The sequence below is a fragment of the Myotis yumanensis genome, unplaced genomic scaffold, assembly GCF_028538775.1.
Source record: "Myotis yumanensis isolate MYYU_CA2020_CCGP unplaced genomic scaffold, mMyoYum1.0.hap1 SCAF_16, whole genome shotgun sequence".
In the NCBI taxonomy this organism is placed as follows: Eukaryota; Metazoa; Chordata; class Mammalia; order Chiroptera; family Vespertilionidae; genus Myotis; species Myotis yumanensis.
This window is the reverse complement of record NW_027223767.1, coordinates 52,922,605-53,023,922: the sequence shown is the minus strand read 5'-3', so window position 1 is coordinate 53,023,922 and position 101,318 is coordinate 52,922,605. Positions and strand designations below refer to the sequence as shown.

The window sequence follows — 101,318 nt, the reverse complement described above, 5'->3', positions numbered from 1 at the left end:
CTCAGCTCATCACTCAGTGCTCGGGGCCAAAGGGGCCCTGCACACAGGGCGTCTACAAAGGCAGGGCCAGGCCAGCTGCTGCCACAGCCCGGCTGCCTCCCACCTCCTGCTCCAGAGGGACTCGCGCCGTCCAGGGGACCCGGCCCGCCCGTGCCCGCCTGGCCTCAGGAGGGGCCCAGGAAGGCCTGCGCTGGTCCAGCTTCCATCCCCAAAGGTAAGACTGTTTCCTGTCCTTTTTTTTTTCCAATCCTCACCTGAGGGTATTTTCCACTGATTTTCAGAGAGAGTAGACAAGAGAGGGAAAGACACAGAGAAACATTAACGTGAGATTGATTGGTTGCCTCCTGCAGGAGCCCTGGTCCCTTGACCGGAATCGAACCCGGGACCCGGGACCCTTTGGTCTGCAGGCCTACGCTCTATTCACTGAGCCACACCGGCCAGGGCCCTGCTTCCTGCCTGTGAGTGGGTCTAGTGACACCCCAGGGCGCAGGCCGGAGGGAAGGGGCAGGGGTCTGCCCGGCGCCGGCGGGCGCTCTGTGGGTGCGGAGGACGAACAAATGCTTGGCTTTCTCTGGTCTCCCTGCCCAACAGGGGGGCGACCTGTAAACACCCGCCCCTCCTCCACTGGGTTCCCGACGAGGACCCTCCTCGGTGCCACGTGCGGGCGCTGGGAAGGTGAGGCGGTGGCAGGTACCATGGGGGGCGGAGGTCCCCCGAGCTGAGACCCAGCCGGCCGCTCCTCCATCCTCGCCCCCACCCCGCGCAGGCGCAACGGGAGATCGGTGGGTTCGGCCGGAGCGCGCAGCCAGGGCGCACGGGGCGACCCAGGAGCTCGGCGGATGGCAGCGCCCCCTGTGGTACCAGCGCCTCCGCGGGCCGCCCAGAATCTGTGCCGCCCGGAGCCGGGCAGGGCGAACCCTCCGCGGCGCCGAGTAAGGGCTCCCGGTCCCTCCCGCACGTCGCCTGGGGCGCCGGCCTCGGGCCACACCTGTCCGTTCCTCCCGGAGGCCTCGCGCGGCGCTGACGGCCCCAGACGCGGAGCCCCGTGTCCGCCGCCGCTTTAATCCGGGGGCCCCGCTGGATAAAAGTCTGGGCGGCCCCGCGCCAGCTCCAGAGGGCGGTCGCCGGGGCGGGCGCGCCAGCGGGCGGGGTGCAGGCGAGCGACCCGAGGAGCCAGGGCGCGGGGCCGGTGAGCCGGGGTCTCCGGGTCGCTCGGGGTGGGGTCGTGGGCCGGGGTCCGGGGTGCCCTCGGGCTACACCCCGGGCCTGGGCAGCGGGGTGAGCGGACCCCAGGGGCTCAGGTGAGGGCGCTCATCCTGCGCCCTCGGCCCGTCGAGCGCGGACCGCTGAGCGGAGTCCCCCCTCCTTTTCCGCCCCCCCGCCCCGGGCTCTGAGAAGCCCCACTCCTTCCCCGCCGCCCCCCTCGCCGAACTCACACCCGCCGCCCCGGGGTGGAGGCAGCGGCGCCGGGCTGGCCCCGGCAATGGAGCCGCCGGGGCCGCGGGGCGCGCTGCCCCCCACGGAGTCGAGCCGGGAGCGCCTCCGGCGGCCGCGGCGGGGTAGTCCAGGCCCCTCCGTCAGGCTTGCGGTTTGGGAAGAAAAGGCGATGCCTCCGCCAAGAAGAGAGCGAGCGCGGTCCCCTCCCCCTCCACCGAGCCCGGGCGGTGGCGGCGGCACATCTAACGCGCGGGCACCCGGGCCGCCGCGGCCCCCGCAAACTACGCCCAGGCTCGGCCCCCGCCGCTCATTGGCGCGGGCGGGAGCCAGCGCAGTAGACCCTGCGCTGCCCTCGGCCGGCTGCGCGCGGAGCCCGAGCTGCCCAGGCCACGGCGTCCGGCCCCAGAGCCTCGACGCCGACCGCCGCGCCTCCCCGGCCGGGCCCAGCGCGAGGAGCCGGGCGAGGCAGCCGGCGCGGCCGGCGCCCCGCAGCCCCGACGCCCCCGGCCCGGCGCCCCCCCCCCCCCCGCCGCCGCTCACGCCGTGCGCTCCCCGCAGGTGGCCATGGGCCGAGGGGCGCGCGCGCTCCTGCTGCTGCTGGGCCTGCTGCAGGGGGCCGGGGGCGGCGAGGGCAGGAAGGCCTGGCGGCGCCGCGGCCAGCAGCCGCCCCCGCAGCGAGCCGAGGCGGTGCCCGCGGCCGGACCGCCCGTGGAGAGCTTCCCGCTGGACTTCACGGCCGTGGAGGGCAACATGGACAGCTTCATGGCGCAGGTGAAGAGCTTGGCGCAGTCCCTGTACCCCTGCTCCGCGCAGCAGCTCAGCGAGGACCTGCGGCTGCACCTCCTGCTCAACACGTCGGTGACCTGCAACGACGGCAGCCCCGCCGGGTAAGCCGCCTCCGCCCGGCTGTCCTGTCCGGCGCCCCTGCCGGCGGCCCCGCGGGGCTCCAGGCCGCCCGGTCCCAGCGGCTGCACCGCCACCGCCGCCGCCGGTCCCGCTCCGATGTCAGGCGTCCCTGCGCGGGACCCTCCCCACCGGCCGTGGCAGCTCCCGTCCCCCGGGGAGAGGGCGCCCATGGGGCTTGGGAGGTGCTGACCTCGGTCGGCCGGGCTCCGCGAGGGGGTGGGGACAGGCTTGGAGCCCTGGGCCTGGGCCAGCCTGGGCACTGACCCCTCGGCCATCGGTGCCCAGACCCTCTGCTGTGTCCTTCGGCCCCGGGGCGGGGAGATGGCAGCCCTCGAGCGGCCTCGGCTCCAACAGGAGGAGGCGACGCGGGGCGGGGAGAGCCCGGCTGCACCCCCACCCCCACCCCCACCCCAGCTCAGCTCAGTCGGCTCCCCGCTGCTGCCCGGGCTGCGGGCGGGGGGCGGAGGGAGCTGCTGGACCAGGGAGGGGAGCAGGTGGTGCAAAAGGACCTCGGGAGCGACGGCCCCGAAAGAGAAAAGGAAGGATGCGAGGCTGAGGATCGTGAGGAGTTGGGGAGCCCCCTCGCTCCGCCAGCCGGCGCCCGAGGAACGGGACGCGGGGTCAGGCCTCAGTAGGGACGCTCGACCGCGCCTCGCCCCTGCATCCCGCCGGCCATCTCAGCCCCCCGCCCGAGCACTCTCCTCCGCGAGCGCCCTTTGCGCACCCCGAGTGCCACGGCGCGCCCCCGGAGGGTCCCGAGTCCGGACGACAGCACCCCCCCGAACCACCCCCCATGCGCCCGGCCGCCGGCACCGAGTTCCAGCCGGTCCCGCACGGGGTGGGCTGTGGGGATTTTCCACGGACCACACAGCCCCTCGCGGCCCTTCCCCGTCCCGCGGGCGCCCCCTCCCGGGCCTGGCGCCGCCGGTGCGCGGTGCAGGGGTCCGGCAGCGGGCGCCCCCTTGCGGCCGGCGCGCCCGGCGACAGGTGGAGGACCAGGGCCCTGCGCGCTGACACCCCCCTGCACCCCTGCACCCCCGCAGCTACTACCTGAAGGAGTCCAAGGGCAGTCGGCGCTGGCTGCTCTTCCTGGAAGGTGCGTCCCGGGAGCCGGGCGGGCGGCGGGGCGGCGGGGCGGCGGGTCCCCGGGTCCCCGGCCGCGGCCTGAGCGCTCCGTGCGGTGCCCACAGGCGGCTGGTACTGCTTCAACCGCGAGAACTGCGACTCCCGGTACAACACGCTGCGGCGCCTCATGAGCTCCAAGGACTGGCCGCGCACGCGCACAGGTCAGGGCGCCCACCTGCCCGCCCGGGCCCCGGGGGCAGGGCCGGCTCCTGGGCTCACGGTGGAGGTCCTGGCTCCACTCCCGAGCACCACCCCCCGCCCCCTCCCCCCCGCCGTCCATGCCCCCGCCCCTTCCCTGACTCCCCAGGAAGGGTCCACGCCCTCCCGCCCTGGGTCCTAGGTCATCCCTGGGTCCAAGCAGCCCGTGGAGGTGGGGGCGGTCGGGGGCCACATCCGGGGCTCACACTCCGGCTGGGCATCCTGGCCGGGAGGACTGGTCTGTCCCCCCTTCCCCGCCACCCACCTTGTGGGGACCAAGTAGGAACCCCGCACGCCCTGCCCGGCCCGCTGACTCTGTCCCCCCTGCCACAGGCACGGGGATCCTGTCCTCCCAGCCCGAGGAGAACCCCCACTGGTGGAACGCCAACATGGTGTAAGGGCGGAGGGGGCCTGTGCTCAGGGTCCCTCCTGGGGGTCCTGCTTGGGGGGGTCCTTCCGGGGGCGGGGGGGGGGCGGCTGGCTTGCAGGGCCGGGAGGGGCCGGGAGGGGCCGGGAGGGGCTGGCGGCGCAGGCCTCACTGTCCTCTCCTGCAGCTTCATCCCCTACTGCTCCAGTGACGTCTGGAGCGGGGCTTCACCCAAGTCCGACAAGAGTGAGTCCCCTGCCCTCCCCCGTCCCCGCCCCGCCGCCAGGCAGGCAGGGAGGGAGGAGCAAGCTCCCAGGATGCAGGCCTTCCCCTTGTAACCCCTCTAACCCCACCCCCCATGCCCCAGGTGCCTGCTTGTGCAGGGCTGGCCCGCCCGTGGGGATCCTCACTCCTGGCTGGCCCATGGGGAGGGGCCCCCAGCACTGCCCTACACACCTGACCCCCCCTCCCTCCAGTGAACCTATCCCCCGTCCCAACCCCCCAGCAGCCCTCTTCCTCCCCACCTGGGTAGGAGGCCTCGCTCTCTGTCCAGGCCCCAGGTGAAACCACCCCCTTCTCCCGCAGATGAATATGCCTTCATGGGCGCCCTCATCATCCAGGAGGTGGTGCGGGAGCTCCTGGGCAAAGGGCTGAGTGGGGCCAAGGTGCTGCTGCTGGCAGGGAGCAGGTGGGCCTGGCCGGGGTCTGGGGGGAGGGGGGCAGGTGGGCCGGCAGGGGCCTGTGGGGGGGGCTTGGCAGGGGCCTGGGGGGAGGCAGGTGGGCCTGGCTGGGGCCTGGGGGGACGGGGAAAGGGGGCAGGTGGGCCTGGCCGGGGCCTGGGGGGACGGGGAAAGGGGGCAGGTGGGCCTGGCCGGGGCCTGGAGGGACAGGAAAGGGGGCAGGTGGGGTTCCAGCCTTGCAGCCCTGGGTAAGCATCCACTGCAGCTGGGAACTGTCTAGAGCCGTGGTGGGCAAACTGCGGCTCGCGAGCCACATGCGGTTCTTCGGCCCCTTGAGTGTGGCTCTTCCTAAGCCTCAGGAGGACCCTAATTAAGTTAATAACAATGTACCTACCTATATAGTTTAAGTTTAAAAAATGTGTACTGTTGCTATTTGGCTCGGTTGACTAGTGAGTTTGCCGACCACTGGTCTAGAGCATCGGTTCTCAACCTGTGGGTCGAGACCCCTTTGGGGGGCGAATGACCCTTTCACAGGGGTCGCCTAAGACCATCGGAAAACACATATATCATTACATATTGTTCTTGTGATTAATCACGATGCTTTAATTATGTTCAATTTGTAACAATGAAAATACATCCTGCATATCAGATATTTACATTATGATTCATAACAGTAGCAACATGACAGTGATGAAGTAACAATGAAAATAATTTTATGGTTGGGGGTCACCACCACATGAGGAGCTCTATTAAAGGGTCGCGGCATGAGGAAGGTTGAGAGCCACTGATCTAGAGGAAGCTCTGGACCCCGTGGTGTGGACGAGGGGAGCCCTGGACCGCAGTGACCGAGGGGTGGTCAGCATTAGCTGCAGGCCCGTGCACCTTCTCCGGGGCCTGGATCCACGTGGCAGGGAGCACATTGCTGGGCACTGTCCCAGGAGGCGTGCAGGGGACCTGGGGGCATCGGCGTGATGGGTGAAGGACAGGCCACACAGAACCTCTTCATTTACTTATTTATGTTTTTATTGACGTCAGAGAGGAAGGGAGAGGGAGTGAGAGATAGAAACATCCATGATGAGAGAGAATCGTGGACTGGCTGCCTCCTGCACGCCCCCCACTGGGGATCGAGCCCACAACCCAGGCCTGTGCCCCGACCGGGAATGGAACGGTGATCCCCTGGTTTAACCATTGAGCCACACCGGCCGGACCCTCTTTACTTTCAGATAAGGAAACCAACCGAGGTGGAGAGAGAGGGGGCGGGGGTGGGAAGGAGGACAGGGAGGAAGTGGGCGGCCTGCCCTTAGCGCTGGGTCAGCGCCTGGAGCCTGCCAGTCCCTCCCCCGCCTCCAGAACCCGAAGGGCACGGGAAAGGGCCTGGGAGCCTCAGGGACAGGCGGGGGGGGGGGGGGGGGGGGGGCAGGGACTGTGGTGGCAGTTGTGCAGGTACATCGGGCTCCCTGCCCTCCCGGGGCCGGGCTCGGGGCCAGGCGGGCTCTGGGGCTGAGCGCCCCCGTCGCCCGGCCTCACGTCCCCCTCCCTGCAGCGCGGGCGGCACGGGGGTGCTGCTCAACGTGGACCGCGTGGCGGAGCAGCTGCAGGAGCTGGGCCACCCCGCCGTTCAGGTGCGGGGCCTGGTGGACTCGGGCTGGTTCCTGGACAACAAGCAGTACCACCGCACGGACTGCGTGGACACGGCCACCTGTGCGCCCACCGACGCCATCCGCCTGGGCATCAGGTGCCGGGAGGGCGGCCGGGCCGGCGGGGTCCCGGGCAGAGGGCGGGAGGAGTGGTGTCCTCTGTGGCTGAGGGAGCCCCGGTGGGGCCCGGGGCAGCCTAACCGGCGGCTGTGGCCCAGGTACTGGAACGGGGTGGTCCCTGAGCGCTGCCGGCGCCAGTTCAAGGAGGGCGAGGAATGGAACTGCTTCTTCGGCTACAAGGTCTACCCGACCCTGCGCTGTGAGTGCTCAGCTTGGGGCTCTCGGGGCACCCAGGGGTGGGGGACCTCCTGCACCTCCTGACTGCAGCCTGGAGTCCGGTCCCAGAGGCCAGGCCCAGACCGGAGCGGGCGACCCACCCGTGCGGTTCGCCTGGGACTCTCCTGGTCTGAGCACTGAGCCCACTCTGGTGGGGAGACCGGGACGGGGTGCAGGTGGGGGCGGGGATCGGTCGGCTCCCAGGGCCTGGGCTGCCCCTCCCCCGCCCCACATGTGGGGAGTCGGAGTGAGAGCCCTGCAAAGGGACCTCGTCACCAAGTCTCAGTAGAAGGGTGTCCGGGAGCCAGGCCAAGCTGGTGGCTGGGGGCGCGTAACAGGGCACTTCTTGGAAGAAGGGTGGGTGCTATGGGGCAGCCGGGCTGAGTGGGGCTGGCGACCAGCACCTGAGGGGCCAGGCCAGCTGGCCCGGACCTGGGGGGCCGGAGCCTGGGGTGGGGGGCCGAGTCCCAGCGAGAGGCCCAGCTGAGCCGTGCCCCCCAGGCCCCGTGTTCGTGGTGCAGTGGCTGTTCGACGAGGCCCAGCTGACCGTGGACAACGTGCACCTCACGGGGCAGCCGGTCCAGGAGGGCCAGTGGCTGTACATCCAGAACGTGGGCCGGGAGCTGCGGCAGACGCTCAAGGACGTGGCGTGAGTGCCGGGCCCTCCGTAGGCAGCGGCCACTCGCCTGACACGCAGGGGCCTCCGGGGGCCGAGGTGCCCGCCGTGGGCGAGGAGCAGCCCGCGGGTGCACGCAGACCCGGGGACACCACCGGGCGTCGAACCGTGACGCCTGGCTCATGGGTTGATGCTCAACCACTGAGCCACACCGGCCGGGCAAGTCCCCTCAGTTTTACTGTGAATAGAAACTTCTTGAAAAATGAAACCTGTTGTTTGGAAAGTAGCAGCCCTGGCCAGGTGCTCAGCGGGTCAGAGCGTCGTCCTGACACACAGGTTGCGGGTTCGATGCCCGTTGGGGCGCACACACAGGCATCAACCGAGAGCACCAATAAGTGGGACGATAGATCCGTCTCTTTCTCTCCTCCCGCCCCTCTCAGGGTCAGCCGATCAATACACAAATAAGAACAGCATGTATTTGGGCAAAGGGAAGACCCAGATTTTCTTTAAAAAGGCACAACATTTGCCTCCAGGCCTCTGCGTCCAGGGCCCTTCCTGGCGGATCTGGAGGCAGGAAGGGACGAGGGTTTGCAGGGAACACACGGGCGGGTGGGACGGCCTGGGCCGAGGAGCAGCTGGCCAGCGGGCACAGCAAAGCCAGGAGGTGGAGGCGGGCAGGGGACAGGCTCCCGGGCAGTGACCGACCCGTGGGCATCGGGTGGGGAAGGGGCAGAGGTGGGGCGGCTGCTCACTGGCCGTCTGTCCCGCCCGCACAGGGCCAGCTTCGCGCCCGCCTGCCTGTCCCACGAGATCATCCTGCGAAGGTCAGCGCCCCTCGCCCTCGCCCCTCGCCCCTCGCCCTGGACGGCTCAGACCCCTGCCTCTCTCCCTGAACCCACAACCCCCTCCCGCCCCCCTGCCCGCACACCTGCCACCCAAGCCACTCAGACAACCGGCCGTGAGGCAGGAACCCAGTGTAGCGGGCTGTCTCCTGCTTCGGCCGCCCCCCCACCCCTGCCCCCGCGAGTGACCCCGCCCGGGTTCTCTCCACAGCCACTGGACGGAGGTGCAGGTGAAGGGGACCTCACTCCCGCGGGCGCTGCACTGCTGGGACAGGGGCCTCCACGAGGGCCACAAGGGCAGCAAAGCCCCGCTGAAGGGCTGCCCGGTCCACCTGGTGGACAGCTGCTCCTGGCCCCACTGCAACCCCTCGTGCCCCACCATCCGTGACCAGTTCACGGGGCAGGAGATGAACGTGGCCCAGTTCCTCATGCACATGGGCTTCGACGTGCAGGCCCTGGCGCAGCAGCAGGGCCTGGAGCCCAGCAAGCTGCTGGGGATGCTGAGCAGCGGGAGTTAGGGCGCCCCCGGGCCCCCAGCCCCCCTGCCCCTCCCAGGACAGACGGGGCCCCGTCCCCCTGCACTGGGTTCGGACGCCCACCCCTAGCAGCCTTCACCGACCCTCTGCACCCCGGACGCTGCCGCCCCCGCCCCCGCCCGCGGGGAGCCCGCGCACTGGACCCTCAGCCCCCGGCCCTCAGCCCAGCCTCTCCTGCCCTTTTGTATTATTTTATAAAGTGACTTTTTTATTACTTTAATTTTTTAAAAAGGAAAATAAGCAAGAAATATATGATGAATGATATTGTTTTGTAACATATATTTTTTAAATAATGAGATTAAAAAAGACAACAAAAGAGCTTTTCTCTGCGGACGTGTTTATTTGAACGGCAGTCGGCCCACTTTGCACCCCTCCCTGCCCTCCCCCAACTGACCTCCCCCCAACCCCTCCGCCAGGAACAGGGAGGGGGCTGGGGGGGCGAGGCCCACACCCGACCTCACCTCCCATTCTAGACCCTCTCTGAGGAGGCCCTGCTTCCGCTCACCCCACGGCCGAGGCTCAGGGCAGAGGCCTCCACAGGGCACACAGCTGCCATTCCTGTTTCTTGGGCTGCCGAGGTGACGTGCAGGTGGTGCGCATGGCACGGCTTCACACAGGATGGTCTTGCGGGCACGGCTCAGCATTTGCACACTCAGGAAGGTGTCACCACCCGCAGTCTCCAAACATTATCACCCAGCCCAGCGGGTGAGGGCTCCATCCCCAGTGGGGGGCCTGCAGGAGGCAGCCAATCAATGATTCTCTCTCATTACTGATGTTTCTATCTCCCTCTCCCTTACTCTCTGAAATGAATTTTGTAAAAAATGAAATAAAAACAAATTATCTATCTATATATATATATAAACCCTAATATGCAAATAGACTGAACGGCAGAACAACCCAACAACCGAACAACCGGTCGCTATGATGTGCACCGACCACCAGGGGGTGTACATGGAACATGGCAGGCATCGGCAGCAGAGTGCGGAACGTGGTGGGCATTGTCAGCAGGTGCGAGCAGTGGCTGCCAGCCCCGATCGCCCCTGAGGGCTTCTCCACCTCCCCCTGCTCCTGAGGGGCGATCAGGGCAGCAGCTGCTGCTCACACCCGCTGATGGCACTGGCCCCAATGTCAGCGGGTGCAAGCGGGGCCGGTGCCATCAGCGCGTGGGAGCGGTGGGAGTAGGGCTGCTGGCAGACAGGGGACTGGGGCTGTGATGGGAGGAGCCCAGTGGGGGCGCAGAGGATGGGCCGAGACCCGCCCCTGTGCCCACCGCACCTCATGGCCCACAGTTCCTTTTAAGGTGCATGAATTCGTGCACTGGGCCCCTAGTTTAAAAAATAAAATAAAAAGTGCGCAGGCACTCAGCCAACCCCTGTGGCCCTGCTTCCCCCGCCGACTGGCGGAGCACGACCTTCGCTGCCCTGGGACCTGGAGATGGAACTTTAACTCAGTGTCAACATTGACTCCAAATTTCAACTGTGTTTACAGCGACCTGAAAGGATCTGAAGGCCCAGGCAGGATGCGCCCCTGGCTTCCTGTCCCCTTCCCTTTGCTCCCAGAACAGCTTCGACCGCCGGGCCCCACTCAGCTGCCCTGACCCCGCAGACTCTGGCCAGCCGCCCACTGGCCACGGAGCCTCCACCAGCTCCTGTCTCTCCTTCAGCCTGGACACCTGTGCCTAGCGCCTCCCTGGGCCCCTCATTCTCACAATGAAGATGTCACCTCTTCTGCCCTAGTCAGTTTGGCTCAGTGGGTAGAGCGTTGGCCTGCAGACTAAAGGGTCCTGGGTTCGATTCCCGGCACATGCTCACGGTTGTGGGCTCGAGCTGTAGTAGGGGGCATGCAGGAGGCAGCTGGTCAATGACTCATTGATGTTTCTATTTCTCTCTCCCTCTCCCTTCTTCTCTGAAAGAAATAAAAATCCTATGTAATATCCTATATAATACAAGGCTAATATGCAAATCGACTGAACCAAACAGTAGAACACTGGTCAATATGATGCTCACTGACCAGCAGGGGGCAGACACTCAACACAGGAGCTGCCCCCTGGTGGTCAGTGCACTCCCACAGGGGGAGCACAGCTCAGCCACAAGCCAGGCTGATGGCTGGTGAGCGCAGTGGTGGTGGTGGGAGCCTCTCCTGCCTCCATGGCAACGCTAAGGGGAGTGGGCCTAAGCCGTCAGTCGGACATCCCCTGAGGGCTCCTGGACTGTGAGAGGGTGCAGGTCAGGCTCAGGGCACCCCCCCCCCCCCAGTGCATGAATTTCGTGCACCGGGCCTCTAGTCTATATATATTTTAAAAAGCACGTTAATTCAGACAGCCAGTGTGACTCCCCTTTTAAAGGGGGGTGGTTCACAGAGTGGCTGCCCACAGGAGCTAGGACCCCCCCCCCCAGGGTGGACGTAAATCAGGGACACTCACCAACCAAGTGGCCAGGCTGCTGGTGCTAGAACATTCCGACGTCACAGCTCCCGCAGTGGACACCCCCCACCCCCCGTGGGTTTCCGGCCAAGAAGAGCCCTTGTCCAGAACCTAACGGTGAGGAAACAGGCCGATCACACACTCGGAGAGACAGTCTGCAAAGCCACAGACTCAGACTCTCCAAAAAGCGGTGTGAGGAAATCGCAACAAAGAGAGAGACTGTTCTAGAATACGGGAACGGAGGCACAGCGGCCAAGTGCATCCTCCCCATCAGGTCCTGGTGCGGAAACTAGGGAGCTGCCACGTGCTTCCGGGAGGCGGGGAAACGGAACAAGGACCCGCTCACGTGTCCCTGCGTGAGCCTCCTGCTCGGTCCTTTCCCAGCAGGCGTCCGTCCGTGGAGGGACCTCGGGCGGATTGTCGTATCCACAGAATTAACATTATTATTAGTTGTTGTTTGTTAATCCTCCCCTGAGGATATTTTTCCATTGATTTTTAGAGAGAGTGGAAGGGCCGGAGAGAGACACATCGATTGGCTGCCTCCCGCACGCACCCTGACCAGGGCCGGGGATTGAGCCTGCAACCGAGGTACGAGCCCTCGACCGGAATCACAGGCTGACGCTCTATCCACGGAGCCAAACCGGCTAGGGAAACGTTATTATCGATGATTAACTATCAATGAGTGCGAGGGAGAGAGAACAAATGGCAAAATAAGACTGATTCTTTTTATATATACATATATTTTTTTATTGATTCTAGAGAGGAAGGGGGAGGGAGAGATAAAACATCAATGATGAGAGAGAAGGATTGCTTGGCTGCCTTCCGCACGCCCCTACTGGGGATCAAGCTCGCAACCTCGGGCATGTGCCTTTGACCGGAATCGAACCTGGAGCCTTTAATCCACAGGCTGGCGCTCTATCCACTGAGCCACACCGGCCAGGGCAGGACTGATTCTTGATTCGAGGGGGAGGTATGTTCATGGTGCTATTTCGCAACTCTTCCGTGAGTGTGAAGCTTTTCTAAATGAAGTCGGGGAAATAGATATATTTATGTAATTACACACACACACACACACACACACACGCACACACACACGCACACACACACGCGCGCACGAGATGTTCATAGTGGTCCATCCAGCGACAGGATCGCAGGCAATGTTTCTGTCTCGTTTCCTGCATTGATGGGTGTTCCAACTCCCATCAACATAGAACATGAAATGTTCTATGAAAGAAATGTTTTCATTTTCACAAGCCTTTCGTACATATTAATATTTTAGCCTGAAAATAGGGGAGTTGAGTTTCTTCTAGGTGTTCGCATGTCTAGTAGGGACAGGTCAAGAGCTCCATAATGCACCCCCCCCCCCCAAATAACAACTCCACCAGGGCAGGCTGGGGGCTGTGAGGAGAAAGGGGGCACGGCCCCCAGGAGCCCCCTCCCTTCCCCAGGGTCCCCCCATCCCTGCCCGGAACAGAGCTGACCCAGGGCCCCAGGGACCATGACAGCAGGTCCTGCAACCATCAGGGTCTGGACCAAGCCACCCCCGCCCCGGCCCCTCCCCCTCCTGGCCTGCCCTAGAGGCTGCTGAGCTGAAGGGACAGTGACCAGGGTCACTCTCTGCTCCCCTCCCTCCCCCTCCCTCCCCCTCCCCTGCAGGAAGAGGAGCGACAGACAGAGGCAGGTGCTGTGAAGGAGGCGGAGCCAGCAGCCAAGGGGTTAATGGTCCTGGCAGGGGCTTGGCCTGGGACACAGGGGTCAGATGTCCCCCTGGAATGGGGACGGCTGCTATTCCCAGGCTCTGACACTCCGCCTATTTATAGCGCCGCCCGGCCCCCCCACACCAGGCGGAGCCGCTGCTCCCTGCAATGTCACTGCCACTGCAGCCACCAGCACCGGCACCTCCGCACTGAAGGAGACAGAGCGGCCACCGCCCGGCAGGAACCCCTGGCCGCCAGGAGGCGGCCCGTCCGGTCCGATGGGCAGCACCATGGAGCCCCCCGGGGGCGGGTACCTGCACCTGGGCGCCGTGACGTCCCCCGTGGGCACGGCCCGCGTGCTGCAGCTGGCCTTCGGCTGCGCCACCTTCAGCCTGGTGGCCCACCGCGGCGGCTTCGCGGGGGTGCAGGGCACCTTCTGCATGGCCGCCTGGGGCTTCTGCTTCGCCCTCTCGGGCCTGGTGGTGGCCTGCGAGGTCACCCGGCTGCACAGCTGCCTGCGCCTCTCCTGGGGCAACTTCACGGCCGCCTTCGCCATGCTGGCCGCGCTGCTGTCGGCCACGGCCGCCGTCCTCTACCCGCTGTACTTCGCCCGTCTGCAGTGCCCGCCCGAGCCCGAGGGCTGCGCCACCCGGGACTTCCGTCTGGCCGCCAGCGTCTTCGCGGGGCTCCTGTTCCTGGCCTACGCGGCCGAGGTGGCCCTGACCCGGGCCCGGCCCGGCCAGGTGGCCAGCTACATGGCCACGGTGTCCGGGCTCCTGAAGATCGTCCAGGCCTTCGTGGCCTGCATCATCTTCGGGGCGCTGGTCCAGGACAGCGGCTACCGGCGCTACGCGGCCACCCAGTGGTGTGTGGCCGTCTACAGCCTGTGCTTCCTGGCCACGGTGGCCGTGGTGGCGCTGAGCGTCCTGGGCCACACAGGCGGCCCGGGCGGCCCCTTCGAGCGCACCGTGGCCGTGTACACCTTCCTGGCCGTGCTCCTCTACCTCAGCGCCGCCGTCATCTGGCCCGTCTTCTGCTTCGACCCCAAGTACGGCGAGCCCAGGCGGCCCCCCGACTGCCCCCGGGGCCGCTGCGCCTGGGACAGCCAGCTGGTGGTGGCCGCCTTCACCTACGTCAACCTGCTGCTCTACGTGGCCGACCTGGCCTACTCCCAGAGGATCCGCTTCGTGCCCGCCCCGTAGCCGGGCCCGCCACCTCTGCCCTGGATGCTGGGCACCACGAGGGAGCGGCCAGGGGAGGCCCCGCACAGCCGCTCAGAGGACTCCTGGCAGCGAAGGCAGCTTGGGGGGGAGGGGGGGGAGCGGGGAGCGGGGGCCTGAGCAGGATCCCAGAGAACCTCCGCCAGGCACTCCCAGCCCCTCCCTGTTTCTCCTTGTCTCCCTCTCTGTCTCTATCTCTGTCTCTCCCTGACTCTGTCTCTATCTCTGTCTCTCCCTGTCTCTGTCTCCCTCCCTCTCTGTCTCTCCAGGGCCTGGCCTCCGGCTCGGGGATGGTCCCTGTCGCTCAGGAGGAGCTCGGGAGGCAGGCCTGCAGGACCCACTCTGCACGTGGGTTCCCTGGGGGAGGGTTTGGGCAGCCCGGTGTCCATTGCGGTCGGGAGCCCACATTCAGGCGGAACCTAAGTGAAGCTGAGCAGAGACAGTTCCCAGGGCAGTGGGGAGGGGCTGGAAAGGAGCCGGGCGTGTGGACAGAGCTGGGCCGGGGCAGGGGCCTGGGGCCGGCCTCCTGCCTTCAGGGGGCAGCTCCGAGCAGGGAGCCAGGCCCGCGGGGGCCGTGCAGCTCAAAGGGAAGGAGCCGGAACCATGACCCCAGCTCACCCACCGGCCTCCACTGGCCGCAGAGAGGGGAACGGAGCCAGGACGGTGCAGTGGCCGGAGCCAGCTGAGGAGAGGCTGGTTCCCACCAGGCCGGCCCCGCCACCGGCCCCACCAGGACCTGCTGTGGCCCAGGGGAGGCTGGCCCAGGGGAGGCTGGCCCAGGGCAGCCACGGGACACGGAGCCGGGCCCGGCGCCTCCCTGATGCTCACGGCCCACAACCTCCATCTGCTCAAGTGTCCGTTCGCCTGGCCGCTGACCACCAGGGCCCACTGGGGCCGTCGTCCAGCCAGCTTCCTCCATTGAGAGCCCGGCTGGGGCCGGCCCCAGCACAGGGCCCCTCAGCCCCGCCTCTGGCCCAGGGTCCTGAGCAGGAAGTAAAGGCCAGCGCTGACCTGCACCCGGCTCTGGCCAGCAGTCTCTGCACCTCCTGCACCCCCTCACCCCATCCTCAGCGGAGAAGAGCCTGCCTCTGCCTGGCAGGGGAGGAGGCGGCTGGGGGGCCCAGGGTATTGGGGTGAGAGCAGACTCGGTCCTCTCCCTCGGTGAGAGCCAGCGTGAGGGGGAGATGGGATGACACCAAGCTCAGTGCTGACCCCCCGCGGCACTCAGCACTGCCCATCAGAGGGGTGCTGCCCACTGTGGGGACAGAGGGGACAGAGGGGTGCTGCCCACTGTGGGTGGCGGGACCCAAGCAGGTTTCAGGCGCGGGCACCCAGCGGAGTGGGAGACAATGGGTCCCGCCCGTGGGGAGGGCACTCAAGGGGCCCTTTACCCAGGGGGCAGTGGGGCAGGCTCAACAGCAGATCCCCGAAGAGGGCAGCAGCCGTGTCCTGGGGTGTCCTGAGGGCCCCGTGGCTGAGGGAGGGTTGGGGTTGGGGGGCATTTCCAGGTGACAAGGAGCCTACAGGCCACACCCCTCCCAGCTCACAGGGAGGCCTGGACCACAGTCGTCCTTCCTTCTCCAGCCAAACTTTCGGAACGCGTTCTCTGCCACCGACTTCCCAGTCCCCACACCGTCCAGGGGGCACCGTCCAGAGGCCGAGGCCCCAGTGCCCCCCCCCCCCACACCAATTGTCGCAGGTCCGATGGGGGGACAGAGGGGGTGCTCCTGCCGACACTGCCCCGGACCAGAGGACACCCTCGGCTCCAGGGAGTTACTTGCCATTATTAATTGGAAAACAGCACTTTGTGTCCGGCCGGTGTGGCTCAGTGGTCGAGCGTCCACCTATGAAGCAAGAAGTCCCTGGTTGGATTCAGGCCAGGGCAGATGCCCGGTTGCAGGTTCGACCCCCAGGAGGGGGCGTGCAGGAGGCAGCCAATGGATGATGTTTCTCTCTCATCGATGTTTCTATCTCTCCCTCTTCCTCTCTCTCTAAAAAGCAATAAAAACATTTTTTTTAAAGAAAGAAAAACTACTTTTTAAAGAAGACGGTTCCATTCTCTGGTGATGGACAGTCGGTCAGGAGGGCTGGGTCTGTGTCCGGGCCGCTTCCCCGAGCAGCCCCTTCCTGGGAGGGGAGGACTAGTGGCCCCGACAGGCCTGGCGCCCGATCGCCCGCCGCACAGGGCTCTGGTCGCCGCGTCACAGAAAAGGCCCGGCCTGCCTCTGGGCTCCAGCGCCGGAGTGATTCTGAGAATAGGGTCCGGGACAGCTTGTCATTTAATTTGCAGAACTGACCAAACAGGGCGGCTCACCCCTTCTCCTGTGGGCAGCCAGCTGTCCACAAGGATCCCTTCCTCCTTTGCCTGAACCTGCTGCTGCCGGGGACCCCGGACTTTCCCAAACCCAACGCCGACTCAGACTCAGCTCAGATGAGCCCTGAGCGCGTCCTGGTGGGGCTGGGGGCGCTGTGGCCATGTGCTCCCTAAGACCCAGGGCCAAGGACTTCCAGGGACCCTGCAGACAAGACGTCAGGAGAGACTGGGGTGCTCCAGGAAGCTGGGGGGCGCTGGGGGTCACCTTCCTCTGTTTGCCACCTGCCGACGCTGCCTGTCGGGTAGGTGGACATGGCAACAGGCCTATGACCCGAGGGTCATGCAGCTTTCAGGGGGGCCTGGCCCAGAGAGACTGGCGGGGAGAAGCTCCCGGTGGAAGGAGCAGGGTCTGGGGGGGCAGGACCTAGACTTCCCGGGGCGCCCGAGCCTCCGTGAGAAGGCCTGGGCTTCCCTTCCGTTTCCCAGCCTCCTGGTACAATTGAAAAAGCCCAAACAAGCTGGAAACAGAAGCACACACAGAACTTGAAAGTGGCAGAAACAGTGTCACACTAGCGATACGTGTTAAATGCTTCCCTTGGGCAAACTGTTTCACACACACACCTCGCAGAGCAGGGCTCCTCCACACGCCGCGGTCCTGCTAGTAGCAGGTCTGGGAGCACGGCCAGCGGCCCCCCGCGGTGGGGACCCCACTCCCGCCGCCCTTACCCCCGCTCAGTCCCCACGTATGGTCCTGCGGGCCCGGATCTCGGGGGGCGAGCGCCCAGGGGGCTGGGGTTCCACGGGACGCACGGGGCTGGGCGGTTCCAGGAGACCCGTTGCTGGGGGGAGCGGGTGCGGGGTGGGGTTTCCAGGGTGCAGGGTTCTCGTCGCACGGATCCGGGGTGCAGGGTCCCAACAGGCGCGGATCCGGAGGGGCGGGGGTTCCCGGATCACCTGGGGGCGGGGGGCGGCGGGGCGACCGAGCCGGGCCGGCGGGGGCGGGGGGCCCCAGCGAGTGGATGATGCAACCCCCCCCTCACCGCCACCCGCGCCCTCTGATTGGTCGGCGTCCGAATGGCCGCGCTGCGGATTGGCTGGGGCGCCGGAGGCGGGGCCGCGGGGCGGGGATGCCGCGTGGCTGGCGCCGCTCGGTGGGTGGGGGGCGCCCTGCGCTGGAGAACCCGGTACCTGGGCGCCCCGCGGGGTCGGCTCCTGCGGCGGAGAGCGCTGCCGGGCGGGGGCGGCGCGTCTGGGTCCCGGCCCGGGGCGGGGGGAGCCGGGGCGGGAGGCGCTCGCCCCTGGGGGCCTTCGGGCGCCCGCCGCCCCGCGACCCCTTTGCAGGCCCGCGCGCTCCTTCCTGCTCCACGCGCGCGGGACCTCGGGGAGCTAAGCCGGGGACCCCGCTGAGCGGGGAATCGGGGTCCGGGACCCCGCTGTAGGTGGGAGTCGGGGCAGTTCCCGGGGCTCCGGGGCTGTCGGGCAGCCCAGGGGGAAGTTAGACGGGTTTGGGGGGAGGGGGGTGGCGCCCGCAGGCGGTGGAGTGGCCGGGCCTGGCACTGCCCCCCTGACTTCTCGCGCCGGATCCTGCCCCGTCTCCCCCGCAGTTGTTCCCACCGCGCAAGGGGCAGCTCCGAGGGCCGTGGGCGCGTCAGACGCCATGAGCGTGGGCTTCATCGGGGCGGGCCAGCTGGCCTTTGCCCTGGCCAAGGGCTTCACGGCGGCAGGTAGGTCCTGCGGCCAGGAGGGCGCCCCCTTCTGCAGGTGGGGGGAGGAGGGGGGTCTCCATAATATGCCTGTGGGACATGGCAGCCCCAAGATGTTTGGGGGGCGGGGTTGCTCTCACCCTGGGTGGTGGGGGTTCTGCTGACCCTCCTGGGAGCGGCCTTGAGGGAGGAACTGTTCCTGCAGGAGTCCTGGCCGCCCACAAGATCATGGCCAGCTCTCCAGACATGGACCTGGCCACGGTCTCCGCCCTCAGGGTAAGTGCTGGGCGACAGGGCCAGTCAGCGGATCTGACATGGGCGGGGTGGGGGTGGGGGGTGGGGGGGGGGCAGCCTGACCCTGGAGGGCCAGGAGCAGTGGCCCCAGGGGGGCACCGTGAGAGGAGGGGCCCTGGGCCCGAGTATCTCACAGACCCTGCTCTGCTCTGGGACCTGGGTGATGTGCAGCAGGTGGAGAGGGGGTGATGGTCGGGAAAGGTGTGCTGGGGGGCCAGACAGATGGGGCCACAGTGTGGGGCCGGGCCAGACACTTCTGGGGCTGATATAGTTTGGGTTCACGGTAGCTGATTAGACATCCAGACCCAAGGGTGGGCAAGTGCCCAGCTTGGGGCCACCACTCACCCCACGGAGCAGAGGGCAGGGGGCTGGGCTGCAGCCCAGGGTGGGGTGGGCCGAGGCTGGGACAGAGAGGAAGGAGGAGAGAGAGAGAGAGAGAGAGAGAGGGAGGGAGGGGGAGAGAAACATCAGTGATGAGAAAGAAACATTGACCGGCTGCCTCCTGCACACCCCACACTGGGGATCGAGCCTGGAACCCGGGCATATGCCCTGACCAGAATCAAACCCTGACCTCCTGGTTCATAGGTCAATGCTCAACCACTGAGCCATGCCGGCCGGGCGCTTCCTCTACTTTTGGGTGGGAGGGGCGGTTGGGGTGTCACAGCCCCTTTCCCTGAGCCCCGGGTCCGGCCATGCCCACACCCCAGCAGCCTCTGTGCGGGTCCACATGGTGGCTCTCGGCTGAGAGAGATGCTGGGGGTCCGGCCAGCTACGGGGACAGGCTGAGCCGCCCCTGCATTCCCCACAGAAAATGGGGGTGAACCTGACGCCCCACAACAAGGAGACGGTGCAGCACAGCGACGTGCTCTTCCTGGCAGTAAAGCCGCACATCATCCCCTTCATCCTGGACGAGGTCGGCGCCCACATCGAGAGCCGGCACATCGTGGTGTCCTGCGCGGCCGGTGTCACCATCAGCAGCATCGAGAAGGTGGGGCTGAGAGCGGGTGGGAGTGTGTGCAGAGAGGCTAGGCCTCCCGCCCTCTGTGTGCCTGGGTTCTCCATCTGTGAAATGGGCGTGTGGGCCCCGCCCCCAGTGAGAACCCAGGAAATGCTCCGGTGTGTGAGCCTGTTCTCACCCTCACCCAGCACCCCCTGCTGGGCCCGGGGCTGGGAGGGACACCCCGCTGGTTTCTCCTACAGAAGCTCAGGGCGTTCCAGCCGGCCCCCAAAGTCATCCGCTGCATGACCAACACGCCGGTGGTGGTGCGGGAGGGGGCCACGGTGTACGCCACGGGCACCCACGCCCAAGTGGAGGACGGCCGGCTCCTGGAGCAGCTGCTGTGCAGCGTGGGTTTCTGCGCGGAGGTGGAGGAGGACCTGATCGACGCCGTCACGGGGCTCAGTGGCAGCGGGCCCGCCTACGTGAGGACCGGGTGCAGGCGGGCGGTGGCTGGGGCCTGGCAGGGGACAGCTGGGGGTGTGGGAGGACCCCCAGGTGCCTTCGTCAGTCCTTCCCCCCGCCTCCCTGCTCCCTGCTCCGGTCCTTCCCCTCCTCCCTGCTCTGGCCGCTTCGGGCAGAGCTGCTGGACAACCACAGACTGGAGCAGAATTCGCCTGGGACCCCGGCTTAGGCGCCCTCTCCCCGCAGGCGTTCACAGCCCTCGATGCCCTGGCTGACGGGGGTGTGAAGATGGGGCTTCCCAGGCGCCTGGCAGTCCGCCTCGGGGCCCAGGCTCTGCTGGTCAGTATCGTCCTCTGGTGGGGCCACTCCTTGCTGGGCGTGAGGCTCGTGCCCTGGAACGGAGGGGCAGGTCGTCAGCGCGAGCCTCGGTGGCGGGGCTGGGGGCCGTGTCGTGCGGATGTGGGTGGGCGCCCCTCAGCGGACATCCTCTCTCGTCTCCCCCACGCAGGGTGCTGCCAAGATGCTGCTGGACTCGGAGCAGCACCCAGGGCAGCTCAAGGACAACGTCTGCTCCCCCGGAGGCGCCACCATCCACGCCCTGCACGTGCTGGAGAGCGGGGGCTTCCGCTCCCTGCTCATCAACGCCGTGGAGGCCTCCTGCATCCGCACCCGGTGGGCCCCGCCGCCCGCCCCCCACTCCCAGCCCACCCCGCACCCACAGCCTGCCGATCTGGGAAGCTCTTGGCCATGGGCTGCTGGCTCAGCCGCTAACATTCGAGTCTGCTCAGCCCCTCACTCAGCAGATGTGTATCGAGCTCTGGCCTGGTGGTGGGCAGGGCACGGGGAGCCCCGAGGTTCCCTGGGTGCGGTTTACCGTGCCCTCCCCGTTGTCCTGCCGGGGAGCCTCTGTGGGCTGGTGATAACCCTCCTCCGGGCCTGGCTGGGGAGATTAGCAGGTTAGACCAGCGGGACCTGGCGCCGGCACCCGCTTGACCGCTGACAGGAAGCCAGAGCGGCTTGGAGTCTGGAGTTAGGCTCGGCGTCACTGTCCCTGGGCTGTGGGCCTTGCTCCCTCCTCCCTCGTGGACACCTGGGCTCGGAGGAGGCGGGTCCCTGTACTCAACCCCCCTCTCTGCCCCTCCAGGGAGCTGCAGTCCATGGCCGACCAGGAGAAGGTCTCGCCCGCTGCCATTAAGAAGACCGTCCTGGACAGGGTGAAGCTGGACTCTCCTCCCGGGGCCGCGCCGGCCGCTTCGGGCCACTCCAAGCTGCTCCCCCGCAGCGTGGCCCCGGCGGGCAAGAAGGACTGAGGGTCCCGCCTGTGCACCGGGCTGCCCTCTGCCTTCCCTCTCCTGGGCTTGGAGCTCCTGCGCTGGGCGTCTCTAGGCCCAGGCCACACAGGGTGTCGTGTCCGCATGGTGGCCTGCCCATGGCTCTGGTCAGCTTGGGCCAAGCAGGGTCATAGCCAGGGGGGATACATCACCTCCCAGTGGGAGCCTCCATGAGCGCTTCCTGGCCCAGAAGCGGGGTGGACTCTCTGAGCACAACCTCCTCCTTCCTCTGCTCCCAGCTCAGAAGGGGTTCAGCTCCCAGGGTCAGCTGTCCTGGGCTTGGCCCCTTCCTAAGCACAGAGGTCAAGGTTCCCCGCCCTGAAGGCCCAGCCAAGGAGAGAGCCCCCTCCCAAGCCTGCCACTTCCCCAACCTCCTCTCGCAGGGACACCTCCCTCGGTGTCGGGGGGACCAGCATCCTGACCTCAGAGGAGGGTCCTCGGTTCTTGGCCGGCTGCCAGCTGCCCCTTGCTCCCACTTGACACTTGAGAAAAGGGCTCCTTGGGAAGGTGGCCGTCCAGGTCCCCGGAGCACTCAGGCCACTGTCTCCCCCTCCTGGCCTTTTAGGTTTAATAAACTGGTTTCCAGCCCTAACTTCTAACTTTGTCACCATGTGTGGAGGGTTGTCCCAGCTGCCCAGGGCGTCATGGCAACCGGGTGTGATGTCAGGCTGAGCCCAGTAGCCCATGGCCAAGAGCCCTTGCTCCCCAGGTAGCCAGGCTGTGGGTGGGGGGAGGGGAGGCTCCCAGGGGGCAGAGGAAGGGTCAGCACCTCAGGCCGCCGTCACTAGAAGTGTGATGGAAGTTGGTACCATTGGCTGGGCGTGGTGGTGGGGGGGGTGGCGGGCGGAGCGGGCCCCAGCTTCTGCATCCTCCATGCCTCCTGACTTAACGGGGCACGTGTCTCCCCAATTTACCCAGGCAAGGGCAGGTGGCCCTTAGGGAGCTAGCTGCTTTAGGGTTTCTCCAGAAAAGTAGAAAAAATATATGTTAGAACATATACAGAGGTGGTTATAAGGAAGTGGCTAGCAAGTCCACCCTGCAGGGTGGCTGGCAGGCTGGATACCAGACAGCTGACGGTCCAGTTCACAGGCCCTCAGGCAGGGAGAGCCCATGTTGCTGGTGAGACTGAAGGCAGAATTCTCCAGGGCCGGCCAGTCTCTTTGGGCTTCTATTGCTTGGAGGAGGCCCACCCACCTTACAGAGGGTGATCTGTCCAAGTCTATGAGTTCATGTTAACCTCGTGCAAAAACACCCTCTCAGAAACAGGCAGTATATTGGACCAAATATTCGGGCATCCCGGGTCCCAGTCAAGTTGACACATGAAATTAACTCCCAGGGGAGGCTCCCACGCTGCTGAGGGTCAGAACCCTTATGGGATCAGGAGGGCTCACCCTTTGATCACAATAACAAACAGTTACAGAGCATAGAGACAAGAGGAGGCCTGTGGCCGCTCCGGCTGACACACACACACACACACACACACACACACACACACGTCCACACACACACACACCCCGCTGAGCGCTCTGTTGGTGGTGCGGGGCGGCGCTGTCCCCGGGGGTGATTAGGGGCGCTGCCAATCGCAGAGCCGCATGCCTGTCCTCTCCAGTTCTCTCCTGCCCCTGGGCCCACTTAGAACCAAGGCCCAGCGCACGTGGGTGGGCGGACGAGGCACTTAGGGGACAAGGGGAGAGGAGAAACCAGAAAAACGGAAGAAAATGCACAACAGAAAACGCAAGGAGCATGACTGCGCCCGCTCCCAGGCTGCCAGGGTGGCCTCGAGCGGCCTGTGCGGGCTGGCGCGCGCGTGGGAGTGTGTCCCCGCGCGGCCCGCCGCGGGCGTGCGCCCCCAGCACAGACCCCCCGCCTCCACCCCCGGCCCCGAGCAGGTGAAGCGGCCCTTGGACACGTGGCCTTTGAAATTGTCAGCGCACCGGCCACTAGGCCCCGCCTCCAGGGCCGGGAAAGGGGCGTGGCCGCAGGAGAGCGCGCTCCCGACTAGAACCGCGAGACCCCGCTCGGGCAGGGCGCGCGTTGCCAGGGAGACGGCGCCCGAGTGCGCAGGCGCAGTGCGACCACGCCCCGCCCCCGCCGCCGCCGCCGTCGCGCCTTCCCCTTTAAGCCCCGGCCGGTCGCGACGCCGCTTCATGAATGGAGCCCACGTGACCAAACATCATGTGACGTCTGTGGAGCGGCGGCGGCGGCGGCGGCGGCGGTGGCGGATCCCCAGCCTGGTCCGGCCCGGCCTTCCCAGCGCGCTTGGCCCGGCCCGCGCAGGCGGCGAGCCCCCATCCCGGGCGCGGAGCCCCCGCGCGGTCCCTCCCCGCGCAGCCTCGGAGCGCTCGCCGCCCCCCGCCCCGGCCTCGGCCCGCCCGGCCCGCAGTGTGGTGGGTGAGTGCGGCTGCGGGCCCGGCCGGACGGGGGGCGGGGGCAGTGGGCGCCCGGGGGCTCCGGGCCGGGGTGCAGCCGGCGGGGCCGCGGCTCCTCCCGGCGGACCCGAGCGGCGCGGGCCGGGCGCCCCTGGCTCCGGGTCTGCCCTGCTCCCCGATGGCGACCGTGCCTCGATTTCCCTACCGGGCAGGGCGCTGCTGGCCCGTGCGCGCGGGGCGCGGAGGGTGGGCCGCGGGGCCGGGGAGGGCGGCGGGCGGGGCGGGCGCGCGGCTTGCTCCTCGGAGGCTGGGGTGCCCTGGAGGGAGGGGCGGCCAGGGTGGCGGGAGGAAAGGGTGGGGTCGAGTGGGGCGCCCAGGGCTCCGCGGAGCAGCCGGGCGGCCTCGGTCGGAGCTGCTGATTCATCAGGTGTCTGCACCGCGCCTTCCCGGGCGCCGCGGGCCTTGGCGGGCCGGGGCGGGGGGTGCGGCACGGGGGGCGCTGGGACGCCCCTGGTCGAGCCGGCTCGGCTCCGTCGCCCGCGAGCCGGAGCCCGAGGGAGACTTGCTGAGTCATCAGCATGAGGTCACTCGGCTCCTCCCGGTGCCCGGGGGACCCGAGCCGGGGCCCGGGGCCTCCAAGGCCAGGGAACACGAGGTGGCGGGGATGCGGGGCCGTGCGGATGGTGCTAGGCCCAGGGGTTGGGGCGCCGTTTAAGTTTGGCCTGAGGTTCAAGTTGAAGGCCGGGCGGTGAGCAGGAAGCGGAGGGGCCGCGGCGGGAGGACGCGCAGCCCCGGCCGGTGCATCCCTCGCGGGCGTGCTTGCCCTGGCAGCCGGCCGCGACCCGCGTCTGGGACAGTTCCCCAAACTGGGAAATAGTTCCCTCCAGTGAGCGAAGGGGAGGAGCCTAGAGGGGCCGAGCTGGGGACGGGCGGGCTTTCCCTGAGTGGTCTGGTCGGCCGGGCCGTGCGCCCAGGGGCGGGGAAGAGAGGGCCACACTGACCAGAGCGGGAGAAAGAGGCCGGGGAGGCCTTGCGGGAGGGGCCACGGGGTGGCGGGGGCAGGAAAGGGTGGGGTCCGGTGGGGAGCCCAGGGCTCCGTGAAAGAGCCGGGCAGAGTACACCCAGTCCTGAGGCCTGGTGACGGGGGACAGGACAGTTGGCAAGCAGGTGCAGCTCTACCAGGAAATTGCCAATGAGAGGAAGCAGCAGGCCTGAGCCATTGGGGACCAAGGTGCTTGGTGAGCAGGTCCTGCCCCCCATTTGCAGCCGGGCCTGGGGGTGTGGGTGGAGGCTGCAGGTGGTGGGCTGGGGTGGAAGAATGCGGTTCCCCATCACCCCAGACCTGTCCCCCTGGAGGTTGGGGCTCAGCGCTGTGCAGGTGAGCAGAGACTGTGGCCCTGATGGGCGTTCGGCCAGATGATGGGGACAAGTGGGGAGTGACCGCTTGAGGGTGGTGTGTCCTGGACGCCTCTCCCGGGTGTGGGGGCAGTTCCTGGCCTCTAGGGGTGCGGGAGTGTTTTGTCTAGATCAGCCCGGGGGACCCCTCTTGCCCAGGGGCTCATGTCTGCAGAGATTGGCTCCCCGCCAGCACACACTCACAGGGTGGGGCAAGAGCAGGTTTACAGTTTTGAGTATATGGAACATGGAGTTTATTCTCGTACTATTTATTAATTGTCTTGTTTTCCAGACAAACAATTGTAAATCGACTTTTGCCCCACCCTGTACACACACACACACACACACACACACACAGTCCTGGGTTTAGAGATGTCAGATGTTTTCAAACACTTCAGCTGATGGTTTGGCTGTCATTTTATGCCCTAGGAAAGTACAGATTCCTGGAGGGGTCTTTCTTTTCTTTTGTTAATGTTTTTATTGATTTTTGTTTTTAGAGAAAGAGAAAGGGAGAGGGATAGAGAGAAACATCATCCATTGGCTGTCTCCTGCATGCCCCCTACTGGGGATCGAGCCCACAACCCGGGCATGTGCCCTGATCAGGAATCAAAAAGGTTGCCGAAACTGGTTTGGCTCAGTGGATAGAGCGTCGGCCTGCGGACTGAAGGGTCCCAGGTTCGATTCTGGTCAAGGGCGTGTACCTGGGTTGCGGGCACATCCCCAGTGGGAGATGTGCAGGAGGCGGCTGATCGATGTTTCTCTCTCATCAATGTTTCTAACTCTCTATCTCTCTCCCTTCCTCTCTGTAAAAAAAAAAATCAATAAAGTATATTTTTAAAATTAAAAAAAAAAAAAAAAAAAAAAAAAAAAAAAAGGTGACCTCTTGGTTCGTAGGTCGTTTAACCACTGAGCCACACCGGCTGGGCTGGAGGGGTTCTCCGTTACATATGCTTCAGTGGAAATTTTTAGACTTTTCTCAGAGTGGCTTTTGGTGGCTGAGGGCTTCTGGAGGAGGTGGTCTGAGGGAGGAGGGAGTGAGGCTGGACTGGCTTGGGGTACAGAGCGCTCAGGACCAGGCCTGCTGGGGAGGCTTGGCCACAGGTTTGCAGGCCTGGGGAAGGAGCCGGAGCCGGCTGTCCTGCCTCCCGCCTCGTGTCCACGGCCTGGAGTTTGGGCCCAGGGGAAAGGCGTCGAGCTCCCTGCACCTCTACCCTTCCTGACGGAATCTGGGCTGTGGGAGGTCCCGGGTGCTGTGGTAGCTGAGGGCCATCTAGGCTTCTCCACAAAGCGGACTCTGCCCCGGGGAGTGAAGGAGGAGGGTGGCTGAGCCCCAGCTTGAATGAGCCAGAGGGATGGAGCAGCCTCCTCTTGGCCCAGCCTTTGGGGTCCCCTCTGCCCGGCTTCCAGAGGTGCCCCGAGCCATCACTCCTGTCCATCTCAAGGCTGTCCTGTCAGTGTGTGTCCTCAGGTGGGTGGAGGCCAGGCCCTGAGGCCTGCAGCCCTGGCTCTGCGGGGCCTGCCCCTCCCCCCGAGCTCCGCACACCTTTGGTTAGGAGGCCGCTGGCTGCACTTGTGCTGAGTCCAGGCTTCTGCGGAGGTGAAATCTGTCGAGGAGGCACTTTGTGTGTGATCTCTCCAGGAAGTCACCGCTGCGCTCAGCATTGGGGGTGGAGGGGCACTGGGGTGGGACAGGCCGGTGCCAAGGCTTTTCCTTTGGGGCAGGACCCGGGGCAGCGTCCCTGCCCTCCAACTCCTGCTGCCGGGAGGGCCTGGCCCTGAGGACCTTCGCGCCTCGGGCCTCCTGGTGCCAGGCTGGGTGGGTGGGGCCTGCCATGGAGCCCACTTGTGCCTCCACTTCCCCAGCCCGCACTTCAGCTTCCAGTGAGGGTAAGACGTGCACCCCCTGCCCCCCAGGCCACCTGCCTGAAGAGCTTGTGGCTCCTTCCAGGAGGGAGACTGTGGTCGGTCTCAGCCATGCAGCCAGCTACCTCCCTGCATCTATCCCGGAAAGTGGAGCCCAAAGTGTATGGGGGGGGGGGGGGATGGGGGGGGAGCCAATCTGGTGGCGGCCGGCTGAGCCAGGAGGCGCAGGACGAGGCGTGCAGGATTGTTCTTGGCAGGGCTTTGGGAAGCAGAAAGGGAGGTGGGGTGTGGGAAAGGTGGGTGCTGACTCTGGACAGGGGGCCTCAGAGCGGTCATTGGCCCAAGGGGCTGAGTGGCTCCTGAACGGCTCGCTGCGGGCACTCTTGTGAAACACCCTGGGCAGGGGGGCAGGGGCATGAGATGCTGCAACCCAAAGCCGCAGGATGGTTACTCCATCAGCGACGGGGCGCCCCGCCTGCCACCTGCAGGGTGGGGAGCTCCCCCAAAGCTTCGGACAGCCCACTTACCACACTTCAGAGTGAGGAGTCTGAGAGACTCGGGACCCCGCTCGTACTCCCCTCTGCCGAGTCTCTGTTGGGGATGACCCCCTGAGCCTTCGTGAGAGCAGGGCTGTGACCCAGGCCGACTTAGGTCAGTGGCTATAGGAGGCTGGGCCCTGGGCACACACGTGCAGGGCTGCTGGCTCCGGCCCGACGGCCCTCACCTGCTGTCGGCCAGGCTGGCCTTTCTGGCCCCAGCGGCTCTCTGCTCTGGCTGCTGGCCCCCTGGGGCAGTGTTGGCTGGCGGCCTGGGGAGTGCCAGGCGGTGAGGGAGCAAGGGAAGCGCTGAGTCAGCATGACTCGCCAGGAACAGCCGCTCTGGGGTGCACACAGGGTTATTTTTAAAGCTCAGGGCTTCCTTCTAGGCTGGCCCCTCGACCCTCTGACCTCTCCCCCGGCCCCTTTCCTTGCCTCTGCCTCCCTCACTGCCCTTCAATCCCCCTTTCCCCTTGGACCCTCCTGGGCTCCCCTGCGTTTCCTAGGGGCAGATAGACGGGGAGCAGCCCCGCTCAGGAGAGGCAGGGCCAAAGGTCGGTCCTCCGGGCCCGGTGTCGGGGACTGGGCGGGTGGGGGCAAGGATGGGGGTGTCCAGGGTCCTGACCTCTGCCCCCTGTCTCGCAGAGTGCCTGCTTGCTGTGCCCCCGGGTTATGACGACCCCCAATAAAGGAAGCAAGGCCTTGAAGGTAAGCACAGGCAGGGTGGGCGCCTCCCGGCTGGGGTGGCACCGGGGCGGGGGCTGCCGGGCCCTGACCTGTGCCCCGTGCCCCCAGGTGAAGCGGGAGCCTGGCGAGAATGGCACCAGCCTGACGGACGAGGAGCTGGTGACCATGTCGGTGCGGGAGCTGAACCAGCACCTGCGGGGCCTGTCCAAGGAGGAGATCGTGCAGCTGAAGCAGCGCCGGCGCACGCTCAAGAACCGCGGCTACGCCGCCAGCTGCCGCGTGAAGCGGGTGACGCAGAAGGAGGAGCTGGAGAAGCAGAAGGCGGAGCTGCAGCAGGAGGTGGAGAAGCTGGCCTCGGAGAACGCCAGCATGAAGCTGGAGCTCGACGCGCTGCGCTCCAAGTACGAGGCCCTGCAGACCTTCGCCAGGACCGTGGCCCGCGGCCCCGTGGCGCCCGCTCGGGGCCCCCTGGCCGCCAGCCTGGGGCCCCTGGTCCCTGGCAAAGTGGCCGCCACCAGCGTCATCACAATAGTAAAGTCCAAGACGGACGCCCGGTCGTAGGGACGCACGCTGGCCCAGGCGGGTCTGGGAGGGGCCGTTAGGCACGCGGCGCATCCGGCAGCCCTGTCCCCTTCCTCCTCCTCCTCTCCCTGTCCTACCTCCTCCCTCCCCTGCAAAGCACAACCTGCACCCCAGGGGCGCCGGGCTGAGCCCCTTGATCTCGTCGTCGTCGTCATCGTGTGTTTTGTACGTTGGGATTGGTCAGTTCAGCGGTGACTGGGGTCGCCCCTGCCCCCTTTGTACCAAGGCCACGTGGCTTGGAACCCAGAGGTGGCCCTTGGGGAACAGAGAGAAAGAGCGAGCGAGCGAGCTGTGGGACTCGGCGTGTCCCTGAGCAGGGAGGGCTCCGGGGCAGGGGCTGCTCTGTCCTGAGTGGCCCCCAGCCCTGAAGGCTGCCGGGCTGCCAGGGGGCTGGGCAGTTCACTCACAGATGGACTCTGCTCCTCGGAGCAGGGTGTCCTGAGGGCCCTGGACAGGCGGGCCACCAGCCTGGGTGCCGGGCATGGGGCGCCGTGTGGCTATGGGCCTGGGGCCTGGGCACGCTCGCCTGGCGCCTTGCACTGAACAAGACCAAATCACTGGTTGTGAGCGTCCGTGAGGGTGTGTCCGGTGTCCTGCGATGGTCCGTGTCACTGTTTACATGACCTATTTGTGTGGTTACTAACCCTTTATTTAAAAGAGAGAAGTCCCTTTTACGAAGTTATTAAATTATATGTTTAAAAGCTAAAGGAAAAAAAAAGAGCTGCAGAGTATTTATAAAACTGTCTTTTTACAAAAAAATAAGAAAAAAACAAAGCAAGAACATTTGACCCTATAAATGGAAAAGGGAAGAAAGTATAATAGAAACTTTGCTAGTTTAAAAAAAGAAAAAAAAAAGCCCTTTCTTGTAAACTTACAGACAAGTCTTTGTGGCTGTTGAAGTTTAGTTTTTATATACACAGAGTTATCAGATGTTATTTATAAAACTTAGTTTAAAAAAGAAAAAAAAAAAAAGCCAAGCCGCGAGCGACCACAGGCGCGTCCGACGTCCTCCTTGCTGACTTGCAGTTGTACCGAAAGTGACTTACTCCCCCTCCGCTTCCGGCCGGCGTCCGTGCCTGGTGAGGTCTTGTGCAGCGTCTGTGCTGGTGCTTCTGGTGACCTTTGACCTGTGGGTGTCACTTGTGTCTGTTTTCCTGTGTTTGTTTTTGGATTCGGTTGTCTTTTGCTTCTGCTGGCTTGCTGGGCGGGGGCCGGGGTGCCGGGCGGGACCCGCTCCAGCAGTTTGGGAGGGTCTGTGCCCACCAGCCCGGCCTCCCCAGCCCCCCCGCCCGCCCCAGGCTTCCAGGGGGGCCCACCCTGCTGCCCTTGGCCTCGCATGTGTGTGTCAGGTTTGGGCTGGTCCAGCCGCCGGGCAGGTGTAACGGAGTTGTCCCGGGGCCCCCCACGCTGCTTCCATGCCCCCACCTCTGGCCCTGGGTGGGGTTTTGCAGACCAAGGCATCACTGTCGGTGCCCACGGGGCCACGGCCACGCTGCCTGCCCCCCGCCATCTTCCTTCTGGTGTCCAGTCAGCCTGCTCGGCTCCGGCCGCTGACCCCAGCTTTGTTCCTCTAGGCTGCCCACGGGCCTCGGCTGGGGCAGCCCAGGGCCCCCCTTTTCCCAGAACTGTGTGTGCTGCGGGGCGGTGCTTCCTAGTCAGAGCCGGGTGGTTTGGGGGTCCACCTGGGTGGCTCCTGCCTGCCTGTTGGCCTGGGGGTCTCCATAGTGTCAGACAAGGGCTAGCCTCCAGGGCCAGGGCTGTCCCTCCTCTCCCCTGAACACGCTGGCAGCTCGGCCTCAGGCCTTCTTCCGCCTCCTTTGGGGTCTGTGTCTTCCAGGGATCCGATGCTCGGCTGTGGAGGTCCCTCTCTTGGGCTGAGCCCCCTCCCCCTCCCGGCCGCTCGGGCAGGCAGCGGTCTCCCAGATTTGGCTTGGAGAGCTCCTGTGGGCCCGTGATGGGGGCTGCCTGTGGTGTCTGCCCCCAAGAGGCTCGTGCCGTCTCTGGGCCTTGGCCTGTTCCTGGGGTTGCTGTTGGCTGCTTGGGGGCCCTGAATCCCTGAGAAGCCCAGACGTGCAACCGTGCGGCCTGGCAGGGCTTCACCTGGTGGGCAGGGGGCTCTCATCCCGCGTGCCTGTGGGATGGGAGCAGGGTGTGCTGGCGGCTTCTGCCCTCCCGATGGGCTGCTCCGAGTCCCGGCTGCTCGGAGGCGGTCTGGCTGTGCCGGGTCAGCCTGCCGTGGAGGTTTTGACTGTTGACTCCAGATCGCTTAGTGGCCTCTCCAGGCTGCCTCTGACTGGTAGGATCCAGGCGACAGGTGGTGGCGGTGGCGGTGGTGGTGGCGGCAGCGTGTTGGAATCGCATGGTAACAGTCAGTCCCTAGAGAGAGGTCCTGCCCGTCCTGGGGTGGGAGGGACAGCACCCATGTCCATGGGCAGCTCCCGCTGCTGTCCTGCCCGGAGCCGGGGTCCGTCTCTGTGCACATCTGCGGGGCTGTGGACTGGAGGGCGGAGGTGCGTGAGGAAGGTGAGGGGAGGAGGGGTTGGGAGTGGGTGGTGCTGAGCAGAAATTGCAGGTCATTGGTTTGCTTTACAGAAGCTTCTGGAGTTGGTGAGGCCAGGTCCCCGGCAGGGTTTTGGGTTTGAAGCAGCTGCCCCTTGGGTCTGGGGGAGCATCCAGTTCTTGACAGGCCAGCCCTGCGGGGCCCCTCCACTCTCCCCTTCACCTCGGTTTCTTCGCAGTAGGTTCCGTGTCCACCTGTGACCGGTGTGTCTGATCCTTGTTGGTTGGTTTTTCCCGCTGTGAGTGTGTTGTGTTCCCTCTTTCTCCACTTTTCTGACACAGTGAATCGAGGGCTTTGGCCAGAGCCAAGAATCCCAAACGTGTCCACTAAGTAAACCATGCTGTGCTCCCCGCTCCCACCCTGCCCTCCCCCGACTCCTCCCTCCCCCCAACATGGACGCTCAGATTTCAGAGCAGAACCTGTGGGCACGGTCAGCTCCCGCCCGGAGCACGGCCCCAGGGAGACCTCCCCGGGCCTGGCTGCTGCTCCCGGAGCTGCCCGTTGTACACGTGGGAAGACACGGCTGCTCGTGCGGCAGCCACGAGGTGTGCTGGCTCCTGGTGGGGCAGCCGCGGCAGCCTCCGTGGTCAGTGCCCGGCCGGGTGGTCCAGCCCGTCTGGTCTCGGCGGCCTCCACTCCGAGGTGGCTGGTTGGTCAGAGCTCCCTCCACAGCTGGGAAGCCTGAACCACAGCCGACAGCACCGTTTCCGCCCCGGGATCCTGTAAGTTACTTTTTTAGGCTGTGGTTTAGTGAAAGGAACCAACACATTAACGATTTTTTTCCCCTCAGAAGCCACTGAATAATTCTTTTTGGCGCGTTTTTGCCTTCCCGTGGGCTGTCTGGTTTGGGAACAGATGGGGAGACGGGTGTGCCCTTGGGGCAGATGGCCTGGCCTGTGTCCTGGGCCCGTGCTGTCCCCGTGCCGGCGGCGCACAGGGGCCCCGCCCCGGAGCAGCAGCCGGTCCCAGCCCCTCCCTCCCCGCCCCTCGCCCTGCGAGTCCCCGAAGCCTTTAACCAAACGGGAGCGGGTGCAGCGCCGCCTCCTGGATCTTAGGGCCACAGGACAAGGGCTGCCCGGTGGGCCCCGCTCTCCCGGCGCCGAAAGGGTGGGTCCTGGGTCACCGCGCCCGCCTGCCCGCCCGGGAGGCTGCGGCCGGGAGGGGGGCCGGGGGCCTGGGCGCCCCGCCCCGCCCGCCCCGCGCAGTATTTATTGCTAAGTTATTGTCCGGGGGCGGCGCGGCCGGGCCCAGGTATTTATTGCTGTACATAGTGTATGTTTGTGATATATAAGGTTTTCTTTATTTTGTATATGACCAATAAACACCTTTTAAAGAGACGGGCAGGTGCTTCCTTGGGGCCGCGCGCGGGGGGCGGGGCCGGAAGGGTGGGTCTCGCGCGCATGCGTCGGCGCAGCGCCTGCCGGGAGGCGGAAGCGGAAGCGAAGCGCGCGTCTGCCCGGAGCGATGGCAGCCGGGGGCCCGAGCCGCTCGGAGCGCAAAGCAGCGGAGCGGGTGCGTCGGCTGCGGGAGGAGCAGCAACGGGAGCGCCTCCGCCAGGTACGCCCCGCCCGCCCCCGTGCCCGGTGCCCCGCGCCCTCACCGCCCGCCCCGTGCCTGGTGCCCCGCGCCCTCTCCGCCCCGCGCCCTCACCGCCCGTCCCGTGCCCGGTGCCCGGTGCCCCGCGCCCTCACCGCCCGCCCCGCGCCCCGCGCCCTCACCGCCCGCCCCGTGCCCGGTGCCCCGCGCCCTCTCCGCCCCGCGCCCTCACCGCCCGTCCCGTGCCCGGTGCCCGGTGCCCCGCACCCTCACCGCGTGCCCCGTGCCCCGCGCCCTCACCGCCCGACCCCTCCGCCCCGCGCCCCGCGCCTTCACCGCCCGCCCCGCGCCCTCTGCGTCCCGCACCCTCTCCGCCCGCCCCGTGCCCGGTGCCCCGCGCCCTCACCGCCCGCCCCGTGCCCGGTGCCCGGTGCCCCGCGCCCTCACCGCCCGCCCGGTGCCCGGTGCCCCCGCGCCCTCACCGCCCGACCCCTCCGCCCCGTGCCCCGCGCCTTCACTGCCCGCCCGCCCGCCCCGCAGGTGTCGCGCATCCTGAGGAAGGCAGCGGCCGAGCGCAGCGCGGAGGAGGGCCGCCTGCTGGCCGAGAGCGAGGACCTGGTGACCGAGCTGCAGGGCCGGAGCCGGCGGCGCGAAGGCCTGAAGCGGCGGCAGGAGGAGGCGAGTCCCGCCGGGCCCCTAGGGGAGTGGGGAGGCGGGCGGGCGGGCCGGCGGGCTGACGACCTGCCCGGGGTCCCGGCAGGTGTGCGACGACCCCGAGGAGCTGCGGAGGAAGGTGCGGGAGCTGGCGGGCGCCGTGCGGAGCGCCAAGCACCTGGTGGTCTACACGGGCGCGGGCATCAGCACGGTAGGCGCGCGCGGTGGACGCCGCGCACCGGTCAGCCCGGGTTCTGGAGAGGGTCCCGGAGAAGCTCGCAAGGCTGGGGCGGGGCGGGGCCGGGGCCCCTTTGGGTGTCGACCCACGGACCGAGCGCAGGACTCGAGAAGCTCATGAGTAAAGCTGCCGATTCGCTGAAAAATTCGCTTTGAAAGCGGCTCTGAGGTTCTTTCTTGTCCTCGAGAAGATCGAAATGACCCCATTTGAGACTTCGTGGTAGGTGTGCGTGTCTGAAGGCTGAGCCCCGCGTTCTGCCCAGTTAGAGGCGAGGAAGGAACGTAAAGGCGGACACAATGGCTTTAGTGCCTGCGGGCACCTCCTCATTTGGAGTTGAGGTCAGTGTCCGTCTCCAGGTCCCGAGGGCAGGGCCAGCCAAGTCTGTGTCCTGGCTCCCAGTCGCTGTTTCCCTGTGTGTCCGGGGAGGCCAGTGCGAGTCAGAGAGCCCCCCCCCCGCGCCCCCCCCCCCCCCCCCCCCCCCCCGCCCTACCCCCCAGGTGAGGCAGAGGCGCTGGGTTTTGAGCAGTTTTACGGGGAATGTGCATGACGAGCTTTGACAGGGCAGGCGGCACATTATTTGCCTAATTGATGGGGGTGAGCTGCCGGTGAGCTACGTCGAGGCCCGGCAGAGCGAATGTTGGGGTCCAACCCCAGCAGGTCCAGGGGTCCCCAAAGGTGTGGACGAAGTCGGTGAAGAAGGAATGACACAGGCAGCGTTCAGTCGATCAGCATAGCCAGGTTCTGTCTCCAGGTTCTCCAGCCAGGTTCTAGCCCGGATCTCCAGTCAGGTTCTGTCGCCAGGTTCTAGTCAGGTTCTCTTGCCATGTTTTCTTGCTAGGTTCTGTCTCTAGGTTCTCTCCCTAGGTTCTGTCTCTATTGTCTTGTTACACCTGTATTTATACCAGTTGATTCCAATCCTATCAATCTCTATTCCAAAGGTTAGGGTGTTTCTTATCTCCATTCCAGGGAGTAAAGATTATGTAGCTTAAGTGTGATTGTTCATAGTTAAAGTGATTAACTACCCGCCTGACACTTAGTTAAGGGGTTGTATTCCCTCCCTAACTTCAGGGGAAAATTCCTACCTGGGGAAACAACCTTTCTCGGAGAGGTGACCTTGGTTAAAACACATAGCGCCAAGAAGGTGAGCAAACATATTAAGAACACTCTGCCATATACGCCAAGTCCCTTGAAACATATGCTGTGCAGATGTTTCTTCCCTGCAGCGACTGTGTCAAGCAGCAAGGATGGACTGGCTCCCGGCAAGCGAACACCCGGGCTTTCCATCCGGGAGAAAGCCCGTAGGTGACAACACTAAGGTGGAGAAGCAAAAGCCTGTCCCGTGAAGCCGGCCGTGTTAGGTCACTAGAAGTCCAGACACGCCCTGGCTCTTGTAGGAGGTGCACCGAGTCCCAGCCCTGACAGATGGGTGAGATTTTACAGGCGAAGAGGCGAGTAGGACACTTCCAGCAGGGACGAGTGCAGAGGCCCTGTAGAAAGGAGTCTGCTTACCAACAGCCGGCGGTGCACGGGCAGGCTGGCCGCCTCCCTCCACAGTCCCTGTGGACTCCCGTCAGGAGGTTATTTCAAAGCAGTCCTGTCCCTCCTGAAAGCCATAAGGGGCTGCTTGTCCACGTGCTGCTCGTCCACGTGCTCTGAGCGGCACCGTTTGTGAGCGTTCCACTTTCCACGTGAGTCAGAGCTGCCGATTGAACTTGAGCAGGAAGGAGACGGGGCTCCCCAGAAGGGAGATCATTCAGCCTGAGCCGCCCAGGGCCCCTTGATCCTGGTGCGCCTGCTCTACCTGCCTGTCCCGTGGCTCCGTTTCACTGGCCTGGGGAACGTGGGAAATTCGATAGGTGTTTATCTCACCGGAGAGGTTGGCAGTCTTTGTGGAGGAGGGGCAGAAAGTACTTATCTCACCAGGAGGGGACAGAGGAGGGACCCCTCTTAGCGGTCACCTTTCTTCTGCACTGGCTAGAACCTGGGGCACGGGTGGGCCTGACCAGCTGCCCCCTCAGTGTGGAGGACAGTGTGGCTGCAGAGCCGGGCTGGAGCAGCCCCCAGAGGAGGAAGGGCTCATTGGAGTCTGGAAGGAGGAGCTGGACCAGGTGGGAGCGGGGCCCAGGCGGAGGGAAGGACTGCGTGAGGTCCGTTCCACCTGGGTCTGGCGTGTAGACTAGGAAACGCTCCGTCCCCTGTGGGAGGAGTAGAGGCCAGTGCAGGGCCGGCCTGGAACGTGTTGGGAGCAACATTTGCTTCCTGCTCTTGGGGGCCGTCGGTGCCCGTGGTGGTGCCTGCTCACGGGCTTATCTCCTCCTGAGCCTGCAGGCAGCCTCCATCCCAGACTACCGGGGTCCGAACGGAGTGTGGACGCTGCTTCAGAAAGGGAGGCGCGTGAGGTAAGCGCCTGCATAGCCTTCCCCGAGGGGAGCAGGGGCAGCGGGGGCCTGACATCCGCTTCCCTCTCACCTGGCAGTGCCGCCGACCTGAGTGAGGCGGAGCCGACCCTCACCCACATGAGCATCGCCCGCTTACACGAGCAGAAGCTGGTAAGAGCCCCGCGTGGCTAGCTGTGTGCTTGCCGTGCCCACAGCACGGGTCCTGGGCCACCTTGCCTGTCAGCCCACCCCGTGGTGTAGCCTCCTGGCTTAAGCCTCTCTCTAATCCTCCCTCTTCCTCTCCAAGAACAGGGAGGCGGTGCAAACATTGACCCTCCAGGCTGCTCCACGTACCTCAGAGTTGTTCGGGGCGGAGGTGGGGGTGGGGGTGGGTGGGGCATGAGTCCTCCTGGACCAGCCTGCTTCTCCGGTTTTGCCTTAGAGGCTCCATGCAGGTTGGAGTTGCCCCTGGTTTGGGGGCTCTGGGCGCAGGACAGTTGTCCCGCTGCCTGCTGCTGCCCCCCCTTCCTGCTGAGCGCCGCGCTGTCCCCTCAGGTGCAGCACGTGGTGTCTCAGAACTGCGACGGGCTCCACCTGCGGAGCGGGCTGCCGCGCTCGGCCATCTCGGAGCTCCACGGGAACATGTACATCGAGGTGAGCAGTCCCCGGGCCGGGGGCCGGGGGCCGGGGGGCCAGCGCCCCACTCACCGTGCCCTCCCTCCTCAGGTCTGCACGGCCTGCACTCCCAACAGGGAGTACGTGCGGGTGTTCGACGTGACGGAGCGCACCGCCCTGCACCGGCACCAGACCGGCCGGGCCTGCCACAAGTGTGGGGCGCCGCTCCGTGACACCATTGTGCACTTCGGGGAGAGGGGGACCCTGGGGCAGCCTCTGAACTGGGAGGCAGCCACCCAGGCTGCCAGCAAAGCAGACACGATCCTGTGTTTAGGCTCCAGCTTAAAGGTACACAGACGGCACTGCGGGTGGGCAGGGAGCGAACCTGCTGGCAGCTGGCCAGTGCGGCATGGAGCCCAGCTTCCTGTAGCTTGTTCCCTGGTGTGTGTGTGGTCTGTCTGTCCCTCCGTCCGTCCGCACAGGTTCTAAAGAAGTACCCATGCCTCTGGTGCATGACCAAGCCCCCCAGCCGGCGGCCCAAGCTCTACATAGTGAACTTGCAGGTAACTTGCTGCCCAGAGGCACCTCCTTCACTCCTGGGATGCCCCGCCCTGCACTCACGCACCTTGGGGGGCTAGCCGAGTAGGCCCAGGCTGCGGGCATTGGAGGACTGAGCTGCTGACCTCACTGGCCTTCCCCTGTCCCCAGTGGACCCCAAAGGATGACTGGGCTGCCCTGAAGCTCCACGGGAAGTGCGATGACGTCATGCAGCTCCTGATGGACGAGCTGGGCCTGGAGATCCCCCCCTACAGCAGGTAAGGGGGTGCAGGCGCATGCCCCCCTCCTGCCCCTGTGTGGATGGGACGTGTCTGTCTGCTCTCGAGCTGAGCCTAGAGGAAGCTCTGAGGTGTTGCACGCAGTATTTGAGGCGCGACTGCAGGTGGTGGCCTGCAGGGGCCAGCCAAGGTCCCTGGCTGATGGGACTCCCTGTGGGAGAGGGAGTCGGCCGTGTGTGTCTGGACGTTCCCCCTTTACCTCAGACAGCCTGGAGGGGAGGCCCCCGAAGGGACCTGCTCTCGGCAATCCTAGTCCAACAGACTCGTGCACTCGGTTTGGGGAGCTGGCAGACTTGGGGAAGCTTAAAGAAACTGTTCCTTAATGCAGAACTTGTGATAATTTAGACATGGTGTATGTGTTGAGTAAAAAGTTTACACTTTCTTTCTCTGTGAATTTTCAGGGTCTTATAGGGGAAATCAGTAACTTCTTTTAATCAAAGGGTTCAAGAATTAAGGATCCCTTCACCTTCTGGGCCTGGCAATTCTTGTATGTTATGTTTGTGGTGTTCTGTAATGTGGGCCTATCGTGTACTGTACTTTTTTTTTTACATTAACTTAGCTCATTTTCCTTATCAGTGCTTATCTGTATCTTAAGTTTATACTATGTGGTTCTACATCTCAGACACATGACCTCACCCGGGAGCCCGTAGGCCACACCTCCCTAGTCAGCTGGCCTTCCCATCTGCCAAGCCTCACCGTCTGGGAAGGGGGAGAGGGTCCGGTCCCCCTGCCCCTGGCCGTGCGAGTGAGAGGTGGGGCCCAGAGCTGCTAGTGCCTCGTCCCTGCTGGGACGACCGCCTCCACCTGAGTGCCGCTGTAGCCGCCGAGGACACGCTCTGTCGAGGCGGAGCGAGGGGGGAGCTTACCCCTCTTGGGCTCAGGATGGGGGGCTACCTCCATGCCAAGCCCGCCACGGCTCAGACAGGGCGGGAGCAGGGTCACTCAGTCAGCGTTCCTGTCCTGGGCAGGTGGTGACGGCGGCTCCCGGTCACACTGACCCCGCTTCCCCTTTCGGCAGGTGGCAGGACCCCATCTTCTCCCTGGCAACCCCCCTGCGGGCTGGTGAAGAAGGCAGCCACAGTCGGAAGTCCCTGCGCAGAAGTCGAGAGGAGCCCTCGCCTGGAGACCAGAGCGCACCACTCAGCTCAGCCCCCATCCTAGGTGGCTGGTTTGGCAGGGGCTGCGCCAAAGGCACAAAACGGAAGAGAGTGACATAACCTGGTGCTCTACTGAGAACAGCAGTTGGCACTTTGCAGATGGCCGGACCTCGGATCCAGGGGCTGGTGGCACCCAGCACGCCGGGAATGCCCCGCAGGTCCAGTGAGAATGCTCTGGGGTGACACTGTCACGGTGACACGCTTAGCCATTTGTCCTGGTGGGAGCCCCCTTGCACTGCTGCGCTTCCCCGCCTGCTCCCCCACCGGGGGGCCTGGGTGCTGACGAGTGGCCCATCCAGTCTGTCCTGGAGGTGGCAGCCACGCCGTCCTGTGGGAACAGAACTCGGGGTACATCACACCTGGCCAGCCAAGAGGAAGCACTCGCTGCCGTGCCTCCTCCAGGCCAGTCTCAGGGGCCTCAACCCCATTTCTACTTCCTATAAAATGAACTTTATAGCAAACCTTTTTCTGTATCGGTGTGCGGCCTCGCAGACCTTTTTGTTGCTAATAAACATCTCTGCGCTGTCTCCCCGCATCACTGCGTGTCTGCCCCCCTGTCGCTGTGGGAGCCAGGGCCCCGCCGGGCTCCTTTCCGGGCGGGAGGTACTCCGGCTGGCTCTGCCCCGCGTCCTCCGCCTGTGCGGGCCGAGGGACGGCGCGCGTACGCCATTGGCTGCAGGCAGAGGGGAGGGGCGTGGCCAGGTTCTGGCGGCGCACACTATTGGCCGCGAGCGGAGGGGCAGGGCTCGGTTAATCGAAGGCCGCTCGCGCACGCCATTGGCCGCGTGAGACAGGTGGGGCGGGGCCGCGGGGCGGGGCAGCGCTCTCGATTGGCCGCCCGTGGCGGGTGAGTCCCGTGTGACTGCGCGTGCGCGGGGCAGGGCGGCGGCGGCCGCTCGGAGTTTGGGGTCGGTCCGTGCCGCGCCACTGCCGTGGTGACATGATCCGGAACGGGCACGGGTTGGCGGGCGGCGCCGAGCAGCCGGGCCCGGGGAGCAGGCCCGCCGTGCGGGTGTGGTGTGACGGCTGGTGAGTGCGGCGGCGGGCGGGGCCGCGGGAGCCGCTGTGCTGCCGCCCGAGGCGCGCCTTGAGCCGCTTTCGCCCGGGGGCCTTCGCCCGGGGCCTCGGTCGGCCTTCAACGGCGGGGGAGGGCGGCAGGCGGCGGACTCGGGCTGCGGGCTCCCGGAGGGAGGACGCCTGGGCCCCGGGCCGCCCCCGCTCGGCAGCGGGGCGAGAGGGTCCACGACGCAGGCGGGGCGCTGGCCCAGCCCGGGGACTGGGCTCCGGAGAAGCGTCCTTCCCCGCGATTAGCGGGAGCTGCACCCCGATCCCGGCCGCCGGCCCAGCTCGGGACCGCGGTGGCGCCACTCGCGTGCGTCCGATTGGACGGGTTTCACCAGGGCCGCCCTCCCTGGGGTCTGTGTCAGGCTCCCTACCGTGCCCGGCCCAGGACCAGACCGGTTCTCCCGGGGGTCTGGGCAGCGTCAGCGGGAGAACAGCATGGCCCCGGGACCCCCGTGCCGCCCGGGGGTGCCCACCCGCCCGCCGGCGAGCCAGACAGCAGAGCTGGGTGATGTTTGGGGCTGTCAGTCGGTAACTCGCCGCCTTTGCTGATGGAAGCAGAGGGGGAAACACACCCTCGGGGGCGGGGCCTCTGCCCCTGCCCTGCATCACCGAGGGGAGAGGGAGCGTGGCTGCGTGTCTGTGGACTCTGACCTTGGGCCTGGCCGGGCCAGGTGCTGGCCCAGCAGGTCACAGCCACAGGGCTGCAGTGACAGGACCCAGCCTGGACCCAGGGCCACCTGCACTCGGTGCACCCCCGGCCCAGCCTGTCCAGTGGGCACAGGGGTCATGGGCCCCAGGGCCCTGGACTTGGACTTCCCTCTTCCCTGTGACCCCGGGCCGGTGTGGGGAGGCGGAGCTGACAGGTGGCACTGAGTGGAAGCAGGGACAGCTTCTCCTACTCGGAGGCCACGGAGGCTGGAAGGAGTGGGAGGAGCTCGAGGGCGCCGCTCGGCAGTGTGGTCTCCCCAGCACACGGGGCAGGTGGGACCCAGTCGGACAGCGGCTGCTGTCTGTGGCCATCAGCTGAGTTCACTCGGAACCGGGCCCGGATCTGAGGCTAAGAGCTCTGGGACCAGGTGACAGGAGGGTGGTGGCTGGCCTCCCCGAGGTCCTGGGAGCTCGCAGGGTTCCCAGAGCCAGCAGTTGGCCTTGTTCATTGGTTAGACCCGTGGTCGGCAGACTGTGGCTCTCGAGCCACATGCGGCTCTTTGGCCCCTTGAGTGTGGCTCTTCCTAAGCCTTAGGAGTACCCTAATTAAGTTAATAACAATGGACCTACCTATATAGTTTAAGTTTAAAAAATTTGGCTCTCAAAAGGAATTTCAGTCGTTGTACTGTTGCTATTTGGCTCTGTTGACTGATGAGTTTGCCGACCGACCACTGGGTTAGACTTTGCTTCCTGTTGGCCCCAGAGACTGGCACCCTGTCTCAGGTGGTAGAGTTCAGTTCGCCTCTCCTGTTGCAGCGTAAAGAGACCACCCATGGTGCTGTGAGTTTAGGAGGGGGCTGGGGGCTGTGCGGTGCTCTCAGTCCTCAGGACCCGCAGGCCGTGGCCCTGCTGAGTCTGGCCCTGGACCCTGGACCCCGGGACCGGGCCGTGCAGAGCTGAGCACCCTCCCCTCCAAAAGCCCAGACTCGCCGGACCCTGGGAGCAGTTCCCAGTGGCGGCTTCTCAGAGGAGCCAGCCTGTGCCCCTCACCGCCCGGCCCTCTCCACAGCTACGACATGGTACACTATGGCCACTCGAACCAGCTGCGCCAGGCCCGGGCCATGGGGGACTACCTCATCGTGGGCGTGCACACGGACGGTAAGTGGGCTGCGCCCACTGCCCCATGCCCGCCTGGGGTTGCCCACTCGCCAGGGGGCCCCCACCATCCCCTGGGATTCTGGAGGGGGAGGGGCCCCCTGCATGGTGGTGGCCACTCGGGTGTGGAGGGTGCTTCGGTGTGGACGTGACCTCCGTGGTCACCACCCGCCTCCTCTCCTCTCTGGCCCAGAGGAGATCTCCAAGCACAAGGGGCCCCCAGTGTTCACGCAGGAGGAGCGGTACAAGATGGTGCAGGCCATCAAGTGGGTGGACGAGGTGGTGCCGGCGGCCCCCTACGTCACCACGCTGGAGACGCTGGACAAGTACAGCTGCAACTTCTGTGTCCATGGCAGTGAGTGGGCGGGCAGGGCAGGCAGGGTGGGGGCGGGGGGGTGGTCACAGGAAGTGCTGGGGCTCCTTAAGCTCGGGGTCCCCCCCCCAGAAATGAGCCCAGGCCACAGGGCAGGCCGGGGCGGGCTGTGAGCCTGAAGGTCTTGGCGTTGGGCTGACCGTCCTGCTCCATGTGCCTGTCACCTCTCAGATGACATCACCCTGACTGTCGACGGCCGGGACACCTACGAGGAAGTGAAGCAGGCGGGGCGGTACAGGTGAACCCACCATGCCCCCTTTCCAGGGCGGGCGGGGGTGTGCGGCTACGGCCTGTGTTGCTCTCGGTCGTGCCGGGATGGGGTGCTGCACCCCTCATGCCCAGAGCCTCAAGGAGACGCTGTCTGTGCACAGCACCCCCAGGAGGCAGGTGACCCGAGAGCTCCGACCCCACTTCTGTTGTCACCTCTGTCCCCAGAGAGTGCAAGCGCACCCAGGGCGTGTCCACCACGGACCTCGTGGGCCGCATGCTGCTGATGACCAAGGCCCATCACAGCAGCCAGGTGAGGCTGGGGGTGGGGCGAGGAACCTCCGAGGTCCCCTCACCCAAGGACGTGCTGGAGGGGAGGAGCTCCAGGCTGCGGTCAGTGTCCTGGGCGTGGCCACACCTGGAGGGGGAGGCCCAACCCTCACCCTTCCTTGCAGGAGATGTCCTCGGAGTACCGGGCTTATGCAGACAGCTTCGGCAAGGTGAGTGCTGCCGGAGCCTCGCCTGCCCCCGGCTCCCTGCCTCCGGGCGCTGACCAGGGACTGCCCAGCACTGCCTGGAGGAGGAGCAAGGACGGCCCACGGACAGGCGGCCTCTGACCAGGCGGCCTGGCCCTCTCTCCCTCTCTAGCCCCCTCACCTGACACCTGCCAGGGAGACGCTTTTCTCAGAAGGTTCCTCCCAGGTGACCAGCGGTGGCCTCAGGGTGCGGGGTCCGCAGGAGTGCTGTGTCCATGGCCTCTCTCCTAGACCTAGGTGGTGGCGGCTGCAAAGCCCTCTGTGGCCATGGGGCCCCTGCCCAGCGTAGCCTGGGTGTGTACTGGGCACTGTGGCCAGCCCTCCGTGTCCCTGCCTGAGACACCTGCCGGGAACAGCACCTGAGCCAGTGAGCAGCTGGCAGGCTGGTCTGGGGTTTGGTCCTGACCTGTGGCCCCCACACCTGCTGCCTCCATCCACACCCGTGCCTCCCAAGCAGGCGTGTGCAGCAACCCCAGACTTAGCGGAGGGGACAGGCGAGGGACCCGTCTGCGAGGCCTCTATGGCTGACCAGGGACTCCTCTCGGCTTATAGTGCCCGGGGGGGCGGAACCCCTGGACCGGGGTGTCCCAGTTTCTGCAGACGTCCCGGAAGATCATCCAGTTTGCCTCTGGGAAGGAGCCGCAGCCGGGGGACACGATCATCTATGTGGCAGGCGCCTTCGACCTATTCCGTATCCTCTGGCCTTGGCAGGGGCACTGCATGCCCACACCTGCCCCAGGGAGGCCTCACTGATCCCGCGGCCCTGGGGGTGGCTCGGGCACTGAGGGAGGTGGGAGGGCGGCTGCCCCTGTCCTACTTGTTCCTGAACCCGGCACAGACATTGGGCACGTGGACTTCCTGGCGAAGGTGCATGGCCTGGTGGAGAGGCCCTACGTCATCGCCGGCCTGCACTTTGACCAGGTCTCCGCCCTGGGGAGCTGGTCTGGGGGACCCTGGAGGTGGGCTTGGGAGCCATGGGGAGCGAGGCCCCAGCTGCTGACAGAGGCAGAGACGAGCTGAGCTGGGGCCTCTTCCTGGGCAGGGTTGTCCTCTCGGCCTTCCCCTCGCCAGTGAGTGTCCCCCAGGGTCGCTGGCAGGGTGCCTGCTGACCGCCCCCACTCTGCTCGTAGGAGGTCAACCACTACAAGGGCAAGAACTACCCCATCATGAACCTGCACGAGCGGACCCTGAGCGTGCTGGCATGTCGGGTGAGCGCTGGCCGGCAGGGCGGCCTGACAGCGGGGGGTGGCCCGGCAGGGACCCCGGACTGACAGCCCACCATGCTGTGTCCCTCCGTCCCCAGCGGCCGCCTTGGCCAGAGCGTGGGGCCGTCCCCACCCCCCTTCAGCCTGTGGGGTCCTTGCTAACAGCTGTGCCTGTCCCCGCAGTACGTGTCGGAGGTGGTGATTGGGGCCCCCTACGCGGTCACCGCAGAGCTCCTGGACCACTTCAAGGTGCGGCTCCCATTGGGGGTCCGAGGAGGGTTGGGCTGGGGCAGGAGCCGGGCAGTGGGTCTGGCTGCCTCCCTGGGGCAGGGGGCCCTGTGGGTGGTCCTGGGAGGGCTCCCTGACCCCGGCTCCCGCTGCAGGTGGACCTGGTGTGTCACGGGAAGACGGAAATCATGCCTGACAAGGACGGCTCCGACCCGTACCAGGTGGGCATGCAGGCCGGGCCTGGGCTGCTGGGGCTCGGTGAGGCCACTGCTCCCCCAGGGCCTCACAGGAGCAAATGTCCCACCGCCCTGGGGCAGCGGGCAGCCTCCTGGGGTCCAGAGGAGGCCCTCATCTCCCCCCGGTCCCTACCTTCAGGAGCCCAAGAAAAGGGGCATCTTCCGCCAGATCGACAGCGGGAGCGACCTCACCACTGACCTCATCGTCCAGCGCATCATCAAGAACAGGTGAGGCCCGAGGGCTGGTGGGAAGCAGAGCCCGCAGCCTGGGCTCGCACACACTCACGCCCTCTCCGGCCCCCAGGCTGGAGTATGAGGCTCGGAACCAGAAGAAGGAGGCCAAGGAGCTGGCCTTCCTGGAGGCCATGAAGCAGCAGGAGGAGCCGCCCGAGAGAGGGAGCCACAGTGCCTGAGGGAGGACGTCGGGGAGCCCGGCTTCCTGCGCCTCCCCGTGGCTCACATGGTTCTAAGAGCTGCAGCCCCAGGCCAGGCGGTCCTGGAGGGCTGGAGAGGGCGTTCCTGCCTCCCCCTCCGTGCACAGCGCCCCTTTACAGCAGGCCCTGCACCCTCCCATTAGGCTGCACAGAGGGGGCCAGCACTGTGGAGGGCACCTCCCCCCGGGGGCCACCGCCCTGCGTGCCTGGGGAGGCCCGGCTCCCTCTGCCTGCTGCACTGCTGGGCCCCCATCCCACCCCCAGGAGGCGCCCAGCTCGGTGAGAGTCCACTTGAGGGACAGTGACCCGAGGGGCCGCACCTGTCCTCGTGCAGCCAGGCTGCCTTCTGCACGGCGCCTCCACCCTGCACTGTCCTGGTGTCCTGAGCGGCTCCTGGACCTGCGCCTGCTCCCCCCTACTCCTCGACTTTGTGCATAACAGGCTGATGTGCAACCGAATAAACCTGGTAGGCGGTGCTCTGTGTCAGCTGTTGGCCCTGCTCCCACCACCGCCCACAGAGGGCAGCAGCAGGCAGCCTGGCAGCGAGGGCACCCCCAGATCCAGGCCCCCTCGGAGGCAGGAATGAGCAGGAGAGAAGCAGAGCACCCACAGGTTCCCTTGGGCCCAGAGTTGGTCACCAGGACAGTGAGAGGCCAAGTCCCAAAGCTGCACCGGACCACGTGCAGGAAGGACGGGGCCGGACCTCAGGGCCTCCTGCCCACCCGCTGGCCCCCGGGAGCGGCCTGGCTGCAGGCGCTGACCTGGTCACCTCTGGCAGCGCGAGCAGTGGGTCGGCTGGTTTCTGTCCACAGAGGTGTGAAGGCGTATCCTCAGCCGCCTCTGTCCCTCAGAACGCTCGGCCCTTCAGCTTCAGTGGGGGTGCGCCTGTCGTCTGGCCCCATGGGAGCCAAAGCCAGCAGACCCCCCTCCTCCCCACCCCCCCTCCAGCAGGAGGTGGGCCTGTCCTCTCCTTTCTATTTTATTCTCTCATTTTTTAACAAATCCTAACCTGAGGGTATTTTTTATTGATTTTTAAAGAGGGAGGAGAGAGAAAACACATTGACATGAGAAACATCAATCGGATGCCTCCCATCCCCACCCCAACGGGGATCAGCCAGCAACCTTTGGTGCAGAGCTCCGCTCCAACCAGCTGAGCCACCAGCCAGGCTCTAGCTCTGAACCCGAACCGGTCCAGAGCCGCAGCCAGGTGACCGCGGTTCACACACCCCCAGCTGGGCAGGCCCCACCACTGCCCTCCCTCTCCAAGATGGGGCCCTCCCTGCAGCTCCACCCCCTCTGGGTACCCCAACTTCAAGAGCCCCACGATGCCAGGTCTCCCCACACTCAGGCCTTTGGGCAACAGGGACCCCCTGAGCAGGGAGACGGGGGAGTGGCCAGTGGCCAGTGGGCTCCTGGAGGCTGAGTAGCAGCCACAGGCCAGCCTGGGGCCCAGCCGGGTGCAGAGCCTGGTGGGCCCGGGAGGTCCGCCCCTGGAGACCAAGTGCAATGGGAACCTGAGTTCCACCCGCCTCCCTGAGGCCCAGGGGGCCAGTTGCGGGGGGTGGGCACCCCTGAGGCAGGTCCAGGACTCGGGCCCCAGCTCATGCTCCCCTCACGCTCTGAAGGGAACTCAGCCAGCGGGGGGCGGGGTGGGGCCGCCCCGGAATCCGCCTGCTGGACCCCGCCCCCCCAGGCCCGCACGCCCTCCCCTTAGCGGAGGAGTCCTGCGCAGCCCAATGCCCCGCGCTGGCCGCCCCTCCCGCGGACCTGCACCTGCTCAAGGCCCTGTGCGCGCCCAGAGGTCAGGGCTCGAGGCCGGGTGACCAGAGGCGGCCCGGCCCCTTGGAGGCAGCTTTGCCTGGAGACACCCAGACCCCAGCAGGAGGCTCGTCTGCGGGACCTGGAGCTGCTGAGGGGTCTCCCAAGGGCGGAGGCGGGGCTAAGGTCTGACGTGAGCAGTGGGCGCCCCAAGGCGGGCGGTTCAGAGCCCTGGGGAGCGGGTCTGGCTTGGGGACTGACCACGGCCCGGCCCCCGGCAGCGCCCCCCGACCCCCCTCCCACACACACACACACACACACACACACACACACACACACACACACACGGGAGCGGGCTGGGCAGGTCATTTATTCACTTAAGCGTCCACTGCGGGCGGGCGGTGCCGGGCGCCATCTCCGGGGGGTCTGGGGGTCCCCGCGCTGGTCGAGGACGGGCGGCCACAGTCAGCGGCGCGGAGCGACAGGGAGACGTCCGCCCGGCACTGGAAGGTGGCGCCGCCGTCGGGGTCGCGTTCGCAGCTCCGCAGGTTCGGGGTGACGTCCTTGATGCAAATGGCCTGCGGCCAGGAGGCGGCTGGGGGGGCGCCCTGCTCCCACCGCGCGCCCCCCGCCCCGGCCTCTCCAGGGCCCTCGCCCCCCCCCCCCCCCCCCCCCGCACTCACGGGGCTCCGCGGGCTGGAGCGCAGCACCGGGAAGGCCGCAGCCCGGCCCTGGGGTCGCGCGCCCACCGGGGGCTCGGAGCGCCGCGCGTACGGGGACCCCCGGAGGCCGGACAGCAGCCCCACGGCGCGGCCCACCGAGTAGGAGCCGGGCCCCGCCACCTGCTTGTACCAGGCGAGGCCGGGGGGCGCCAGCAGCAGGCCCCACGCCAGGGCGGCGGCCGCCAGCGTCACCGGCCGGGCCACGGGGACGGTGCGGAGCGCGTTGGGGCGGGCGGCGCCTTATACCCGCGCGGGCGGGGCGGGCGGGGCGGGAGCGGGGGCGGCGCAGCGGGCCTGTCGGGCCTCGAGCGGTGCGAGTGCAGAGGCCGCCCGGTCTGGAGGCGCTGGGGGGCCGGCGCCCCATCCTCCCGCCCTGACCGAGGTCCCCTCTGTTTCCAGCCCTGCCCTCCTCTGCTGGGAGGGGCGCCCAGGCCGCTCCAGCTGCCCATGTTCTCATTTCCAGGGGGTCACAGGATAGGGGCGAGGGGGGCTGCGCTGAACCCCCAAGTCATCTGAGGGCGCCCAGCCCTGTCACGGAGTCCCCAGCGCTCAAGAGGCGGAGAGAGCCACTGACCACACTGCCCAGGACAGTGTCGGACCCTGAAGGGCAACTGGCCAGAGGCCACGCCCCTCTCCCACCCGCGGGAGGTTCCAACGGGGCAGCTGGGGGGGGTGGTCTGGGAGGAGGGGCAGCAGAGCGGCCAGGCCCCAGCTCTGGAAACGTCCGCATCCTGGGTTAGGAGACATCACTGCCCAGCGAGGCTCATGGTCGCACACCTGCTAGGTGCCAGCGTCTGGGAGACAATTGGACGCAGACCCTGGCTGGAGCCACAGCCGAGGGGGACCGGCTGGTGGCAGCGCAGCAGGTTGGCCCCTGGGGGTCAGGGGGGGAGGGTAGGGGGGAGGTGAGGAGTGACCAGGGGGAGGTCTGCAGGGCGGTGGTGGCCCCTGCCTCTGGGGGAGGGTGGGGTCCTGGGCCTCCCTCCAGGGAGGAGGCAGTGACTGGACTCTGGTGGGCAGCTGGGTCCGGCCTGAGGGGACCAAAGGCCCTGAGAGAACCAGGCTGAGGACCTAAGTGCAGGGAGTGTGGGTGCCCCGAGAGGGCGCTGTGTGACCCGTCCCAACGGGCGAGGGTGGGAAGCCTGGGGGCACAGGAGTGACTCCCCAGGGAGGCGGGAGTCCAGGGGCAGCCAGGACGAGGGCAGAAAGCCTGGGAGCTGCAGGCCCTCCAGGGGGCGGCGGTGGTGGCCATGGCCCTGCCCCTGAGGTCCTGACTCCCAGATCCAGGCCCGTGGCAGGGAGAGGGGAGGCAGGCCTGAGGGGGACCAGCGGGCACCGGCTCTGGCCGGGCAGCTGACGTCGGCCCTTAGGCTGTCAGGAGCCCCTCCTCCCACGCCCACTCCCCAGATGCCCCATCACAGGCATCTCCCCCTCGACGTGTCCCAGGACAGCAACCTCACGGAGCCGGCAGCTGGGCTCGGCCGGGCAGCCCACTGGGCTCCGAGTTCAGTGAAGACCATCATCTTCGGGTTCCTTTCCTGTGGGCACATCGGGCAGGAAGTGGGTGCCGCACAGGCGACCAGGAGGCCCCCCCGAGGGAACTGCCCCGTTCTCACCCCCGGGACTGAGGGCCGACCAACAGCAGCCATTACCCACGAGGCAGAAGGGGCTTCATGGGGCCCAGGGCAGCACCCGAGGGGCACTGAGAACCAGGGGAGGAGTCGGTGTCAAAGGCTCCCCACAGGCGCTGGGCACCCCAGGCTCCACCAGAAGCCACTGCCCCCCGGAGCTGCGCCCCCCAGGAACTGCGCCCACAGGCTGTCGCCCCCCAGGTGACAGAGGCCCTGACCCCTGAGGACACAGCCTGTTGTCGGACACGTCCCTGTGCTGTGAGGCACAGCTTCGAGGAGGGGGAGACGGGATGGAGACAGACCACCCAGCACCTGCATCGCCCGCCACAGCTCGTAACAGCCTCAGCACCTGCTCGGGGACCCCCTGGCAGAGGGATCGTGACAGTGGCCCAACTGCCCAGCCAGGGCCCGCAAACCAGCTTGGCTTCCTCAGTGAGAAGCTGGCCGGGCCGTAGGCCTCTGCACCAAGGCTCCTTCGCTTCCCCATTGGCAGGAACAGACCCCAGGGCCTTTGCGCCTCCGGGGCCTTCCAGGCGGAGCCCCCTCCTGCCCGGCTCTGCTGGCTGATGCTGGGCTCCTTTGCCTCCCAGGGGTGACTCGGCTCAGCGGCACCCAGGGATGTTTATTCATGAGTTTTCATATCCACAGGCATCCAGGCCACGTCAGCGGCCAAGAAAAAACAGGCAAGCAGAGGCCTCCAGCAAGGCTCAGGCAGTTTAATGAGTTTTACTCATTGGATAAAAGTGTCAACTTGGTGACTGAGCAAACAGCACAGCCGGTCCTCAGTCCGCCCCGGGGGGTGGGGATGGGGGGTTCCGGCGGCCAGGACGTGGGGCGCTCACTCCTTGAACTTGCCAGTCCTCAGTCCGCCCCGGGGGGGAGGGGGGCTCTGGCAGCAGGGGTGTGGGGGCTCACTCCTTGAACTTCCACTCCTGGCGGCACATGGGGCAGTGCTGCTGCACCTGCTGCGCGTTCAGCCACTTGAGGATGCAGTGCATGTGGAAGCAGTGGGAGCACTGGCCCCACACCAGCGGGCAGTCGTCGCCGGGCACCTTACCTGCAGGGACAGGAGAGGTGCGGTCGCACAGGGCACCTGGCAGCAGGCGGGGCCGAGGCAGGGACCCCAGGACGTTAGGTGTGGGCGCCCAGGACGGCCAGGGCCTCTCGGAGAAGACAATTGCAGGAGTCACCCCTGATTCTGTGGGACGCCACCCCCGTGTGAGCCCCACAAAGTGAGAGCAGCTGGGGGGGGTGGGCATCAGAGGCAGGAAGAGCTCTGGCCTGGCCCACAGCCCCCACCGACAGCCTCCTGGCCTGGGCCTATCAGCAGACACTGCAGCTCGGCCACCTGACTGCGATTCCAGGTGACTGTGTCTCAGCGCAGTAGGGCTAGTCCTCTTTCTTTAAAAAAAAATTTTTATTGACTTCAGAGAGGAAGGAGAGGGAGAGAGAGAGACATCAATGATGAGACAGAATCACTGGTTAGCTGCCTCCTGCAGGCCCCACACTGGGGATCGAGCCTGCAACCTGGGCCTGTGCCCCGACTGCTAATCAAACCAAGACCTCCTGGTTCATAGGTCGAGGTTCAATCACTGAGCCACACCGGCCAGGCAACCTTTTAAAACATATTTTCTCTAACAAAAATGTCACTTGCTTTCTGAAGCTTTTATGACACAACCAGAAAACTATACACTTAGAAAATACAAAATTATAGACCTCACTCCCCTGCCTGTGCCAGGAGCCCACACCGTGTGACACCCCCACACCCAGGGCCTTCCCAGCCTTAGCGAAACTCCGCTTGGAATCACCCTATCAAATCAGGTCCCTTACAAACAGGAAGGTGAGGGGGAGCAGGAGCAGCCAGCCCACAGCTGGGGTCCCGAGAGCCCACCGACAGGGCACCAGGCCGCCCTGAGCCCTGCCTGCCGGGACAGGGCAGTGACTCGGGCCTGCCAGTGTCCGGATGGAAGTCCTTTCAGTTAGAACTCGGCTCACCCGGACTTTCACTCCAGAGCCTGCTGGGCCGCGGAGCGCGGAGCGGCCTCACTACTGCCTCGGGCCCCCTGGGTTTGCCCAAGGACGTTCACTTGGCAAGAGAAACCGGTGCCACCTGGTCTGCACAGCAAGCACCTGAGCTCGTCAAACACCCTGCACATCACAACTGGCTCCCTCCACCACCACCAGCAGGTCCACAGATCAGACTCTAAACCCGCCGCTCTCCGCAGCTGGCAGGGCCGGCACACGAGGACACCCAGCCACGGGCCCAGCTGGGCTGTGCAGGCCCCTGGTGCCATCGTGAACACAGGCTCACCCACCACACCCATCACCCCCGGGCACTTGAAGACTTTTTTCCTTTCAGAAGGTACAATCTGTTGCTTAGAAAGTTGTAAGAACTCTCCCCCTCAGCTCCCTGGCCTCTGTGTACCTTGGGAAACCATTTAAAATAGATGAAAAGAAACCAATGAAGCAGAGCCAATCAATGGCTATCTCAGCCCCCGCCCCACCAGTGGGATTGGATCAGGATGGATTAGCTCCAGGTGAGGAGGTTCCTCTCAAACAAAGCAGATGAGATTAAGCCTAGAATTCCCGGATGGTCCGCATTTCACTGCAACAAGCAAAGCCCTGTCCCGGCCTGGCCTGTTTGGCTCAGTGGATAGAGCTTCGGCCTGGGGACTGGGGGGTCCCGGGTTCGATTCCGGTCAAGGGCATGTACCTTGCTTGTGGGCACATCCCCAGTGGGGGGTGTGTAGGAGGCAGCTGATCGATGTTTCTCTCTCATCGATGTTTCTGGCTCTCCCTCTCCCTTCCTCTCTGTAAAAAAAAATCAATAAAAATATATTTTAGCCGAATCCGGTTTGGCTCAGTGGATAGAGCGTCGGCCTGCAGACTGAAGGGTCCCAGGTTCGATTCCGGTCAAGGGCATGTACCTTGGTTGCGGGCACATCCCCAGTAGGAGATGTGCAGGAGGCAGCTGATCGATGTTTCTCTCTCATTGATGTTTCTAACGCTCTCTCTCTCTCCCTTCCTCTCTGTAAAAAATCAGTAAAATACATTAAATTAAAAAAAATATATATATATATATATTTTTTTTTTTTTTTTAAAGAAGCAGCAGCAAAGCCCTGTCGCTATTCTGGGCACTCGGCCCTCAAACAAGGCCTGGTCATCACAGGGCAGTGGGGAGCCTCAGTCCCCACTTTTCCTCCGCCGCCCTGGTCCCCCCCACACACACGCCGAGTCCTCCCCTTGCTTCTGCTGTGTTCCCTCGGGTCTGACGAAAAACTCAACCCCCTGCAGCAAACGTCTGCTTCTGACCTAAACAGACAGCGAAAGATTTCTACTTTGCAGAACAGGCCCGGGACAAAGGCACCACAAAGGAGAAATCCAGTGAAACCCGATGGTCAGCAAGATCTCACACACACACAGATACAGACACCAGCCTCCTAAAGGGGTCGGGCCTGAAAAGGAGAGGGGGGACGGGGAGGAGGGCTGCCAAGATCAAGCAGCTAAAAAACCCCGAAAAGATCCAACAGGTGACGGGCAGGGCCAGCATCCCGCTCGGCCCCGGGAACAGGGCGCCGGGGACGGGAGCGGGAGCCGGAGCGGGATGGGCAGCGACGGCGGAAAGTCCGCCGGTTAGAGACGCGCGGGAGGCGAGGGCGCGGGGCCGGTTCCCGATGACTTTCCAGCTCCCCCCGCCGCTCTTCCGGCTCCTCCCCGTCCCGATGGGCGCGTCTCCTCACGAAACTCCTTTTGGTCCCGTTATTTTCCAATAAGTTCCACCCCGTCTCCCTGCCCCACGCGAGTCCCAGCCCAGTGCGGCCCCTGACGGCGTCTGGATCCACGTTCGGACCCAACCTCCTCCCTTTCTCCCGCCAACTCTTCTCGAGGGGAGGGAGCCCGGAGCCCGGACCCAGGCCCTCGGCGCCGGTGCTTCCGGGGAGACGCGGGGTGCGTGCGGGGCGCGGGGCACTCACAGTCCGGGCAGCAGCCGTTGAAGGCCATCCTGCAGATGCCGCAGTTCTCGTCGTTGGCCACCCAGAGCCAAGTGGCCACGCCGTTCCAGCACTTAATCTTCACCCTCATGGCGGCGGGGCCTGCGGGCGAGGACGACGCCGCTGCGGCCGAGGCTGCGGGGCAGGGGCGCCGGGGCCGGGGGCGCCGAGGGACCCGGCGCCGCAGAGCTCGGCGCGCACTCGGACCCCTGCAGCGGCCGTCGGAGTCCAAACGAACGGAAGACCCGCCCCTTCCCGCAGGGAGTTCACCCGGGAAACAGCCCGAGGGCGGGGTCGCCCGGAGGAAGCCCCGGCCCCGCCCCCGCCGCCCCGGCGTACTTAACCGCGCGCGCGCGCCGCCGCCCGCCTACAGTTGCAGCCCCAGCGCCGCGCGGGAAGGTCCGGAACGACCGCGACCGCAGCCGGCACCCCGCCGCGCCGCCCGCCCAGCCCCGACCCCAGCGCGCACGCGCCGCGCCCGCAGCCAATCGCCGGCCGCGCCGGGGACGCCGCGCCGGAAGTGACGGACCGGCGTGCTGACGCGCGGGCTCGAGCCGAGGCCGATTCCGCGCCCGCCATGGCCGACAAAATGGACATGTCTCTGGACGACATCATTAAGCTGAACCGGAGCCAGCGGGGCGGCCGCGGCGGGGGCCGGGGCCGAGGCCGGGCCGGCTCCCAGGGGGGCCGCGGTGGCGGAGCGCAGGCCGCCGCACGAGTGAGCCGGGGCGGCGGGCCCATCCGGAACCGGGCGGCCCTCGTCCGCGGCGCGGCGGGCGGCGGAGGCAGGAACCGGCCGGCGCCCTACAGCCGGGTGAGTGCGGCGGCCCGCGGCGGGGCGGCGGCGGGCGGGGCGGCGCGCGGCGGGGCGGGCGGGGGGCGGGGGCGGGCCGGGGGGCGCGGGCGCCGGGCCGGGCGGGAAGGTCGCGCGCGGGCCGGGCCCGGGAGGCGGGGACCCTCCGCCTTTGTCTGGGCTGGGCCGCCGGCCTCGTGGCGGGGCTCGCGGGGGCGCTGGGCGCGGCCGCCGCGGCGGCGGGAAGTTAGTCGAAGGGACGGAAAACTGCGGGCCGGGCGGGGCGGGCGCAGGGCCCCCCTTGCATCTTCCTCGGCGCCCCGGCGGGGAGGGTCCTGCGGCGGGGCTCACGCTTCTCAATTTCCGTGTTTTTCCCCTTTTCAGCCGAAACAGCTTCCCGACAAGTGGCAACACGACCTTTTCGACAGCGGCTTCGGCGGGGGCGCCGGCGTGGAGACCGGGGGGAAGCTGCTGGTGTCCAACCTGGACTTCGGAGTGTCCGACGCGGACATCCAGGTGAGCGAGCGGCCTCGCGGTCAGCAGCCCCCTTCTGTCTCGGGAGGTGCCCCCCATGCGGGGCTGCGGGGTGCGGTGCAGAGGTCGTGCGGGAGCTGAGCCTCCGACAGGCGGGCGGGCCCGACTCCAGCCGGGAGAGCCTCGGGTCCCGCAGGGACAGGGGCAGCGTGGCGCCGTGCTGCGTGGAGCGAGGCTGCTTGCTCGCCGTACTCGTCCGTCCCCGCGGTCTGCGGATGCGGGATGGCGCGTGTCCCTGGTGTTGGCCTGAGCCCTGTGTCTCTACCTGTTGTCTCCCCTCCCACCACCCTCCAGTCTCGCCCGCATTTCAGACCCCCCTTTGGTTGAAGCCTCTAGGTTTGTTTTCGTTTTCAGTTATTATTATTGGTTGAGTCCCACAGGGATGTAAACTTGTCCTGTGGCTCAGTGATGGCACCGCGGGCGTCAGGCGTAGCGAGGGCCGGGTCAGGGTGCTGGGCCGTCCTGGGCTCCGTGTCCCCGAGCTCAGCTGTGGGAGGACAGAGCGAGGCCGGTGAGCACTCACAGTGTCTCAACACTCTTTTCAAGGTGGTTTCTGGCATCCACTGGAAACCGCTCTTGGTGACCTCCTCTTCCCGCTGTGCCTGCGGCCGGAGTAGCCCCACACCCTGGGTTCCCTCTCCAACTCCCAGCCTGCCTGAGGCCAGGGCAGTTCCCATGGCAGCGCTTGACTTGAGACTTTGCGGCAGGCTTGAGTAGGAGGAGAGGGAAAGGTGAGCCAGAACCCGCCCCGGGGGGGCTGGGCAGGACCCCCAAACCAGTGGGCCCTGGAGCTGGTGCACATGGCAGGTGGTGTCCCTGGTTCTGTGATCTCGGCCTTTGCTGATGGTTGGCACTGTTCTCGGGTGTGTTGTCAACTCCTTTGTCAAAGAAGACAGCGACTTCACGGGCGCCCCTCACGGGGGCTTGTGGTAGATGGCAGGCCCCCAGGCTGGCCGGAGCCCTCAGGCCCAGCTGTTCCTGGAAGTTGCTGTCTCGCCTGCCCCATCCTTCCCCGCATCCCACTCCCACTGTCCTGCCCCCACCTGTATGTCTGCCACCCAGGGAAGTGCCCTCAAAGTAGCTGACACTCCCGGGGCTGTCCCCCGGCCGCCGGGGGGGACAAGTGTGGCTGATGATGCTCTTTCCTGACTCCAGGAGCTGTTTGCGGAGTTCGGGACTCTGAAGAAGGCCGCCGTGCACTACGACCGCTCTGGCCGCAGCCTGGGAACGGCGGACGTGCACTTTGAGCGGAAGGCAGACGCCCTGAAAGCCATGAAACAGTACAACGGCGTCCCTTTGGATGGTGCGTTTGGGGTTGGACCCAGGGAGCTGAGGGCTGGCACCTGTATGCTTACACCCTCCCCCTCCCCGTTGAGGACACTTTGCCGTCACCCCCTTGTCTCCCATTCTGCCACCCTCTGCTGCCCCCACGTTTGGACCCACCTCTTGTGATCCCCATCCAACAAGCTACGTTCCTCCCCCTCAGCTCCTTCCTTCCAGAAGCACCGTAGTGCTCGCTCTGCGGGCGGGCTGAGGGTGTCAGGGGCCCCCACCTTTCCACCTGTGAGCGACGCCACCTGAGCCGGGCTGAGGAGTGAGGCGTTGGTAGGCTATCCTCGGTGCTGCTCCTCCCAGTGGGTCCAGGCTGTCTGTCTTGGTGGGAGCATTGGGGGCCCGGTGGGTTTCAGGATCTGATGGGAGTGTGCCCTTTTGTGTTCCTGCCGCAGGCCGCCCCATGAACATCCAGCTCGTCACCTCACAGATAGACACGCAGCGCAGGCCAGTACAGAGTGTAAACAGAGGCGGCATGACTAGAACCCGAGGATCTGGAGGCTTCGGCGGCGGCACCCGGAGAGGCGCCCGTGGAGGCAGCCGGGGCAGAGGCAGGGGCACCGGCCGGAGTTCAAAGCAGCAGATCTCTGCGGAGGAGCTGGATGCCCAGCTGGACGCTTACAACGCGAGGGTGAGTCCCGGACCAGGGGGCCTGGAGGCTGGCCTAGCGCGAGGGTGGGGAGCCCCCTCTTTTTTGGGGGTGGAACCTTCTCTGACCTCTTTTTTCTCCTGTTTCAGATGGACACCAGCTAAAGCACCAGCAAGTCCGTGCGTGGAGCTAGGCCTGGATGTCGTCTCGCGCTGCTTCCCGAGGGCGGGCCGGCGGGGCCCTGTGGCCAATGATGGAGTTGTTTCTTCTGTTTTAAAATAGGATTTAAAACTCATGTAAAGATTTCTTTTCCTTTTTTTTTTCTTTTTTTTAAAAAATTCTGAAACAGACCTGTTTTGTACCGAGTTATTTTTGGGATAAATTTTACTGGTTGCTGTTGTGGAGGAGGTGGCGTTTTCACCTTTGCCATAATAAACAGAAACGTGTGTAGAACTGGAGCTCTCATTCATCGTTGGAGCCCTTGCCTGGGCCACACTTTGGTGCTGACCGAGAGGGGGGCGGGGGGGGGGAGACAAGGGGCAGGTGGGGAGCAGCCGAGCTGGTGCTGGTGCTGGGGAGGTGGTGGCTGCCTCTCTGACGTTCCAGGGGTCCTGGCACTCCCGCTGACCTGGGCGGTAGGGGAACGCGGGGCAGTAGTCCCTGCTCCTGTAGCCACTTGTCAACTGCCTGCTGCCTGAGGCGGGGTGGCCACCTGTGCTGCTGCCAGATTGCAGGTGACTGCTCGCTTGTCCTCTTCCTCTGCTGCTCAGGAGCCTGGAGTTGGCAGCTCTGACTGCAACATCCACCCTTCCTAGTGTCCTTCCTGTTGGCCAGGGTGGAGCAGGGTATGGGGGTCCTCTGCCTGTGCTGGTGGTGCTGGTGGAGACTGGCAAGTGTGACCTGCAGAGCCAGGAGCCGGTGGACACACGTGCCCCTCTCACCACCCTCCGACAGGACAGAGCGGGCTGAGACTACAGTGGGTGCAGGTCTGGGGGACCCCAAGCGTGCTCGGCCAGGCCCCTCCTGGGCAGCCTGCAGCTCAGGTGCTCCCAGTCCCCATGGGACCACAGTGTGACTAAGGGTGGCCCTGTCACTGTCAGCTCCAGTGCTGTCCCCACAGACCCAGTGGCTGCCACGCTGCAGCCTGTGCTATGCTGGGCACTGAAGGGCCTGGGGAACAGCTGAGCTTGGCTTGAGCTGCTGTGGCCCCAGGGGTGGATGTAACAGGTCGGGTCATCCAGGCACAGGCCGGCACAGGCCAGGTAGGAGACTGCGCTGGGAGTGTTGACAGGAGAGGTGGGGTCATCTTGTTCCCTGCTGTCCAGAAGCTAAAGTCAGCACCTGATGGAGGGGTGAGGTCCCCCAGGCCAGAGGCCATAAGTGCTGGAAGCGCCCGCCACTGGGGTGGGGAGCTGGGGTGGTTCCTCAGGCCCTGGGGAAGCAGTGCTAGGCCCCATCTTCAGGTGCCAGGAAACAACTGGGAACCAGAACTCCCAGACAGCGGGAGGCTGTGGAGGAAAACGGCGGGAGGGGAGCCTGTGGATGTTTGGAGGGAAGCTTTCCAGGCAGCGGAAAGGCCCTGAGGTGAGGACACTGGAAGCTGGGACAAGCTGGGCCCTGGTGTGGCTGGTTGGAGGGGCTGGTGTTGAAGGAAGGGGCCCTGGTACAGGCTGCGGCCAGCTTTCGGGGCCTCCCAAGGGTGACATCCATAGACAGTGCCCAAAAGTAGATGCGGAGTGGGCTTTCAATGCGTAGAATGTGAAATGCTTGTTTTAGAAAAAGATTTTCTTTTTTTTTTTTCCTCTTTTTCCCCCCATAAATCCCCTCCTCCCAGTTCCCACCCCACCCTCGGCCCTCACTCCCCACCCATTGTCCTCATCCATAGGTGCACGATTTTTGTCCAGTCTCTTCCCGCATCTCCCACACCCCTTTTCCCCCCAAGAATAGTCAGTCCATTCCCTTTCTATGTCCCTGATTCTATTATAATCACCAGTTCATTCTGTACATCAGGTTATTTATTCACTTGATTCTTAGATTCACTTGTTGATACATGCATATTTGTTGTTCATAATTTGTATCTTTACCTTTTTCTTCTTCTTCCTCTTCTTAAAGGATACCTTTCAGCATTTCATATAATACTGGTTTGGTGGTGATGAACTCCTTTAGCTTTTCCTTATCTGTGAAGCTCTTTATCTGACCTTCAATTCTGAATGATAGCTTTGCTGGATAAAGTAATCTTGGTTGTAGGTTCTTGGCATTCATCATTTTGAATATTTCTTGCCACTCCCTTGTGGCCTGCAAAGTTTCTGTTGAGAAATCAGCTGACAGTCGTATGGGTATTCCCTTGTAGGTAACTGAGTTTCTTTCTCTTGCTGCTTTTAAGATTCTCTCTTTGTCTTTTGCTCTTGGCATTTTAATTATGATGTGTCTTGGTGTGGTCCTCTTTGGATTCCTTTTGTTTGGGGTTCTCTGCGCTTCCTGGACCTGTAAGTCTATTTCTTTCACCAGGTGGGGGGAGTTTTCTGCCATTATTTCTTCAAATAGGTTTTCAATATCTTGCTGTCTCTCATCTTCTGGCACCCCTATAATTCTGATGTTGGTACGTTTGAAGCTGTCCCAGAGGCTCCTTACACTATCTTTGTATTTTTGGATTCTTTTTTCATTTTGCTTTTCCGGTTGGGTGTTTTTTGCTTCTTCGCATTTCAAATCTTTGACTTGATTCTTGTGCTCCTCTGGTCTGCTGTTGGGAGTCTGTATAATATTCTTTATTTCAGTCAGTGTGTGCTTTATTTCTAGTTGGTTCTTTATCACAACATCGAGGGTCTCATTAGATTTCTTGAGGATCTGACTATATTTATCAGCGGTCTCACCAGTCTTTTCTAGGGCCTTACTAAGTTTATCGGTGGCTTCTAGACAGTTCTTGAGAGACCTTAAAAGTGTGGTTTTTAACTCTATATCCTCCATTTCTGTCAGTTGTGTCCTGTTTCTTTGTCTCCGCATTTTTTATGCTTTCTTGGTGCATCCCCTTGTGGTCTTTGTGCGCAGTCTTGTTGTAGTTAAGCCTTGATTGTTGTAGCTAATACTGGGGGGGATTTGACCTCCAGGCCAACTGGCTGTGAGAAAAAGATTTTCAATTGACAGAAAACATTGGGGGTGAGGGGGCCGATGGGAGAAAAGGGGGCACATATGTAATACTTTCAACAATAAAGATTTTTAAAAAATAAAACATTCCATGGGCACAAAAGGCTAATAATACACAGTCGTTTTCCCAGCACTAGTCAGGTGAAATCCTCGTTCCTACAGGCTTTTGAAATGAGAGCTTTAATAAGTTGGTATGGTCATGCCATTATGTTTTCCCCTCAGCGTACATCTCAGTGATTTTACTGTATTCAGTCACACACCCACCACCACATTCCAATTCCAGAATCTTCTCATCACCACTCAGCCCCTTCCCCTCTCCCCAGGTGGGCACTGGGCCACTCAGCCTCTGGGTTTCCCTGTTCTGAGCATTTCATATACAGGAACTGTTCGCCATGGGACCTTTCCATCTGGTTTTAAGTTCGAGTACCACACCAACCACCTGACCTGACCCCCCGGCCAGGGCTCCTAAGGATTTTTGAGTTTATCTGCTTTACAGCATGAATCAATACTTCAGTCCTTTTGCCGAATCACCTGTGATGGATGCCTCACGTTTTGTTTCTCCACTCATCAGTTGCTGATGGATGCCTCACGTTTTGTTTCTCCACTCATCAGTTGCTGGATGTTTGGGTGCTTCCACTTTTTGGCTATTAGAATAATGCTGCTATGAGCATTATTCACACATTTTTATGTTATGGAATTAAAGGTGGCTATATTTTTCATAAATGTTTACATTATTTTTTTAAAATATATTTTATTGAATTTTTACAGAGAAGAAGGGAGAGGGATAGCGTTAGAAACATTGATGAGAGAGATCGATCAGCTGCCTCCTGCATAGCCCCCAGTAGGGATGTGCCCGCAACCAAGGTACATGCCCTTGACCGGAATCGAACCTAGGACCCTTGAGTCCGCAGGCCGACCCTCTATCCACTGAGCCAAACCGGTTCGGCTACATGATTTACTTTAATGAGCTGTTATTATTAACAAGTCACCCTGGGATCAACTGACTATTGGGAGGGAAATAGCAATAAATATGCATCATTAAAGATTTTCATATAAAAAGAAAACCAGAAGGTAATCTCGTTAATTTTAAATACATCAACTTGTCGGTGATCATTTAGCCCAAGCTAGGACAGAGTTAATTTTTGTTATCTATGCAGGTTGCAGAAACAGTTGTAAAATGTTTTAGCACAATAGTAAATTAATATCTAATAAAAATTAAGCATACCAGTTTTTAAATGTACAAATCCATCATAAACACACCATTCAAGTTACCGTTATTGTTTTAATAATCTTTTTTTGTCCTTGTTGAATAAACACTCAAGATTTCTTAACAACAGTAAAGAACATCCAATGTTCACCTCTGGAGGGCTCTTGGGCACTAATTCATTCTAAATACTGACAAATAACAGAGTGTCAAACATTTTATCTGGTTTTATTTTCCTCAACTGTATTTTGAAGGGATTAAATAACTGATGAGGAAGTTTTTTTAAAAAAAAGAATTCCAGCCCTAGCTGGTATGACTCTGGATAGAGCATCAGCCTGCAGACTGAAGGGTCCTGAGTTTGATTCTGGTCAAGAGCACATGCCCAGATTTCAGGCTTGATCCCAAAAAGGGTATCTCTCTCATCACTGGTGTTTCTATCTCTCCCTCTCCCTTCCTCCCTAAAATCAATAAAAATATTTTTTTAAAAAAGAATTCCTGTTAAGAAATGGCAGTGAATTAGAAAATAACCATTTTTCGATGCCTAATTGTGCTGTGCCAGCACGGCCAAGGGTGAGCCTGAGGAGGGGTGGTGAAGGATTGAAGAAAAGTCAAACAAGAGAATACAGCTGGGGCTTGGTGGATCTCCCATGCTTGGATGAGGACACAAAAGACCCAGCCTACAAGCCGGTGCTTTATTTTATAGTCTGATTAAAACAAGATTAACATGTATACAAATGTTCTTGTTTTCGCAACACTTGCTGCACCTCCCACAGCCCACTAGCTACTTAGGAAGGAATTAGGGAGGGCTACAAGGTCAGGCTTCATTGTGCTAGGAGGGCTCTGCTCTCCAGGCTGGGACTTGTTTGTGGCCCTGCCACAGGTCAGCCTGAGGCTTGACCCTAGAGTCACTCCCTACACCTAATAAGATAATGCCTGTTGAAAACGATACCCATGACCTCTGATGCCATGGGCTTGAGAGGCTGCTGGCCGGCTGGAGCCCATGGCACCTCTGAAAGTTTACTGGGGGCCTCTCCAGCATGAGCTATGAGTGGACAGGAGCACCCACAGCACAGAGGAGGACTGGGCCAGGCAAACCCAGAAGTGCCTGGGAAATGCTCAGCCACCTATGTCCTGGTTTCCTCCGAATCTGAGAGGCACAGCACAGAAAAGCGACTGTGGTGTAGCCATAAAGATTTGGTCTTTGTCCCCGGTTCCCGGCACAGCTCCAACAGCCCTTGGAATCTCCTGGCAGGAGTGTCTCTTTATTCAGAACAGATCCCTTTCACACTCGGGTTTACGGTGATGCGATGACTCTGGGTGAGCTCCTGGGTAGTGTCAGGACGGCTGCTGGTACCCTGACCTCTGGGAAGGGGCCAAGGCTAGAGACAGTCAATCACCAAGGACTGATGATTTAATCAACCTTGCCTTTTGATGAAGATTCCATAAAAGCCCCTAAACCATGGGTTTGAAGAGGTTCCAGGTCAGTGAACACACGAGGAGGTGCTGGGAGGGTAGTGGGCCCAAAGAGGGCATGAAGCCCCAATACACCCTCCCTTCCTTGCCTTGTGCATTTCTTTAACACTCCGGTGTGGGGTGAATTTCCCGCCAAAATATAAGATGGCGCGGGCAATTATTTAGGTTTCCCGCGCAAAATCAGGGATTTTTATGATACCTATTACCCCAATGGGTATGAAACGGTTCGCATACGCAGGTAGGTATCTTTGTGAACGGCAAACAAACAAATATTTGGTAATACGCAGTTACAATCGGCCCGAGTTTACACGTTTCCCGCACTCCACCGCAAATCTATATGAACCGAGTTAAGACGGCTCCCGCGGAGTACGCGCAATTCACGCGAGCCGACTTAACTCGTTTCCCCCACTCCAAGTGTTAAAAAATTTATGTATATATATTTAAATTGGTTTCAGAGAGGAAGATAGAGGGAGAGACAGAAACATCTATACTGATGAAAGGGTAATATGCTAATTAGATAAGATGTCTTCCGGATGTCCTTCTGGACAAAGCTGCAGTGGCTGCTGCTGCGAGGGCCGGGCTAAGGCTCAGGCAAGCCGTGGTGGCTGGCAGCGTAATGGGGGCATTGCTTTCCCCTGATCAGCCCGGTCACCTCCTGCAGAGGGAGGCCAGACTGCAGCTTAGGATGTCCCCTGAGGGCTCCTGGACTGTGAGAGGGTAGGCCAGGCTGAGGGACCCCCGTGCACAAATTTTCATGCACCAGGCCTCTAGTCCTATAATAAAAGGCTAATATGCAAATTGACTGAATAGTGGAACCTGTCGCTATGACATGCACTGACCACCAAGGGGCAGACGCTCAAGTTGGAGCTGCCCCCTGGTGGTCAGTGAACTACCACAGGGGAAGCGCTGCTCAGCCAGAAACTGGGCTCATGGATAGTGAGCTCAGCGGCGGTGGCGGGAGACTCTCCTGCCTCCACGGCAGCGCTAAGGACCCCTTGGGAGATGTCCTACTGCCGGGAGCAGGCCTAAGTTGGCAGGCGGACATCCCCTGAGGAGTCCCGGACTGTGAGGGGGGACAGGCCAGGCTGAGGGAACCCCCCCCCTCCAGTGCATGAATGTCGTGCACCGGGCCTCTAGTCAACAATAAGAATCAACAGGCTGCCTCCTGCATGCCCCCTACTGGGGATGAGCCTGCAACCTGGAGAAGGGGCCTTGTGCACTGAGCCACACCAGCTGGGCGCCCTGTGCATTTTTTGCAAGTTGTGACCTTTATAATCGACCAATGATCACAAGTAAAGAGCTTCACTGAGTTGTGTGAGTTATTTCATGGAATTTTCTAACCCGGCGTGGGGAGGTCTTGGGAATCCTCAAATGTGCAGTCTGCTGGCAAAGATGTGGGTAGCCTGGGTACCCCACTCGTGGCTGGTGTGAGGTAGGGGCAGCCTGTGGGCCGTCCTCGGGCGGACAGACCTGGCAGAACGCTGATGGCCAGCCTTCAGGTGGCTGCAGGACGCCAATCTGCCCACCACTCCCGAGAGCCCCACAGAGTCCGCGGGGCCCACAGAACACGAGAGAGAGAAGCAAACATTTGTTGTTCCACTTATTCCTGCATTCACTGGTGGCATCTTGCGTATGTCCTGACCAGGGATCAACCAGCATGGGGAGGTGACACCGCCAGGGCCAGGACTTGAAAGTTTTCAATATTCACGCTGGCCTATTCGGCTCAGCGGCTAGAGCGCCAGCCTGTGGACTGAAGGGTCCCGGGTTCCATTCCAGTCAGGTTCACATGCCCAGGTTTTGGGCTCAATCCCCAGCGGGGGGCGACAAGTCAATGATCCTCATCATTGATGTTTCTCTCTCTCTCTCTCCCTTCCTCTCTGAAATCAGTAAAAACATATATTTTTTAAAAAGGTTTGAACTTTCCAGTTGCACAGCAATGAGCTGGGTCCATCCTGTAGAAGCCCTTGGGGAAGAAGGTTCATTCCCAAGTCAGGCCGCCTGTGCTGGCGTCATCACCCCCGGAGCCAGGCGGACCGCACCAAGGCAGAGGCTGAGCCTGCGGGGATTCTGCCCAAGGTCGCGGTTCACTAGCAGAGCCCTGAGCTCTCTTCTCCTTCGGGGCACTCGGGGCGTCGCCGGGTCGTTTCCGGTCGGTTGGCAAACGCTGAGCCCCTGAGGAAAGCCTCGCCGCACCCCAGGGAGGCCCAGCTCCGGGGCCTGAGCAGGCGGCCGCGGCGGGTGGTCGGCGCGAACTCCGGGGCCGTCCACTGTGCACTTCCCGAGGGGCCAACGGCGACAGGCGGGAGGCCGGCCGTCGCGAGCCGCGCGGGGCTCGCTGGACCCGGCGGAGCACGTGGCTGCACGGTCAGCTCCTCCCGCCGGTTCCGGGCTTCCCAGCAGCACCTCGCGGGCGGGAAGGCCCCGCTGTCCGGGCGGGGGACACCAAGGGCCGCGACACTGCCCCGTTCCCCGAGTTCGCGGGCTGCGCCGTGGGGGCGCCGGCGGCCGGGAATGTCCGCAGCAAAGGGCTCAGGCCCCCGGCCGCACCCGCCCTCGCGGGAGACACTGCCGCCCGCGCCCGGCGCCCTCAAGGGCCAGGCGCCGCAAGATGGCCGCCGCGCGCTCCCGGCAGCCCCCGCGGCCCCGCGCGTGCGCCCTCTGCCGACCCGCCCGGCGCGAGCGGAAGTCGCGTGACCCCGGAAGTGGCCAGCCGAGCGCGCGCGGGCGGGGCGCGGACGTTCGTCATTTCGTGCGGGAGGGAGCGCGAGCGCGGCGCGGTCGAGCCTCCGGTGAGCGCCAGGGGCGGTGGCGGGGCGGCGGGGCGGCGGCGGGGCGGGGGCCGCGCCTCGGTCCGTCCCGCCCGCCGTGGGGTCTGCGCTGGGCGGGGGCGGTGGCGGTGGTGACAGCGGGCGGCGCCCCGGGCGCAGGGCGGGTCCCCGGGCGCAGGGGGCTCCACGTGCGGGCGGGGGGCGCGGGCCCGCGGCCGGGCTGGCGCTGGCGTCTTTTGTGGCCGCCGCTCGTGCCCCGCGGCGCCCCCGCCCCGCCGGTGCGCGCGGGCGGGGACCCGGCCTGACGCCCCTCCCCTGGGAAGCTCCCGACCCCACCCGCGCGGCCCAGATTGCGGGCCCTGCCTGCGGAAGTGCGGGGCGGCGGCGCGTCCGCAGGATCCTGTCGCCGGCGGCCGTCCCTGTGGCCTTAGGGCGTGAGCCGCGTAGAGGGATCGCGGAAGCGGCCGGGAGCCCGGGAGGAGCGCGCGGGCCCATCTCGCCTGCCCCGACAGGCGCGCTCGCTCGGGGCGCCGGGAGCCCTTTGTGGGACCTGGTAGCGCGGGCAGGTCGGTTACCTTCCCTGGCACCCGGCGGGGCCCCGGGGCTCAGGGCTTTCCGATGCCCACGGTGATGGGAAGGGCGGAGGGGCCCCAGCCCCACGCACTGCTCCTGCTGCAGCGCGGTCCCAGCTCCAGGTCGCAACCCCGCCCACGGGAGAGCCGGGGCAGACACCTGGGGATCCTCTGCCCCTTAGAGACCAACCTGTGGGGCCCACCTGGCCCTGTTGCCTGCGTCTTGCACAGCGGCCTTGCTCCGGGCTAGGACGGGGCCCAAGGGGCATTCCTGGTCCCGGGAAGCTCCCAAACCAGCAGGAGGGGCCCCTTGCGGTGAGGGCCTGGGCAGCTTAGAAAGAGCAGCAGGACTTGAGGTGACTCTCCGGGGCCTGGCCGTGGAACTGGAGTTCTTGCTGCTGGTCCCGGCGGGCGGGGAGCAGGCGGCAGGTCCCGTTTAGTCCTGGGTGGCCCACCTGGGGTGGGGCCTCCTCAGAGTGTCCCCTCTGGGCCTCGGGAGCCTGTGGTGGGCCCTTTGACAAGCTCTGGCTGCAGCTGCCCTCCTGCTCCAGAAGTTGCCCCTTCCCCTCGGGCACAGGTGGGGGCCTGGCCTGCAGAGCCCACCCTTGTTGGCTACGGGGCCTGCCGAGGGCAGGAGGGGGACATGGTGGGTGCCTGCAGGCTGCCGCAGTGCCCCGTCCACAGGTGCCGAGATCCAGCTAGAGGTGAGCATGGCCGAGCAGGAGCCCACCGCGGAGCAGCTGGCGCAGATTGCGGCCGAGAACGAGGAGGACGAGCACTCGGTCAACTACAAGCCCCCGGCCCAGAAGAGCATCCAGGAGATCCAGGAGCTGGACAAGGACGACGAGAGCCTGCGCAAGTACAAGGAGGCCCTGCTGGGCCGCGTGGCCGTGTCCGCGGACCCCAACGTTCCCAACGTCGTGGTGACCCGCCTGACCCTGGTGTGCAGCACGGCCCCAGGCCCCTTGGAGCTGGACCTGACAGGTGGGTGGGACCTCGGCTCCTGGCCCAGGGTGCCTCCTTTCAATGTTTTCTGGGGACCTGGCGCCCTCTGGTGGGGAACACAGGAAGTGCGGCCAAGTGGTCTTTGAAGGCTTTGGCTTTGAGGGGCCTGGGTCCCTCTGGGGGAGTGGGCGGGGCAGTCACAGATGGGAGGGGCTGAGGGCAGTGGCTGCCCCTAGCTGAGCCTCCTAGAGCAATGTACTCCCAAACAGGTGACCTGGAGAGCTTCAAGAAGCAGTCCTTTGTGCTGAAGGAGGGTGTGGAATATCGGATAAAGATCTCTTTCCGGGTAAGGCGGAGACTCCGCAGGGATGGGCCCAGGCTGGGGCTGGAGAGCCGGGCTGAGCCCCACTTGGGTCCCTCCCTGCAGGTGAACCGCGAGATCGTGTCTGGCATGAAGTACATCCAGCACACATACCGGAAAGGCGTCAAGAGTGAGTGAGGGTGGGCCCAGCCCCCAGAGGGGAGGTGGCCGCAGCCCCCAGAGGGGAGGTGGCCGCCATGGCTGGGCTGTGGGGAGGGGCAGAGCACAGGTGGCCCCCGGGGGTCTGGGCTGTGGAGGGAGCGAGGAGAGGCCTTCGCCCGCTCTGCCCTGACCACGCTCCCCTGCACCGCAGTTGACAAGACTGACTACATGGTGGGCAGCTATGGGCCCAGGGCCGAGGAGTATGAGTTCCTGACGCCCATGGAGGAGGCGCCCAAGGGCATGCTGGCGCGCGGCAGCTACAACATCAAGTCCCGCTTCACAGACGATGACAAAACTGACCACCTGTCTTGGGAGTGGAACCTCACCATCAAAAAGGAGTGGAAGGACTGAGCCTGGCCCGGGAGACGGGCAGGGCGGACGACGGAGGGATGTGCGCGCCCCACCCCACCCCACCCCACCCCGACCCTATACCAAAGTGCTGACAGGGCCCCTGCCCAGGCTGCCAGCATCCCGTCTGCCTCCTGCCCAGCCTCAGCCCCGCCTCCTGGATAGTCTAGTGTCCCGCTGCTTCCGCCTGTGCTGCGGGTGGGGAGCCGCAGCTCAGGCCCCCTCCCCTTGGGTCCCTCCAGGGTCCCCACCTGTCCTCACCCAACCGGAGGCCATGGCTTTCCCAAGGGAGTGGGGAGCTCAGGTCCCCTGGGCCTTTTCCGTTGTCTGTCTCCCCTCCGGGGTGAGGGTGGGATGGGGTGCACGATGCAGGGCCTTGGGGCCGGCCATCCTTCCAGCTCCCGCTCCTCCCTGGTCAGTTCATCCATTGCTGTCTGTAACTGTCTAACCATGATGCCTTAACATGTGGAACGTGTGCTGTGGGGCCGTCACTAACCTCTAACCCTGTGTCTGCATGAGCATGTGGTCTCCCAGTCCTGCCACCCCTTCTGCAGTCCCCGTGGCCGGGAGGCGTGGACACGCCGCTGCTCCCCCAGCCAGGGCCTGGCCAGCCCCCCTCTCCCCGCAAGCCCCCCACCCCCTCCCCAGTCAGGGCTGAGGGGCAGCTCCGGGGCCTGGGGAAAGCCACATTGCCAAAACTGAAGTCGCTTCCAGTACCATCTGAGAGGCCGGGTGTCCTCATGCCTCTTCCTTCTGCCCCAGTGGGCAGCACCAGACCAGAGTCCACAGCCCCAGAGAGCCCTCGGACAAAGCCAGCGGCCGAGCCTTACTTGTCCCACCTGGGCCCGCCGCCTGGATGGCATGCCTGGCCTGTCAGTATTTATTGCCTCCGTACGTGCTGTCCTCTGGGCCCGCTGGCCTGCCGCCATCATCCCCAGGCCTCCCGGACGCAGCCAGGACCACTGGGACCAAGTGTGCACGGTCGGAGCTGTCCTCTGTGCTCCCCCTGCCCTCCCCCGCCCCCCAGGTCAGGCCCGGCCCGAATGCACGGGAGCCTGTCCCTGCTTCTCTTCTGACCGGGAAATAAACCCCACACTCCCCAAGGAACCTGGTGTCTGCTGCTTGGCTCTGGGCGGGAAGGAGGGCGGGGCCATTCCTCTGCGGTCCCCAGAGCCAGGTGTGGTGGCCACTGCCCTGCCCTGGTTGAAGGGCTGACAGCCTGCCTCGCCCTTTGGCAGAGGTGCCCTGTGGGCGGTTCAGACCTGGAAACTCCCAAAAGCACCGAGGCTCTGGGTGGGGCAGCCAGGTTGTGGTTCAGTTGGCCTGTCCTTGAGCCCCTGGCCCCCCTCCTGGCCTCAGGAAACGCCCCAACCCCAGAGAAGAGGAAGGAACTTCCTGGGAGACAGCTCCCCAGAGGCAATACGGGAACCAGGGGTGGCTGGGCCCAGGGGCCGTGGGCGGCCTGAGGCCGGGCTGCCAGGGTAGACAGGAAGGCAGGGCCAGGGGCCCAGAGGTGGATTGGGAGGGTGGAGACTGTCCCCGGCTGCAGACTGTCCCAGGGGAGCCCTCAGGGCCACCAGTAACTGTCCCCCCGCCCAGCCCTGGGGTGGGAAAGGGCAGGTTGGTGACCTAAGCTCCAGATGGGGTCAGTGCCAGACCCCTTTTGCTGGACTGACTTGGGTTTTGAAACCTGCCCTCTCTGAGCCTGTTAAAGTGGTTATGGCCCGGCTGGTGTGGCTCAGTGGTTGAGCATGGACCTATGACCCAGGAGGTCACGGTTCAATTCCAGGTCAGGGCACAGGCCCAGGTTGCAGGCTCAATCCCCAGTAGGGGGCGTGCAGGAGGCAGCTGATCAATGATTCTCATTGATGTTTCCATCTTCCCCTCCCTTCCTCTCTGAAGTCAATAAAAACATTTTTTTAAGTGGTTGTGTGTCCCAGGCAGGGGCAGAGCTGCTGTCTCCTGGCCATGCCCTCCCCGCCTGCCACTTCCCAGTGCTTATCGGCAGGAGCCCTGCCAGCTGGGGTGGCCAGGAAATGCCCTCCTGCCCCACAGGTCAGTGACCACAGGTCCTTGCCAGGACGGCTCCCGAGGGCTGGCCACCTCCCCTCCCCACCAGGACCCCTGTGGGATCCTGGGGCTGGGCCCGGTGCTGGGTGACCAAAGGGCGCTGCCCGCATTGCCCGGCTCAGACACAGCACCAGAGCAGTCCAGGAAGCAGCCCGCCCCCCGGCTCTCAGGTCCATGGGGGCAACGACCCTCCGTGTCCGCCCCCAGCCCAGGGGGGCAGCTTGGGTGGGGGAGGCAGGGAGATGGTACAGCTCAGGCCTTTCCCTGGAAGGTCAGACTCAGGCACCTGGGAAACAGGAGGCTGCCCTGGAGAGGCGGGCGGGGCGGCGGTGACACCAGAGGCAGCCGTCAGGCGGCAGCTGCTTGTGGGCGCGGGCCTAGCGAGGCTTCCTCCGGCCCAGAGGCCTATTTTCATGCTTGGATTTTCCCGGTTGCACATGTGACCTCGGACCCCGAGTGCCAAGTTGTCCAGGCGCACCGCCAGCAGCCAGGACTTTGTTCTGCCTCCTCCCCTGGTGAAGGGTCACACGAAGTGGCACCTACAGAACCTACATGACGTGTCTCTCGGGTCCCAAGTCTAACCTGATCTTTCTGGGTGCACCCTGAACCCCTGTCCAACCTGGTGCTCCTGGGCCCGGCCTCGCCGCCCCAGCCAGCCTCTGGTCCCCCTCCCCCGTCCACCTCATTGCCCAGCCACCCTCCAAGCTCTGCCTCCTTGCCCACCCCAGGTGGACCCTCCTTCCACTAGGGGGTGCCCTCCTGCCCCACAGGTCAGTGACCACAGTCACCAGAGCAGGACCCTGCAGGTGACCCCTTAGTCACCAGTCACTGTGACAAGAACCTCCTCCAGGCCCAGCACTGTCCACCAGGCCACGCTGACCACGGCACCTGCTTCCCGGCTCCGCTCCCACCTGTGCCGCTCACCGTGGCACAGCCCTGTGTCCCCTCTGCTGCTCAGGAGATGTCCTTCCGCGCCAGGCGAGCCCCTCCTGAGTGTCCGCCAGCCTGCTGTTCACCCCTCACCCCTCGGCACCCCCAGCCCGGCTGCAGGTGGGAGGGGGATGTTATTCTGAAGACTGTCGTGGAGAGTAGCCTTTGTCACACATTGAACCACTCCAGAGTCCAACCATATTTGAGGGGCACTTCCTCTGGAGGATGTTCTGAGCAGCTGTGCCGGTCGAGAGATGCCACAGCCACAGGGCAGGCGGCCGTGACCTCCAAGGGCACCTCCAGCTCCAGGCCAGGGCACAAGGGGGACACCAGCCTTCCCCTAGGGCGAGGCCGGCAGAGGCGTTCAGTGAACCTGGCTGTGTGGGGGCTGGAGGCAGCCTTGCAGCTCCTTCACCCAGCTCCTGACCGACCCAAGACAATCACAGGCCTCCCCCGCACTTCGCTGCTCCCACCCGGTCAGTAGCAGGCAATTAGAGGTAGGTAGAGATGCCTTGAGGAGAAGGCGTCAAAACACCCTGACCCAGCCTGGCTGGTGTGGCTCAGTGGTTGAGCGTCCATCTATGAACCAGAAGGTCACAGTTCGATTCCCAGTCAGGGCACATGGCGGGGTGCGGGCTCGATCCCCAGTGTGGGGCGTGCAGGAGGCAGACCATCAGTGATTCTCTCTCACCACTGAGGATGATGTTTCTAGTTCTCCCTCTCCCTTCATCTCTGAAATAAGTACAAATACATTAAGCAAGCAAACACAAAACCACCGTGACCCACCCACGCCAGAGCCCGAGCCAGGCTGTTCCCCCAGGACCGGGACTCGGCTGTGGCCACCTGGGCTACAGAGCGGTGGCCCTGCCACCTCCCGCACCAAGGCGGGCTCCTCCGCTCCAGCCGAGGCTCAGACTCGACTCGAGTGGGTTCGACCGTAGCCAGTGGCCTGATCCTCCTCTGGTCTGCTCCCCCTTGGCCCCAATGTCTCCCCTGGAAATGCTTCGCGGGATGGCTTCGCCAGCCATCACAGAAGGTGGTGTCGCAAATGCCTTCACTCCGTCCCCATCAGCTGAAAGGACTCAAGCCCCGGTATTGAAGCATCTAAGCTCCAACGTGCCAAGTATTTAGATGCTTCAATGCTGGGGCTTGAGTCTACATGTGGTACAAAGGTCCCTCGTCTCAGGCCCCCAAATGCGGTCTGTAAAACAGGGTCACAGCAATCACAGGAAACCTGGGAGCTAGGGCGCGGTCCCCACCTGGGCCCAGGGAGCAGAGAGCACTGGACTGGGGTGGGGACGGCGCCAGGGAGGCACGTGCTCTCTGCAGGAAGTTCCAGCTCCTGTAAGTCACCCTGTGAAGCGGACGGGATCCCAGCGGCACAGCCACCTCGCCTGACCCTTGCTCCACTGGAAGCGGGGGAGGTGCGGAGAGGACCGGCCCTGACCTTCGGGAACTGCTCTCCTTCTGGGGCGGGAGTCCCACTAGATGAGAAAACATGCCGGTAGGGGGAGGCGGGGGCCAACGCATTAACAAATGCAAACTCGCGAAAAGCACGAGTCTCCCTTGGCTTCCCCATTTCTGAGATCAGGAGGTTAGTCGACGTGTCCACTGAATGTGGGTGTGTTTCCCCTTTCCTTGCCAACTTATTAAATTGATGATGAGTCTTAAAACCCAGTGGTGGCGGTGGCTCACAAACAAGGAAGTGACTACAAATAAAGGGGAACGCTTCCGGGAGAAGGGGAAGGGAGTGGGGGTGGGGGGTGGGGCGGCGATCCCGCTACCCCCAGTCTTGGGCTATTTTGGGTCCTAGGAGCCACGTTCAGCACCAATAAAAGTCAACTTAAACGTTTGTGTTTGGCCCAAAACACCCCAGCACGTCCGTATAAACAGTACGAAGGGGATAGCGTGCGCCCGTTCCCGCATCAGTCTCGGGTCTGGTGTGCGCTACACTCGGGCCGTCGCAGGCGGGCAGCTCGGAGCAGCGGCGCCCACCTGTTGGACCCGCGGGTCTGAGGGGAGCTGCGTGGGGCCGGGTTTTGCGGCTGCTCCGCAGCGTCCGAGATGCGTGGGGCAGCTCCGGGGGGCCTGGCACCCGCGGCCGGCTCCAGCGCTGGCGCACCATCTGCGCGGGGCCCTGCGCCCGTTTCCTCGTTTCTGCACCTTTAGGTGCACCCGCCCGGCCTCCCCTTCCTCCGTCCGCTCCGCGCAGGCTCCGCGCTGGTGCCTGAGGCGCTCGGCTCCCGGGACCAGATCCGGCAGCCCACCCCCGTGCCACTCGCCGCCGAGCCCAGACTCCCCGAGCAGGTGCCGCACGAGGCGCACGCGCGCCGGAAGTTGCGTCACCCCGCTTCCGTCCCGTCGAGCCGCGAGGCGGGACCAGTTACGGACACGCGATCCAGTAAGAAAGCAACACGAGGGATTTCGGAGGCCCCGGCGCAGCTCCGCCCCTCGGCGGGCGGGGGACTCCACCCACTGCCACGTTCGACGGAGGATCGCGCAGGGTGCGCGCATCTCCTGGCCAATCAGAAGCCGCAGATCCCGGGCCTCCGCAGGTGGCAGCCTTTCCAGAACCGGGGAAAGTGGTGGCGAAAGCCACCAGTCACGAGTCGAGGGGGAGAAAGTTCTCCGCCGGGAGCCAATGAGAGGCCGAGGCAGAGTGCGAGCGCGAGCTCCTCGGCCAATCCCGGGCGACGGCGAAGGAGCCCTCTGGGGCTCTTCCGAATCCGGGGCCGGAGGTGGTGTCGGCGTCCAATCCGCGCGCGGCGGGGGCGGGCCCCGGAGTCCGTCGGCCAATAGAGGGTGGGCGCGGGCGGGCACGCGCGCGGCGACCGGGTTTATAAGGACGAGGCGGGCGGCGCGCGCTCTCGTGGCCTCGCTGTCCGGCGGCGCCAACCGAAGCGCTGTCCCTGCTGCCGACATGCTGCGCCGCGCTCTGCTCCGCCTGGCCCTGACCCTGGCCGTGCTGGCCCGCGCGGGCGCCGCGCCCGAGGAGGAGGACCACGTCCTGGTGCTCAACAAGGGCAACTTCGAGGAGGCGCTGGCGGCCCACAAGTACCTGCTGGTGGAGTTCTGTGAGTGCCTCCCGGGCCCGCCGCCCCGCGGGGTGGGGACGGGGACCGGGAGCTGGTGGCTCGCAGCGGGGGGAGGCGGAGAGAGGACCGGGCACCCGTCCCCAACCTCCCTCCCTGCCTGCCTCCCTCCGCCTCGCAGCGGGTTGGGTCCTCGGGGCTATTAGCGTTGTGGACGCCTCTCAGCCCCTCGGGAGGCTCAGCCTGGACTGAGGCGGCCCCGGACCCGCGGCCCACGTCCCTGTGCGCCGGTGCCCTGGGGACTCGCTCCTGCCCCGGCTGGACGCGGGCTGAGAGCCAGGACGGCCTGCGTATCTGACACCTATCTCCATGGCAGGATCCCTCTCTTATTTTAAGAAAAACAGGGTGGGCCGTGGGAGGTGCCCCAAATACAAAGCAACTCACCAGGGTCCAGCCCCCCCCCACATAGCTGCTCCCCAGAATTCTAGAAAATGCCCAGGGATTCCAGCCCCGGCCCTGCCCACACCCCCTCCAGCGGGTGACAGCTCTCACCGGGACCCAAACCTGGTGTTTAGACGTGTTCACGCCCCGACTGTCTGGGCTGGAGACCTTAGGCCCCCGCACAGCTGGTTCCCACCGCTGCACACAGACCCGGTTGTGGATCTGAGGCTCGGGCAGCTGTGCCAGATGTGTGTCACATCACCTAGGAGTGACTAGGTCCGAATGCGGGCGGCCCTGGCTTCTGAGCTTCTCCGCCTTCCCAGAGGGAAGCTCCAGGGGCAGGCCGGCCCGCTGCCCACCTGCAGGTGGTAGGAAGTCACTGATCGTTGAAACAGTTGGTCTTCCTGTGCCCAACGGTGACAAAGCGGGGGGGGGGGGGGGGGGGGCGGTGGCTTGTCACTTGTGGCCTCTGTCCCCATATTGCCCAAGAGGACCACGCTATCAGCCCAGCCTTGTACGTTCAGAGAGTTATCGTGGTGAGCTGATAAGATATGCGGGGAGGGGAGTGCCCAGGAGGGGGGAGCAGGGAGCCCGGCCCCTGCTTTTCAGCCCCTGGCTTTCCTTGCAGATGCCCCCTGGTGTGGCCACTGCAAGGCTCTGGCCCCCGAGTATGCCAAAGCGGCCGGGAAACTGAAGGCCGAAGGCTCTGAGATCAGACTGGCAAAGGTCGATGCCACGGAGGAGTCAGACCTGGCCCAGCAGTATGGCGTCCGCGGCTACCCCACCATCAAGTTCTTCAAGAATGGAGACACGGCTGCCCCCAGAGAGTACACAGGTGGGCCGGCCGCGCTGCCCTCGCCGCTCTCGCCGCCCTGGGATTTGCCTGCCGTCCTGGGAGATAGCTGAGGCGGGGAGCGGGGGGCATGTTCAGAAACCTGGAGGGAACCTGGCCTTGGACCTAGCTCTCGGTCCTTGAAGATCCTCCCAAGTGGAGGGGGCGTTCTCGGGGTTGGACGGCAGGGAAGAGGGAGCTGGAGCAGGCAGGGCAGCGTTGGCGTCCACTGTGCCTGTGCTGAGCACTGAGGGGCTTCGCTGGGACGGCTGAGGCACAGCTGTCAGGGCAGAACGCGAATCCAAGCCCAGCTCCGTCCGCCTCAGCCGCTGCTTGCTGGCTCGGGCTGCGTGGACGGGCTGGGCCTCTAGCCCGGGCAGCACCTGTGGTGAAGGGAGGCTCTCGCCTAGAGAACCGGTTCCGTGGCTCAGCGCAGCCTCTCCAGCAGCCCAGCCCGTCTGGTGAATTCTGACACTCGCAGCTCCGGGCTGCTGCTTAGTCCCGTGTTCCTTCTGGAGCAGGAAGTGCCTGGTCCAGTTACCCTGCTCCCTCCTAACCCTGGGGTTTGTGGGTGAGGCTGCTCCCTTCCCTGCTATGACTAGGACTCCGCTTTGCTACCACTTGCAGGCAGAACCTTTTTTTTTTTAAATTTATCTGTATTGTTGAAAGTATTACAGATGTCGCAATGTTTTCCTCATTGACCTCCACCCTGCCCCGGCAGAATCCTTTTAAACGTGAGATTCCACGGTGGGCCAGTGGTCAGAGCCTGTGGGGGGCTTCGGACCAGGCGTCTTCCTTTTCATTCTCTGCTCTGTGGCCCCCAGGTGACAGCCACCCTGCTGGCCCAGGGGCTGTGAGGGGCCAGGACGCCCGGCCAGCCTGGGTCAGGGAGCCAGGGTGGGCTTCAGCCCGTTTTTACAGGGAAAACCGGCATCGTGTGATTTTAAGAAAAATCCTAGTACATCTCTAATTAAGACAAAGCCTAGTGTGAGGCCGCTGAGGGGAGAGTGTGTGTCTAATGATTGCAAACGTCAAGAAAAATTTAGAAAATGCAAAGGGTGTGCGGCGCGAGGCCTTTCTGGGCGAGAGGCTGTCTCGCTCGGGCTCTAGCGGAGAGCGCGGCTGGCGGTGGCCCCGCCTCAGTGGACCCTGCACGTGTGTGTGTTTTATTGGTGCAGCTGGCAGAGAAGCTGACGACATTGTGAACTGGCTGAAGAAGCGCACGGGCCCTGCGGCCACCACGCTGCCCGACGGAACTGCCGCGGAGGCCCTGGTAGAGTCCAGCGAGGTGGCCGTCATCGGCTTCTTCAAGGTGGAGACTGGGGTTCACCTCAGCCCCTGTCGCTGGAGGGGGCCCCGGGGCCTGGGCACTGCGGCCTGTCCCGCTGCTGACCCGGACGGGCGTCCGTGGTGTGGGGCATGGGGCCACCTCTGGTTCTTGTCTCCAGGACGTGGAGTCGGACTTTGCCAAGCAGTTCCTGCTGGCAGCAGAGGCCGTCGACGACATTCCCTTCGGGATCTCGTCCAACAGTGATGTGTTTTCCAAATACAAGCTGGACAAGGACGGGGTCGTCCTCTTTAAAAAGGTGAGTGGCCTGCGCAGCTCTGCCTGGTGGTGAGGTGCTGCGCTGGGGGTGCCTCAGGTGCTGCTCCCCAAGAACCTTGCCCGGAGCCGCTGGCCTGGCCTTCAGCCCGGGGTTGGGCCGCTGTGACAGCCCTGCTGTCAGGAGGCGGAGCTGCATGCAGTGAGCTCTGTTCCTGTGGGGACCTAGTGACAGGCTGGGCTGTAACCACCCTGAGTGCTGAGTTGATTGCACTTTCCCTGGTGCAACATTGTTTCCGCTTCTAAAACCTCTTCCTTAGACGGGGACCCCTGGTATTAGCTTTTGGGGAGCGTGTTCCCACCCTGTGGGCATAGCTGTTCCCACGGCTCCCGTGGCCCTCGTCCTGCTGTCCCTCTGGTTGGTAAAGGGGCTGCTGGTGTCATGGCCACTGCCCACTGCTGCTGGACACAGCGGGATCCGTGTCTGCATGTTACCCACGTGGCAAGGCGGGCTTTGCCTTTCATCTCCGCCGTGGCCGGTGGGGCGGGGCCGGCCGAGCACCCCTGCTCCTGGAACAGGACTGGGCCTGGATTGGGGGGAGGAGAGCGCATGGCGGGGGGGGGGGAGGGGGGCTGTGACGAGCCGGAGAGCAGGCCGCGTATCAGGGCAGAGGCAGGACTGCTGTCCAGTTTGTCAGAGAAGACGAGGGCGAGGCTTTGGGGGTTTCTGTGGGCCCTTCCTGGGCAGAACTCGGGTCCTTACAGCTCTGTCTTTCCTGGGAGACCCGCAGTGTCTCCTGAAGGAGTAGGTTGGTCGTTGTCATTGCAAACCTGCCAGGATGTGATTAGCATCTGATTAGGAAAACTCAAGTGTTGGGTGAGGCTGAGTAGGTGTTAACGTGAGAGCCCTGCATCTGTCCTAGAGTTTAGGTCAGTGATGGCGAACCTTCTGAGCTCGGCGTGTCAGCATTTCAAAAAACCCTAACTTAACTCTGGTGCCGTGTCACATATAGACATTTTTTGATATTTGCAACCATAGGAAAACAAAGACTTATATTTTTGATATTTATTTTATATATTTAAATGCCATTTAACAAAGAAAAATCAACCCAAAAAATGAGTTCGCGTGTCAGAGGTGTCATAGGTTCGCCATCACTGGTTTAGGCTGAGATTTGCTGTGAGGCTCGGAGACCAGCCCCAGTCATACCTTTCCATCCCCCCTTTTTTTTTTTTTAAATTCTCACTCAAGGGTATTTTCCCATTGATCTTAGAGAGAGAGAGTGGAAGAGAGCGGGAAAGACAGAGAGAAACATCGATTGGTTGCCTCTTGCACGAGCCCTGACCAGGGCCCGGGCTGGGGAGGAGCCTGCAACTGAGGTACGTGCGCTTGACCAGAATCGAACCCAGGACGCATTGGTCCGCAGGCTGGCGCCCTACCCACTGCGCTACACCAGCGAGGGCTCTTCGCCATCCCTCCTGACCTCAGGGCGTCATTCTCACACCGGGTCCTGGGTTTGGGCAATTCTGTGTCCTTGAAGGTTAGAGCTGCTGTTTTTGTTCTGCAAGAGTTGGTGCCAGCTGATGTTGGTGTCCACGTGGCTGGGCACAGCCGCACCCTGGGGTCCAGTGCCAGCGAGGGCGGTGGCCGCAGGGTCTGCTCTTGGCACGGTTGTGTCAGGCAGCCTGGCTGAGCCGTGGCCTAGGCTGATGGGTCGGGCGGGTCTCCGCTGCGGCCAGGTGAGGCCCGGGCCCCACAGGTCTCTCCCAGCCCCTCGGCCCCGCTGTCTTGGCCTTTAGCTCACCCCAGGTCCTCTTGTCCCCCTGGGACCACCTGGCTGAGCCAGCAGGACTGGCCGGGACGGTGGGGACGCAGTGGCACCAGTGACACTCGGCGTGCGTCCGGGTGGGTCACTGTCACAGCCCGGCCCGAGGGTCTGAGCTGAGCGTCCGGAGCGTTTGCTCTGTCTGTCTTTTTACTTGTGGGAGCTGGGGCACTGGAGCTGGTAGGGCCGCCTCCCCACCACCTGTGGTGTCTGGCCTTTTCGGGGTGCGGCCTCCGGCAGCCGGCCCCAACCAAACGAGGGCTGTTACTGAAGTCGATGGTGAACGAGTGTGATGTGGCCACATTACCAGAAAGATTGCGGCTCAGGGTTGCGTCCGGCGGCCCCTGGTGGTGGCCGCCCAGCATGGCGGTGGGCCGACAGTGCTCACTGCCCGGAGCGGCCGGACGGGGCCTGTTTGCCTCTAATTGGGACTCGCACTGCCCGGGGTGAGGACTGGCCTGCTGTGTGCCTGATGGGCCCGAGCTGCTCCTCTGTGCAGAGTCCTGGCCTGGCTTCCTGCCCCTTTTGTCCTCCACGTGTGCGGTTTTGGGGGAGGGAGAGCAGGGCTGGGCCTTGGGGTGGGAGTGCCATCTGCTTTTCTGAGGCACTTGGAGGAAGAGCGACAGGAGCAGCGGAGAGGCCTGGAGCTCCTCCCAAGTCCCGTGAGGCTCAGGCGGTGACGGGCCCCCACACACACCTGCTAGCCGGACGCGGGCACAGGACACCGAGTCGGGTGGCGCCAGGATTGCCTGAACGTTAATTTTCGCAGCATTTTAGTGGAGGGAGTGATGTCTTAGGTTTGTGGTCCCTTTCACACCTGCCTGAGTGGGGCTGGTTTGCCTTCAGGGGCTGCGGTGTCACAGGTACTGGCCTCCCCCTCCTTAAAACAGCAGGCACCTGACTGTGATGAGGAAGTCGCCCTCGGGTGTGGCCGCAGGCTGAGGGCTGCCGTAACTTGGGATGAGCAAGGCTCCAGGCTGTGCTGGCTTCCTGGGAGCCCACGGGCGAGTCTGGGCAGCTGGTCCCTGCCGGCCTGGGATGCGGGTGTGCGTGGAGCCCTCGGTGCTCAGGCCTCCTCTGTCCACAGTTCGACGAAGGCCGGAACGACTTCGAGGGGGAGGTCACCAAGGAGAAGCTGCTGGACTTCATCAAGCACAACCAGCTGCCGCTGGTCATTGAGTTCACCGAACAGGTGCGGCTCCCGCCGGGGCGGCTGCGCGGGTGGGGGCGCCCCGGGACCCCACGAGGAGTCCCCCTGTGCCGTCGCTGAGCCCGGTGACTGTGTGTGTGACAGACGGCCCCGAAGATCTTCGGGGGTGAGATCAAGACGCACATCCTGCTGTTCCTGCCCAAGAGTGTGGCCGACTATGAGGGCAAACTGAGCAACTTCAAGAAAGCCGCCCAGGGCTTCAAGGGCAAGGTGCGCCGCGGCCGGGGGGTTGGCCCGGGGAGGGAAGCCGCACCCCGTCCTGCCTCGCTCACGGTGCCTTTTCTCCCCCAAGATCCTGTTCATATTCATCGACAGCGACCACGCCGACAACCAGCGCATCCTCGAGTTCTTCGGCCTCAAGAAGGAGGAGTGCCCGGCCGTGCGCCTCATCACGCTGGAGGAGGAGATGACCAAGTACAAGCCCGAGTCGGACGAGCTGACGGCGGAGAAGATCACCGATTTCTGCCACCGCTTCCTGGAGGGCAAGATCAAGGTGGGCCGTGCGGCTGGCGTCCTCGCGCTTCTGGTGCGGCTGCGTCTTCCCGGGTCTGAACTGTGAGCCTGGGGTCCTGAGGGCAGGCCCCCGGATGATGTGAGAGTGGCCTGGGGAGCAGCCCTCCTGGCGTGGCCCGCTGGGGTCGGGTGGGGCCTTGGGCGCGGAGACCCTGACCTGCCCGCCCGCCCTCCAGCCCCACCTGATGAGCCAGGAGCTGCCCGAGGACTGGGACAAGCAGCCGGTGAAGGTGCTGGTGGGGAAGAACTTCGAGGAGGTGGCTTTCGACGAGAAAAAGAACGTGTTTGTGGAGTTCTGTGAGTGAAGCCTCCCGGGCTTGTGGGTCCCCGGGGCTGGGGGCATGGCTCCGGCCCAGCGGGACTCAGCGCTGCTTGCTTCCAGACGCCCCGTGGTGTGGGCACTGCAAGCAGCTGGCTCCCATCTGGGACAAGCTGGGGGAGACGTACAAGGACCACGAGAACATCGTCATCGCCAAGATGGACTCGACGGCCAACGAGGTGGAGGCGGTCAAAGTGCACAGCTTCCCGACGCTCAAGTTCTTCCCCGCCAGTGCGGACCGGACGGTGCGCTGGGCAGGCGGGCGGCGGGGCCCCTGGGAAAGCTCAGCCTCTGGGGGGACCCCGCCCACCCGCGGCTGCTTCTCACCCCGCACCCCCACCCCCATTACAGGTCATTGATTACAACGGGGAGCGGACGCTGGACGGTTTTAAGAAGTTCTTGGAGAGCGGCGGCCAGGACGGGGCAGGGGACGATGACGTAAGTGGTGGCCTGCGGGGCTCTGGGGCCACGGCCTAAGGTCCGCTGGACACGTGCTTCCTGGTTGGTGCTGGAGGCGTGTGTGTGAGGGCCGCGCTGGCCGGCTGCGGGCAAACCCCGCCTCCCACGGGCTTCCCTCGCGGCCAGCACTGGCACGGGCAGCAGTGTGGACGGGCTAATGCCGGGCTTGCCTGTCAAGTCTGCCCGCTTGTCCCGCGTGGTCCCTGCTGATGGGGACTCCAAAGGGCTTCCCCAGTTGTTGGCCAAGGGCCCTGTCAGCCGTGCTCAGCGTGCAGAGGGGACGCCAGAGTTGGTCCCAGGCCAAGAGGGTGTGGCGGGCTGGAGGCTGCTGACTGGCAGGGCGAGGGGGGTGTGGTCAGGCCAGGGAAAGGGGCAGGCGAGCCGGCAGCTCGTGCTGCTGCGGTCGTGGGCTCACTGCCCCGCAAACCCTGAGGCTGGAGGGTGGGCACTGCGCCCAGCGGCCGTGCTGGGTCATCTGTGGCTGGGACCCGGCTCCCCAGAGGGCAGGTGGTCGGCCCTGCTTGAACCTTGACCTTCCGGGCTTCCCTCCCCCCTCGCCCAGGATCTGGAAGATCTGGAGGAGGCAGAGGAGCCGGACCTGGAGGAGGACGATGACCAGAAAGCTGTGAAGGACGAGCTGTGAGGTGGGAGCAGCCCGGCACCCCGACGCCCCTCAGGCTGCTCCCCAGCAGCCAGCCTCCGGGCTGCGCACCCTCCCGGGAGGACCGAGCACCCATCGGAAATGCAGGGAACTTCTGAAGCCACACTTCACGCTGACACTCGTGTACATGGAAGCCCGTCTTCTGCTTCGTCTGGGAAAGGGCTTGTCTCCAGGCCGGCCCTCTGCGGGGCCTTTTTAATTTGTGACGTCCTTTTTCGTACACGGTTCTGACCTGAGCGCTCGCTAAAATGTTTTGGAATCTCACGCTGCCGATGTCAGCCGCCTGTTAGGTTGCTATGCGATCACTGGCATCGTTTGTGAGATTTTTAGGCATTTTGGGACATCGGGTTCGGTCCCACCCTGGCCGGGCCGCCCTGGAGACAGGCGTCCCCTGTGGGGGCGGCGGGCCAGGCTGACGGTCACTCACCTGGCAGTGTTGCCAGGACTGCGAGGTTCCCACGCTGCCTGGTCAACGGAGACGTCAGGTCTCTCGCAGGGGCTCCCCAAGACAGGGCAGTGGGCACCCTGGGCCAGCACAGACACCCCCCTCCCCAAGCAGCACCCAGCTGGTCTGACAGCGTGGCCTGGCCCGCACCTCCCAGAGCCTGGCTTCCGTTCCCATGGGGACAGCGCGGAAGCCGGAGCCCATCAGCTGTCCTGTTCTTCCAGGCGTTTCTACCACAACATTGGAGTTGAACACATTGGCCAAATAAAGTTGAAATTTTACTGCCTGCCTCTGCTCGCGACCACGGATGGGGGTTGGGTCCTGACTGGAGAGAAGGTGGGCTGCGGGGGCATGGACGCCTCTCGGAGCTCGTGCAGGCGTAGCACACGGTGTCACTGTCCTCGCGTCCGTCTCCCAGTGCACAGCCTCATGTCCGAGGTCTCCGGGTGGAGGGTGGGGTGTGGCCGGCGCTGCCTCCTTGGGCATCTTGTCTGGGTCAGGACAGGACCCGTGGTGGGTCTGCAGCTGCTGCAGGTCGGTGAGGAGGAGTGTGGGTCTCAGAAGGGGCCAGATGACAGCGCCAGCCACAGCCGGTGCCCAGCTGTTAAAATGCCACTGGCTTCCAGGAGCTCAGCTTGCAGTTCGCACAGAGGCGGGGAAGCCGTCCGCTGCCTTGGGCTGAGGGCACCGCTGAGCTGGGATCAGGGGAACCTCAGGCCTGCAGTGCCGGCCTGGGTTCAGCTGGGCATCCCTGACCCTGACCAGAGCGCGGCAAGGGGCCCCCCCACTCCTAGGAGGAGGAATGCAGGTCCAGGACAGCACGTGGAGCCCAGGGGGTCCACCCAAGGTTCCGCCTCCACTTGCTCCAAGTGGGAAATGTGCACATTCCGACCCCCCAGTCCCTGCTCCAGGCTCGGGCTGGTGGGGCCTCCAGGTGCCGGCGTCACAGCCGCAGACGTGACACGGGACTTGCTGTGAACGTGGTTCTCCCGGTCACGGCGAGTGGGGAGTCTGCGGTCATTTCCACCTCACTCCCGGCAGGAGGCCCTGTGCCTGCCCTGTCCTGCGGTGCCAGCAGCCGCATCCAGGCCCTGACACCCCCGGGCTGCTCCTACCTCCGACCAGAGCGAGTGTGTGCAGGGCAGCGTGACGGGGTGAGCTCTCTGGCGGCACTGGGCGGCCAACCTGTCCCTGCACCCAGTGCCTGGGCCCCTCTCCTCCGTCCAGCTCAGCAGCCAGGCGTCCTGTTCCAGGTGGCCTGTGCCAGGGCTGCTGTCCAGCCAGTCCGCCCAGTGTTCACATGTGGCGCCCGTCCTGCCAACACAGCCAGACCTTCCTGGTGGGGGCTCAGCACCCTGGGGGGAGGTCACTGTGAAGGCAGCTCTGCCACCCAGACCCTGAGCGATTCCGCAGCACAGGGGACTCTGGGCTCACGGCCACAGGTGGGCTGTGCTCAGTCCTGCGCCCCTGACACCAGCGTGGGATCCTGGGACCAGCCCAGGGGCAGGAGCCTTGCCACCACCATCTCATGCTCCAGGAGGGGTCACCGACCCGACCTGTCCCCTCTGCAGACACAGCTGGTGAGAGCCGCTGGGCCTGCGTTGCTGGGAGGTGGCGAGTGGAGTCCCAGGCCTGGCAGGGCCCGTGGATTAGCACGTGGCTCCCCAGGACAGTTAGGGTTAACAGGTCGGATGCCCCAGTCTCTCTCCCCGCTTCCTCCCTCTCTCCCCATCTCCTTTCTCCAGGTGGTAAGAAGCCACTGGCCAGTGTGGCTCAGTGGTTGAGCGTTGACCTAGGAACCAGGAGGTCATGGTTGTTTCCCCATCAGGGCACATGCCCGGATTGTGGGCTCGATCCCCAGTAGGGGGCGTGCAGGAGGCGGTGATCCATGATTCTCTCTCAACTTTGATGTTTCTATTTCTCCTCTCCCTCTCTCAAATCAATAAACATAGATTTAAAAAAAGAAAAATGAATAATACTGTTATTTTAAAAAAGAAGCAGCAGCCACTGGCCTGGAACCCGAACCCGCAGCTGCTGGGTGGGCAGCAGGCCCTCTGGCCTCAGAGGCGGAGAGAGGGCGGCGCCTACAGCGGTGGGGAGGGTGCTCTTACACTTTTCCGAGCAAGCTCTTTGCATGACGTGTTTTCCTCTGTGTCAGTCCTCTGGGGGCAGAAACCCGAAGTCATGCCAAGCCGGCCACTGCACAAGTCCCAGGGGCGTGGAAGGACTGGGCAGAGCCGCCTAAACACAGGCTTGGCCCTGGCCCGGCTGCGGGACAGGCAGGCTGAGCCCCGGGGGCAGGTGGACTGCTCGCAGCAGCTCCCCTCGGCCGGGCTCCAAGGTGCCAGCTCAGGCCGCGCCCGTGGCCCCTGCCCATGACTATCCTTTGGGGGGCTGTTGTGACTGGGGAGGCTTTGGCACCAGTCCCTCCTCTGGTCCTAATAGGAGACCCCTCCCCCAGCTCTCAGCTGGTCGTCAGCAGACAGACCGACAGACAGGGACAGACAGGAGGAGTCACCAACACAGCCACCGGCTGGCTAGCCCAGCCTGCCCTGGCCCGGGGCCTGGTCCCTCGGGGGCGGGCCATGCCTGGTGGCAGCTTCACCCTGATCTTTCACCCGATCCTCCGAGCGGGGACGGTGGACAGAACTTTCCACATCAGAAAAGGTATCTTCACATCAAAGGAAACTTCTCATCTCCAGGCTTCGTGTAAAGAAGCCAGAAGAAACTGTACCTGCCTCCTCCCCAGCGACCGGGGTGAGACCACCTGGCCGCCCTCGGAGGCCCGAGGTGCAGGAACAGGGACACCGGGCCTTACCCTCGGTCCGGCCCTGCAGGGAGGGCGGGGGTGGGGGTGAGGGACCCCCAGGGAGGCGGTCCAGCGCTGTTTCTCTGCAGCGTGTTTGGCACAGGCTTTGCACATAGAGGGTGTTAAATACACGGGCGGCAACAGCAGGTTAAATTGCCAGCTGTCACCTCCTACAAGGTAAATCCTAAGTAAGGGTATGAGGTAATGCTAACAAGACAACTCAGCCCCAGCCGGTGGTACGGCTCACTGGATAGAGCGTCAGCCTGCGAACTGAAGGGTCCCAGGTTCGATTCCCGGTCAGGGCACAGGCCTGGGTTGTGGGCTCGATCCCCAGTGTGGGGCGTGCAGGAGGCAGCCGATCCATGATTCTCTCTCATCATTGATGTTTTCTCTCTCTCCCTTCCTCTCTGAAAGCAGTTTAAAAAGTTTTTAAAGAAAAGAACAACATAGCCAGCGTCAGGTGTGCAGGCTGCCCTGATCCCACAGGCCCACTCCCGCCCGCCCTGCGCTGCTGCTTCTGCTGCGTCCTCCGCGACTGCTACTGCCTCCTCTCAGCGCCGAGCCTCTGCCCCCCTCAGGCCGCGGCTGCTGCGGTGAAGGCAGGTGCCCTGGCCCAGCCGCTGGGTCGTCTTTTATTTTTAAAAATGTTTTTATTGGGGATGGAGCCCGCAACCTGGGCATGTGCCCTGACCGGGAATCAAACCGTGTCCTCCCGATTCATAGATCTACGCTCAGCCACTGAGCCACGCCAGCTGGGCTGGCCTTTAGGTTCTAACCCGGGAGGCTCGCAGGCAAGAGGGCAGTGCCATCGAGGCCCATGTTTTGGTAAAAGTGCCAAGAGTGACACGCCACCGTGGAAGGTGCCGCGAGGGGACGGGGAGGGAGCGGGTCAGGCTGGGCCTTCCCGGGCGGGGGGCCGCGCTTCCGCAGGCATGGGCAGCCCCCAGCTCTGTGGGAGGTGAGCCACCCTCCCCTCCTCCAGAGTCCAGAACTTTCCACATCAGAAAAGGTATCTTCACATCAAAGGAAACTTCTCATCTCCAGGCTTCGTGTAAAGAAGCCAGAAGAAACTGTACCTGCCTCCTCCCCAGCGACCGGGGTGAGACCACCTGATGTGGAGAGCCCTGGGACCTGCCCCCCAGGCCGTCCTTGTGGTGCCCTCTGAAGGTACCTTCCAGGCCCCGCGTGGGGCTGGGTGCGAGGGCCAGGAAGGATCTGACCCCGCTGGCCGGGCACGGCGACAGGTGGGCTGAAAGACGAGCCCGTGAACTCGATCTGTGCGCGGGGTGGCCGGCCAGCGGCTCGGTTTCAGCTCTCACGGGGCGAGCATGACCGCGCGGCTTTATATAGCTCCGCGGGCCCATAAAGGCAGGAGGAGCCCTTGCAGAGGGAGCATCGAGCATCAAGCATTGTCGCTGTCCGGCTGGGCGGCTCCTCCCCTGAGCAGTCGGGACCCCGCCGGGGCGGCCACCCCGCTGCCCCCAGGATGCCCAGCAGGACGGTCCGCTATGAGGGCTACAGCCCTCGGCAGCGGCGCCGGCGGATGCTGGCCCAGCGCAGCGTGCGCTTCCCCAACGACGTCCTGTTCCTGGACCACGTCCGCCAGGGCGACCTGGAGCAGGTGGGGCGCTTCATCCGGGCCCGGAAGGTGGCCCTGGACACCCTGTACCCCTCAGGTGAGCGCCCGCAGGGCCGGCCGAGGTCTGTGGGCGGCAGGGAGGGCCTCCGCCTTGACCCCCTCTGTCCTGTCCTGTCCCACCCAGGCCTGGCCGCCCTGCACGAAGCAGTCCTGTCCGGGAACCTGGAGTGTGTGAAGCTGCTGGTCAAATACGGGGCAGACATCCACCAGCGTGACGAGACGGGCTGGACGCCCCTGCACATCGCCTGCAGCGACGGGTACCCCGACATCGCCAGGTGAGGGGGACCAGAGCCCCCCCCCCCCCCCCCCAGCCTCCTGCAGCCTCCAGGAGGAGTCCCCCAGGCTGCCCTGGCGGTGTAGCCAGGACCTCGGGCGCTGGCGTCTCCTCTGCCCTGTGCCCTCCCGGAGCAAAGGGGCGGGTTTCCCCCTCGGCCCACCAGGAACAGGAAACAGGCGGGACTCGGCTGCAGCCTGGGCCCCGGGGCTGGGCAGGTCCCCCAGCCTCTCCCGCTGCAACCAGGCCGCCCTGTGCACAGGTACCTCCTCTCCCGGGGAGCGGACAGGGGGGCGGCCAACGACGACGGCGACCTGCCCGCCGACCTCATCGACCCCGACGCCAAGGACTTGCTGGAGCTCTTCCAGGGCCCGGGGCTGGGCTGAGCCGGCCGCCCCGCGCGCACCATCCACGCGCACCATCCACGCGCGCACCTCCCGCCCGCGGGGCCGGCGCCGGCCAGGACCCCGCTCCTTGGACACACACCCCCCGCGCCCCCGCCCCCGCCGGCCTCCTCTCCGGTGCCTTTTGTACGGTGACACTTTGTACTTTTTCAATAAACATGAGCTGAGCCCGCGGCGCTGCCTTCCTTCCCCGAGACCCAGCGCGCAGAGCGCCCCGCGGGGTCACGTGGCCCGGCTGCTGCGCGGCGCGTGCGCGGGCGTCACTTCCGGCCGGGCCCAGCGGCGGCGGCGGCGGCGGCGGCGAGGTGAGGCGGCGGCGGGGGCGGAGCGGGCGCGGCCGGGACCCGCCCTGGCGCGGCGGCCGCGAGGGCTGGGCAGGGCCCGGGCGGGTCGCGGAGGCCCGTGCGCCCCACCCACCCGCCCCGCGCGGCCCCGCTGGGGGCGCCCCGGCCCGGCCCGGGCGCGGGAGGAGGGGGCGTGGGGACGTGGCGCCCGCGGCCGCCTTCCGGCCTCGCCGCTGCCGCCGCCGAGCGGGACCGAGGTCCCGTCTCCCCTCGAAAGGGACCCTCCCGAGGGCGGCCCCTCCGCAGCCTCCTGCCCCGGTGTCCGCCGGCCCCACCCCGGCCTGCGGGGCCGGTGCGGGCGCCCAGGGGTGCGGCGTGGCCCGCCCCGCCCTCGGGGCTCGCGGGGCCGGAGCGGATGCGCACGGGTGGGGGCCTGGGGCATCGCCCTTCTGGTTCCCGGAGCCACAGCCCAGCTTGTGGCTGGAAAGCCTCCGGGTCACACAGGTGCCCGGGCAGCGCCCGCCCTGCCCCGAAGGAGGCTCCGCGCTCGGCAGGTGGCCTTTCCCCGGACCCCAGGGCGGGACAGGAGCGGGGCGAGGGCACAGCCGAGCAGAGGCCCGAGAGGCCGGCGGGCGGCCCGAGGGTGCAGAGGGCTGAGCGGGGAGCGGGACGGGCGGAGGGGCCGGCGAGATCTTTATTTGGGGGGCGCCCGGGTTTCCAGGTGACGTCGAAGGGGATGCACAAGCCCCAGTCGTTGGGGGGGGGGGGGGGGGGGACCGCTGCTGTGGTCACTCAGGAAGGGGCCTGGCCCCGGTGATGGACGGGCGGCCCGCGGGGGTCGAGCGCCGCAGTGACCTGCAGGCTGCGGGGCGGACCATTGTCTCATTGGCTGGACCTGGGCCGGGGAGAGCCCCCCACGCACAATGGCGGGAAAGTGGAATCTAAGGAAACCCGCTGCTGGGAAATTCCGAAGGGACAGAGCGAGCAGCAGCTGCGTCACGGGTTCTACTCGGAATTCCCGCCGCCACTGTTCTGGGCCGCACATGCCTTCTCTCCCGCCCGACGGTGGCTGTGTGTGGGGAAGGGGCATGAGACGGGGGTCAGAGGCCCGGCTGTGGGCCCCTGGCCTCTCCCAGGCGGTCTCCGGAGCCCTTGGTTCCCATGGAGAGCAAGGTACTGGTGTGAAGGCGCCCTCCACTGCCTGAGCAGGGCCACATCGATGTCAGGGAGGCAGCACGGGCACAGGCGGGCACGGGGGCGTGGAGCCCAGCTGAACCATCCGGGCGGCCCTAGCTGCCGTGGCCCTGGAGGCCCAGCGGTTGGGGTGCAGACCCGACTCTGCTGGGTAGCAGGCTGCTTTACCCACCAAGCCTCCAAAAAGGGGGTTGTCAGGCGCCTCTTCCCAGCCCAGTGTGGGATGTGAGCTGCGTGTAAAGCTCCCAGTGCTGCCTCGCCCGCAACTAGCCATGGCCAGGTGCCTGCCGTGGACAGGTGCCTGCCGTGGACAGGTGCCAGCCGTGGACGGGTGTCTGCCGTAGACGGGTGCCTGCCGTAGACAGGTGTCTGCCGTGGACAGGTGCCAGCCGTGGACAGGTGCCTGCCGTGGACAGGTGTCTGCCGTGGACAGGTGTCTGCCGTGGACAGGTGTCAGCCGTGGCCAGGTGTCTGCCCTGGCCAGTGTCTGCCCTGGCCAGGTGCCAGCCGTGGACAGGTGTCTGCCGTGGACAGGTGTCTGCCCTGGCCAGGTGTCTGCCGTGGACAGGTGTCTGCCATCCACGGGCTCTGCTGTTCTCCACAGCGCCCTGTATTTTTCTGGGTCTCGCCTCCTCTGAGTGGGTGGGGACTGTCGGGTTGCCCAGAACTGCTCCGGTTCACGCTTCGCAGTCAGCATCATCCCTCTCACTCTCAGAAGTGCCCCGTTTGGCGGTACGTTCCTCCGATGATGGCCCTGTCCGTCGTCATAGCGGATAAGCAGCCCTGGAGAGCTCCTTTGAGGTGGTGGCTTCACGCGGCTGTGCCTGGATCCCTGTCGAGCAGGAGGGCCCGGTGAGCACCTTGGGGGCCGCTGTGGCTCAGATGAGGACGCTGAGGCCCAGAGAGAGAAGGGACTGGCCCAGGAGCAGCTGGATGGGTGACCTTCTGCCGCCGAGTGGTTCTGGACTCCGCCCACCAGGCGCTTGGGCTAGTCAAGGCCTACAGAGTGGGGGGTGGGGATGTGTGGTTCTCGTGCTGATGGCAGCCGGCAGAGGTGGCTCTGTGGCAGAGACTGTTTGGGGGTGGGCCAGGGGCCCAGCAGCCGGACACCTGGTGAATGGATTGGGCCAGACCGAGGGCGAGGTGGCAGCAGAGGCCTGGGTGGTGTCCGGGTGAGAAACGGCTTGGGAAGAGGTTGTCGGGAAGATCGTGCTGGCAACGCGTGTTGGGGGATGAGGGAGGTGGTGCAGGAGGCTGTCCCCATTGGGGTGGTCCTCGCACGGGTCCCCCGGGAATGGGGAGAAGTGATGAGCACCTAGACGGAGGCTCTGGGAGGGAGGCCCCTGTGGGCCGAGGGGAGACTGACTGTGTCTTCAGCTCTGAGACTCCAGGGGTTGTGAGCACCTCAGGGCGGCTGCACTCGGAGGGAAGAGCAGGCAGACTGGGACCTGCGGGCGGTGCCCCACGCCCAGCCCGGAGCGGTCAGTCCCTGGGGAGGCCTCTCCGGGTGACAGCACGCGCTGCTTGTGACGACGCTCCGAGCTCACGGCTTGAAGCAGTTGTGCTCGATGATCCTTGTGAGAGGCTCCTGGCAGGGCAGGGCCAGCACAAGGTCCTGGTGAGAAGGGCGGGAGGGAGCTGAGCTGAGGGCTGAAGCCCAGCCCAAAGGGTGGCATGTGGTGGGCCCCCAGCGCAAAGACCAAGCATCTGGGGGCCTGAGGCCCAGCTCGGGGCCAGCTGCTCGAGGCCCAGCCCAGCCAGGCCTGGGGCGGAAGAGACGAAGGGAGCAGGGGGGGAGCCAGGCTGTGACCAGAGGCCGAGGCCGAGCTGCACTGGGAGGAGAGGTGGAGGCTAGCAAGGCTCTGGACCTGGCTGGCCAGGTCGAAGGGCACAGACCGCAGGGAGGCGAGGGCCTGGCCCAGGGCGGGCAGGGTGGTCATCTTGCCGGCATCTCCATCCTGTTGCGTAATTGGAGCTTCCCCTCTGCTCACGGCCACAGCCCCTTGGGGAGTGGCCCTGGGCGCCCCCCTGTGCCCTGGCCCTGGGCAGGAACGCGGGCTGGAGGCCCCTGCCTGGGGGGCCAGGGCTCCAGTGCCTCCTGGAGGCTGGTTTTGTGCGTTTTTGTTCTGGACTTGGCCTGTGGGCGCCTGCTTACCTGCACAGGTGTTTAAACATGGCTGCGTGAGCCGGGGAGGACACACCCACCGACCCACCCTCCTGGCCCTCCGGGAGGGGCTGTGGCTCATGCTGCGGGCAGTCTGAGGGCCCCTGGGATCCAGGGTGAGTGGGGAGGCTCCTGTGCTCAAAGCCCCCTCTCAGGCTCCCCCCCCAGCACCGGGGGTTGCCCTGCTCTGGGACGGGGACCGGCCTGGGACCAGCCCTGTGCAGCCAGTGCCTCACCCTGCGTTGTGTCCAGCTGGCAAGGTTGAGAGTGAGGCTAAAAATAGACTCCCACCCGGGGCTGTAACATCCCCTGGGCAGAGCGCGGGAGAAACAGGCCGGGCTCCAGGGTCCTGGTCACTGGGTCAGGCCTCAGGCTGGCACTTCCTCCTGGCTCACACCCCTCCCCTGCCCTCGCCCTGCTGGCTGCGTCCCCAGCACCAGCTCGCTCACCCCAGCCTCCAGGACCAGGAAGCTGGGCGGGTTCTGGGAGCCATTGGGCTCCTCACCCCTGGAGGCACCCCTGACGGGAAACTGAGGCTCGCGGAAGCAGCATGCCAGGCCCGGCAGGTGCGGGCAGGTGGGGTTCACCTGAGAGGCGCGCTGTGCTTCTGGAAATGGGTGTCCGCCGCCGGCACCATCCGTACCGCCCGACTCTGGGGAGGGGCTCCCGGCAGCTTCCCGGGTGCTGGACTCAGGTGCTCCGGGTCCTCATGCCGCTCCCACCAGTGGGGCCTGCTGCATCCCCAGCCCAGATTGTGGCAGACCCACCCCCGGGGCCCCCCCAGTAGTGAGGCCAGAGCAGTTTGTCATCAGCTTAGAGGGAGGGAGCGGCACCCCACGGCCTCCCCTCTCGGGGGCCCCTGGAGAGGTGACCCGCCCTGTGTCCGGTTTCCCTTCAGAGGCTGAGGGACCCGGCAGCCGAGCGTGAGGACCAGACCCAGCGATGACCAGGTGGGTGTTAGGCCTCCGAGCAGCCTCCGTCCGTCCGTCCTGGGGGCAAGGGGCGTGGGGTCCCCGCCCTGGTCCCCAGACTCTCCTCATGTGCCGGGTCCCCCCAGTTCCCCCGTCTCCAGAGTCGTCTACAACGGCAAGAGGAACAGCAGCCCCCGCTCTCCCCCCAACAGCAGCGAGATCTTCACCCCGGCCCATGAGGAGAATGTGCGCTTCATTTACGAAGGTACAGGCGCCCCCCTGGCCCCCCCACTCCCCCGGCCTTCGGGGCCCAGGCAGGCGGGTGATGGGGCCTGTCCGGGGAGAACAGGTTCTTGTGATGGGGCGGTCAGCACTTGGGGTTCCTAGTGGGCACTGCCCTCAGAGGAGGCAGTGTTTGTAGCTGGTTGGGTTATTTGTGGGGGTGGCGGGGGAGGAGGGCTGTGGAAGACAGATGTGCACCCTCGGGGAACCCAGTGGTGTCCCAGAAGTGGGCTGTGTGCCTGGAGGGGTGAGCGCTGAGCCTCTGGGACCGCAGCCCTGGGCATACATCACAGGATGAGGGGACAGGCCGCTCGAGGAGCCGGGCAGGAGGCCGAGGGGGTGGTCCAGGCGGGTCTCCCTGAGGGAGTGGGGTGCCCTGGGGATGACTTCAGGTCCAGAGCTGGCCAGTCTGGGGGCCACATGCTGTGAGTGGGGAGAGGCTGTGAGGACGCCCTGAGGGGGGGTGCTCTCCCGGCGGGGACGCTGCCCAGTGGGCTGGAGCTCTGACTTCGTCGCCATCCTTAGCCTGGCAGGGCGTGGAGCGGGACCTTCGGAGCCAGATCTCCGGCAACGAGAGGGGCCTGGTGGAGGAGTATGTGGAGAAGGTCCCTAACCCCAGCCTGAAGAGTGAGTGGGCGAGGCCAACGGGGCGGGGTATACGGGGGTGGGCCTGGCAGAGAAGGTCCCTAACCAGCCTGAAGAGAGGGGGCGGGCCGGTGGAGAAGGTCCCTAACCAGCCTGAAGAGAGAGGGCGGAGCCAGTGGAGAAGGTCCCTAACCAGCCTGAAGAGAGGGGGCGGGGCCAGTGGAGAAGGTCCCTAACCAGCCTGAAGAGAGGGGGCGGGCCGGTGGAGAAGGTCCCTAACCAGCCTGAAGAGAGGGGGCGGGCCGGTGGAGAAGGTCCCTAACCAGCCTGAGGAGAGGGGGTGGGGCCAGTGGAGAAGGTCCCTAACCAGCCTGAAGAGAGGGGGCGGGGCCAGTGGAGAAGGTCCCTAACCAGCCTGAGGAGAGGGGGCGGGGCCAGTGGAGAAGGTCCCTAACCAGCCTGAAGAGAGGGGGCGGGGCCAGTGGAGAAGGTCCCTAACCAGCCTGAAGAGAGGGGGCGGGGCCAGTGGAGAAGGTCCCTAACCAGCCTGAGGAGAGGGGGCGGGGCAGGAAAGCCCACCTCTTCCTGTTTCCTGACTGGAGAAGCTGGTGGGCGGGTCCCAGGGCTTCCGGGGTAGGAGCAGGACCTGGCAGGAGCCGCCTCCTGCGCCCCCACTGACCGAGCTGCCCCCGCACAGCCTTCAAGCCCATCGACCTGAGCGACCTGAAGCGCCGCAGCTCGCAGGATGCCAAGAAGTCGTAAAGCCCGCGGGGCCTGGCCTCTGGGAGACCCGTGCGCCTGGGGCGTCCGCTCTCCCCTGGGCCCAGCCCCTGGGAGGGGAGGGGAGCCGGGGCTGCGCTCCCTGTGGGCGGCAAACCCCAGGACCCCGACAGCGTGACTGAAGGCCAGCCTGCCCCCCAGCCCCCCTTTCCTCTGGGCCGTCTCCGTCTCCGCTGTCAGTCCCCGGAGGGCCGCCCTCCAGCCCCGCGCACTCCCGGGCCTGCCCCCAGGATCTTGACCCTGACTCCTCCCTTCCTGTCTCCCCCACTGCCCCAGCCCCGACCCCTGGCCACCTCCAGGGCCTGGGGACTCGTCCAGGTTTGACTCTGAGGTGGCCAGAAGGCAAGACAGGGCGGCCCCACCCACACCCAGCCTGGGTCCCCCACATTGGACACATGGGAGCAAATAACCCCAATCCCTGCACCCCCTCACTGCCCAGCCTGGCCCCTTCCTCCAGGCCTGGGACCCCCCCCCCCCCCCCCCCCCCCCGTGCCTCACAGGGTTCTGGCCCTGGTGTCTGTGCCCTGCAGCCATAGCAGCCCCTCGGCAGGGGCAGGGCCCTGGGGTCCGGTCTGTGCTGTGCTGGGTCGCCAGGGCCCTTTCCCTGTGCTGAGCCCGGGACCGTGAATAAAGGTGGCAATGCTGGTGGCCTCTTGGCAGTCTGTCCCTGCAGCCCACACGCAGGAAACCTGAGGCCAAGTCAAGGCCCCTAAGCCCCGAAATTTTGTCTGATCTCGGGCTCTACTGGGGGCTCGGCCTCTTGGGGGCTGTGAAGGGGGGGCCTGGAGGCCAGGTGGGAAGTGCTGTGGGTCTGGGCCATCCCCTCGGGGCACCCTCTGCAACCTGGGCCCACCGAGAGCCTGCAGGCCACACCGGACAGGCCACACCAGGGTTTACTTTGGGAACATCTCTGCCCAGAGAGCATTTGGGGGCTCGAGTGGCCCCACAGGTGGCTCTGGGAGGTGTCTTCTGGGGGTGGTTCCCCAGCGCCAGACTGCAGGAAGGACAGTCCGTGCAATAAGCAGCCACTGAGGGTGCTGCCCGTGGGCGCTGAGCCGAGTTCTTGTCACCCCGAGGCCTCTGCTCCCGGCCTGGGAGAGTTGTGATGCCTGGGGCTGGGCTGGGCTGGGTCAGACTGGGTTGCTGAGCTGCCCCGCTGTCTGGGGCCGGAAGGGTGTGTGCCAGGGGTGGGCGGGGTCCAGGGGGCTGCAGCCAGAGGCTGAGCGCACCGGGCACACATCACGTCCTGCACGACCTGGACCCGGGACAGGGGAACCAGGCCGCCCTGCATGGCCAGCAGGGGTCCCGCTGGGACGGGGGCGGGCGGGAGCCCAGCAGCCTTTGCCGCAGGTGTGACCCTGAGGAGGTGCTGAGGCTCCGGTGGAAAGTGGTGCCCGCCTCCCGGGGCTGCCCAGTGCGGTGCCCCTGCCACTGTTGGTCACCTCTGGACAGCCGCACAACCCGGAGGCGAGGGCTCCTGGGCAGCAGCTGGTGGCGGCGGCGGAAGCCACAGCCCGGCTGCGAGCCCTGGCGCGTCACCGCCTCCCGTTGTAAAGTGGGGGTGGGCTGTCAGGGTCCAAAGCCCTCTCCCCAGGGGTGGGAGGCCCAGCAGCACATGGGGAGAGGCTAGCATCTGGCTGTGTTTGGTAAAAATCCACCAGATTTTGACTCCACGTGCCTCTGGGTCATCGTCCTGTGGGGCTGGGAGGCGGGGCACTGACCCCAGCTCCCTCAGCCACACAGGCCCTGGCTTCGGCCGGCCCACAGCACTGTCCGTGGCCTCACCACTAGTGGTGGTTCCGCTGGGCCTCTGCACCCCCTCCCTGTGTGGGTGGCCACGGAACACCCCTCCAGGTCCCACTGCCGCTGTCCCAGCTCGGCGTCCGGGTGAGCTGGAGGTCCGCGGGCCTCACAGGCTGGGAGCTCGGTGGCCCTGGAGGCAGAGCTGGGCTCTGGGGCAGGGGAGGGCGTCACTGGGGAGGGGAGGGGCCCAACCCATGGAGGCCCAATCATTGGGCCTGGAGCCCCCCTTACAGCAGCCCCGTCCACCCATGTGGGGCCCAGACATCCCGTGTGGGGCCCCCTAGTGGGCGAGCACTGCCACTTCCTGGTCCCGGGCACTGGGGCTCAGCACCCCCCAGCGGCTGCTCTGGCCGCCTGGCACCCCCAGCAGATTCCTACCCATCAGTCTCACGGGAGGACGCGGCCTGTGAGCGCCCGGCCTTGTTCATGGAGTGGACACTGCCCCCGAGCTGTGGGCACCCACCCAGTTCGCGTCCCCGGTGTCCGCCCGTGTTGTCTGTCTTTCCCTCCTTCATGGACTAACCCCCCCTCCCCGTCCCCCCCCACCCGCACTTGGTGGCATTCCCCACGTCTGCACTGGCGGTCCCCGCGTGTGGTGGTAACAGGCCCCTCCCTCTCCTACGTGAGGCTCCGTGGGGTGGGCGTGGGGCTCGTAGGAGAACTGAGGTCAGATCGCTCTGCCCTGTGCTGAGCGGGGCTGCGGGTCGGAGAAGCAGGGACCTGCTAGGAGGGCGTCCAGCAGCCGTGGGGGAAGGAGCTCCTGTGAACAGCGTGTGGGGAGTGGAGGTGGCCGGTGGAGCGGAGCCCACAGTGTGGATTCCGGAGGGTCCGGGCTGCAGATGGAGGCATCTGGGTATTGATTCTTATTTTTTGAATATTGCTTTTTAAAGATTGACAAGAAGGGAGGAGAGTTGGGCCTGACTGCTGGCGCCCCAGGAGAGGAGGAGGAGGGCGCAGGAAAGGGATTGAGCCTGGAGAGCAGGTGGGGAGGGCGGGCCGAGGGCTGCCCACGTGTCGGAGGCCCAGGAGCTCCGAGCGGACCTGCCGCCTCAGCCTCCACCCCCCGCCCCAAGGGGCAGACATGAGCCACTGTTGCTGGGTTTTCCGTCCGTGCGCCCCTCCCCTGCCCCGCCCGCGCAGCGGTGCTCTCTTCTCCCATGACTCCCAGGGGCGTCAGTATTTACACCATGATGTCTGTGTTTGTATTCAGCGCCGAGACATGTGGTAAACTGTGATTATTTTTTCTTTCCTTCGTTATTAATTGCCTTCTTTTTCATTTGCCGTTTCCTACGTACTAATACCAGTGAGGCCCGCACTCTCCCCGTCATCCCAGTCTCCTCCCAGTGCGGCCGGTCACTGGGGCCTGTTGAGGGTGCCTCCCCGGAGCCTCTGCCCTGCTCAGGGCCCAGGGACCGCCCCCTCCGGCCGAGCACACCTCCTGGGGATGGGCCCTGATGCTCCTGGTGTGATCTCTGTTTATCCAAGTCCATGTTTTCCTCTTCCTGGTCTCCACGCTCTTTTTGTAACACACATACGCGCACACACACGTGCACACACACGTGCACACACACGTGCACATGCACACACGCACATGAGCACGCACACATGTGCACGCGCACACGCGTGCGCACGCACGCACATGTGCACACTCGTGCACAGGCACGTGCACGCGCACACACATGCGCACACACATGCACAGGCACGTGCACACACATACTCGCACACGCACGCACAGGCACGCACGCACGTGCACAGGCACGCACGCACGCACACATACGCGCACAGGCACGCACATACGCGCACGCGCACGCACATACGCGCACACACCTGCACAGGCTGGTTGGGACCCCTGCTCTTTGGGCGCCGAGGGAAGGACTGGGTGCAGGTGCTGGAGGAAGGGGCAGAGGGCCTGGGCCTTTATCTCCTGCTGGAGCGATGCTGTGGTGTGCGGGGCCCTGAGTGAGAAAGGGGGGCCCTCCTCTGGCCCCCCTCCCCCTGCCTGCAGGGCTGCCCACTCAGAACCAGGGTTTACTGGCTGGGCAGGCCCAGCCCGGCCAGGCCTCCACTCCGCCCGACTCCTCTGGCCGCTCCGGTTCCCCTGGGGACGGGACGGGGTAAAGGAGGACAAGGGCAGAGGGACTCGGGTGGGGGGGCAGCAGGAGGCCCCTGGGTGAGCACGCACCCCCAGGCGGTCACTGACCCTGAGCTCAGCCGCCGTGAAGGAGGCCGTGCCTTCCCTGTGCCAGCTGGGGCCACACAGGCTCCCGGGCGCCAAGGGCTGGCAGGTGCCCGGTGGGCAGGGGCTCCCAGAGACTCGGGGCCTCGGGGGCCTGGGCGTGAGGTGGCCCGACGCCTAAGGTCAGGTGCCTCCAGCCTCCGCTGCTCTGGGCAGGCACGGCCTGGGGTCCTGCGAGGTGCAGCCCCACTAAGCACAGGGCACAGGACTCCCCTAATCAGCCTCCTAACCCCCCTCCCCCCTCCTCCGGGCCTCGGGGCGTGGGCGGCTGGGGTGCAGCCCCTCAGGAGGCCCCGTGCCTGGCGGCAGTAATTCTATTTACCTTTCCTGAGAGCCTCCTGTCCTCTCATTTGCTCCCATTAGCCGGCTGTGCCTGAGCGGCTCCAGCCCACGTGGCCGCCCGCCCGCGGTGGGCACCCCTCCCCCAGGCCCAGCGAGCCGCCCAGTGGCTCCAAGAGCAGGGCCACCTGGCTGGCGGCCTGGCTGCGCGCTCTGCTCCAGCCGCCCCTCCTCCTCTGATGGCGCCCCCCTCCCGACACACGTCCCACCAGGCTCTCAGCTCTGCTGCCCGGAGGGGTGACCACAGCCCCGGTGGCCCCTCCCGCCCTCGCCTCCAGCCTCTCCGTCAGACGCTGTGCCCAGGCGCTCTGGGACCTCAGGTGCCGCGGCCCTGCCCACCCCGAGCACCTGGTCGTCCGCCAGCACTCAGCTCCGTCCTGGGGTCAGTCCCCCGCCCGCCCACCGACGGCAGCTCCCAATGGGGAGGACCTGGTGGCCTTGCAGGGGCCGGGGACACTGTGCTGTCACTTCACTCGGACCAGTTCAGTTGGGGTCCCCTGTCCCCCCCACTTCACCTGCTGCGTGCCCTGCGCGCTGCTCAGGTGGCCGGAGCCTGGATGAGGCAGAGGCGAGCGGAGGACTCCAGGCCCAGGTTGTCCGGCAACGTCCCCACTGACCTGAGCGCAGCCCGGCCACCTGTCCATGGGGCAGGAGGTGGCATGTCCGTGGCCTCCCTGGGCCATCGCCCCCCATCACGTTCCTCTCCTGGCAAATGGTGACCCCTGGGGGCCAAAGCTAATGGGGGACTTGCCCTCGGCCTGGGGCGGCTGAGGCCCCTGCCCCGGCGAGAGGTGGCAGCCGGGACCAGCTCCATGGGGCAGCCGGGGCGCTGCCAGCCACCACCACACTCGGTCCCATCGGGGTCCAGCTCCATCCGGTCCATCTGTAAAGTGGGGGGTCCCAGAGGGGAGCGCCAGCCCAGGGGGTGGGAAGAGGACCACTGCGCAAGCTCTTTATTGTTGGAGGACACACATTCCTCCACAGACTCACAGACACACACGGGACACACAGACATGCACTCACGAGAGAGCTCCCCACCCATCCCCCCCCCCATCGGGCCCGCTGGGCACAGAGCAAGTGTGGGGAGGGGAGGGCAGGGCAGGGGAGGGGAGGCCCGCCCTCAGGCCACCGCAGTGGGCCCCGGGGACAGGGGGCCGCTCTGGCTACACCCCAGGCCACTCTGGGGCTTGGTCTGAATTGTTCGCCGTGGCCTCTCACTCCTGAGTCCAGCCCCAGGGGGGCTCCGGGCCTCACAGGGCGCTCTGGGCCCACCCCGGGGGGCGGCTGGCCGCGTGGGGCTCCCCGGAGGGGGCGGGGCCGTGGCTGCCCCCGTTGCTGTCGCAGCCCCCCGGACAGCAGCAGCTTCTCGGTGGGGGCCCCGCTGGCGGACCGGGCCAGGGCCGGGTGGCTGCTGCCCTGGCGCTCCTCCCGCAGCAACTCGCCCAGGCGCCAGCGGCGCCAGCTCCGCTGCAGTTCCGTCTGCACCTGGGGCAGCCAACAGGTGGGGCCGGGCCGGCACCGCCAGTCCCACCCGCTTCCCGCCTCTGGCCCTGAAGGCCGCCTGCACCCGGCTGCGAGCAGGATGGGCTTTGCCACCTGGACGCAGGGGTTGGGGACGGCTGGCACCCGGGCCGTGGCTGCCGCGGGCAAATGCAGGTGGGCATGAAGGCCGGGCGCCTGGGCTCACTCCCCCACCCAGGCCGGTCCCAGACCCTCACCTACCTCCTTGTTGAGGAAACAGTAGAGGACAGCCACCAGCAGGCCCTGCAGAGAGGGGGTGGTCAGCGCGGCCCCGGGGAGGGGGGCGGGCAGCTGGGGGGGCGCGCACCTGGAAGGAGCTGAGGAAGAGGTCGAAATAGAGCTTGACGAAGCGCAGGGTGCCCTGGGCGTGCTCGTCCGTCGCGAAGGCGAACACCATCTCGTGGACCCCCAGCAGGGGGATGAGGGTCAGCGTGGACTTGGCCAGCCTGTGGGGGCGGGGCCTGAGCACGGGCACTGGGCGTCCCGCCTCCCCGCCCGCCCCGCCCGCGCCCGCCCGCACCCACCGGAATTTGTAGTCCGTGTGGTGCATCTGATGGGCCCGCAGCTTGGCCACGAGGATGTGCAGGATTCGGAAGAAAAATGAAGCAGTTGATCTGCACGTGGAGGGCATGGCTCAGGGCGGCCCTGGGGCTGGAGGGCACCCGGCCAGGACGGGCAGCCCAGCCCCAGGCCAGGGCGCCGGCCAGTGTCCTGGCTGAGTGCCGGGCCTCCCTCCCGGTCCGCCCAGGCAGGATGCTGTCTGCCTTCTTGGCCGCCGGCCGCCACAGGCCCAGAGGAGGGGGGCTGAGGCCAACCCCACGGCCTCCCTCCCTGAGGAGCCGCAGGCACGCCATCTCCTCACCAAGGTGGCCAGGGAGAGACGGGGAAGCGCAGGATCCACCAGAAGCCCATGTTGCCGTTGCTGGTCCAGCACCTGCAGGGCGGCCACTCACACCTGTCAGCCCCGCCCCGTCCCGCCCCGCCCCCCCCCCCCATTCCCCTTGGATCTGATCAGTGACTCGGGAAAGAGAGGAGATGATCCCCCATCCCGGGCTCCAGGTGTGCTCACCCCCAATGGCCTCAGGCCAGCGATACCCCTCCCCCCGCCCCCCAGAACTGGCTGCCACCCCCGCAGGCACTGCCAGCACCCGGAGCGGGGAGCCCGGCCGCTGTCCTCACGGAGCAGCTCCTACTCACTGGATGTTCTCGAACAGACACTTCACCACGGCCCAGGGGATGACGAACAGCATGGGGGCGCCTGCGGGGGGGCGGCAGCTGTGGTCCAAGCTCCCGCCGCCTGCCCCCCACCCCCCCTCCCCGGCGGCCCACTCACCCCAGCCGATGCCCAGGTAGAGGGTGAAGACGCTCCTCTCGGGGCCCGGTGGAGAGGCGCAGCAGGCTGTGCAGGTACACGCCCTCCACCAGCAGCCAGCAGGCGTTGGCCACCACGCCATACTGCATGAACACCGCGGCCACCCGGCAGCCCGCCAGCGCCTGGGCGGGCAGTGCAGTGCGTGAGCCGGCCCCGCCCCTGCCCCGCGCCTGCCGCCCGCGGCCCGGCCCGGCCCGGCCCGGCGGGGCGCTCACCTCGTCACTCATCCAGCCCCTCACGCTGAGGTCGTCCCCGAACTCCTGGCTGTAGCGGGTCTTGAGCAGCATGTCGATGACCAGCACGGAGCTGGCCTTGAGCACGAAGGAGGCGAACAGGTTCACGTGGATGTAGTTGCGGGTGCAGTGCAGCTTCCTGTGGGGACGGGAGTCGGCGCCCGCCCGCACCCTGCCCGCCGCGCCCCTCCCGCCCGCGTGGCGTCCGTACCTGAGGCCCAGCAGGATGGCCAGGGCCAGGAGCAGCGCCCCCAGCGAGAGGCAGTACCCCACCGTGTACATCACCTTGGACCCGACCCAGCAGCTTGGCCTCCGCCTCCTGCAAACCACAGTGCTGCTCAGGCAGGACGGGCGGGGCGCTCGCCTGCCCCATGCCCGCTTTGCTGGCCTCCGGCTGACCTGGATCTCAAGCTCCTCCTTGTCCTGCCGGCACTGGGAGGCGTTCCTCAGCGGCTGCCCCTGCGGCCCCCTCACCCACTGCCCGTCGGGCCCGCAGGTCTTGTAGACGAACCTGTGCTGAACTGGGGGGGGGGGGGGGGGGGCGCGATGGTCAGCGCCACGCCCGGAGCCCGGCCCCACCCCCCGTGCCTCTGCAGTTACCTTTTGTGGTACCAGGGCAGGTACCAGGGGCAGGAGATGCTGGCTGTGGTGTTTGGGGGCCGTGTCGGGCCAGCAGGAGTACTTGTCAAAGGTCCTGTTGCAGACCAGCTCTGCAGGGGCGGGCGGGGCTCAGCGCCCGGCCCTCTCGTCCCCTCTGGGGATCCGCTGAGAACCGTCCTCTGCTCCCGCCTCCCAGGCCTCCCTGACCACCTCCGCCTCCCCTGGGCCACTCTGCATTTCCCCCAACCTGCCCCCCACCTACCTGGGGCCCCCCCTCTTCCCAGTTCCCTTCTTCAAAGGGCCTCCCGCTCTGGGGACTGAACCCCCAATTTTGTTGGCTCTCTTCCTGGGCCCAGCACCAACCCTGTGGGCAGTCCCTGCCCCCCTGCCCTGTGCGGGCCCCTTCCCTGCCAGGACAGTGCTGGGCCTCCCAGGCCACCCCTCCTGCTCCTGCCCTCTCTGCACCCCCCGGGGCCTCCAGGACCGTCCAGGACTGACCCCATCCCGGCCTGGCCCCCCCACCCCTGGGCCTGTGAGGTCTGCCCACCTGTCTCAGCCGCCTCCTGTGGCCTCTCAGCCATGGGGGCAGAGACACTGTCCCCAGGCCCCCATGGGTGCGCCCAGAGCAGGGGGCACGGTGCACCCCCAGTGCGGAGGCAAGTTCACCACCTCTTTCCTTTCCTGCTCCTGTGGCCTTGGGCAAGTCACAGCCTCTCGGTGACGCCGTTC

General features: G+C 65.1%; 14 protein-coding genes across 29 annotated transcripts in view; 11 read left to right on the top strand and 3 right to left on the bottom strand.

The window, feature by feature from the left end:
- The first annotated feature begins 1,171 nt into the window (after positions 1 to 1,171).
- On the top strand, positions 1,172 to 8,980 carry NOTUM (notum, palmitoleoyl-protein carboxylesterase). Its single transcript, XM_070393234.1, has 12 exons — positions 1,172 to 1,189; positions 1,996 to 2,324; positions 3,387 to 3,439; positions 3,534 to 3,629; positions 4,000 to 4,060; positions 4,221 to 4,279; positions 4,619 to 4,721; positions 6,257 to 6,448; positions 6,569 to 6,669; positions 7,188 to 7,335; positions 8,079 to 8,126; positions 8,356 to 8,980. The coding sequence occupies exons 2-12, from the start codon at positions 2,002 to 2,004 to the stop codon at positions 8,660 to 8,662; spliced, it is 1,491 nt and encodes a 496-aa protein (XP_070249335.1). The 5' UTR covers positions 1,172 to 1,189; positions 1,996 to 2,001; the 3' UTR covers positions 8,663 to 8,980.
- Positions 8,981 to 12,993: 4,013 nt separating this feature from the next.
- MYADML2 (myeloid associated differentiation marker like 2) lies at positions 12,994 to 14,001 on the top strand. Its single transcript, XM_070393467.1, has one exon. The coding sequence runs from the start codon at positions 13,078 to 13,080 to the stop codon at positions 13,999 to 14,001; it is 924 nt and encodes a 307-aa protein (XP_070249568.1). The 5' UTR covers positions 12,994 to 13,077.
- A 3,460-nt stretch (positions 14,002 to 17,461) lies between these two features.
- PYCR1 (pyrroline-5-carboxylate reductase 1) lies at positions 17,462 to 21,655 on the top strand. Of its 5 annotated transcripts, none has more exons than XM_070393031.1 (8): positions 17,462 to 17,484; positions 17,938 to 18,057; positions 18,242 to 18,312; positions 19,139 to 19,318; positions 19,531 to 19,752; positions 19,979 to 20,071; positions 20,241 to 20,404; positions 20,877 to 21,655. In XM_070393031.1, the coding sequence occupies exons 2-8, from the start codon at positions 17,991 to 17,993 to the stop codon at positions 21,040 to 21,042; spliced, it is 963 nt and encodes a 320-aa protein (XP_070249132.1). In that variant the 5' UTR covers positions 17,462 to 17,484; positions 17,938 to 17,990; the 3' UTR covers positions 21,043 to 21,655. The 5 variants fall into 5 exon arrangements, with proteins under 5 accessions (XP_070249132.1, XP_070249129.1, XP_070249130.1 ...); XM_070393028.1 differs by lacking the exon at positions 17,462 to 17,484 and adding an exon at positions 17,494 to 17,517; XM_070393029.1 differs by lacking the exon at positions 17,462 to 17,484 and adding an exon at positions 17,517 to 17,537.
- A 1,595-nt stretch (positions 21,656 to 23,250) lies between these two features.
- On the top strand, positions 23,251 to 32,392 carry MAFG (MAF bZIP transcription factor G). Of its 5 annotated transcripts, none has more exons than XM_070394961.1 (3): positions 23,251 to 23,450; positions 27,872 to 27,934; positions 28,022 to 32,392. In XM_070394961.1, exons 2-3 carry the CDS (start codon positions 27,899 to 27,901, stop codon positions 28,472 to 28,474), a joined length of 489 nt encoding a protein of 162 aa, XP_070251062.1. In that variant the 5' UTR covers positions 23,251 to 23,450; positions 27,872 to 27,898; the 3' UTR covers positions 28,475 to 32,392. The 5 variants fall into 5 exon arrangements, with proteins under 5 accessions (XP_070251062.1, XP_070251060.1, XP_070251061.1 ...); XM_070394959.1 differs by having other exon boundaries at positions 23,251 to 23,454; XM_070394960.1 differs by lacking the exon at positions 23,251 to 23,450 and adding an exon at positions 24,528 to 24,670.
- A 9-nt stretch (positions 32,393 to 32,401) lies between these two features.
- On the top strand, positions 32,402 to 38,996 carry SIRT7 (sirtuin 7). 2 transcript variants are annotated; one of them, XR_011468471.1, is made up of 11 exons: positions 32,402 to 32,612; positions 33,132 to 33,269; positions 33,352 to 33,456; positions 35,812 to 35,882; positions 35,960 to 36,032; positions 36,417 to 36,515; positions 36,588 to 36,824; positions 36,959 to 37,039; positions 37,185 to 37,291; positions 37,714 to 37,799; positions 38,331 to 38,403. XR_011468471.1 is itself a non-coding variant. In XM_070394958.1 (10 exons), exons 1-10 carry the CDS (start codon positions 32,520 to 32,522, stop codon positions 38,527 to 38,529), a joined length of 1,203 nt encoding a protein of 400 aa, XP_070251059.1. In that variant the 5' UTR covers positions 32,418 to 32,519; the 3' UTR covers positions 38,530 to 38,996. The 2 variants fall into 2 exon arrangements, 1 of the variants encoding a protein (XP_070251059.1); XM_070394958.1 differs by lacking the exon at positions 37,714 to 37,799 and having other exon boundaries at positions 32,418 to 32,612; positions 38,331 to 38,996.
- A 352-nt stretch (positions 38,997 to 39,348) lies between these two features.
- On the top strand, positions 39,349 to 45,031 carry PCYT2 (phosphate cytidylyltransferase 2, ethanolamine). 3 transcript variants are annotated; one of them, XM_070393995.1, is made up of 14 exons: positions 39,349 to 39,498; positions 41,252 to 41,340; positions 41,531 to 41,692; positions 41,882 to 41,948; positions 42,146 to 42,230; positions 42,373 to 42,417; positions 42,566 to 42,619; positions 43,006 to 43,144; positions 43,292 to 43,374; positions 43,584 to 43,661; positions 43,842 to 43,907; positions 44,042 to 44,107; positions 44,262 to 44,350; positions 44,427 to 45,031. In XM_070393995.1, exons 1-14 carry the CDS (start codon positions 39,410 to 39,412, stop codon positions 44,533 to 44,535), a joined length of 1,221 nt encoding a protein of 406 aa, XP_070250096.1. In that variant the 5' UTR covers positions 39,349 to 39,409; the 3' UTR covers positions 44,536 to 45,031. The 3 variants fall into 3 exon arrangements, with proteins under 3 accessions (XP_070250096.1, XP_070250095.1, XP_070250098.1); XM_070393994.1 differs by having other exon boundaries at positions 42,566 to 42,640; XM_070393997.1 differs by lacking the exon at positions 42,566 to 42,619.
- Positions 45,032 to 46,674: 1,643 nt separating this feature from the next.
- Positions 46,675 to 49,154, bottom strand: NPB (neuropeptide B). Its single transcript, XM_070395425.1, has 4 exons — positions 48,980 to 49,154; positions 47,812 to 47,910; positions 46,998 to 47,275; positions 46,675 to 46,892 (listed from the first exon to the last, which is right to left on the bottom strand). Exons 1-4 carry the CDS (start codon positions 49,152 to 49,154, stop codon positions 46,692 to 46,694), a joined length of 753 nt encoding a protein of 250 aa, XP_070251526.1. The 3' UTR covers positions 46,675 to 46,691.
- A 214-nt stretch (positions 49,155 to 49,368) lies between these two features.
- Positions 49,369 to 53,133, bottom strand: ANAPC11 (anaphase promoting complex subunit 11). Its single transcript, XM_070393115.1, has 3 exons — positions 52,999 to 53,133; positions 52,642 to 52,761; positions 49,369 to 49,724 (listed from the first exon to the last, which is right to left on the bottom strand). Exons 2-3 carry the CDS (start codon positions 52,748 to 52,750, stop codon positions 49,579 to 49,581), a joined length of 255 nt encoding a protein of 84 aa, XP_070249216.1. The 5' UTR covers positions 52,751 to 52,761; positions 52,999 to 53,133; the 3' UTR covers positions 49,369 to 49,578.
- On the top strand, positions 53,046 to 56,257 carry ALYREF (Aly/REF export factor). The gene is made up of 5 exons (XM_070393114.1): positions 53,046 to 53,473; positions 53,837 to 53,968; positions 55,142 to 55,289; positions 55,714 to 55,949; positions 56,057 to 56,257. Exons 1-5 carry the CDS (start codon positions 53,237 to 53,239, stop codon positions 56,069 to 56,071), a joined length of 768 nt encoding a protein of 255 aa, XP_070249215.1. The 5' UTR covers positions 53,046 to 53,236; the 3' UTR covers positions 56,072 to 56,257.
- An 8,170-nt stretch (positions 56,258 to 64,427) lies between these two features.
- Positions 64,428 to 66,986, top strand: ARHGDIA (Rho GDP dissociation inhibitor alpha). 2 transcript variants are annotated; one of them, XM_070393254.1, is made up of 5 exons: positions 64,428 to 64,514; positions 65,750 to 66,049; positions 66,280 to 66,356; positions 66,438 to 66,501; positions 66,685 to 66,986. In XM_070393254.1, the coding sequence occupies exons 2-5, from the start codon at positions 65,776 to 65,778 to the stop codon at positions 66,882 to 66,884; spliced, it is 615 nt and encodes a 204-aa protein (XP_070249355.1). In that variant the 5' UTR covers positions 64,428 to 64,514; positions 65,750 to 65,775; the 3' UTR covers positions 66,885 to 66,986. The 2 variants fall into 2 exon arrangements, with proteins under 2 accessions (XP_070249355.1, XP_070249356.1); XM_070393255.1 differs by lacking the exon at positions 64,428 to 64,514 and adding an exon at positions 64,871 to 65,059.
- A 5,763-nt stretch (positions 66,987 to 72,749) lies between these two features.
- Positions 72,750 to 81,440, top strand: P4HB (prolyl 4-hydroxylase subunit beta). The gene is made up of 11 exons (XM_070395131.1): positions 72,750 to 72,955; positions 73,983 to 74,189; positions 75,365 to 75,498; positions 75,635 to 75,772; positions 78,640 to 78,744; positions 78,847 to 78,972; positions 79,055 to 79,255; positions 79,452 to 79,572; positions 79,658 to 79,839; positions 79,946 to 80,032; positions 80,616 to 81,440. The coding sequence occupies exons 1-11, from the start codon at positions 72,802 to 72,804 to the stop codon at positions 80,694 to 80,696; spliced, it is 1,536 nt and encodes a 511-aa protein (XP_070251232.1). The 5' UTR covers positions 72,750 to 72,801; the 3' UTR covers positions 80,697 to 81,440.
- Positions 81,441 to 85,313: 3,873 nt separating this feature from the next.
- Positions 85,314 to 86,448, top strand: PPP1R27 (protein phosphatase 1 regulatory subunit 27). The gene is made up of 3 exons (XM_070394406.1): positions 85,314 to 85,644; positions 85,732 to 85,882; positions 86,144 to 86,448. Exons 1-3 carry the CDS (start codon positions 85,455 to 85,457, stop codon positions 86,265 to 86,267), a joined length of 465 nt encoding a protein of 154 aa, XP_070250507.1. The 5' UTR covers positions 85,314 to 85,454; the 3' UTR covers positions 86,268 to 86,448.
- A 118-nt stretch (positions 86,449 to 86,566) lies between these two features.
- Positions 86,567 to 93,133, top strand: MCRIP1 (MAPK regulated corepressor interacting protein 1). Of its 4 annotated transcripts, none has more exons than XM_070393830.1 (5): positions 86,567 to 86,590; positions 90,826 to 90,877; positions 90,985 to 91,103; positions 91,646 to 91,747; positions 92,403 to 93,133. In XM_070393830.1, exons 2-5 carry the CDS (start codon positions 90,870 to 90,872, stop codon positions 92,465 to 92,467), a joined length of 294 nt encoding a protein of 97 aa, XP_070249931.1. In that variant the 5' UTR covers positions 86,567 to 86,590; positions 90,826 to 90,869; the 3' UTR covers positions 92,468 to 93,133. The 4 variants fall into 4 exon arrangements, with proteins under 4 accessions (XP_070249931.1, XP_070249932.1, XP_070249928.1 ...); XM_070393831.1 differs by lacking the exon at positions 86,567 to 86,590 and adding an exon at positions 87,020 to 87,123; XM_070393827.1 differs by lacking the exon at positions 86,567 to 86,590 and adding an exon at positions 87,354 to 88,615.
- Positions 93,134 to 97,327: 4,194 nt separating this feature from the next.
- The window catches only part of GCGR (glucagon receptor), a 4,598-nt gene continuing 607 nt past the window's right edge, over positions 97,328 to 101,318 (bottom strand). Inside the window, 14 exon segments of the mRNA XM_070395423.1 lie at positions 97,328 to 97,416; positions 97,802 to 98,348; positions 98,586 to 98,627; positions 98,692 to 98,830; positions 98,909 to 98,998; positions 99,256 to 99,318; positions 99,582 to 99,642; positions 99,718 to 99,763; positions 99,765 to 99,878; positions 99,972 to 100,128; positions 100,201 to 100,293; positions 100,369 to 100,512; positions 100,593 to 100,648; positions 100,650 to 100,699. Of these exon segments, the coding sequence (XP_070251524.1) occupies positions 97,328 to 97,416; positions 97,802 to 98,348; positions 98,586 to 98,627; positions 98,692 to 98,830; positions 98,909 to 98,998; positions 99,256 to 99,318; positions 99,582 to 99,642; positions 99,718 to 99,763; positions 99,765 to 99,878; positions 99,972 to 100,128; positions 100,201 to 100,293; positions 100,369 to 100,512; positions 100,593 to 100,648; positions 100,650 to 100,699 (1,691 nt within the window).

What these genes read in the sequence shown, in the direction of transcription:
- PYCR1 (XM_070393031.1), top strand. Translation starts at nt 17,991, where the DNA reads ATGAGCGTGGGCTTCATCGGGGCGGGCCAGCTGGCCTTTGCCCTGGCC. An exon ending in GTGGCAGCGGGCCCGCCTAC is followed by an intron (nt 19,753 to 19,978) that starts GTGAGGACCGGG and finishes CTCTCCCCGCAG; the next exon opens with GCGTTCACAGCCCTCGATGC. An exon ending in GCCTCCTGCATCCGCACCCG is followed by an intron (nt 20,405 to 20,876) that starts GTGGGCCCCGCC and finishes CTGCCCCTCCAG; the next exon opens with GGAGCTGCAGTCCATGGCCG.
- PCYT2 (XM_070393994.1), top strand. Translation starts at nt 39,410, where the DNA reads ATGATCCGGAACGGGCACGGGTTGGCGGGCGGCGCCGAGCAGCCGGGC. An exon ending in ACGGCTCCGACCCGTACCAG is followed by an intron (nt 44,108 to 44,261) that starts GTGGGCATGCAG and finishes CCCTACCTTCAG; the next exon opens with GAGCCCAAGAAAAGGGGCAT. An exon ending in CAGCGCATCATCAAGAACAG is followed by an intron (nt 44,351 to 44,426) that starts GTGAGGCCCGAG and finishes TCCGGCCCCCAG; the next exon opens with GCTGGAGTATGAGGCTCGGA.
- SIRT7 (XM_070394958.1), top strand. Translation starts at nt 32,520, where the DNA reads ATGGCAGCCGGGGGCCCGAGCCGCTCGGAGCGCAAAGCAGCGGAGCGG. An exon ending in TGAAGCGGCGGCAGGAGGAG is followed by an intron (nt 33,270 to 33,351) that starts GCGAGTCCCGCC and finishes GGGTCCCGGCAG; the next exon opens with GTGTGCGACGACCCCGAGGA. An exon ending in CAGAAAGGGAGGCGCGTGAG is followed by an intron (nt 35,883 to 35,959) that starts GTAAGCGCCTGC and finishes CTCACCTGGCAG; the next exon opens with TGCCGCCGACCTGAGTGAGG.
- MCRIP1 (XM_070393830.1), top strand. An exon ending in TGTGCGCTTCATTTACGAAG is followed by an intron (nt 91,104 to 91,645) that starts GTACAGGCGCCC and finishes CGCCATCCTTAG; the next exon opens with CCTGGCAGGGCGTGGAGCGG. An exon ending in CCCTAACCCCAGCCTGAAGA is followed by an intron (nt 91,748 to 92,402) that starts GTGAGTGGGCGA and finishes GCCCCCGCACAG; the next exon opens with CCTTCAAGCCCATCGACCTG.
- P4HB (XM_070395131.1), top strand. Translation starts at nt 72,802, where the DNA reads ATGCTGCGCCGCGCTCTGCTCCGCCTGGCCCTGACCCTGGCCGTGCTG. An exon ending in GGGTCGTCCTCTTTAAAAAG is followed by an intron (nt 75,773 to 78,639) that starts GTGAGTGGCCTG and finishes CTCTGTCCACAG; the next exon opens with TTCGACGAAGGCCGGAACGA. An exon ending in TCATTGAGTTCACCGAACAG is followed by an intron (nt 78,745 to 78,846) that starts GTGCGGCTCCCG and finishes TGTGTGTGACAG; the next exon opens with ACGGCCCCGAAGATCTTCGG.
- ALYREF (XM_070393114.1), top strand. Translation starts at nt 53,237, where the DNA reads ATGGCCGACAAAATGGACATGTCTCTGGACGACATCATTAAGCTGAAC. An exon ending in GGCCGGCGCCCTACAGCCGG is followed by an intron (nt 53,474 to 53,836) that starts GTGAGTGCGGCG and finishes TCCCCTTTTCAG; the next exon opens with CCGAAACAGCTTCCCGACAA. An exon ending in CAACGGCGTCCCTTTGGATG is followed by an intron (nt 55,290 to 55,713) that starts GTGCGTTTGGGG and finishes TTCCTGCCGCAG; the next exon opens with GCCGCCCCATGAACATCCAG.
- ARHGDIA (XM_070393254.1), top strand. Translation starts at nt 65,776, where the DNA reads ATGGCCGAGCAGGAGCCCACCGCGGAGCAGCTGGCGCAGATTGCGGCC. An exon ending in GGATAAAGATCTCTTTCCGG is followed by an intron (nt 66,357 to 66,437) that starts GTAAGGCGGAGA and finishes CCCTCCCTGCAG; the next exon opens with GTGAACCGCGAGATCGTGTC. An exon ending in ATACCGGAAAGGCGTCAAGA is followed by an intron (nt 66,502 to 66,684) that starts GTGAGTGAGGGT and finishes CCTGCACCGCAG; the next exon opens with TTGACAAGACTGACTACATG.
- NOTUM (XM_070393234.1), top strand. Translation starts at nt 2,002, where the DNA reads ATGGGCCGAGGGGCGCGCGCGCTCCTGCTGCTGCTGGGCCTGCTGCAG. An exon ending in TGGTGGAACGCCAACATGGT is followed by an intron (nt 4,061 to 4,220) that starts GTAAGGGCGGAG and finishes CCTCTCCTGCAG; the next exon opens with CTTCATCCCCTACTGCTCCA. An exon ending in CACGAGATCATCCTGCGAAG is followed by an intron (nt 8,127 to 8,355) that starts GTCAGCGCCCCT and finishes TTCTCTCCACAG; the next exon opens with CCACTGGACGGAGGTGCAGG.
- NPB (XM_070395425.1), bottom strand. Translation starts at nt 49,154, where the DNA reads ATGGGGAAGCGAAGGAGCCTTGGTGCAGAGGCCTACGGCCCGGCCAGC. An exon ending in AGCTGTGGCGGGCGATGCAG is followed by an intron (nt 47,911 to 48,979) that starts GTGCTGGGTGGT and finishes CCTGACCCCCAG; the next exon opens with GGGCCAACCTGCTGCGCTGC. An exon ending in GACGCTGGCACCTAGCAGGT is followed by an intron (nt 47,276 to 47,811) that starts GTGCGACCATGA and finishes CGCGGGTATAAG; the next exon opens with GCGCCGCCCGCCCCAACGCG.
- MAFG (XM_070394961.1), top strand. Translation starts at nt 27,899, where the DNA reads ATGACGACCCCCAATAAAGGAAGCAAGGCCTTGAAG. An exon ending in AAGGAAGCAAGGCCTTGAAG is followed by an intron (nt 27,935 to 28,021) that starts GTAAGCACAGGC and finishes CCGTGCCCCCAG; the next exon opens with GTGAAGCGGGAGCCTGGCGA.
- PPP1R27 (XM_070394406.1), top strand. Translation starts at nt 85,455, where the DNA reads ATGCCCAGCAGGACGGTCCGCTATGAGGGCTACAGCCCTCGGCAGCGG. An exon ending in GGACACCCTGTACCCCTCAG is followed by an intron (nt 85,645 to 85,731) that starts GTGAGCGCCCGC and finishes TGTCCCACCCAG; the next exon opens with GCCTGGCCGCCCTGCACGAA. An exon ending in GGGTACCCCGACATCGCCAG is followed by an intron (nt 85,883 to 86,143) that starts GTGAGGGGGACC and finishes CCCTGTGCACAG; the next exon opens with GTACCTCCTCTCCCGGGGAG.
- MYADML2 (XM_070393467.1), top strand. Translation starts at nt 13,078, where the DNA reads ATGGGCAGCACCATGGAGCCCCCCGGGGGCGGGTACCTGCACCTGGGC.
- ANAPC11 (XM_070393115.1), bottom strand. Translation starts at nt 52,750, where the DNA reads ATGAGGGTGAAGATTAAGTGCTGGAACGGCGTGGCCACTTGGCTCTGG. An exon ending in CAACGGCTGCTGCCCGGACT is followed by an intron (nt 49,725 to 52,641) that starts GTGAGTGCCCCG and finishes CTGTCCCTGCAG; the next exon opens with GTAAGGTGCCCGGCGACGAC.